The 121896-nt window shown below is 56.3% G+C and overlaps 4 protein-coding genes and 1 pseudogene across 11 annotated transcripts; 4 read left to right on the top strand and 1 right to left on the bottom strand.

Moving 5' to 3' along the window:
* The first annotated feature begins 18247 nt into the window (after positions 1–18247).
* LOC308354654 (large ribosomal subunit protein uL4-like) lies at positions 18248–19454 on the top strand (annotated as a pseudogene). Its single transcript has one exon. The product of its transcript is annotated as a large ribosomal subunit protein uL4-like (transcript).
* A 24320-nt stretch (positions 19455–43774) lies between these two features.
* Positions 43775–46606, top strand: P2RX2 (purinergic receptor P2X 2; the record flags this gene model as incomplete). Of its 3 annotated transcripts, none has more annotated exons than XM_080822169.1 (12): positions 43775–43950; positions 44058–44193; positions 44286–44357; positions 44457–44532; positions 44598–44694; positions 44849–44929; positions 45037–45175; positions 45564–45694; positions 45871–45961; positions 46099–46164; positions 46256–46333; positions 46502–46606. In XM_080822169.1, 12 exons carry the CDS (start codon positions 43775–43777, stop codon positions 46604–46606), a joined length of 1248 nt encoding a protein of 415 aa, XP_080678295.1. The 3 variants fall into 3 exon arrangements, with proteins under 3 accessions (XP_080678295.1, XP_080678296.1, XP_080678294.1); XM_080822170.1 differs by having other exon boundaries at positions 46565–46606; XM_080822168.1 differs by having other exon boundaries at positions 46256–46606.
* Positions 46607–48470: 1864 nt separating this feature from the next.
* On the bottom strand, positions 48471–101068 carry POLE (DNA polymerase epsilon, catalytic subunit). 4 transcript variants are annotated; one of them, XM_080820912.1, is made up of 49 exons: positions 100993–101068; positions 98531–98672; positions 98110–98190; positions 97697–97741; positions 97452–97544; positions 96996–97150; positions 95631–95772; positions 95408–95488; positions 94144–94251; positions 93745–93855; positions 93196–93281; positions 92788–92907; positions 91322–91454; positions 91117–91230; positions 90792–91004; positions 90423–90530; positions 87181–87309; positions 87003–87105; positions 86765–86911; positions 86232–86377; positions 76630–76778; positions 75378–75470; positions 75039–75183; positions 72370–72527; positions 71836–72031; positions 70498–70712; positions 68874–68976; positions 68376–68456; positions 68145–68267; positions 66205–66417; positions 65703–65912; positions 65387–65530; positions 64065–64205; positions 63729–63882; positions 63545–63651; positions 63259–63435; positions 62955–63178; positions 62636–62856; positions 62123–62327; positions 61516–61689; positions 60528–60653; positions 59230–59362; positions 57540–57732; positions 57122–57250; positions 56817–57010; positions 51179–51379; positions 50793–50918; positions 50049–50138; positions 48471–49928 (listed from the first exon to the last, which is right to left on the bottom strand). In XM_080820912.1, the coding sequence occupies exons 1-49, from the start codon at positions 101052–101054 to the stop codon at positions 49815–49817; spliced, it is 6858 nt and encodes a 2285-aa protein (XP_080677038.1). In that variant the 5' UTR covers positions 101055–101068; the 3' UTR covers positions 48471–49814. The 4 variants fall into 4 exon arrangements, with proteins under 4 accessions (XP_080677038.1, XP_080677037.1, XP_080677036.1 ...); XM_080820911.1 differs by having other exon boundaries at positions 57540–57735; XM_080820910.1 differs by having other exon boundaries at positions 62552–62856.
* A 259-nt stretch (positions 101069–101327) lies between these two features.
* PXMP2 (peroxisomal membrane protein 2) lies at positions 101328–110695 on the top strand. The gene is made up of 5 exons (XM_080821042.1): positions 101328–101507; positions 102834–102950; positions 104815–104977; positions 107713–107832; positions 110357–110695. Exons 1-5 carry the CDS (start codon positions 101386–101388, stop codon positions 110423–110425), a joined length of 591 nt encoding a protein of 196 aa, XP_080677168.1. The 5' UTR covers positions 101328–101385; the 3' UTR covers positions 110426–110695.
* Positions 110696–111868: 1173 nt separating this feature from the next.
* Positions 111869–120202, top strand: PGAM5 (PGAM family member 5, mitochondrial serine/threonine protein phosphatase). 2 transcript variants are annotated; one of them, XM_080821855.1, is made up of 6 exons: positions 111869–112087; positions 115368–115546; positions 116677–116802; positions 116911–116999; positions 117122–117255; positions 119234–120202. In XM_080821855.1, the coding sequence occupies exons 1-6, from the start codon at positions 111897–111899 to the stop codon at positions 119382–119384; spliced, it is 870 nt and encodes a 289-aa protein (XP_080677981.1). In that variant the 5' UTR covers positions 111869–111896; the 3' UTR covers positions 119385–120202. The 2 variants fall into 2 exon arrangements, with proteins under 2 accessions (XP_080677981.1, XP_080677980.1); XM_080821854.1 differs by having other exon boundaries at positions 111871–112087; positions 117125–117255.
* The last annotated feature ends 1694 nt before the right edge of the window (positions 120203–121896 follow it).

A 121896-nucleotide genomic window follows, 5' to 3' on the forward strand; every position in this document is an offset into this window, starting at 1 on the left:
AGCCCAGCCACCCCTTCCATCTGCACCAGCGAGGCGAAGGGAGATGGAAACCACGGTGCGGGCCGCACCTCTGACCCTAGATGGCCTTTCAGCAGGTCCCCGCCCCTGGGCAGGCGCTCCGGGGCCATTGTCCTCCTACTCTAGCTGCTCCTTTCCCCCCGTGGCTTGTCTTCTGTGCCCTGGTCGCGTGAATCTGCTCCCGGTCCCTCCACCCTCTCCGTCCCCGCGGCCCGTGGCAGGGTTCCTCTCCGTCTGTCCCCAGAGCCGTGTGCCTGGGCAGCCCTCCGTCCCCCTGCGGGAGGAGCCACTGCACAGCGGGGTGTGAACCCCGTGGTTCCGGGGGGTGGTGAGCTCAGGGTCCTCCCACCTCACCGTCTCTGACCCTCTCCTCCGAGGGAACTTCTAACAGCCTCTCAAGGCTAAACATTCATCTGCAATGCCTGTAGATTCCTGGGGTCCCCAAATATCCTAGGGTTGGTTTTTTTTTTAAGATTTATTTATTTATTTGACAGAGATCACAAGTAGGCAGAGAGGCAGAAAGAAAGAGAGGGGGAAGCAGGCTCCCCGCTGAGCAGAGAGCCCGATGCGGGGCTCGATCCCAGGACCCGGGGATCATGACCTGAGCCAAAGGCAGAGGCTTAACCCACTGAGCCACCCAGGTGCCCGAGGGGCTCTTGCTCCTTTGGGGACGTGACCTTTTTGGGTCCCTGGTAAGGCTGCTGGGACCCTGTAAGCGAGTGTCAGGCTGACACTTGCAGGGGGCTTTACTGGCTCCGTCAAGTCCAGCTCAGGTCCTAGAAGAAGCTGGTCCGTTCCGAGTCCGGGCAGCTCGTTCCAGTCACAGCCACATGCCGGCGTCCGTGCTGCCCACCGTGTCCGTCAGCAGCAGAACGGATGCCCCGTGGACTTCCGCAGTTACGTGGCCAAGAGCACCAGGGGGAGCCGCTGGAGGCTGGAGGCATCGGTGGGGTCAGGAGATGGAGGTTTCCCCTCTGCCGGCAAAGGTGTCATTCCCAAATTGCCGTAAGTCACAGGTAACGAGGAAGACGGTCTCCCGTGGCGCTGAGCGGAGTCATAAAGTCCGGTCAGTCCCAGGTGAGGCTCGGCGGCTGCTCCTGACCTCCGTTACGGTTCCCCGCCGCCGCCGGGTCCTCTGCAGCGCGGGCGCACGCGGTCAGCGGCTCCCGTCATCAGGGACCGCGTCCTGCAGCCTGGGTCTGTCCGCCCCGGAGTCCCCGGGAGGAGGGAGCACGTGCGAGGGCTTCGGGACGACACTCCCCACCTGTCGATGAGAAAAGGAGGCAGAGGACGTGACGGTAAAGAAGAATGGATACAGTTCCTCACAAACACCAGACCAGGAATCCTAGAAAACCTTTGCCTTTTAACAGAAAAAGCAAATTTTCATCTTGCATGAGCTTACTTTTGATGTTCAAACTTGTTTTTAATTTAATCTAAGCCAGTTTGACCACACATTTTTACGGATTCTATCATCTTTGTTTTTCCCGATCATATTTTTTCTAGATTTTTTTTTGTCAGAGAAAGCACGAGAGAGCCCAAGCAGGGGCGCGGCGGGCAGAGGGAGACGCAGGCTCCCCGCTGAGCAGGGAGCCCGATGCGGGGCTCCACCCCAGCACAAATCAGATTTTGTCCTAAGTTTTTCCTCTTAAAGTCACCAGCGTCGCATTAGGACAAATTTACCTTACTTTTCCTCAACGCAAAAAATAGGTTTTCACCAAAAGCGCACCTCCTTTTCCTGCACACAGAGACGCTTCCCGGAGTCTCGGCGGCTGAGACACTCAGAACACGAAGTACCGTGTGGGGCCCCTCTGACCCGCACGTCCCGGGGACACTCGGCGTCCCGGGGACCGCGAGGCCAGCGACGCCTGTCGGCACCGAGAGGACCAGCTTCCTAATCCCCACAGCCCCGTGTTTCTCCAGAGCACGGGCTTCCCCGAGGGGTGACGCGGGTCATCACGCACCCCAACGTCGCTTTAGTTTCTCTGCCCGCAGCAGCCCACAGCAGGGCGTGTCATCTCACCTTATTCAGAGAGATCTGGGCGCCCCGCATGGCCCAGGCTCTCCCAGCTCTAGAAACGTCCCCGAGGCCCCGTGGGAGTTCCAGGTGTAGCTTCTGGGGGGTGACGCCCGCGCCCCAGAGGCCAGGGACCTCGCCCAGGGCAGTGTCCACGGGCTGCCTCTTGTCACACAGGCTGGGGAAGGGGTGACGCCTGAGCACGGGGGCCAGGGGGAGAGAGGAGCCCGGGGGCACCGAGCTTGGACCGTGCTTCTGCCTACACTGGTGCCGCATTGGCACATTCGACCCTTGGGCGTTTCTGGCGAGGAGACCTGGCGGGAGGCTGGCTCGGTCCCGTCTTCGCCAGCCTCCCGAGCCCTCCGTCCCCTGCAGGAGGGACCGTCCCAGGGCACAGCGTTCGGGTTTCCTAGGGCCCCGCTGCTCGAGGGGCGCTGTGGCCCCGGGTGCTGGGGTTGGGGGTTTGGGCTGGGGGCCTAGTCGTGTCCCTATCCCGTCTCCTGGGCTTGGGACGGATTTCACTCCTCGCTTAGCACAATGTCAAAGTTTCAGGTTACCGAAAAATCCGGGGAAATTACTTTTAAAGGTTCCCTACAAACATCTTGTTTTTACCTCTTCAGGGCACACATTCTCAGCATTCCCGGAGGCAGGGAACGCTGTCACCACTCACAAAGCCAGGCGCTCGGGCTGCAGCAGAACGTGAAAGCAAACGCCTCCCCCGGTTCCCACGCGGGGACCAGCCCAGTGACACCGCGCCCGACCAGGCCGGAACCTGCAGCAAATCCTCTTGAGGACAAACACACGGAGGACAAGACGGCGGCTGCCTCTGGGAGGACGGGGTGAGTCAGCCCCGAGAACCGACTGGCTCCCCCGGAGTCGCTCCGCCCGCGGAACCGGTTCTGCAGGATTTCCTCCTCCGGATCTGAGTCTGGAAAGTGAGAGAAGAGGGACTCGCCCCCTCTTACTCCATCCGACCCGAGGCCCACCCGGAAGGATGCTCGTCCCGGCTGCGTCGTGAGTCGAGTTAATTGAAAGTAATCAATACCCAGTGTGGCACGTTTTGGGGGGCCCTGCCCCCCATAGGCACTGGTGTAGCTGACAGCCTAGAATCATCCGGATTCCTTGGACCCACGATGGCCCTTTCCGGTCCCAGTCTCTCTGGACCCCGGCCCGTGTCAGGTCTCTGGCTAAACGAATCGGCGAGGCCCGTGCCCGTGCCGCCCCCCTCGGCAGCCTGGACAGCCCAGCCTGCGGAGCCCAGGCCAGTCCCCGCCAACGGCGTAGCCTCCACAGTGGGGGAGACGCCCGGAAAACCCTCCCGACACGGCAGCCTTAAGCGGACGTCCGTCATTCCCCACGGGGACGGACCGCCTGCGGGGTCCCTGGTTCCCCGGCCTCTCCAGCGGCCACGGTTCCCGGGGGTCTCTGTGGACAGTGGCCTCCAGGACCGTGTCCTCCAGCTCTGCCTCCATGGGGAACACGGACGTTTGTGGGGTTCGGGCTGGAAATAGGCAGAGGCCTCGGGAGGCCAACAGCCGGCCCCCGTGACCAGGCTCCCAGTGTCGCGGGTCCCTGGCCATCCCGAGGGTCCAAGCAAGCGTCGGCCAACCATGGGCAACTGGGATACGCGTGCCCAAAGTGGGGGGGCACGGCCCCCAAAGCTTTCTGAGGCGTGAGCTCTGAACCGGGAAAAGTCAGCCACCCTTTCAGGTGGCTGTTTGACGGGTCCTGGGTGTCACACTCATCAGACCACCGGGTGTCCCTTCAGGAGGGGACCCCAGTGGCCAGACAGGCCCCTTCCTGCCTCGGCAGCCCAGGCTCCTCCCCTCGACGTGCACCTGTCGGGGATAGAGCTTGGGAGACGCAGACGTCTCCCACCCCAGCCACGCGGACCCATGACGCAGCCTCTCCCCGCACGTGCCCCATTCCAGGGCAGGAGATGCTGGCAAAACACGAGAAAAAATTCAACACCAATTCATGATAAAAACCCAGCAATCTGCGAAAAGGAGGAAACTCCCCCAACTTAATCAGGAGTAGCTAACCTTATACTTAAGGGTGAGAAACTCAACGTCGTCTCGCTCTGATCAGGACCCGGGCAAAGACGTCCCCTCTCGCCACTGCTTTCCAGCATCTTAAGGAGAGACGACGGCATTTCTGAAGAGGGAGAGCGGGCAGGGTGATGACTGACTCCGAGGAGGGGACCCCCAGCTGCTGCAACGAGACCAGAAAATCCCCGATTGTCAGCAGGTCACTTTGTGGATAGCAGCGGGTTCTCCAGCTTACGTGGCGAGCGGGGGCTCCGGGACAGCCGGCTCAGCTTTGAAGGACGAGAACGAGGCGAGGGGACGCGCCCTGTGACCCACCCGACGTCCAGACCCGCTGGGGAGCGGCGGGGATGGAGGCCGCGAGGTCCTGCTGCACGCATGGGTCACGGGGCAGAAAATGACCCACATCCACACGGTCCGCTGTCGCCACCAGAGCGGTGACGGCAGAGTGAAGCCGGGCTCTCGCATTCATGGCGCTGGGACAACGGGACGTCCACGGGCGAAAAACCACCTAGACAGAGACCTCACCCCGTTGACAGAATTCGCTCTAATGGGAACGCAGACCTACCGATACACAGAGCGGGCGTGTGCGTGTGGTCTGCTCCGCGGATGCCGCGTTTCCACACGGTGGAGGTTTCGGGCAACCCTGTGACACCAAGGCCGCTGGGGACATTACTCCCACAGTGTCTGCTCGCGTCGTGCCATGTGTTTGCACGGTGGGTCTGTCGCCGTCTTCCGTGTTGCTCCGTACTCGCTGGGGCACTGGGACCCACGACGGCGAGCTCCGCCGGTCCAGGCTGCAGATGTCGTGACGTCGGTGTCCCCGCCTCTCCCCGGGCCTCCCTCGCCCCCGAGACACGACGACACGGAAACCAGGCCTCTGGCGTCACCGACCCGGGCCTCGGACTCAAACACCCAAAGGGTCCCACGCCTCTCGCCGGAAGTCCAAAGCCCGAGATGGGGAAGGTCAGCGAGGAAGGCGTGTTGAAACGAGACGGGCCGAGCAGAGCCACAGTGAGCGCTCGGTGACGCTCTGGAAGGAACGGAGAGCGCCGCTCCGGGGAGGACACGGAGACCCGCGAAGCCGCCTCGCCCCGGGTGCAGAGAGCATCGGAGCGGCCTGCACCGACGCTCGGACCAGCCCAGACGTTCCCTTCAGCCAGAGCCTCCCCAGAGCAAGGCCCTGACTCTGCGGGACGCGTGAGGCTGCGGGAGGGGAGGGCGGTGTGGAAGACGGGTCTGGACCCGCAGAGGCCGGCTCGGGAGGGCGAGGGAAGGACGCTGTCCCCATAGCTCCGAGGGCCAGGTGAAGCCGCATGTGCTTGGGAGACCCAGCTGGGCTCGGCTCCGCTGACCCTGCCGGCTTCCCGTGTAGACGCAGCAGCCCCACTGGGAGAGGCCGTCGAGGCCTGTCCCGCCCAGGAGGGGAAGGCAGCGCCTGGCTTCAGAGCTCCCGGGGTCGGGCCGACTGAGGGGCCAGGGCAGCTGCGGATTCCCGGCTGCAGCCACGGCTCTGGACCGTCCGAGAACCCTCGGGCCCTTGAGAACGACCCGTCTACTCTGCCTGGGCTCCCGCGATGGGACGGCAGAACCCGGGTGACCGCACGGCTCCTTCCAGCCGGGCTGGCTGCGTCTCGGAACCCCCCTCGGACCGACTGCCTGGAGGCAAAGATTGCTCTCGAAACGCTGTTTCTCCCTGACAGTGGGGCTGGTCCCAGAGCTCTGATGGGGAGGAGCGACGCGACCCGTCTCTGTGGCGCTAACACGCAGCCGTCCCGCCGCCCGCAGAGCAAGGAGTCTTCTAGCCTCTCGCGGCTTCTCTTCTAAGAAACACGTCCTGTGAGGCTGTAGCTGCAGAGATCGGGTTCCTCTGAGGGACCCGGAGCGGGTCAGCAGGGAGGGATTCAGCCTCCCAGACCCACAGGGACGTCTGTGATTCTCGGGGAGGGCTCAGGACATCCCTGTGGGCAGAACCGGAGCTCGGGGGTTCCAAGCCTCCTGCGCAACGGGAGGTGGAGGAGACCCGCGGGGGGAGTCGCTCCGACGGCGCGGAAGCAGCAAGAGAACCGGAGGAGAGCCGGGGCCTGCGGGTGGGACCGACCTGCTGGGTCCCAGGATCGCACTTGCGGGGACAGGAGCGGCTCCCGTGGACAGGCAGAGCGCGAGGGGTCTGGAGAGGGGAGCCCCTCCTGGGGAAGGCGCCGAGAACTGCTGACTCTGCAACAAGGGACGCGGACCATCACGCAGACGCCGCGGCGGGTCTGCGAGGACGGACCCCAGCACGCACTAAGGTCTGCGGTGGGTAAAAAGCCATCGGACCGGCCGCCGGTGGCGGAGAAATCCTGAGGGACGGGGATGGGCTGTGGACGCGACGCACGTCATTCTGGCCTTAGTTGGAGGACCCCGCACAGCCCCCAGCCTGCCACCAGCGCCCCCCGCGGGCCAGCAGCCGCCGGCATCAAGGGCAGACGGGTCACGGCTCAGTGAGAACTTGGGGGACGGCTGGCGTTTTGTACACGGTCTTTGTAAGTTAAGGTGTGAACCCTGTTTCCACGGACGCCCACACACGCAGAGGACGACGACAGCAGAACAGATCTTTTCACTGATCTCCATCGACGCGCGTGGCTGTGGGGTCTGCGCGGGCACAGGGGCCTGGAACCGGAGCCGCCCTCGCTCCGAGCTGCACCCGCGGGAGCGAGGACCAGGAGCGGAACAGCCTGTCCCTGAAGGGGGAGCGGACGCCGGAACAGAAGGGACAAGGGGACCAGACGTCCAACAAACGGACTCGGACACACAGACCCAGGGGCACAGCCCTTCGCGCGTCGGGCAGGGGAGGGGTTAACCCCCCCCAACTCCCTCGCTCCTCTCTTCCCCGTCCTCCCCACTGAGCTTCTGGAAGGGCCGTTCGCAGTCCGTCCAGTCCCACAGAACGTGGTCAGGACGGTGCCGGCCGCCCCAGCAGCCTTTCCACGTGAATGTGGAACCCGAATTGCACATTTCGGACCCGAGGCAACGAGGGTATTTCCAGGAGAACAAATACTCCTCGAACTAGGGGTCTTTCCCCGCCCCCAACTCGTCCTCTTCCCAAATTAACCGTTTGCCTCGGTCGCTCGTCGGCCACTCCTCCCAGCCCCGCTCTCTGGTACCGCACGAGCTGCACAGCGCATGGTAACGCACAGTTTATCAACAAATAAAGTGTAAAAGGAGAAAACCACAGAAACGCAGTGGCCGGTAGATGGACGGACCGGAGGAGGAGCACATCTGGTCCTCCGGGAGCGGCCACGGCGCGGCTCGGGTCCGTGACCGCTTCAGCTTGGCCAGACCCTCCCAGCACGTGGAGAACATTCTTCTGCCAGACCAGCATCTGTCTGTCTGTCTGTCTGCCCGCCGGGCCGCAGCCTGGACGCCCAGAAGGCCCCGGGGCTCAGGAGGGCCCCGAGAAGCAGCTCCACGGACACCAGCAGGGGGCGCTCGAGCAGCGGGCGCCACCCTGTCCCCTGTCCTGGGGACGGACACCCTCGCGGGTCCCCGCAGAAGCCACCGACAGTCCGACGGTCACCGCAAAGCCGCGCCCCCACGCACGGACCGGCATTCCGCCCGGGGTCCGCAGGTGACGGGACCCGGGAGAGCTGGCTGACGAGCCGAGAGCTGCTGCGGAAAGGCTCCGACGACCCTCACGCAGAAGCCACCACGGGCCGGCACCTGCTGAAGTGGACCCGATCCCAGCGGAGCCCGGACCCCCCACTGGACACGGCCTTGCTGCCGCCCGAGCCGTCCAGACCCCCAGCGTGCGCACGAAGGTTAACCACGGAACCCGGAGAGACGCCCCGGAAACCGCTCAGCCTGGTAGAGCAACGGAGCCGCCCGCCTTCCAGACTCCGGGACCTACGCAGACCCCACCGAGCCCTTCACCGCAAACGCCGCCCTCTTCATAGAACACGATCCCGAGGGGCGCCTGGGTGCTCAGTCCTTAAGTGTCTGCCTTCCCCTCAGGTCATGATCCTGGGATCCTGGGATCGAGCCCCACACCGGGCTCCCTGCTTGGCAAGAGGCCTGCTTCTCCTCTCCCTCTCCCACTGCTTGTGTTCCCTCTCCCGCTGTGTCCCTGTCAAATAAATAAAATCTCTAAAAAAGAAACAAAAAAAAACAAAAAAACAACACAATCCTGCAAACAGACATGCCGCCGGTCCCCGAGCAGGAGGAAAGCCCACGAGGCCCCCACAGGGATCCACAGGCTCCATCTCCGGCCCAAGTCGGAGACCGTCACGCTGGGGTCATGCAGCCTACATCAATAAAAACCCTTTAGGAAAAAAGGGGCGCCTGGATGGCTCAGTGGGTTAAAGCCTCTGCCTTCGGCTCGGGTCATGATCCCAGGGTGCTGGGATCGAGCCCCGCATTGGGCTCTCTGCTCCGTGGAGAGCCTGCTTCCTCCTCTCTCTCTGCCTGCCTCTCTGCCTACTTGTGGTCTCTGTCAGATAAATAAATAAAATCTTTAAAAAAAAATCCTTTAGGAAAACAAAAGTACTGCACAACCCTGTCTTCAGGTACACAGTCCCAGGTGACAGTGACACATGTGTGTAATTTAGAAAACTAAGTAACTTAGAATTAATTAGTGATTAATCCTTAGTAATTTAGAAAACTAAAAACCTTTAGTAACAACCCCGTCTGGGCTGTTCGGAGTCCAGGCAGGTCTGTAGACGGACGGGAGGTAACAGACGTGCCCACTGAGCTCACCTAGACTTACAGGAACCTAAACAGACGCTCCCAGAAGTCGAGGTGGTTTTCCTGGAGGCGGCACCATCGTGATACCCACCCCGGCTCCGACCCTCGGCGCGCGCCGGCCGGACGACCTGGCGGTTCCCTGCTCGCCCCCCGGACGCGGACAGCGGCCGCGACCGCATTCGCACGGGAAGGCGGAGAGGATCCGCTCACCGGGAGCCACAGAGACTCCTTCGCGGCCCAGAGCGAGCCCGCGGCCTTCTAGCCCGAGACGTCCGGGCCTGGCGCGGACACACGCGCAGCAGCGATCCGTGCGCCGACGACAGCGTCTCTCTGCTGACCGCGTGGAGAACAGACTGACGTCCACGGAGAGTTCACGGCATTCCTGCCACTCGGGGGACGGACCCCCGACCCACGTAAGGGCCACGCACCGCACAGACGGTCCTGTTTCGAGGCCTGACGTGCTCTTCTGAAGGCGGGAACCACCACCGGCCTCCCGGACCCCAGAGCGTGCGCAGCGACTCCGACCACAGAGGAAGAACGTCGGAAACCCGGGGGACTGACGCGACACCGCACACACCCCACGTGGGATCCCAGTAACTCGCGCCTGTGGGATGACGAGGAAGAGCGGGGACCCCACGGGGATGGAGTGTCAAGGCGCAGCCCTGACCCGTCGGGAAAACGGCGTCAGAACCTGCGGTCCGTGGTCACCGGCGACCACGGGCTCCGAACTCGCACGAGAGCGTCCTCACTCACAAGGGTTTGCGACAGGGTCACCGGGGACTAAAAACACCACAGGGCCCACATTTCACCTGAGGGGGCTTTGGACCGAGACGTTCCCGTGTTCTGAGAACAGATCCCAGCTGCCCGGAAGGCTCGGCTGGGCGCTCTGAGGCCCGACAGACAGCGGGGCCACGGGCGGAAAATCAGCCCCCGATCGTGCACTCCAGGGGCCCCGTCTGGAGCGAGCAGGGCAGAGCCCCGACCGAGGGAGGGGAACGACCTCCCCCCAGACGTCCTCGCCGGGAAATGGCACGTGTCCGAGCAGGACACAGAGATGGGGGGTCGGCCCTCTGCATCCGCGGGGGGAGTCCCCGCTGTGCCGAGAGTGGGGTGCGGGAAGTCGCCCGCAGGGGCCTGTCCATGCTCGAGCATCCGTCATGAGTACTGCCTGCTACCTGGGGGACCGCCTGGTGCCTGGGGGACCACCCGCTGCCTGGGGGACTGCCCATCACTGGAGAAATGGGCCGTGTAGGGGTGCATCAGGGACACCTCCCTGCGACCCCCCACCAGGACCAGGGAAGCCCTGGAACGGTGCTCTCGTCCACACGGACCTGCGGGAGAGGACTGGCCTGAGCCACGAATGGGCACGTGGGACTTGGACCAGCACACGCGCCGAGACGAGCAGGTTCCGACCCCCGTACGTCTCCCCGAGCTTATCCGGCCAAGTTCAGCGCGGCCGTGGGCACAGGGCAGAGCCTGCGAGCAGCCCCGGCTTCATCCCTGACCGCGCCGTGCCCTAGCATTTCGTCGTGGACAGCAGCTGCTGAATCCGCGAACGGACACGCAGACCTTTCAACAGAAATGGGGAAATCATCACATATTACACCCCAGCTTGCCATATGTAAACCACAGTCACCAATTACAACCCTCATAATAGATCCATGGACACGAAGTCCGACTTAAAAGAACAGGGACAGGGGCGCCTGGGTGGCTCAGTGGGTTAAAGCCTCTGCCTTCGGCTCAGGTCATGATCCCAGGGTCCTGGGATCGAGCCCCACATCGGGCTCTCTGCTCAGCAGGGAGCCTGCTTCCTACTCTCTCTCTCTGCCTGCCTCTCTGCCTACTTGTGATTTCTCTCTGTCGAATAAATAAATAAAAATCTTTAAAAAAAAAAAGAACAGGGACACCTTGTCAGGTGCAGAGAGGACACACGGAAACGTAGCCCACAGCACCCATCTCCACCCCTGTCGGGGTGCCTCAGGCTTCAGTCTCACGCCCCCGATTTCTACCCCAAGAACAAGGGATCCTATGTTAATAAAGCCCCACAGACATACTGGAACCTACAACACGGGCCGTGCCTCGGAGTTTAACACACGGGACTTTCAGCCCTGATGTAGGTCCCCGGGTGGTGCCCAGTGTGACCCATGTTTCTCTGTGCCTAACTTCAGACCGGTATCAAAAATGGGTCTGGAGGGACACCTGGGTCATTCAGGCAGTGAAGCGTCTGCCCAGGGTCCTGGGATCCAGCCCCGCATCAGGCTCCCTGCTCAACGGGGAACGGGCTTCTCCCCCTCCCTCTGCCTGCCACGCCCCCTCTTTCTGCTCTCTCTCCCTCTGTCAAATAAATAAAACCTTTTTTAAAAAATCCTTATGAAAATACCAGTAGAATTTTTCACAGAACTAGAACAAGTAATAATCCTAAAACGTGTGTGGAATCGCGGAGACCCCCCAGAGCCAAAGCGATCTTGAGAAGGAAGACCGAAGCCGCAGGCGTCGCTACCCCAGATCTCGACACACACCGCAAAGCTGTCGTGATCGTCGCAGCCCGGGGCTGGCACGGAAACAGAGTCGGATCGGCGCAGCGGGACAGACAATCCCAGAAATACACCCGCGCCTGTGGGTCCGTTTATCTGCGACAAAGGAGGCAAGACAGCGCAGTGGGGAGGGGACAGTGTCTTCCAGACCTGGTGCCGGGAGACGGGCACAGCCACGTGCAAAGGACTCCAAGTGCAAGACCGTCTCACGCCGTCCGCCGAGGTAGGTCTTCCGTCCACTGGAGTCTGAGTGTGAGCCGGACACCGTCCGACCCTCAGAGAAAACGTGGGCAGTAATTTCCCGGCGCTGTTTCTCAGAGACGTGTCTTCAAACACGGAAAACACGGGAAACGAACCTCTCGGGACCGCACCGGGAACGAGCTTCTGCCGAGGAAAGGAAAGCGTCGACAGAAGGAAAGGAGAACCTGAGACGACATTTGCAAATGACAGAGCCTACAAGGGCCGGTATCCAAAATACGTGCGGAACTCATAACACTCAACAGCCCAAAACCAAATAGTCCAATTTAAAAATGGGCAGACGCCAGGAAGACACTTTCCCAGAGAAGACACCCAGAGGCCAGCACCGCAGGAGAAGACGCTCAGCGTCGCTCCGCGTCAGGAAATGCCCGTCGGAACCGCAGCGGGGGACCCCGCACGCCCGCCGGCGTGGCCGGCATCAGAGAGACACGCAACCGCCCACGCCGGAGCGGATGCGGAGAGAGGGGAGCCGCGTGCGCTGTCGGTAGGAACGCACACCGGGGCGGCCACCGTGGAGACACTACGGAGGCGCCTCCAAAAAACAAAACACAATTACCGTAGGACCCAGAAGCTGCGCCGCCGGTACTTCCCGAAGAAAATGAAAACAGGAATTGGAGGAGATCCACGGCCCCCGGGTTTATTACCTGATGTACAAGAGGCCGGTCACTGAAGCAGCCCACGTGTCCCGACAGAGGAGCTGAAGAAGAAGTGGGGCGTACACACACGTGCACACACACACACGCACACACACACGCACACACGCACGCACACACATGCGCGCACACACGCGCGCGCACGCACATACAATATGGAATATTACACAGTCTTAACAATGAATGAAATCTTGTCATTTGTAACAGGGTTGGAACTGGAAGGTGTTAACTGAAGTCAGAGAGGGAAAGACAAATGTCACATGATTTCCCTTATTCTGGAATCAAACAAACAAAACACCAGAAACACACTCGTGAATACAGACAGGAAACTTGTGGCAGCCAAAGGAGGGGGAACTGGAGGGAAGGGAACACTAGGGGGAAAGGACGAGACGCGCAAACGTCCAGTCACAAACAAGTCACAAGGGTGAGAAGGACAGCAGAGGGAATGTAGCTGACGATACTGTGGTGTCACTTTTGGTGGCAGATGAGAACTACAGCTGTCACGGTGGGCACCAAGGGATGTACAGAACTTCGAAGCGCTATGTTGTACACCCAAATGTAAGTAATTTTTAGAAGTTAAAAACTTGTTTTAATTTAAAAATTTAAAAAGAGACAATTTATGAAAAGTTCCAGCAAAGCAAATTTTTTTTTTAAAGATTTCATTTGACAGAGATCACAAGTAGGCAGAGAGGCAGGCAGAGAGAGAGGAGGAAGCAGGTTCCCTGCCGAGCAGAGAGCCTGATACGGGGCTCGATCCCAGGACCCTGAGATCATGACCTGAGCCGAAGGCAGAGGCTTTAACCCACTGAGCCACCCAGTCGCCCCCGGCAAAGCATATTTAACGGAGTCTCTACGATCAATCACTTCTCTTGCTGTGCTGACATAAATAATGAAGCAAAGTTTACTGAAACTTGATCTAATTTGCAAACAAATGAGTCTTACTGTGGTTCACAGAAATGGGGGTAGCTGTTTAGAGAAAAATTACACTTCCACTGTAACCATAAGACAGAATTTTGGGTGTCAGATTCTAGTTCTGTTGTTTCAAGGTTTTGATTTCGACCTGTGAGCGGCTCTGGATCCTGAATCCTTCCAGTTTCCTCCAGCGTCAGACTCCAACTCTCCAAACTAACATTTCCCGTTCTCTTCCATCTTGTAGACTTGAAATCATGGGACACTGAGACCGCAAGGTCCTGAAGCCTCGCCAGCTGGATATGAATGACTTGATGGAAACTTCAGAAAACCCACTTCATAGCTCACACGCAGACCACCTCCAAGCCTGTTGCCGTGCGGGCCGCTCGCAGGGATCACCGGAGACGTTCCAGCTGCAAACCGAGAAAACCCTCCAACTGCCACCGCCTGCCTTCCCTCCACCTGCAGATGCTCCGACCCAACGGCTGGAAATCCTCTCCACGGCCAGTCCCCAGCCACTCTGAATCCCCCCGGGAAGAACGGAGCCCACTCACGGTGTCTCACCGAGACAACAGCTTTAAAGTAGTGACATGAGGGGCGCCAGAGTGGCTCAGTCACTGAAGCATCCACCTTTGCCTCAGGTCATGACCCTGGGGTCCTGGGATCGAGCCCCACATCGGGCTCCCTGATCAGCGGGGAATCTGCTTCTCCCTCTCCCTCTGCTCCTGCCGCCACTCATGTTCTCTTTCACTCTCTCCAATAAATTATTTTTTTAAGATTTCATGTATTTATTTGAGTCACAGAATGAGAGAGAGAGTGCGCATGTGAGGGAGGAGGGTCAGAGGGAGAGGCAGACTCCCCGGTGCAGACAAGGGTGGGGGACAGCAGATCGGATGCACAGAGAGGCCACCTCGGTGGCCAGATGGGGTGGCCTAGAGCCACAGAGGCAGACGGCCTGTGGACAAGCACAGCGACCGGGCTGGGGCAGTATCACCACGTCCTGTGTGTTCTCAACAGGCCCCAGCCAGTGCCAAGGGAATCCGGGCCCCTCCATGAGGTTCCCACCCAGGGCGGGATCAGCACACGGATACTCTCCGCCCACCCCTCCGGGTCAGGGCTCTAAGTGTGCCTTGGTTTGCGTGGACCCTGCAGCTGGCCCAACCCAAGCGTCCCCTGTCACCGTGCAAGCCGGGCAGCCACCGCTAGGGCAGCTGAGGACCACGGATGGGGACCCCCCTTCACACACTGTATTGGGGGTGCACACCCCAAAGATCATCCTGGGCGAGGGTGGGCAGGGACGTGGGTGCGATCAGCCTCCAGCTCGCCTAGACCCACGGCAGCAGGGCCGGGAGACGGGAAGAGCAGACCCGAGGCAGCAGACCCGACCACGAGCAGGTCCAGCCACCCTGGCCGGGTGACCGAAGTCCTGTGCGGGCTTGGATGCGTCTGAACGCTCAGCCCGTGGGGCCCTGGGACCGTAAGCCAGACGGGACCCCCCCGTAGGTGCCCGGGTCTGTAACCCATGGAAGTGGCAGGACACAGTCGACGCCCTGACTCCCGCCGAGGGTCACCGTGCTCTGCTGCTGAGGACAGCGAGCCCCGGCACACCCGGGACAGGAGTGAGGGACTGGAATTGGCACTGGGGAGTCCCACCAGGGTACACGAGTCACGTCCCAGCCCCAGGTGACGGGAAACTACGCAGTCTGTGCTGGGATCCCACCGGCCCGGGGACCTCGGACCCGTGAAACACGCCACACCCGCACGGCGCACACACCGTGGAAAGAGGGGAGCGGGTGGGGGTCCCGACCCGCCATCTCCCACCACGGTCCCCTCCTCACGCCTGACGGGGCTGCCTCCCGGGCCAACATGGTTGCTGGGCACAACCCGTCAGATTCCTAAACATGCGGCCACATTTCCGTCTAGAGTTCGGGGCTCGAGGGTCATTCCCGTAGGAGGCGACGACCTCCCCATGCGAGTTCCTCCTCCTGTCTGTCCGCCTGACCTGAGCCTCTGCCGATCCTGTGGTGACCCGTCACAGCACGGGCACCCGGAGGTCGTACCTTCCCACTGGGGCCCCATCCCGTGCCCGGCGAGGAAACCAGTCCTACTGCTGGGTATGGGGGCAGCTGCCCTCTAGCCGCTCAGGATGGTGATGGAGGGTCTCGCCCCCCAGGGGGAAGGGGAAAGGCATTCAGTGAGGACAGCTCCCTGTTCATCTGATATGACCCACAGCCTGTCCCTAACACCGGCCACGGCCATTGTTTTTCTGTCAAACACACTATAAAGGCAGCCCCTCAAATCGCTCACTGGAAGGTTCTAGAAAGAACTCCATCAGAGTCAAGGTGGCTATGCTCAGAACTGGAAGGGTTTATGAGGCTTACTCTGGGTTAAGGACATTTGCACACCCCGTCACCCCAACGCTGGGGACAGAAAAGTCACTCCAAACAAAACCAGCCCAGTTATACCAGCAAAGTGAGACGGACACCACGGGGACTGCGGCCGTCCTGTCACATGCAGGGAGAGTCACTGGTTGGCAGGGACTGGTCCCACCACCCCAGTCTTCAGTGGGCGGCCCCCATGGGAATCCAGGTTTTGTGGCACAAACCTTTGGTCGTGGCTCCCAGCTGGGTGGTTGGGCCGCTGTGCCCTGGGGTTGCCCTGGGCCCCAGGAGAGAACCTGCCCCGTGGGAACGGCGGCCGACAAGCTCCCTGTCCTTGAGGCCGGGTGGACACGCTCGGCCTGTGACGGCGCCGTCGTCTGGCTGCGGCCTCTGTTCCCTCCGTCGTTTGCAGACCTCGCAGCCCTGACCGGACTCACCCCGTGAGCCTCGAGCGATGGCCCAACAGTCTGTCCTACCGAACACCCGTGGGTCTCCAGTGAGAACCGCTGTGCCCCAGACCGCGACGGCCTCGGACACCTGCTGCCTCGCAAGGAGGCACCGGTGTCGTGATCCAGGCAGAACGCGGTGTGTTCGTCCCTGGCGCGCCTGCTGCTGCGTCACGTTTCTCGGGTCTCACGAGGACGCGGGGAGCGCCCTGAGCGGTCCGACCCGGCCTCGGGGGCTTCAGAAATCAGTGGTTGGGGTCACGGGCCTCTAGGTGGGGAACGTTGCTGCTCATTTGGGGAACGGTTGTCTTATTCTGTGCTTTGTCTTGTCTGCACCTGTGTCGTTGCTGTGGCCTCTGCCTCCAGCACAGCGGGACAGCTGTCACAGGGCCACCGCTGGGCTCGGGAAACCCCTTCCTGATCCCTCAGGACGCAGGCAGAATGGAGGTTCACGGGAGGTTGTAAGAGCCGGCACGAGGGGTGGGTGCCGGGAAAGGTCAAGGAGAGGCCGTGACCCGGACCCAGGCAGGGGCTCCCCACCCCTGCCCTGTCCTTGGAGTGTGGGTTTCCCTTGCCATCCCTGCTCCCAGAGGCTGCTCCCAGGATGTGGCCTTGAGACAGTGATGTGGCGTTGAGACCGTCTGGACGGTCTCGTGACTGAGCCCAGGTACGACCTCGGTACAAGCGTCTAAGAGGGGGCAGGCGGGTGTGGGGATCTTCTCCTCTCACTGCTGCCCAGGACTAGCACGGATGGGAGTTCCCTGCTTCTCAAACTGCCACCCACCCATGTGCAGTGGCCTGTCCCTTTCCTTGGTCTCTCCTTGTCCTCAGAGCAGTGGCCAGGTTCACATCACATCTGGGAGGTTCACATCACCTCTGGGAGGTTCGCATCACATCTGGGAGGTTCTCATCACCTCTGGAAGGCTCCCAAGGAGCTTGCCGACCATCAACCACTGATTAGATCATTAACCATCGATCACAGACGCTATGTCCAGACTTTGACAGAAAGGGGACACATTAGACTCCACTAAAATGTGACTAGAACTGACACAGGAGTTCAGAGAAGCCGCAGGATACAATATCCATATGGAGAAACCTGTTGCTTTCCTACAGACCAATAATGAAAGAGCAGAAAATGAAATTAAGAAACACCACCACTGGGACGCCTGGGTGGCTCCGTTGGTTAAACGGCTGCCTTCGGCTCAGGTCATGATCCCAGCGTCCTGGGATAGAGTCCCGCATCGGGCTCCTTGCTCGGCAGGGAACCTGCTTCTCCCTCTGCCTCTGCCTACCTCTCTGTCTGCCTGTGCTCACTCTCTCTGACTGGTGAATAGGTAAAATCTTTAAAAAAAAAAAAAAAAAAGAAAGAAAGAAAAGAAAAGAAAAGAAACACCACCACTTGGGGTGCCTGGGTGGCTCAGTAGGTTAAGCCTCTGCCTTCAGCTCAAGTCATGATCCCGGGGTCCTGGGATCGAGCCCTGCATCAGGCTCTCTGCTCCGTGGTGAGCCTGCTTCCTCCTCTCTCTCTGCCTGCCTCTCTGCCTACTTGTGATCTCTGTCTGTCAAATAAATAAATAAATAAATAAAATCATTAAAAATAAAAAAAATTTAAAAAAAATAGAATGGTTGAAACGTCTCTTCTACCCAAGGCTGTCTACACTTTCCTGCAATTCCTGTCCAAATACCAGCATGTTCCACAGAGCTAGAACCATCAATCCTAGTATTTGCATGGAACTACAAAAGACCTTGAGTAGGTAAAGCAATCTTGGAAAACAAAACAAAACACAGCTGGTGGCATCAGAATCCAGACTTCAAGCTCGGTTACAAAGCTGTCACCATCACGACAGCATGGTGCTGGTCCAGAAACACAGAGTTCGATGGAACAGAACAGAGGCCAGAGATGGACCCTCCGCTCTACCCTCGACCTCCGACAAGGCAGGGTTGACTATCCAATGGGGAAAGTCTCCTCGACAAACGGTGCGGGGGAACTGGACAGCCACGTGCAAAAGAATGAAACTGACCCACCATGTACAAAAATAAAATCACGATGGATGAAAAACCAAAATGTGAGACAGGAAAGCGTGACAACCCCAGGGGAGAACACAGGCAGTCGCCTCTCTCTTACTGGCCGCAGCAACTTCTTTCTAGGCACGTCTCCTGAGGGGAGAGAAACAAAACCAAAAATGAACTAGTGGGATTCCATGAGAATAAAAAGCTTCTAGACAGGAAAAGAAATAATCACCAAAAGTAGAAGGCAGCCCTCTCCTCTCCCCGCGATGGCGTGTGCTCGCCCATTGATATCTGTGTACTCCGAAAAGGGGGACTCATCTGGCAAAAGTGTCACTTTGCCTGCTGTGTTCAAGGCTTCCATTCGACCGGATATTGTGAACTTTGTTCACACCAACTTGCGCAAAAACAACAGACAGCCATATGCTGTCAGTGAATCAGCAGGTCATCAAACCCGTGCTGAGCCTTGGGGTACTGGCAGAGCTTTGGCTCGAATTCCCAGAGCTCGGGGCGGCGGGACTCACCGTTCTGGCCAGGGTGCTTTTGGAAACAGGTGTCGTGGGGGCCGCATGTTTGCACCCACCAAAACCTGGCGCCGTCGGCATCGCAGAGCGAACACGACATAGAAGCGATATGCCATCTGCTCTGCCCTGGCTGCCTCGGCCTTACCAGCGCTGGTCATGCCTAAAGGTCTTCGTATTGAGGAAGTTCCTGAGCTTCCTTTGGTGGCTGGAGATAAAGTCAAAGGCTACAAGGAGGCTGTTTTGCTTCTTAAAAAACTTCAAGCCTGGAATGATGTCAAAAAGGTCTGCGCCTCTTGGCGAAGGAGAGCTGGCGAGGGCGAAACGAGAAACGGTCACGTGTCCAGCGCAGGGGACCCTGCCTCATCGACTGTGAAGACAGCGGTATCATCAAGGCCTTCAGAAACATCCCTGCAATTACTTTACTTAATGTAAGCAAACTGAGCATTTTAAAACTTGCTCCTGGTGGGCATGCGGGACGCTTCTGCGTTTGGACCGAAAGTGCTTTCCGCAGGTTAGATGATCTGTACGGCACTTGGCGTAAGGCTGCCTCCCTCAAGAGTCACTGCTACCTTCCCATGCATGAGATGCTTAATACAGGCCTTAGCAGAATCTTGAAAAGTCCAGAGATCCAAAGAGCCCTCCGAGCACCACGCAAGAAGAGTCCTCGCCGGGTCCCGAAGAAGCACCCAGTGGAGAACCCGAGAATCAGGTTGGAGCGAAACCCCTATGCGAAGACCATGCACCAGAACACCATTCTCCGCCAGGCCAAGAATCACAAACTCCGGACGGATAAGGCGGCAGCAGCCTTAGAAGCCAAATCAGATGAGAAGAGGGTTCCAGGCAAGAAGCCTGTGGTGGGGCAAAGGCTGCAGCGACCAAGAAACCAGCCGCGGACAAGAAGCCTGCAGAAAAGCAACCCTCTGCAGAGACGCCAGCTGCCTAGGAACTGAACGCTGGCTCATAAAAGTCAAATAATTTTGGACACCTAATTTTGAATAAAGACATGATCAAAGCCAAAAAACATAAACAAAACCAACTAGAAGGCAACCTACAGAATGGGAGGAGACACCTGCACATGATGTATCCAACGAACAGAAGAGCTACTAACCGGGGCGCCTGGGTGGCTCAGTGGTTTAAGCCGCTGCCTTCGGCTCAGGTCATGATCTCAGGGTCCTGGGATCGAGTCCCACATCGGGCTCTCTGCTTGGCAGGGAGCCTGCTTCCCTCTCTCACTCTCTCTGCCTGCCTCTCTGCCTGCTTGTGATCTCTCTCTCTCTGTCAAATAAAATAAATAAAATCTTAAAAAAAAAAAAAAATTTAAAAAATAAAAAAAAAGAAGAGCTACTAACCAAAATAGATGAAGAACCTCTAAAACTCAACACCCCAAAGTAGGAATAATCCTATTAAAAATGGGCAGAAGACATGAACAGACACTTCTCCACAGAAAACCTACAGACGGCCAGCGGACCTACGAAAAGATGCTCAAAATCACTCATCACCCGGGAAGCGCCAACCAAGACCAGCACGAGACACCAGCGCACACCGGTCAGAGTGGCTGAAACCGACGAGCCGGGAGACAGCGAAGGTTGAGGGGAAGTGGACAAAGGGGAATCCTCACGCACTGTGGGTGGGAAGGCAAACCGGCACAGCCAGTCGGGACTGACCCAGCATGCAGGGTCAGCGGTCAGGAACGAGCTACCCCACGACCCAGCAACGGCACTCCTGGGTGTTTACCCCACAAACACAAAACCGCTAATTCACAGGGACACGTGCGCCCCGTGTTCAGAACAGCGGCGTCCACAGTGGCCTCATCGTGGAAAGAGCCCAGATCTCCATCGGCTGACGGATGGAGAAGGATGGTGATGGAATATTACTTGGCCATAAAAAGGAATACAATCTTGCCAGTTGCGATGACAGAGACGGAAGAAGAGGGTATTATGCCAAGTCACGTCAGTCAGTCAGAGAAACACAAATACCGTATGATTTCACTCGTACGTGGAATTTACTAAACAAGACAAATGAGCAAAGGGAAAAAAGAGACAAACCAAGAAACAGACTCTGAACTGTAGGGAGCACTGACGGTGACTGGTAACTGATGCTACCAGAGGGGGAGGGGTGGGGACGGGGAAATAGGCGATGGGGGCTGACGCGTGCACTTCACCATGATGAAAAAAATTCAATGAACAGTTAACACCCAGTCCTAATGAGGCTGTGGGGAAACAGATGTTCAGAGATTAGCTAGTAGGGGCAAAAATTGTTTCTGCCTTTTGCATAGTAATTGGACAGTAGATCCTATTAAAATGAAAAAAAATTCCTTAACTCATATTCCATTTTGGGGAATCTCTCCCCAAGCCACTACTTGTGGTGGCTGAAACCAGAGAACCTCTTTCAAGAGATGCTTTAGCCACACTGTGAAGTCGATGCACTGGTTACAGTTTTGTTGACTTCGGGGATGGCCACATGTGAACAAAAAAACCCGAGCTGCACAGGGACGACCTCATACACACAAGCCTCGCAGCTACACTATTCTCCCCCAAAGCGGCAGGAGCAGTAGGTCATGGGGGGGGGGACGTTATCACTTCATGACATCTCGATATCCTTCTACTTGTTATAACTTACAGCAGCTGTGTCAGAAACTCAAGTGAGAAAAACACCTAAGAAAGATAAAGCAAGGGGCCCCTTACACTGCGTCCACAGCACACGTAGGATCTTGGCATGTAACACACGTCCTCCTCGGTGGCCCGTGTCGACCTTCAGTCTCCCAGCACAGATTCCCACCCCAGCAATAAGGGATTCGCTCCTGATACACCCTCCCTCGATCGTACTGGGAGCGACGATCGCAGCCTCTGACTCGAAACTCAATAGGCAGGACTTTCTAGACAGGTGTCCATCCCCCAAACGGGCTGAGTGCTATCATTTATGCCACCTTACGCCCTATGCCAGAAGCCGACTCTGACAGAGGGGAGACCCTTACAGGTCCTTGTGGGACCGGTAGAAGGTTCCATTGGAGGAACAAGGGCGGCCAATTCCAAACCCATCAAATCATGCTGAGTTTTCAATATGAAAAGACCAAGCAGTCTCGATCTCACACACACACCCTGGCGGCTTGGCCATCGTTGGGAACAGATGGACAAAACTAGCCCCGTGGCACAGAACAGAAATGAATTTCCAACAGAAGCGAACAGGGCAATGGAAATTCGACACGAAGCCGTTGGAGAAATGACCAGAAACAACAACAGACTGGACAAAAACAACACGGACGTTATTCCTCTGACTGTAGACTGACACCTGCTGCGGGAACGCGGGCCGGTTCGGGGGACGCTCCTAGAGCAGCTATGATCTCGGGCAGGTCCTGGCTCTGGGAGCCCAGACAGCCCAGCCGGAAGTGAAGGGGACGCCACACACCCTCGTGTCGTGATTCCTTGGGAAACTGAAGTTAGACTATGGGCGCTTCCAGGAGGAAAGAGGACACTGGTCGCCACACTTGTGCAGTTCCCTGATGTCCCCTGATGTGCCACAGAGAGCCTCCTGAGGGCATAAGGGAAACATGTTCCGAAGGAGAAGTCGCTGGAATGGAACCAGAACCCCACAGCTGTGCGGCAGGAGGAGGACCCGTGAACACGGCCTCGATGTCACCTCGGCCACCTCCGCACACACAGAAACTGTTCTACACACCGAGCCAAGGCTCAGCCTGACCCACTGGATCCAAACAGAAAAAAGGACCCAACCTCATGGGCTGCGTACTTCCAGAACATGACGTGTGTGACATGAGAAGGAAATGCTATTTCTTGAGGACAGAGAGGACGAAGAAACTGTTAAACTAGCCAGACTATTCACACTGGGCTTGCAGAAATTCACCGCAGAAACGGCAGTCGTGCACCAGACACATAAAGACAGTGGGAAGCCCCGGCTGTGGACGCCTTGCCGGTCCTGACCGGGGAACACACACACACACACACCCCTTCTCTAACATCACGAGAGCCCGGATGCTGGCGTCACGGCAGGGGAAGGCGGGCCGGGTGGTGCTGTGCAGGCTAGGCCCCCGGAGCCCCCTGTCCGTGACCTTCCCTCGGAAACACGGCGTCAAGGAAGCCACGAGGGATTTAAGAGGTCGACCTGCGGACCGTTCGGCGACCGGATACGGTACCACGTTAAGGTTTCGTGTTGTGCTCGTCCCGATCACAGCCGGGACCTAGTCCCCTACGCTGTCATGAAAGTGTGGTTCAGAGAATGTGCCTCACGGGGAAACCACTCACAAAGTAGGATTGTTTGTGGTCAAGGCTCCGGGTGATGCAGACTTGCAGGGCAGACAGACACTTCTGAGAACTTGAATTTGGGCGGGGCCCTAGGTCCCAGTATGCTTTGCGGGTGCAGGCTATACAACCACGGGCCGGATGGCTGTGTGCTGCTGGCAGGATCCCGCATCCACTCCTTTGCTGCGAGGAGAAGACTGCTTCCAGCAGCAAAGTTGTTTTGACACGAGAATGCAGCCCGTGGTGCAGGGCGGCTTCCCCTCGTCTGTTCTCCCCCCGGGGAGCTCCGCAGCTCTGCGGCTGCAGGTCCCACTGGGAGCTCATCAGTGCAGATGTAGGAAGAAGCAATAGGACAAGGGGACACCAGGACTGCCCGGAGCTGGAGGGCTGTGCGACAGTGTCGGTGGGGGCAAGGCCACAGCTTGTGCTCCGGATTCCCCCGCGGGTGGGGCCCCTCACAGGCAGGAGAGAAAGCCCCGCAAAGGCCCCACGGGCAAGGACAACCGGCCTCCCCGGACACCAGCTTCCCCGGACACCAGCTCCACGTGCCCGAAATCCTACTCTGGCCACTGGAGGTCAGATCCTGGCTAGGAGAGGTCACTCTCTGATTCCGATCAAAGCACCCCTCCCCGACATTTGAGCTTTTTCCTTTCTTCTGCCCACACCCGGACAATAATCTAGCACGAGACTGGGTGTGTTATTTAATGATAAACTGAAAACCATTGTTGGTGGGAGATACGTGCTCAGGGTATCATTAACATTAAAGCCAGGATGACACAGACCCTCGTCGGAGCGTTCCCTGCCCCAAAACCCCACAGACCTCAGGGGGACACGCCCGCCCGGCACTCACCCCGTCACTGTCCCGGGAGCCCAGGCCCATCTCCAGCCCGTCTGCCTTGTGTCCACCGTGGAGGGAGCCCAGCCCTGAAAGTCCCCTGGAGGCAGCCCCGGGCACGGGCCAGTCCAGCCGCAGGTGCACTCACTGCGCGCAAGGCCCGGGCTTCGGCCGCAAACAAGGCTCCAGGTGCCTCTCATGCAGCTGCCGAGGTCGCCACCGCCGGAGTCCGGCCTCGGGAGACTTCCAGACTCTCTCTGCAGGGGGAACACGCGTGTTTGTGTGCACTCGCGCTCGGGAACAGGCCGATGCCACCGACCCCGCCAGGCCACTCCCGCGAGGCAGCCCCTGCCCCCCGTCCCCCGCCCGCACCAGATCCTGGGCTCCAGGCACCCCGGCGGCCGGACCAGGGAGCCCCACGACAGCCAGCCGAGGGCCTGGGAGCCCGTGGGGATTCGGGGTCCCGGGCTCACCCCAGCGGCCTCCGGGATAAAACAGGCACCCCAGCCCTTGGTCGGGGGACAGCTCGCGACGGCGCAGTCCGCGCCCCTGCACCCGGCTGCCTGCCCGGAGGGCTCCCGGGCCACCAGGCGTCCAGGCTCCCCGGTGTCTGCTGCTGGGAAACACCCCGCCAGCCTCCCCCCGACCCCGCCCCGGCGACCAAGGCAGCCCCCGCCCCTCCAGCCTTACCTCCGGGGGACAAGCAGGCACAGGACTGTCGCCCGGGGCCGGGAACCAGGCGGAGGACCGGACCGGCGGCCGCCCGCCTCCCCCAGCCGCCCTGCGCGCTCGCCCTCTTCGGAGTCCCGGGCTCCCCGCACCTGCACCTGCGCGGCTCACGCATGCGCGCTAGGCACGCGCTCACCTGTGCGGGGAAGCGGGCGTGTGCGCGCGTGGGCCTCGGCCCATCCAGACGCAGCCGCAGAGCCTCCGGGCCCGAGACCGTCCGAGCTGACGGCGGGCAGGTGGCGGCGCCCATCTGGGCTCGGACTGTCTGCCCGACGGGTCCCGGCTTCCCCGGCCTCCTCGGCTCCCGGGGTCGTTTGCGGCGGGGTCACCGGCCCGCCGGCGTCCACCCATGCCGGAAAGTCAGTGCAGCGGCGTCCAGGTGGGCCTTCGGGGGCACAGGTGCCTCGTGTCATCGGCTTGGATGGGGCCGATTCCAGGACCGGAGACGCCTCCGCCTGGGCCCCGGCCTCTTCCCCCAGCTGCGCTGCTCCTCGCCCGCCGCTGCTCCCCTGCGCGGCCTGCACTGCGCCCTCTGCCCCTCACCAGCCCACCTGGTGACCCGTGGAGCTCCGGGTCCGCCCCAGAGCACCAGACCGGCCTCAGAGTGGAAGGACCCCCAGCCTGGGAGGGTCCTTGGGGTGGTACATTGAAGCCCTCCCCCCCCCAGCGCTGTGGGCGGCCTGCCGTCGGGGTCCCGGGCCTCTCCAGCAAAGGAGGCTCCCAGATGTCCCCGGGGAGGACAGCCCGGCCGTCCCCGTGGACCCTCGCTGCCCAGCGGTGCGGATTGTCCAGCCCGGGCTTCAGGGGCTGCATGAGGCTTGGATCTGCCGACGCCAAGCGTCTCTGAGCCCCAGCTCCCAGGCCCGGGTTCCGCACCGGCTGCCCCTTTAGGTCCCAGCCATGCCCCGCCTGCGGCGCCCTGTGCCCGCGCACTAGGCCCACGGTCTGTGGGTCTCCAACTGCACCTGAGCAAGACGGCTGCATGGCCACCTTGCCTGTGTTCCCGGGGGGGGGGGGTGTTGGCAGCAGACCTGCTCCCCCAGAAGCCTGCTCAGAGGCCTGGGCCCTACCTAAGGGCCCCTGTTTCAGGTGCAGGCCTTCCCCTTGGGCCTGAGCTGCTGGCCCGTTCTGAGCTGCAACAGAAATCTTGGGGCATCTGGGAGGCTCAGTCGGTGAAGCGTCTGCCTTTGGCTCAGGTCATGATCCTGGGGTCCTGAGATTGAGCCCCACGTGGGGATCCCTGCTCAGTGGGGAGTCTGCTTCCCCCCTCTCTGCTCATGCTCTCTCAAATGAAATCTTTAAAAAAAAATGCTATTTCCTTTAATTAAAAAAAAATAAATAAAGACAGAAATCTCTTCCAAATCTTAAAAGGGAACTTGTCTTTTGAATGATACAATTTAGGAACTATGTTTAGCTGCTAGAAATACAGGTGTGGAAAAGTGACTTGGGTCAGGGATGTGGGTGTCCCTGTGAATCTGGCGTAAGCAGTGGGGACAGGAGTGTCCCAGCCACTCCACCGTCTGCTCTGACAGCTGGCGAGTGACAGCCAACACGTCACATGCTTCTCTACCATCTCTTGGTCTCCTTGGTGAACTATGCGTGCAAGACTTTCGTCTACTTTCTAACTGGGTTGTTTAGTAACAGTCAAGTTCCGAGAGTTTTTATATGTTATGGATGCAAGTCCTTTGTTAGATGTGTTCCTTCTCTTAACAGTGTCTACCCTAGGGGCGCCTGGCGGGCTTGGTGGGTAGAGCATGTGATGCTTGACCTTGGGGTTGTGAGTTTGAGCCCCACCTTGGGTGTAGAGATTACATAACAATTAAAAAATAAAATCTTTTTTTAAAAAAGTGTCTGTCATAGAACAAAAGTTCTTATGTTAGCAGTTTATCTACCTTTTCTCTTATGAGGGACATGTGGCCACATCAAAGAACTCTGTTGAATCCAAGGTCGAGAAAATAGCCTATTTGTGTTTTAAGATTTATTTGTTTGAGAGAGAGAGAGCAGAGGAGGAGGGGCGGGGGCAGAGAGAGAATCTCTAGCAGATGCCCTAGTGAGTGCAAAGCGACAGGAATCTCGGGGGCTCCTCCCACAACCACGAGATCCTGACCTGAGCAGCAACTAAGAGTCAGACGCTCGAGGGACGGCGCCACCCACGCACCCCTACCCTATTTTTCTTCTAAATGCTTTAGCTCTTATGTTTTACATTCAGATCTGCTCCTTTTGTTTTGTTTCGTTTTTTAACCATGGTTTGTGGCTTCCCTAAGCTGTTCTTACTGGGATGGGAGTGAGGCTTCTCCTTTCTCTGCAAGGATCATCATCACTCAAGATGAGGAGGAGAAAGAGGAGGAAGGAGAGAGGGAGGGGAGGATGGGGAGGAGGAGAGGAAGGAGGAAGTTATTTTTAATGAAGCCCGGAAAAGCAGCCTAGTGTCGGCAGGTGCGGGTAATGGAAACCCCGGAAGATGGTCATGCAGGTGACTAAGGTGCTGAGCTCTGGGGACGGCAAGAAGCCGCTGCTGCGGACGGGCTCTAATTAGCCGGGGCACCTGTTCCGAGAGATGCTACCGGACCTGGGGCCAGAGCAGGAAGGACGGAAGGACGAGTGACCCAAGGAAGCGGGAGCCCCTCCAGGGCGTCCTCAGCTCCCACCTGCTCTCGGCGGCCCCTTTGCAGTTTGGAACGACTGACCGACTGTCTCTACTTGCAAGGATGGGAGGTGCTTGTGTGCGGGGAGGGGCTCCACCTGGCGTCTCAAACGCTCCAGCTCTGGCCCTTTCCCTTCCCGGTGAGACTTGATCTCTGACTAGACTCGCATCCTCAGGAAGGCAACCTTGTCCGTGACCCAAGCAGGTGCCACTACGCCACGGCTCCACATTGTTTTTACCTCTGTCGTCTGAAAGCAAAAATGGATGCGACAAAACACTGTCGGGTGAGTCAGCAGGTGTTTATTGACGGGAAGGTTCTGGGAGCCACAGTTTGTCCTCGGACACGCGCACCATCGGCCTCCGGAGCTCACCGCTGAGAGAAGGGACAGACGCGTCTGACGCCTCCAGGTTCTCACAGCACGGAGAGAGCAACGTGGACCCGCGAGCCAAGCTTCCCTGTCACTGAAGGACCAAGTGAGAGAAAGTGCCACATGCACGGGGGAGACAGGTGCCTCACAGCTCTCCGCCCCCCTCGGATGGAGTCAGCTCGCCTGCGGCCAGGGCAGCCGTGGGAGCCCAGCAGGGGACACGTTTCTGTGAGCACCCGCTGCGCCCGGGGCTCCTCGAGGAGCCGATGGCACCGCACCTAGCGAGATGGGGTTACCTGCTCAAGAACGTGGTCCTTACCTGGAAGACAGAGACCGCTTTGTGATCAGAAAAAAGTTACCGATCCCAGCCTCAAGCCAGGTGCCTGAGCACCCACACAACACGGCACCCTCGTGTTCTCTCTGCGACCCCCGAGCCCGTCCCCGGTTGCTGTGCCCCCCCTCTTCTCCGAGCTCCCACTCCCTTGTCTCTGGTACCCACCCCTCACGCCGTCGCTGTCCCTGACACCCCCATCTCCACCCTCCATCTCTGCCCACATCGCCATCCCCACCTCTGCCTCCCCACCTCTGCCTCCATCTGCGTCCACCCGTCTTCGTCCCCACGCCCACCACTGTGTCTGCCACCCCCACCCTGGTCTCCATCTGCCCAGGCCCCACGTGTGCGCCCCCCCCACGACCCGTCTGCAGGGCACGGGCGCAGGTCTTGTGCCCTGGGAGGCTGACCTCTGTCCTTCCGGTTTTAGGGTGACTGTTCCGCTATCACAAGGGTGCGACAGGGGCGGAGGGAAGGAGAGCGCGGCCCCGGAGTCCTCCTCCCTTGCGCGGCCCTTCCTCAGGCCCAGGTTGCGAGTCCTGATGCTGCCCCCGCTCGGGGCTCACCCCGCAGCCCCGCATCTAACGGCCCTAACCCGGGCGCGCGGCACCTGCTTCCCACTGGGACCCTGACCGCGGGCCCGTCTCCCCAGGGCCTCTTTCCTTGCGGGTGAAGGAAAACGGGCCCGGAGGCCGCCGGCGTCAGCCCCTCCCGGAAGGGGGCGCCCCGCGGAAGTGGAGACCCGCCCCCCTCGCGGGCCGCCGGCCTCGGGCGCCGCGGGAAGCCCCTCCCGGGGGCGCGCGCTCACCAAGGGCAGGCACTGCGCGAGGAGGCCGCTCCGGCGGACGCAGAGGGGACGGCTGACCTCGCTGAGCGCGATGCAGCACAGGCTCCGGCACTCCCGGTGGTGGCCGCAGCGGGGGCCGTTGGGCTGCGGACGCAGAGCGGGCTCGGGTTCGGCTCCGGCCCCCGCCGCGCCCCCCCCGCCGCCCCCCGCCGCGCCCCCGCCGCGCCCCCCACGCCGCCCCACGCCGCGCCCCCCACGCCGCCCCACGCCGCGCCCCCCCCGCCGCGCCCCCCGCCGCGCCCCCCGCCGCCCCACGCCGCGCCCCCCACGCCGCCCCACGCCGCGCCCCCCACGCCGCCCCACGCCGCGCGCCCCACACCGCCCCACGCCGCGCCCCCCGCCGCCCCCCGCCGCCCCCCGCCGCCCCACGCCGCGCCCCCCCCGCCGCCCCCCGCCGCGCCCCCCGCCGCCCCCCGCCGCCCCCCGCCGCCCCACGCCGCGCCACGCCGCGCCCCCCACGCCGCCCCACGCCGCGCCCCTCACCCTGCGCCAAGGCGTGCACCGCAGGAAGATGCCCCTGGGCCTGCAGAACGTCCGCGAGCTGGCGCTGTTGGTGGCGCAGCAGCGGCTGCGGCACTCGGCGTGGTCGGAGCACGCGTCCCCGTTGGGCTGCGAGGACAGCGAGCGCCCGCGCTCCCCACCGGCCCCTCCCCCGCCGCGGGCGGCCCTGCCCGCCCCGCCCCTCGCGCCGCCCCGCCCCTCGCGCCGCCCCGCCCCCTGCCCGCTCGCACCTTCCGCCGGGGCAGGCGCTTGAGGAAGATGGTCTTGGACGCGCAGGAGGCCTGCGGGCTCGGGCTGTTGCGGACGCAGCAGCGGCTCCGGCACTCGGAGTGGTCGTCGCACGCTTCTCCCGTCCTCTGCAAAGCCAGGCACCGTCTCGCGGCGGCCCGCCGGGGCCTCCCCGTCTCCGAACACCCACCCCTTCTTTCCGGTCCCTTCAGGTTTCCTGGAATAGTCCAGACCTGGCGGGTTCGGTGGCCGATGGGGTGAGAGGGAGCCAGAGGACAGGGAGAGGAAGGGAGCTGACGTCGTCCGTGCCTGTCGTGAGCCACGTGGACAGGAGGGTACGCCGAGGCACAGGCTCGGAGACGGCAGGTGCCTCCCCGGGGGTCACAGAGTCCGCCCGGAGCTGTGCCCGGGGTCCCATCCCACCCCCTGAAAGCCCCCTGCCCCCTAGGCCTTTGATCCAAGTTTTCAAACTTCTGGTCTCAAAATTCCTCTGCAAACTCAAAAACTTACTAAGGCGCCCCAAAGCTGGTGTCAGTGTGGGTTCTTGCTAACGACTTTAGAAGTTTTACCTGTTTATGCGGAAACCTATTTAAAAATAGGCTCCCTGTCCCATGTTAACATAAATAGCAACTTTTTATGAAAAATAGGTATATTTTCCAAACTAAAGGAAACACGCTGACTCTCGCCTGGCTTCCCGAGGCTGGGGGTGTTGGGGGTGAGGTCCCCCCCACCGCCGGTCTCCTGGGAGACCCCAGCCGCGCCCCCCCCCCCAGGGAGGGTCAGGGCAGAGCCTCACACACAGCTAGTCGGAGCCTGCTGAGTGTGGGGCGCCCCCCAGCAGGGCCTGCCGACCCGAGCACAGGGCGGCTGATGCCTCCACACTGGAGGCTCGCTCGCCAGCGTTCACACACTGAGAACTTCTGTTTGGTTTGGTTTTGAAGATCTTAATAAAACTGAAGCTCGGAAGGCACTCGGGGACCAGGGCCTGGAGCCCAGCAAGGTGGGTTTTCAGGTGAGAAGCGGCCAGATGGGGAAGCTCACTCCTGGCCTGGGGCACTGAGGACACTTCTGGGCCATGGCCCAGGGCCAGGCTCCAGGACCCCAGCTCCCCTGCCTCACGTAGGGCCCCGAGGCCCCGGCCTCCAGCGGGCTGCCTGCCATGCAGTGGGTGCTGTGGATGTGGAGGGACTGGTGCCTTAGGGGGGTGAAGAGGCAGGCAGGCACTCTCCCGTTGCCCACACCCCTCCCAGCAGAGACGCTTCCTCGGCCTCCAACCCTCCCCCACCGTGCTGCCATCCGGCCTGGATTTGGTGTTGGGGTCCTGGGCACCAGGGCCTGGGGAGGAGGATGTGCTCCCAGGCACCCTCCTTTCCAGCCACCAGACCAGACCCGTGGCGGCAGACACTGCAAGGAGGGAGCCGGGAGCCCCAGAGAGTCCGCGGGAGGCCGCGTCGGCGGGCGCCGTGCCCCGGGGTGTACACTGACCTTACGGGGCAGGAGCAAGCTCTCGGGCTTCCAGGCCGTGCACATGGGCAGCGGCAAGAGCAGCAGCAGCAGACGCCCGGCGCACGCCATCGGGCTTGTGGTTTGTCGACGCCCCAGACGGCCATCCCTGCCCCCACGGCACCCGCGTGGGCACCCGCTTCCTGCCCTCCGTCCCAATCTTGCCTTTGCAAAATAGAATTTTTTGAATTAATAACTAATAGTTATTTTCTAGAGCAGTTTTAGGTTTCCGGAAAAATCGTGCATCAAGTACAGAGAGTTCCCGACAGCCGCGCTTCCCCCGCCTGTCTTCTCTTACTAACTGGTGTGGGCGGGGGTTGCCACGGAGGGTCGGGTGACAGTGATACACTGCTACAACCGCGTGCACAGTTTCCCCAAGGCTCACTGCTTGTGCGGGAAATTCTGTGGGTTGGACGTATGCCACCAGATGAGCACACAGTGTTTCCAGTGCCCTAAAACCCCGGGCTCCACCGTTTGTCCTTGCCCAGGAAACCCTGGCAGACGCAGATCTTTGAGGGGATCTTTTTGGGGCCTGTCCTTGTGCCTTTCCCCCAATGTCCTGAGTTGGGACCCTACAAATGCAGCCCTTCCAGACCGGCTTCTTCACTCCCTAAGACTCATTTAAGGTTCCTCCGAGTGTCTTCTGTGGCTTGATAGCAAATCTCTGTTTATCACTGAGTGGAAAATGAATTCTCAACACCCCTTTCTCTGGGGAACACTCGGGGCTCTCTGAGTTAAACAGGAGCCTCTCTGCCGTTAGAGAGCTCCCGTGGGCCCCTCAGTGCTCAGCCCCCTGCTCAGTCCAGCTCCTGTCTCCCCGGGGTGGGTAGGACACCCGGGGCCCAGCCGTCCCTGTCCCCACGCTGGGGTGGAGCGCCTACAGCAGCCGCCGGGCACAGGTGACTCTCCCAGCCTGGATCCAGGAGGGATGGCCGGGAGGTTCAGGTCAGCCTTGGATCTAGCCGGAGCTGCCACCACCCTAACAGGGTTATTTGGCTCGTTATTCATAAAGCCGACAGCTTGACCTCCAATTTTGCCCCTTTGCTCTTGGGGTACCTCAGTGGCTCAATTTGTTGGGCGCCGGCCTTCGGCTCAGGTCATGATCTCAGTGTTCTGGGATCGAGTCCCGTGTCGGGTTCCCGGCTCAGCAGGGAGTCTGCTTCTCCCTCTGCCTCTGCCTGCCGCTGCCCCGCTTGTGTTCTCTTGCTCTCTCTCAAATAAATACATACATTCTTTTTTAAAAAATTAAATAATAAAGTAAACAATTCAGTGCTCTTTAGTGCACTTTTTAAAAAGATTTATCTTAAAAATTTTATTTATTTGACAGAGATCAGAAGTAGGCAGAGAGACAGGTCCCTGAGATCATGCCCAGGACCCTGAGATCATGACCTGAGACACAGGCAGAGACTTAACCCACTGAGCCACCCAGGCGAGCGAGCGAGCACAGGAGCCACGTGGGGGAAGGAGCCAAGGGAGAGAAACTCTCCAGCAGATGCCCGCTGAGCTGGGTTCCATCTCACGACCCTGAGACCATGACCGGAGCCGAAACTAAGAGTCGGGCGCTCAACCGCCTGAGCCCCCCAGGCACCCCGATCTAGTGCGTGCGTCCTTAATGTTGTGCGACCACGTCCTCTGTCTAGTTCCAGAACACTCCATCATCCCATAGCACCACCCGGAGTCCATCCGTTCTTTCTGGTGTCTTCCAGAGGTCGGAGCCTCTGGGGAGCACTCTGACACCGAGGCCTCAAATCCCAACACGTTGTGTCCCAAAGCCCCACGGGCGCAGCGGCCCCACAGGCGCAGGAGTAGGTGCCCCCCCCAACCCCGAACCTCTGGCCTCAGGCCTGTTTCCTGCTCACTCTCCCCACCTCCCACCCCGTCCGTTTTCTAGAACCTCTCCTCGAATTTGTCTTCCTGCGCCCTTGACGGTGCTCCCCTCAGGACCGCCAGCCCCCAACCCAGGACCCACAAGCCTCAAACTCAGACCGGCCTTGAGTTCCCGTCCCAGGTTCCCTCTATTTGCTGCAGGGCCTTGGGGGGACGCTGAGCCTTTCCGGGACCTTGTTTCCCTGTGTGTGAGGTGAGGGGTGGGCTCCCACGGTCCCATCTGTGTCCCCTGAGCCTCTGGTTTCCAGATGACTTACGGAAGCCGTGCTCAGCTCACCTTCTGTTCCTTCCTGGGGTCACTTGTGCTGCAAAGCACGTGGAATCCTGTTTGCTAAGCTTCCCAGACTGTTCGGGTCCCGAGGCCGGGAGCATTCCAGACTGAGAAACAAGTCCTCCCTGGGGGGCTGGTCGGGCCGGGCACCAGGAATTCGGAAGCACAGAATCCCCCCAGGGAGAAAGGCAGACGCACAGTGGCCTGTGTGCCGGGAGGGGACGCAGATGGAGGAGGAGGCCCGGCAGCCGAGCAGGACGTTGGAGGACAGCGGAGCGGCACGGGGCTGCCCGGGGACGCCCCCAACCAGGACGCCCCCTGGTTGGGGGTGGGCGGCGGGTCAGGAAGGTCACAAGGAGACGCTGGGGCCAGAGCCAGGCAGGGGTGCTGGGCAGGGAAGGGGCCTCAGTGGCACTTCCCTTCCACTCAACAGGAGCGCCCGCTGCTCTGACGTCGGGCGCTGGCATGTCCCCAGAGCGCTGACAGCACGTGTCCTCTCAGCACCCGTTCAGCTTCACAGAAACACCCAGAAATGACCTGCTGCTCCCGTGAAGTGCAAGTCCCCGTGAGGGACGATCTCAGCAGCAGGAGACATCTCGGAAAGACAGGGGAGGTTTGCACCGCGCACCATTTGCATCACAAAACTGCCAGTGACAGGGGACTTGGCCAGAGTCTGCGTTTTGACTTTCTGTCCTTTTGTACTCAGTTTCTCCGCAGGGGACAGGAGCTCGCACACAGCGGCATGGCTGGACCCTCTCATTCACAAGCTTTGCGAACTGGTTTCAGAGGAGACACATACACGGGGAGCCTATCTGATCTGCGGTCACCGAACCCTGCCGGCCTGGGCGGCAGAGCGCAGGAAATCCGCACACGCCCTCACTCTTCCACTCTTTACCCCTAAAAAAGCACTTCACAGTCTGTTTCGGTGCGTGGTTACATATCTTCCCCTCCAGAGACGCAGTGGCGACATCTGCACGGGCGTCTCACCTGCTGGCGGACGGCGAGGTATGAGGGTGAGGGTCCCCCACATTCCCAGCGCAGCGCATGGCGGCCTTGAGCACAGCCTTCCAGGGTGCCCTCCGCCCGGCTGCTCTCGGGTCACTGAAGCCGCCCACCCGGAGGCTCCTGCCACCATTTCGCAGACCCCCAGGTGCCCAAGGTCAGACCATACAGAAATAGCCCTTATGAGGTAGCCAAGTGTCTCCACAGTTCAAGGCCAGACCCACCTTTTTGGGCCAGACTGTCCATGGAAGAGGAACCCGGGCCCCCAGACTGCAATGGCCAACTGCAGTGTGTCAGCTGGCCCTGGATGACCAGCCCTGGGCGGGCTATGTGGCTTCCCCAACTCAGGACCAGCCTGAGACGCCAACTATGCCCCCTAACCACTTATGTGGGATGTCTACACCAGTCCCTAGGGCTTCGCAACACACACGACATGACGGGCGGGCCGACCACGGACATTGGTCCCTCGCCGTCCTGGAGGCTGGATGTCCAGACCCAGGTGTGGGTAGGGCCATCCCCTCCAAGGCCCCTCTCGTGGGGCTCAGACACATGAGCTCCCTGAGCTGAGCTGAATCCTACTCTGCTGACCACGGCCCCAGTGTTTTCCGGGGTTCCAGGCACGGTGGGAGGGGTGCAGGAGCCCCCTGCCTGCAGATCAAAGCTCTCAGATGCCCTGAAGCACGTGTCCTGGAGAAATGACACCGATGATGGGGTGGGATAAACATTGTTGAAGATAAACGTCAAATCCATAGTCGTTATGTGAATTTTGAAAGTCCTGCTACCATATCCTATCAACCCTAATGATGTAAGTATTGCAAGTACATAAAAGCTAAATTTGAATTACAACTTGAACATTTTATTTCATTATTTTTTTAAAGACTTCTATTTATTTATTTGCCAGAAAGAGACACAGGGAGAGAAGGAGCACAAGCAGGGCAGTGGGAGGGGGAGAGGCAGGCTCCCCGCCGAGCAGAGAGTCCGATGCGGGGCTCGAACCCAGGACCCTGGATCATGACCTGAGCTGAAGGCAGAGGCTTCACGACGGAGCCACCCAGGCGCCCTACAACTTGAACATTTTAGAATGTCAAACCCGCTGTGTCCTTTTTGCTGCTTAAACAGGGGTAAAAACCTTATGGTCTCAGACCTTCTTGTGGGCCCTTGAGAAGTTCAGAGCCTGGCTTAGAAAATTGGGTCTGATGTGCCCAATCCATCCAACAGTCCACACCCCACGGACACACCGTCTACACAGAGCAGCTCCAGCCCATCCACAGAAGCCAAGAGAGGTGGGAGCAGCCCCAGGGTCCAGGATGAAGGGTAAACAAAATGTGGTCCATCCGTACAACGAAATAGAATCCACCTGTAAAAGGAAGGGACTTGTGACACCGGCCACCCCTGGAAGGACCTAGAGGACACGGTGCCCAGGGAAAGCGGCCAGAACCAGAAGGACAAACGTGGGAGGAGGATCCCGGTTACCCGAGGCCCCAGAGCCGTTGGGTTCCTAGAGACAGAGTGGATGGTGGGCGCCAGGGGCTGGCTGGGGTCCGTGTTTAGTGGGGACAGAGCGTCAGTTTGGGAAGACGAGAGAGTCCTGGATCCGGATCTGGTGGCAGCTGACAACGGTGTGAATGTGCTTAATACCCGCGAACTGCACCATTACAAAGACTACGATGGTGAAATATTTACGTGAAGTGAAACTTACCATGGGAATCAAAGGCCACAGGCCCCCACCTCAACGGCCCTGGAGGCAGAGTAGTTCCCGAACTTGAAGAACTGGCATTCTTTTTTCTTTTTTTCCAAAGATTCTACTTATTTATTTGACAAAGAGAGATCACAAGTAGGCAGAGAGGCAGGCAGAGGGGGAAGGGGAAGCAGGCTCCCCGCTGAGCAGGTAGCCGATGTATGTGGGGCTCGTTCCCAGGACCCGGAGATCATGACCCGAGTGGAAGGCAGAGGATTAACCCTCTGAGCCACCCAGGCGCCCCTACAACCAGCATTCTTGAACCACGCTGATGCTAAAATACTCTTTTATGGGGGCGCCTGGGTGGCTCAGTCAAGCGAGCGTCTGCCTTCAGCTCAGGTCATGATCTCAGGGTCCCGGGATCAAGTCCCACATTGGGCTCCCTGCTGGGCAGGGCATCTGCTCCTCCCTCTCCCTCTGCCCCTCCCCCCCCTCGTGCATGCTCTTTCTCCCTCAAATAAATAAATAAATTCTTTTAAAAATATATATATTCTTTTATTTTTTAATAAACATTTATAGATTTTATGTATTTATTTGAGGGAGAGAGAGCGAGCACAAGCAGGGGGAGTGGCAGGCAGAGGAGAGGGAGAAGCAGGCTCCCCGCGGAGCAAGAAGCCCAATGAGGGACTTCATCCCAGGACCCCGGGATCACGACCCGAGCCGAAGGCAGAAGCCTAACGACTGAGCTACCCAGGCGCCCCGTCCACGTATTCTTTTATAGAAGGAGTCTCTTTTCTTGGATGTTTGTTTATGAATGTCTCAGACCAGACATCTGTCCACAGGCTTTCCTTCCTAACCCCAACATCAGGTATGACTCCATAGTATCTCAGTCTGGCAAGTAAAACTTGATGCAAACCTCACCAAAGATTAGGGATCCCATTATATTATTCCCCGAACCGTGACTGCCATAAACCCCTTACGCTGGGGCCTTACCCTCCCTGTGACTTTTGCTGTCTCTGAGCAAACGCAGCGTGCCCGGGACCAGGACCACTCTGCACTCCTCCACGCAGAGGAGCGGGCCACAGCGGGGAATGTGCCCGACGGCACAGTCCTTGCAGAAAGTCTCTCCCAGGACGTTGATAATTGCCCAAGTGTTCAGGGGTTCTGCCTTTTTATCCTAGGCCCTGACGGCTCCTCTGTGGAGAAGTGAGACCAGCCAAGCCGGGATTCCAGAAAAGACTCCAACTGGCGAGGGAGAATCAGGAGGATGGAGGCCGAGAGAGCCCAGGGCAAAGTCAGGGGATCTCCTCTCCCACTGCGCCGCCCCCACCTCCCACCCCACGGGGAGGCTTTCACCACTCTGCAGGAGGGACCGCATGTGAGCGGGCACGGCCGGGGCGCACGGGAGTGGGAGCCAGCGACCCACCGCAGCAACCCCAGCTTCCCCCGCCCTCCCCACTTCCCATTCAGGACCAGCCAAATCATGTCCCCCAACCAGTCAGGTGGGACGCCCCCTCTCCCCTCTGGGCACCTCCACCACCTTCTCCACCTCCAGCATCCTCCCCTGTGGGTCTGCGGGTCCCACCTGCGGGCTGACTCCCAAGCCTGGACAAAGGGCCTGTGTGTCCTCACTGGCTGGGGGGTGGGGGCGTCTTCACCTATTTCTGCAGACACCGCTTGTTCCATACACGTTTGCGGACTTACTCATTGTTGACTAGCCCGGGCTCTGAGAGGCGAGGGCTGCAGCCCCCTCCCCACTCCCTACCCACCTGAGTGCTTGGTCTAGTTTGCCCAATGGTCCCATCAACCAACAGATGTTGCAGAAAGAGGCAGATCGCTGCAGGGCGAGCTGGGGCTGCCGGAGCCAGGACGGGGCGAGCGGGCGAGCGGGCGAGCTGCCGGTGGGAGGCTCGGGCAGGCGAGCGGGCACCGCAGCGGCTCGGGAGGGGGACTCTGGGCAGGGGCAGGGCTGGAGCAGGGACGCACAGGGACTGGGGTGCTTACCCCCCTCTCTCAGGCCCTGTGGGCGGGCGGCGCGCAGGGGCCGGTTCTCTCTCCAACCGAGTCCCCGCAGGGCTGGGTTGGGCAGCCAGGAGCATGCGGGCCGCGGGAGTGCACGGGGTCCGGGGTCCAGGGGGTCCAGACGCAGCGGCAGAGGGGCTGTGATGCGCATGGGGCTTCTATTAGGGGCGGCCGGCTTTCTAAACTCCGAATGTGATGTTTGCACAGCCCTGGGAAGATACTAGAAACAGCGAGTGCCACACTCCAAATGGGTAAATCTTTGGCATGTAAATTTGATCTCCATAAAGCTGTTTAGAAAAGGAAATCAATTCTTGCTTTTATTCTGAACTTTTAACTTGGTTGTTTTTACATTGTTATACTTTTATTCTATTCTTGCCGTAGAGTAGTATTTTTGCTAACCAAAGGTTTTAGAATTCAATCGAATAACAATTTTTTCACTTGTAAAATTTCACTTGTAAACTTTTTCACTTGAAAAACTATTAGGAGACTCAGTCCTCCCTAAGACTAATTTCTTTTTTCTTTTTTTAAGATTTTATTTACTTATTTGATAGAGATTATAAGTAGGCAGAGAGAGAGGAGGAAGCAGGCTTCTCGAGGAGCAGAGAGCCCGATGTGGGGCTTGATCCCAGGACCCTGGGATCATGACCTGAGCCCAAGGCAGAGACTTAACCCACTGAGCCACCCAGGCGCCCCCCACGTAATACTTTTAAATAAGTTAAAGAAATTAGTCTGGGGCGCCTGGGTGGCTCAGTGGGTTAAGCATCTGCCTTGGGCTCAGGTCGTGATCCCAGGGTCCTGGGATGGGGCCGCGCATTGGGTCCCTGCTCAGCAGAAAACCTGCTTCTGCCTGTCCTTCTGCCATCCTCCCTCACATGCATGCTCTCTCTCTCAAATAAATAAATAAATGTAAAGTATTATGCAAGTTATAAATGTTAATGGACGCTGTGGCTGTCCTTACAAGTTCCGTGACTAGGGTCCACAGGGTTTTCTCCCAGCCTGGGAAGTTTGCATTAAGCGTTTTCATTTTATTTATTTTTTTCTGTAAACAGGTGTGTTTTTTTTTTTCTTTCGTTCCTTCTTCTTCTTTGCCCAACGTGGGGCTTGAACTCACGAGCTCAGGATCGAGAGTCACGTGTTCTACCAACCAAGCCTGCCAGCGGCTCCCATTTGATTTGTTCATTTTCTTTCCAGCAGCTTTCCGGACACCCCGCCTAAACTTCCCGGTAAGTACTCGGAGTCTCCCAGACCCAATCAAACGGACTCCACACGGAATGCGTTCTAGTAACTGGAATCTTCCCAGGGGCCCTGGCGCCCTCCTTTCGGCTCGCCGTGCAGCCCTAATGACACAGGGCAGGCGACTCATCTCTAGAACGGAAATCAATACATCCTGGGACCAAGGCGAGATTGTGTAACACCTTTTTCTTCCGAGAAAAGGCGAGGAAGACCCGCCGCATGCAGAAGACAAAATGCCCGAGCTTCTCCAGCGGCGAGGTGAGCTGCAGAGCCGAGATGCTCTTTCTGTCGGTCTGTCCTCATCACTGGAATTCGGCGGTCTCCCCGGACTGTTCAGGCACCTTTCCCAAAAGTCATCGTGCCTAGGACCCTACAAGCCACACCCACGTGCAGACGCAAGCCTTTGCTCAAATCAGATCGTTTTCTTCAGTTACTCATCACTTCCTGTCTTTTCTTTCTGGAGCCCCGAGCCCCAGGCTCCCGACGGTCCTCTTGCTCTGGAGCATCCCCACCAGGTGCTCCACTGGGAGTCTGGTGTGCTCCCTCCACTTGGCCTCCTGAACGAGCTGTTCTCTTTCGGCTCACCTGCCTGAACCACGACGGGATGGAGAAGAGTTTGTAATCCTCTCGGCACACCGCTTTGCTCCGGTTGAAGCTGCTGGTGGTGGGGTCAGCGTGCCAGATGTTGAGTGAGGACATGTGCCCCTCCCGCTCGGTGGGATCAGGCAGGTCACTGCACCAGACACATGCAGTGACCAGCCCCCCCCCCCCCCAGCCAGCGGTAAAGCCGTGTCCCCTATGCTCCTGTAACCCATGGTAGACAGAGTGACCAGCTCCTCCCCTCCAAGGCGTGGAGGCCCTCTCTGCCAACTCCAGCAGCTTGGACCCGGGGACAGGACAACACCCCAGGGCAAGGTCTCTGTCGTCCCCAGGCCACAGGCAACAGGGAGCAGCCCCACCCAGGACCCAGGCAGCGCCACGACCCGCCCTCTGCACCCAGCCCCCGGCATCACTCGTCTGCTTTCCTCTCTGTGGACTGTCCCGTTTGGGAGACTGTATATAAATGGGCTCATCCAACAGGTGTCTTCACCGACGAGCTCCTTTCCCTTAGCATAATGTTTTCCAGGCTCACCTAGGCTGTAACGTATGAAACAGAAGGTGCTTGTTTCTTTTTCTTGCAGAATTCTGCTCCATCGTATGGGTAATACCACATTTTATTCATTCATTCATCAGCTGCTAGACGTTTGGGCTGCTTCCAATCTTAGCCATTATGTATCATGCTATGAACATTGTGTACATGTTTCTGTGTGGAAACATGTTTTCTTTTCCTCCGGGTAGTCCATCTAGAGGTGGAATTGTGGACCCTGTGGTAAGTCTAAGTCCAAACCCTTTGCTGCACAGCCCACGTGGTTTTCCAAATTGGCTGCTCCATTTTGACAGTCCCACAGCTGTAAGAAAGATGTGATTTTCCCACGTTCTTGCCAACATTTGTCCTGTCTTTCCTGGTGGGATGAAGTGATAGCTTCCTTCTGACTGATGATATTGAGAGTTTCTCCATGTACTGACTGGCCATTTGTGTCTCTTCTTTAGAAAAATCTCTATTTGGATACTTTGCCCATTTTTAAAATCATTATTTGTCATCTTGTTATAAATTGCAATAGTTGTTTGTTTGGTTTTTTTTTTAGATACAAATCCTTATCACATATGTGATTTGCAAATGTTTTCTCCCATTCTGTGGGTATCTTTTCACTTTCTTGATGGCGTCCTTTAGAGCACAGAAGTTTTTAATTTTGGTGAAGTCCAGTTATCTTTCTTCTTTTTTGCTTACAACTTAGTTGTAATTTATAAGAATCCATTGCCAAATCTAAGGCCACAAATGTTTATTCCCATGTTCTCTTCTAAGAATTTTAAGATTTGGGGTTTGTTTGTTTTTTTAAGATTTTGTTTATTTATTTGTCAGAGAGAGAGAAAGCGGCATGTACAAGCAGGGGACGTGGCGGGCAGAGCAGGCAGGGGAGAAGCAGGCTTCTGGCTGAGCAAGGAGGATCCCAGGATCCAGGGATCATGACCTGAGCTGAAGGCAGACACTTAACGGACTGAGCCACCCAGACGTCCCAAGGTTTTGGTTTTTACATTTAGGTCCTTGATGCGTTTTGAGTTAGTTTCCATGTATGATGTGAGGTACGGGGTCTAACTTCATTCTTTTGCGTGTGGATGCCCAGTTTCCCAGGACCAGTTATTGAAAGATTACTCCTTCCCATTAAATTATTTTGGTCCTTGTCAAAAATCAAATATTTTTTCTATTTTACATATTTATGTTTTACTTCCTAGTTCTCAGTTCAGTTCCATAAATCAGCATTTCTAGCCTTACGTCAGTAAGGGAGAATGGCATTGCTGGGTCCTCCAGGAACTTGTCTTCATTACTATAGCTTTGCGGTAAGGTTTGACCTTGGAGAGTACAAGTCCTCCAATCTGCTCTTCTTCTTTTTTTTATGCTTGACTTTTATTTTTATTTTATTTTAATTTTTTATTAATATATAATGTATTATTAGCCCCAGGGGTACAGGTCTGTGAATCGCCAGGCTTACACCCTTCACAGCACTCACCGTAACACATCCCCTCCCCAGTGCCCATCACCCAACCACCCTGCTCTTCTTTATCAAGATTATTTCAGCAGCTCTGGGTCCCTTGCACTGCCATAAGAATTTTAGGATCAGCTCATCCTTTTCTGCACCTGGGACTCCCATAGGGATTGTGGTGAAGCTGTAGATACATTTGGATTTAGTAATAGACAATGGATTCTTAGAAATGACACCGGAGGAACAAGCAACAAAAGAAAAAAAATAGACAAACTGATTTCATTGAAATTAAAGACTTCTGTGCATCAGAGAACATTACCAAGACAGTGAAAAGATCACCTGCAATGGGGGAAAAACTTGCAAATCATGTATCTGACAAGGGCCTGGTATTCAGAATCTATAGAGAATTGTTACAAACCAGCAACAAAAAGGCAAACTAGGGACGCCTGGGTGGTTCAGTTGGTTAGGCGGCTGCCTTCGGCTCAGGTCATGATCCCAGTGTCCTGGGATCGAGTCCCACATCGGGCTCCTTGCTCGGCAGGGAACCTGCTTCTCCCTCTGCCTCTGCCTACCGCTCTGTCTGCCTGTGCTCGCTCGCTCTCTCTCTCTAACAAATAAATAAATAAATTAAAAAAAAAGGCAAACTAACACTAAAGTCGGCACAAAATTAAACAGACATTTACCTGAACAAGTTATACCATTTCCCCACTAGAATGACAATGAGTAAATGAGCTGAAACTAGCAAATGTTGACGAGGATGTGCAGAGACTGGAACCCTCATACATGCTGACTCCCATAAAAGTGGTGCAGCTGCTCGGAAGACGGTACAGGGATTCCTCAAAAAGTAAAACACAGAAGTACCATGTGACCTGGAAACCCTGTACACCCAAAGAATTTAAAATAGCTGTTCAAACTCATACTTGGACACAAATGTTCATAATAGCACGAGTTACAAGAGCCAAACAGTGGAAACACCCAAACGTCTGTGAAAGGATGAGCAGATAAATTGTGGGATGATCACTCGCTGGAATATTATTCTCCCATAAAGAGGAATTAAGCACTGGTACGTGCTACCACCCGGATGGACCTTGGAGACGTGCCCTGGGAAAGAAAGCAGACACAATGTGGACAATATTGTATGATTCCACTATACGAAATCTCCTAAAGAGACAAATCCACAGAAAGGAGACTGATGGGAGGAGGAAAACAGGGAGTTTAGTTGGGGATGGTAAGAATGTTTCCACCGTAGGTAACAGTGGTTGCACAGTTCATTGAGACAGTTAATTAGGGGGTGCCTGGGTGGCTCAGTGGGTTAAAGCCTCTGCCTTTGGCTCAGGTCATGATCTCAGGGTCCTGGGATCGAGCCCCGCATCCGGCTCTCTGCTGGTCGGGGGGCCTGCTTCCCTCTCTCTCTCTGCCTACTTGTGATCTCTGTCTGTCAAATAAATAAAGAAAATCTTTTTAAAAAATGGTTAATTAGATGCTAAGTGAACTTCACTTAAATAAAGTGTAAAACAATTATCATTTTGTGACTACGATGTATGGGATTTGCTCCAAAATAATGAAATGGGGTGAAGATATAAAACATTTCAAGAAAAAGACAACTTTGGTTTGCAAAGATAACAGAAATGAATTGCAAGTAGATAAAAGCAGAGCCGGCAGCCAAAGCGCACACGTGAGGACTGGGCGCTGGAACCGAGGAGGGGACTGGAGCTGAGCGGCTCCGAGCGCGTCCTAGATCCCGCAAAGGGGCTGTTCAGCAAAGCGAGGGCCCAACCCGGCGGGGCCCGAGGGTGTTCTCGCTGAGCAGCGGGGACCGGGGGGGCGGGGCAGGAATCCAGGACCGCCTTCGGAAATCACCTCCTCCTACACCTTGAACTCACACCCTGCACACCGCGCTGTCAGCCGCCTGCATCTCGGCGAAGCTGGGGAAACTGGACCAAACACGGACGGCCCCTCAGGTGGGGCGCGGCCGCCGTGAGACGCGGCTGGAGACGCGAGGAGACCGGCGGGGCCTGGCCGCCTCCTCCGCCCGCATCTCCACCGAGTCCCCCGAGGGCTCTGCGTCCTCCCCAGGGCCGCGCGGGCCGCGGTGCGTCCTCGGGCCCTCGGGAGCGCGGCGGGGCGCAGGCTACCGGTTCGGCTCTGCCGGCCCCGGGCCCACCTGGCGGCACCTGCCAGGTGCGCCCCCGCGCGCTCCAAGCCGGGACCCCGGCGGGGTGGGACGGGGCGGGGCGGGGCGGGGCGGGGCGCCACCGGCCACGCCCCGGGGCGGTGCCACGGGGCTCCCCTGCCCGCGCCCCTAGCCCGCAGGGTGCGCGCCGCGCCGCGCCCCTGGCTGAGCTCCGGGCCATGGAGGCAGCCGAGCCCAAGCCCCCCGCGGGGGCGGACGCGGCCCGGCGCCTGGCCCGCGGCTGCTGGTCGGCGTTCTGGGACTACGAGACGCCCAAGGTGATCGTGGTGAAGAACCGGCGCCTGGGCGTCGTGTACCGCGCGGTGCAGCTCCTCATCCTGCTCTACTTCGTGTGGTGGGTGCGGCTGGGCCGGGGGCGCGGGGGCGCCGGGGCCCGGGGCCGCGGGGAGCGGCGGGAGAGGGTCCCGGGTCGCCTCCAGAGCGGCGGTGCCCGTCCCGCAGGTACGTGTTCATCGTGCAGAAGAGCTACCAGGACAGCGAGACGGGCCCCGAGAGCTCCGTCATCACCAAGGTCAAGGGCATCACCTTCTCCGAACACAAAGTGTGGGACGTGGAGGAGTACGTGAAGCCCCCCGAGGTGCGCCCGCCCGCCCCGCGTGCCCCCCAGGAAGGAGCGAGGGGTGCCCGCGTCGCCCGCCTCGGCCGACCATCTCCTCTTTCTGAGCTCAGGGAGGCAGCGTGTTCAGCATCATCACCAGGATTGAGGTCACACCCTCCCAGACCCTCGGAACCTGCCCAGAGGTGAGGCCAGGTGGAGGGCAGAGCTGGGGCGGAGGGAGGGGAGCCAGCTGCGCCTGCCCAGAAGGGGTGGGGATCCTCAGCGAACCATCTCCTCCCTAGAGTATGAGGGTCAGCAATGCCACCTGTGACTCGGATGTGGACTGCGCCGCTGGGCAGCTGGACATGCTGGGAAACGGTCAGTGCCGGACGGGGGTGGGATCGTCGGTGCCCCTTGGACCCTGAGCACATATCTGCCCGCAGGCCTGCGGACTGGGCGCTGCGTACCCTACTACCAAGGCTCAGCCAAGACCTGCGAGGTGTCCGGCTGGTGCCCAGTGGAAGATGGGGCCTCTGTCAGGTGTGCACCCGGTGACCCCTCCTGCCTGAGCCCCAGCTGACAACCCAGCACCACTCTGTCCCACTCCTTTCTCTCCTCACGGAGCAGAGCTGTGGTGTGCTGGGTGGGGGGCTGGGGTGGGAAGACTAAACACATCCAGTCTGTGCCTCCTCAGCCAATTTCTCGGCAAGATGGCCCCAAATTTCACCATCCTCATCAAGAACAGCATCCACTACCCTAAATTCCAGTTCTCCAAGTAAGAGCCACGAGGGTATGGTGACAATGGGCTAAGGATGGGTGCTGCCTCCCGGGAGCGCGGGGTTTGTGGGTGCAGAGCACCTCCCGTTGCTGGACCGTCTGCAGGGGCAACATAGAGCACAGGAAGGATGGCTACCTGAAGCGCTGCACGTTCGATGAGGTCTCTGATCTCTACTGTCCCATTTTCAAGCTGGGCTTCATTGTGGAACGGGCAGGGGAGAACTTCACGGAGCTGGCGCATACGGTGAGGGGGCAGCCGAGGCACACTGGGGGGCCAGCTCTCCTTTCAGATGCTGACCCCTGTTGCAGACGAAGGGCCTGCCAACCCTCTTTGCAGTCTTGGCCAGCCCTGGCCCTGTTCAGGCAGATGAAGGAGAAACGTGATCAGCCAACCCATCTGGGCATGCATGGCTCCTGCTAAATTATTGACTCCTGGTCACATAGCTGGCCACTGCTGTCCCCTCATGCTTTAGCAGTGGGGCCCACCCAAGCGCCCCAGCTCTCAGCCCTGAGCTGCCCCAGGTGCCCCGAGATGAGCACCCCATATGCTGTCTCAGGGCAGGACCCCATGGCCCTCGAGGGTCCTCTGTGTACCTTCCCTGACACCCATCTCTGTGCCCACTTCTGGGCAGGGTGGCGTCATTGGGGTCATTATCAACTGGGACTGTGACCTGGACCTGTCAGCGTCAAAGTGCAACCCCAAGTATTCCTTCCGGAGGCTTGACCCCAAGCACGTCCCAGCCTCATCTGGCTACAACTTCAGGTACCTTGGTCTTGGAATGCCTGGTTCCTCGTCTGCCCTGGCTGCGGTGGCTCCAAGATGACAGGGCAGGTGCTTGAAGGTTCAGGGCCTCAGGGGTTGGTGGAGTCTTGGAGCGTCCCGTGTTGGGTGATGGGTGAGCACCCACCACCGTGCTCCTCAGGGTCATTCTTTCCCAGGTTTGCCAAATATTACAAGGTAAACGGCAGTGCCACCCGCACACTCATCAAGGCCTATGGGATCCGCATTGACGTCATCGTGCATGGACAGGTGAACCAGCCCGCTCTGCCTACCAGGGACTCGGGCAGGCCCAGGACTGAGCTAGCACAGCCCCATCTCCCCCACCCTCCCTTGAGCCCCACTTGCCCCAGACCCCACAACCATCTAAGGCAGCCTCCCCTCCCAAGGCAGGGAAGTTCAGCCTGATTCCCACCATCATTAATCTGGCCACAGCACTGACCTCCATCGGGGTGGTAAGGAAATGCATGCTGGGTATGGGGGGGCTTGGTGGCGGGGTGGAGGGGGTGTCTCTTGGGCCCTCATATGTGGGTCTCGTTGGCCCAGGGCTCCTTCCTGTGTGACTGGATCTTGCTGACATTTATGAACAAGAACAAGGTGTACAGCCATAAGAAATTCGACAAGGTGTGCACACCGAGACGCTCCCCTGGTAGCTGGCCTGCGACTCTGGCGCTTGTGTTGGGCCAGGCCCCTCCCCCACCCCACCCCTGCTCTGCAGACCCCGGCCAGGCGGGCCAAGCTCTGGCTGCCCCGTCCCCATGGCTTTGCCCCACCTCCGCCCCATCCGAGCAGATGGCGGACCCTCCCCAGGAGACGGCGGGACCAGAGCTGTGCCCCTCCGGACCTTCCCAGCAGGACTCCACACTCTCAGACCCCCGAGGTCTGGCCCAGCTCTGAGCCCACCACGTACCTTCCATGATGCTGCGTCGAAGGCTCTGCCTGGCAGGGCCCTGAAGTCTGTGGTCCCAAGAGACCCAGGCCCCGCTCCCCCGGCAGCCCACGGAGACCTGCACGCTGTGCCTGGGGCCCTGCCCTCACACCTCGACACTGTGAGACTGGGAACCACAAGACCCCTGTGCAGTGGGCCGACACCACGTGCCTGGCCCCCCAACTTGCCCGGGGCCGGGGTGGCGTGGGTCAAACTGCCCTTTGTCCCCAGCTGACCTCCCTCCCAGGCTTCTCAGCCCTCCCTGCCCAGACCCTTTGCTTGCTTCGTAGCCAAGAAGCCACACATCCAGAATCCAATAAACCTGTGACCAGACTTTCGGGCCTTGTTTTTCAGGAAAAGTATCTTGAGGCCCTGAAGAGAAACACTTAGGGGAGGGTCCTTGCGTGTGGGAGCCGTGGGCACCCTTGGTCCTGACTCCCCTCTAACCAGCTTGGGTGCAGAGTGCACGGGCACATCTACCCCTACATCCAGCCAGGTCAAGGCGACATCCGACCGTGGGGAGGTGGCGTGGGCAGGGGCAGGTGGTGTGGGCAGGAGGAACTCAACTGCGCCCAGCACCCACTCCGCAGTTAGCTTGCCTACCAGCTTTCTGAGGTGGGCGTGTCACCCCAGACCCAGACCTCAAAATATGGGACAGGATGGGGACTCTGGAGGAGGAGGGGAGCCAGGCAGTAGCTGATGAGAGTCCCACTAAGGAAAACACTGGTTCTTGCTCCAAATACTTGTGCAAGCGCCCCAGGCCCCACTTACAACAGGGCCGCGGGAAGGGCAGGAATTAATGCTGCAAGGGGGACGGACAAGGCAGGGCCAGGTTGAGGAGACGCACAGGCCGGCAGCAGCGGGTCTGGCCTGCAGATAATTGGTTAGCACACCCGGATGCCACAGCGGTCATTACATTCAGCGACTCTGCCTGGTGCCTGTCTGGCCAGCACACCCCCCTCCTTGAGGGGCTGCCAGAACTTGGCTGGACAGCGGTTTCCCTAGCAACGGGGATGGCAAACAGGTCTGAGGCAGCATGAGCGTGCTTCGCACAGATCACCTCGGCTGGGATCCCATCGCTCCCAAGGTCCAGTGAGAGCTCAGACCCCGCCCAGGCCCCGAAGTCCCCAAGTCCAAGTGACACTGGCAGGTGGCCGGAGCCAGCCCTCCCACCTGCCCACACCCACCTGGGCCAGCAGTCACACACACCTGAGAAGCCCCCACCTAACCCCCCGTCCAGACCCTTCTAATCCTCAGGGCAGGAGCCCAGTCACCCAGTGCCTGCAGCATCCTGGGTCTGGCTTGCTGACATCCAGCTCTAGTTTTGGAGAAACTGGCTTTTCGAGTTGGGGCTGGACTGCAGCTCGAGGACCACGGCCAGGGGTTCAGGTTTCTCATTCTCAAGCAGGAGAGTCACCCTGGGGCCCTCAGCAGCCCCAAATGTCCCGGGCCCTAAGCTGGCCTCTGCGGGAGCCGCCCTGCTGCAGGGACGCGAGGGGGGGCAGTGTGCAGGCCCTCCGCCCCACCCCCACCCCGCGCTGGGGCTTCTCTGGCTCTGCTTCCAGGAAGCCTAGTTAGCCCCCTCCTCCCCCACCCAGCCCTAATTTGATTTGATCTCCATCTGGGGGCTGATGCAGGCTCTGTCCACGTTCCAGCCAGTGTCGGGTTTCCCGTGGCCGTGGGGCCTAGACACACCCAAAGCGCAGTACCCAGGGGCCAACGCACTCGGCTAGACCGATGTCCGCTGCCCCTCCTCCCATTCGTGTACAGACTGAGACACCTTGCACGTGTACCCATAAAAATTTCAAGAAATGTAAAACTCAAAGAATAAAATGAAGTTCACAGTGTAATACTGAGAAGTTTGGCAAAAAGGATGAATTTAAGCCAGGCTCCAGAGCAGTGGCCCAGGGCTCCCCTGAGGCTGCCCATTTGGGGTCTGTGCATAGGATTCAGTGAGCCTGCCTGTCGCCTCCCCGACTCGGCCGTTCCTTTTCTGCTCCCAGTGTCATTTAGTCAGAAGCCAAGTGTGAGGTTGGTCCTCCGGGGCCACCGACAGAAGAGCGGAAGCAGTGGCCCAGCGGTCTTCCCGAGGCCACTGGAAGGCAGGCCCCGTGGCCTGGGCCTCCCCCTTGCCCAGCCCCACCCGCACGGAGCGCCGAGCGTCAGGCCCCACATCCGCGGCCTCGCTCAGCTCCGAACACGCCGGTGCAAGCGTCCAACATTGAGGAGGCCACGGCCCTGACCCAGCCGCTCTGCCACAGGCAGGGGAGGGCGGCAGGCCCAGGGCCGGCGTGCCCCGCTTGGCCTGGGGAGGTCGGGCAGGCACCAGGGTGACGGCAGAGCAGGACCACGCAACTCCGACGCCGCTGCCGCTGCCGCTGCGTCCAACTGTCCCAAGACGTGGACCCCTCAGAGCTGAAGGGAAAATCCAAAAATCTTGCACGTGAAGAAATGATTTTCCCAAACCCGGGCCCTAAAGCGCGATGTGGAAGTACTGATAGATGGTGTGCACCGTCCCCCGCTCAGGCTCCCTGCCGCTGCGGGGCCCTCCTCACGGCACGGGCGCGTCGGGGGGCAGGGGCGCCACAGCCCGGATTCCAGTCTCGCTGCTGCACACAAGGGGACTATTGTCACATGAGCCCCGGCCCCTGTAGACCCTATTGTGACTAGGAAGTCTCCAGACGAGAAGCCCAAGTCGCAGGAACTCATCGTGTGAAAGATGCCCAGGTCCCACGGGGCACCGGATTCCCGGGAAATGACCCAAATCCTGCTGGCGTCAAGCTATCAGGCATGTTTTCTGCGGTAACAGGTGATCAAAAACCGGGGCCGCAAACTCCCACCAGGCTACCCGCAGGGACTCTGCCCAGACAGGAGACCCCCCCCCGGGCAGCAGAGGAAGGACAGGACGGCCGGGAGGCTGTTCAGTCAGCAAGACACAGTCCTAGGGCCCCGCCCTGCAAACACTGTTCAGGCCCAGAGTGGGCTGCCCTGACCACAGCCGAGGCCCAAGGAACCCAGATGTGGAGACGCTTCCTGCTCCGGCTGGTTCAGGCCTCTACTGGGCCCCGTGACCTGCTCCCCGAAGCTCCCTGCGGCTGGTGTTCCTTGGTGCTCCATCCTGGACATGGTCACAAGCTTGGGAGGTCAGGGCCGGAATGGGGACGCTGCTCGAGTCCGCTACTGGCCCAGCTGAGGGTTCTTCTGTAGCAACCACTCCAGGGTCTCCATGAGGTATGACATGCCATAGTGCTGGGCAATGTTCTGGAAGATTCCAATCTGCTCCATGAAGACCTGCAGAAATGAGCAGTCACAGTGAGCCCTGGCCGCAGAGCAGGCCCCGGCGCGTCGGTGGAGAAGCGGGTGTGGGCAGACGGGGAAGGCAGCAGGGTCGGCCGGCTGTGGGAGCCCCACCTTGGTGCGGATGGTGAGGGCGAAGGACCCCGCGCAGCTGCAGTACACAGGCATGTTGGTCTCCTTCACCCCCCGGCACTTCAAGCACACCTGCAACGAGGAGCAGCCCTGGTGAGGAGGTCCCCGGCCCAGGCCAGTCGCCGCCAGCAGTGGCCAGTTGCTCGGCACATTCACTCGACAGGCCCTCCCTGCCCTCCACGGCCCTGACCTTCAGCTCAACCATGAATAAAATGCGAGACTTTGCGAGAGCATTTATGCAAACGTGCCAGCTGCTTCGTAACCCCCTCAGTGGGAGCACTGCACCCTTGACTCCGCGTCCTGGTGTCTCCTCACCCCTGCTCCGTCCTCGGGTCTCCGCATTCCAGGACGCCCCCTCAGATCGCTGCTCAGATGTCCCCGGTCGGTGGGACTATCCCTCCATCCAACACCGAAAACTTCCCTGTTTCTTCCTCTTCCCCGTCCATTCTCCTTACACTCTCCGTGACTTACACACTCTCATCTCGCTCACTGTCTATCCCCTCTTGCTACAACGAAAGGTCCATGAGGCCAGCCCTGCCCTGTAGGAACCCCAGAGACGTGTACGTAGTCAAGAGGTCACTGCCTGAACCACGGGGTGGTCACGTCAGAGGACCAGGTCGCGATTTGAGAGGCGTGCACACCCGGAGCTTCTCCTGGGTGCCAATCGCTGATCCAGAAGGGCTCTGCCCGGTGGAGGGCCGCCCCAGGGCCAGGCACGCCGCTCACCAGGTCCTGCAGAGTGAAGGCCATCAGCTTCTTCTGCAGAGCTTGCACCAGAGCCGTCTCGATGACGGAGGTGTCGTAGGCAACCTGACAGTTGGAGCAGAGCCACTGCGGCAGCACGGCCCCGTCCTAGGCAAAGGAGGAGAGGGCCGGGTCAGCTCTCTGTGCGGCCCTCTGCTCAGCCTTCCCCGGGGCCAGGGAGGGATCACACGGTGCACGCAGGGGCGCTGTGGGCCCGGAGCACCGCCACCGCCAGGTGTGTTTACAAGGACACTGTTCTGGTACATGGTAGCCAGGGCCTCTTACATCACAACTCGCAGGGGCGCTCGTGAGGGGGTGCCGGAGCATCTCCCGTCCTGACCGACGGCAAGGACGCGGCCGCTGCCCACCTGAGAGAAGGAGGACTCCTTGCACAGGTCCAGGTCCCGGCAGAAGTTACAGCTGCGGCAGATGACCTCCGGGAGCACGTAGGAGCGGCAGGGGTCTCGGAACTGGGCCTCCTCCGAGAACTCGCCCACATCCACGAGACGAAGCAGGTCTCGGTTCAGCTTGTTCACCTGGTTTGTGATGTTCGTGTCCAGAGACAGCACCTTCAGAGAATGGAGCCCGAGTCAGGGATGGTCCCTGGGCCTCCCTGCTGTCAGGACTGGGCAAGCGTGTGGGGGACTCGGAGCTGCAGTTCCTCAGCACCCCCTCGCCCCTCCTTTATCCCGTGGGGAGCGTCAGAGGAGGGGAGTCGCGGCAGCCACACCGTTGGATCCTCGGTGTGGGGCCCTGCGTGCAGAGGCCCTGCCCCAATCCCAAGGCTCACGGTTTCTGTCAGCTCCAGAGGACTCTGGGGCACACCGACACGCCCTCCCGTCCTCCTTACTGACTCCTTCCTCCTCACTGACCGTCGTCCTAAATCGACGAGACTTTCGAGCCCGCTGCTGGGGTGCTCCCACGCCCGCCGCCTAGAGAAGCCTCTTTAGCCTCCCACTAGAGCCCGTGCAGCTGACGCTGGGACGCCTGGCTCCCGTGGTGCCTGCAGACCATGGGGGAAGTGTGTAAAGCCCTATCCCGATAGGAGAGGAAAGGACAGGACCGACATCTCTGGAGACCTCTCCCACACCACAAAACCAAAACCGCTTGGAAGACATTTTTGAGAGAACGAGTTATAGTCAAATTTGAAGCCCACCACCCTATCCAGCAAGACAAGTAGATTATGGCAAGGAGGTAAATTTGCAAGTACATACAACGACAACCTGTTAGGCTTAAAAGACCTACAGACTACAAAGTTCTGATGAAAAAACTGGATTGAATTAAAGAGAAAAAAAAAGAAAGAAAAGAGATTTCACTAGTCAATTTCACTAGTCATTTAGGAAAGAATATTCTACATAGTATCTTCTGGGAAACACAAAAGGGAAAACACATTTAAACTCATTTTATGAGGCTAACATCACCCTGAAACCAAAGACAGTAAAGAAAACAGCAGACCGACAGCCTTCATGTGGACTCAAAATTCCCAATAAAACACCAATAAATTGAACCCACTGATACATACAAAGGACAGCTCATCCTGACCATGTGGGACTTACTGGTCGGGCGTGCTCTCTGCGGTAACTTCAGATCTCAGGAACGCAAGGCTGGATCAATATTTAAAAATCAGGGCCGTTGGGGCGCCTGGGTGGCTCAGTGGGTTAAAGCCTCTCCCTTCGGCTCGGGTCATGATCTCAGGGTCCTGGGATCGAGCCCCACATCGGGCTCTCTGCTCGGCGGGGAGCCTGCTTCCCCCCCAACCCCTGCCTGCTTCTCTGCCTACTTGTGATCCCTGTCTGTGTCAAATAAATAAATCAAATCTTTAAAATAAATAAATAAATAAAAATAAAAATCAGTGCCGTATCTAGACGGCCAACAGACACACAAGAAGACGCCCAACATCACCCGTGATCAGGGAAATGCAAAGCAAAACCACAACGAGGGACCACCTCACACCTGTCAGAACGGCTAAAATAAAAAACACAAGGGAGGGGGGAGGAGGTAGAGAAAAGGGAGCCCTCATGCACCGTTGGTGGGAGCGCATGCTGGTGCAGCCGCTGTGGAAACAGTGTGGAGGGTCCTCAGTGAGTTAGAAATAGAGCTGCCCTAAGGTTCAGTACTTCCACTACTGGGTATTTGCTTTAAAAAAAAAGAAAAGAGAACACTAAAAGAAGATAAAAGAAAAAGAAAACACTCATTGAAAAAGACCTGTGCAGCCCTACATTTACTACGGCATTATCACTACATTTACTACTGCATTGTCACTACGTTTACTACGGCATTTACAGTTGCCAATTACGGCAGCAGCCCAAGTGATATTCACTTCCATTCACTTATCCTCTGATAAGTGAATGGATACAAAAGATGTCATACAGAAGACAGCTCTGTATACAAATGTTGTGTGTGTGTGTCTACACAGTAGCACTGAAGAAACGGAAACTGAAGTTTAAAAGAGTCAGTACCGTCACAATAGCACCAAACGACCTGAAAACCTTAGGTGTGAACGTGTGCGGCATTTATACGCCGAAAACCCCAACGCACTGCTGGAGAAACGGAACCTGACCCAGAGAAGCGGGAAGATACAGGGGTTCATGGGCTAAGAGTCTCAGCACGCAGATGTTAACCCTCCCTAAAATTATCTAGATTAAAATGACTCCAACCAACATTCTAAAAGGATTTTTTCCCTCTGGGTAGGGAACCAATACACCGATTCAAACATTTATATGGGAAGCAAAGGAACTAGATGGACTAGCCAGAGCGATTTTGAAAAAAAAAAAAAAAAGTTGAAACATTCACCCTGTCTGGTTTTCAAGACTTACTGATAAAGTTGTGTAAATCAAGACGATGTGGGTTAGAAAACCGTGAGATGGATGGGGATCCGGAAGAAGACCCGTACGTGTACACGGCCAGGTAAGCTTTGACAGAGACACCAAGACTATCCGATGCAGAGAGGCCAGTCTTTTCAGATCAGGAGTACTGGGATCATTAGACACACTGACACAGAAATACCAACCTCGACCTGAAACATGCACACCGCATAAAAATTAACTCGAGGGCGCCCAGGTAGCTCAGTCCGTGAAGCCTCCGACCCTTGCTTTTGGCCCAGGTGGCGATCTCGTGGGTCGGGGGATCCAGCTGCTCCCTCCTACCCGCCCAAATCGGGCTCTGTGCTCTGCTTGAAGACCCACCCTCTGCCCCTCCTCCCACCCTTATATAGGACAGTAAGAGCTCACCCTATTAAAAAAAGTCAATAAACTAAGGGGTGTCTGGGTGGCTCAGTCAGTTAACCTTCCGACTCCTGATTTCGGCTCAGGTCATGATCTCAGGGTTGTGAAGTCCAGACCCGTGTCCGGCTCCAGGCCCTGCTTAAGATTCTCTCTCTCTCCACCTCCCTCTGCCCCACCCCTCTAAGAAGAAAAAACTTTTTAAAAGATTTTATTTATTTACTTAGAGAGAGTGAGCGAGAGGGAGAGAGAGAAAGTGCACAAGCCAGGGGAGGGGCAGAGAAGCAGACTCCCCGCTGAGCAGGAAGCTGATGCGGGACTTGGTCCCAGGACTCTGGGATCGTGACCTAAGCTGAAGGCAGAGGCTTAACCCACTGAGCCACCCAGGAGCCCGAGAAAAAAATTTTTTGATGAATTAAAGTTAAGATCCACTCACCGAAAAATTACTGTTAGGAGAATTTTGAAAAAGTAAACCAAAGTTTGGAAAAAAATATATGAAGAACTCTTAGAACTAAAAAATAAGGGTGCACCTGTGTGGCTCAGTCAGTTACGCATCTCCTTTGACACAGGTCATGGTCCCAAGGTCCTGGGATCAAGCCCTGCATCAGGCTCCCTGCTCAGCGGGGAGTCTGCTTCTCCCTCTCCCCCTCCCCCTGCTCATATCCACCCCACCCCACTCTCAAATAATCTTTTGATTACAAAAACCCTCAAAAATAAGAAACATGACCTCAAAAAAAATTACGTCATTTTTAATAATGGGCAAAACATTTAGACATTTCACCAAAGATGTATGGACAAAAAACCACCATGTGAAAAACACTCAGCACCATTAGTACTGGGGAAATACAAATTAAAAACATAATGAGATACCACGACTCACCTATCTGCAAAGCTCAACTTCTGAAAATGCCCGAGTTCTGGGAGGCACCTGGAGCAGCTGGCCTCTGGCCATAGGCCGCCAGCGGGAATGCAAACCGGACCAGCCACTTTAGAAGTTCGCATTAGGGTAAGACCCAGCAATCCCCCTCCTCCATCTTTACCCCATAAAATGAAAGTTTCAATAAAATGAAACGCACGCTCACACAAAAACCCATATGAGAATGTTTAGAGCAGGGGCGCCTGGGTGGCTCAGTGGGTGAAGCGTCCGCCTTTGGCTCAGGCTGTGGTCCTGGGATCGAGCCCCGTGTGGAGCTCCCTGCTCCTCCCTCTCCTCCCTGCTCGTGCTCTCTCTACCTAGCTCTCTCTCAAATAAAATCTTTAAAGAAAAAAGAAATGAATGTTTATAGCAACCCCAGTCTTAAAAATCCAACAATAAAATCCCAGATGTACTTCAACCACTACAAGACCAACCCCGGCTCCTCCGCACGACGGGACGCCTCTCAGCCGCAGGGCGGGACAGAGAGCACCGGAACGGGCAGCAACGGGGAAGGAGCACGGACCCCTTCCGCCGAGTCAAAGAAGCCAGACAGAAAGGGACATGACCGTGCAGGGCCAGACGGGCGGCTCCAGGTCAGGGCAGGGCAGGCGCGGCTGACCCCCGTGGTGCCTGTTTGAACCCCGCCGTTAGCGGCTTCAGCACTCTGTGAGGTTCCCACAACCACACCCCAGAGTGACCTGCGTGTGCCTGTCAGGAAGCACAGGGACACGGGACAGATGGAACAGACAGATCGGCGCGTGCCAAGGCAGGTGCCCTGTTCGCAGGACAGTAAAACGTTCTGCATCCCGACTGTGCCGGAGACATGGCACTGTGAGTCTCTGCCAAAACTCACACGCCACATGTGAACAATGGTGAGATCTCCCTGTAGGGAAGTTATCCAGATGTTGAAAATTGTGCAGTCCACGACAGTGGTCAGACGGCATACTGAGCTACTCCTTGGGCGGCGGCAGCAGTCACCTGAGCCCGGCCCGGAAAGGCAGTTTGCGGGAAGGTAACCTGACCCGCAGCAAAGCCTCTCTCCGGCAGAGGTGACGCCTGCGCGGGGGCCATCCAGTAATACGATCCCAGGGCGGGCTCGGCCTGCCTTTCCGAGAGAGGCATGAAGCAGCCAGCAAGCTCCACCCCACCACCACGTGCATCACAGTGTGTTCCGGCTCCCACCAGCCACCAGATCGCACACACCCGCCGTTTCACCATGCCACACGTGCCTCTCGCCAGCACCCCCAGATCCTCCTACCCCAGGGCCTTTGCATGGACCTTCTCCCTGGGGTGCACCTGGCCAGACCCTGCAGGTCAGTGGGGTCTCACCAGGGTGCCCATCTTCCTCACTGGCCCTGCCCTGCTCCTGCAAGCCCACCTACCCTTCACTGACTTGTCCCCCTCACTGGAGCACAGGCTCCTTGAGGATAGGGGTCTCTCCTGTCTTATCCCCTTCTCACCCCCAATGCCTCCCACAGTAGCTGCACAGAAGGGGCAGCAAGTGATGATGGAGTCACCTGAGTATGCCCTGCAGGCAACTATGCCTCCCCCGCACACGAGTGCACGCCCCCCCCACCCACAAAATCACCCTCCCGCCCTCGCCTTGCGCACATGGACGACCCCTCCCCACAAGGATGACCTCCCCACCCCCACCCCGCACATGAGACCGCCCTCCCGCCCCAGCCACCTCCCCACCCAGCCCTGCACACCAGGACAACCCCGTGCCCCGGAGCCACCTGTGCACGAGGATGCCCTCCCACCACCACCCCACGCACGAAGCTGCCCCCCTGCCCCGCCCCACGGACCCCTTGGGCCCCAGCACACACTAGCGTGGGTGCCCCGCCCCGCAGGCGTGGGTTGCAGCCTCACCTTGCACACGTATTTGACGAACTCGAGCGCGGGGTTGTTGAGCAGCAGGTGGGAGCCCGGGAGCAGCGGGAACATGCTGGAGGGCTCGGCGGAGCTCCGCGAGCCCGTGACCTTCTTCTGAATCTTCTGAGTGATGCTGAAGAAGCTCTGCGTGAGCTCGTTGGCCACGTAGTCTTGTGAGAAGGTGATCATTCCTGGGAGAGCAGGGAGGCCGCTGAGTCCCCCTGTGCTGTGACGAGGCGCGGAAGGCAGGAGCGGCGGGGGGGGCCCCAGGGGACCCTGGGACACGGCGGGGGCGTGCTCACCGGGCAGGGCGCCGGCCGCCGGGGCGTCCTGGGACAGCTGGCTGGGCCCCCGGCGTCTGAGGGGCGTGCCTCCCGGGGCACCGCGCCGCAGCTCCTCCTTCATGCTGTGGTACACGGCCACGATGTATGCTGCGCGGACAGAGCGGCCTTGACGGTCAGGCCGCTGCCCCGGCCGACCCGCGCTCGGCTGGGGAGACTGGAGAACCGCCTGCCACACACCCAGAGCCGGAGCCCTGCATGCGCGCACCTTCTGGACGGCGCCAGCCGCCGTGTCTGCTCCGGAGGGGAAGGGCAGACCTCGGGGCACGCGCAGACGCACAGCGGGGAGGCCGGGGCGCGGCTGACCCTCCGTGCCGCCGGGGCACAGGTCCCCCCCGCCCCCACGCACACCGGGGCCGCGGGCCGGCGGGCGGCTCACCGGACACGATCATGAGGAAGGAGCTCTGGCACGAGGCCGCCTGCGGCAGGAACTGCACGATGTTCCAGTTGTTTTCCAGCTTGTCCGCCACGTCAGGCTCCGGCGCACCTTCCCGCTCCTCCTCTTCTGCCTCCTCCTCCTCCTCCTCCTCCTCCTCCTCCTCCTCCTCGTCTCTGCCCTCTTCTGGGGACCCCTGCTGTGACGCAGCCCCAGCCCCAGCTGTGTCCCAGCCCCAGCAGCAGGAAGCCGGGTCATTCCCCACCTGGCTCTCCCGACCCTTCTGTCCCGTGAGGCTCACCCGGTCCCCCGCGTCCCTGGGCCTGACAGGATTCCCGCAGGACGGCTCTGAGGAGGAGGTCCCTTAGGGCAGAAGCACGCCACCCAGGGTGATGGGGACTCTCTTTGTTCCTCCAGATAATTCACTTCAAGATTCTTCAACTCCCTCCTCCCAGGGCAGGAAGATCACAAGCGGTGACCTCGGGTGGCTAGTTCTCTTGTGTGAATCCCAGATCTCCCGGGCTGGTGACCCCAGTCCACACAGCGCTACTGCAGATCTCTCCCATGTGACCAGATCCCCTCTCAAGGGGGCCCGTCACCCCAGCGTGCGCAGGCTGACAGCCCCCGTGTCCCTAGAGCAGCAACCACCACTGCCTTCTGTCAGTCCAGCTACGATGTCTCCGCACACCTCCTGCCCACAGGCCCTGCTTCCCCAGCCATGCTCAGTCCGGAGGGCAGGCGGACCTTGTGCACACCACACACCCGGCCAAGCACGGCTTCCCTCAGCCGCACTTGCTCTCCTCCCCATCCATCTTCTACCAGACACCTGGCTTCACACGCCTGGGTGCCGCCCACACCCCCGGGTGTCACCTACATCCATCCCACTGGCCTGTTCCCTCCACCTTCAAAACGCACCCGAGTCCGTCTCCCTGACTGCATCCTGCCCTTCTACAGTGCTGTCCACAACACGGGGCCCTAGTGGAAGTCAGGCCCTGACACGTCCCCGCTCAGAATTGCTCTATCACTAAAAGCCAAATCTCCAGGGCACCTGGGTGGTTCCGTGGGTTAAGCCTCTGCCTTCCGCTCAGGTCCTGATCCCAGGGTCCTGGGATCGAGCCCCGCATCGGGCTCTCTGCTCAGTGGGGAGCCTGCTTCCTCCCTCTCTCTCTGCCTGCCTCTCTGTCTACTTGTGATCTCTGTCTGTCAAATAAATAAATAAAATCTTTAAAAAAAAAAAAAAAAAGCCAAATCTCCAACTTGGCCTTTGGTCCCAAGTGGCCTGGTCCTAGCTGCTCTGCGCTGCACCTGTGGGCGCCGCTCCAGCCCTGCCCCGGGGTCACGGCCACCTGACACTAGCCCCTGGCCCGGCTCACCTGTCCCCTCCTTACAGCCCCTACAACCTTCCCATCTGAACCAGCCCCTGCCCCACGGCTGCTCTCGGCCCCTACCCTGCTTTGTGTTCATCTGAGTCCTTCCCGCGGCTGGGCTGTGTGTTCTCCACCTGCCTACCTGCTCCTCCCTTCTCCCCCAGACCCCGCAGAAGCAGCGTGCTCTGCTGTGTGCTGCTGCAAGATGCAGCCTGGAGCCACACCAGGCCCGCAGCCCGCAATCGCCAAATGTGTGCAAAGGGACAAATACGGACCCAAGTCATTTCAGAGCCCAGCCTCAGCGCTCCAAGATGGGCGGGTCTTACCTGTCCACAGTGAATACGAGACGGAACACTGCCTTTGATTCCACCATAGTTGGAGGGATCCATCCAGAGAAGAAATTCCCAGGACCGAGAGAAAGAAATCGTCAGGGAATGGAAGAGCTCTTTGGAATGAATGCTAAAAAGAAGCAAAACAGAAGCTGCTTCAGCGCCATCAACAGTTTCTATTTCTCCACTTTCCTTTTTATTTTCATACGTGCTCATCCTCCACCTAAAAATGAACTTAAAGTGGATTCAGATTATGTGACCCCTCACACTTTTTAGAGAACAGCACAAACACACCGCGGATGACACTTCTACACCAACCAGGAGGGAGTGGCAGGAACTGGTGCTCGAGGGGAGCAGAGACGTGAGAGCTTCAGAAGACACCGGGGCCTCCCCGGGCGTGCCCTAAGCACGTGGAGCAGAGCGTGCAGCACGGGCGTGCAAACAACACGAAGCCGGGACGAGGACGACCGAGCGCCTGCTGCCACCACTGTCTGAGAGCCACGTAAGCCACGTAAGTCACGAAGCATCGGGGCTGTGCTCGCAACAGTCTTGCCTCAACAGAGGAGTAACGAGCTCTCGACTAAACACGGCTCTGACTCTGCCTCCGAATCTCAAGAAGTGCCCGGAAGGTTCGGTTTGTTTCCTAGTAACAAAGCTCTGGAGTATTCGCAGAAGAACGAAACGCAAGAGCACCCAACACACAGGGCGTCCGCACAGATTCGCAGCTGCTGGCGTCTAATCGCTATCAGCAGCTCTGCCAAGGAGCAGAAAATCACGACATGGAATCGGGAGAAAAACCTACCCAGCGAACACAAATCAGAGCTGACACGAGTGTGACCGTGGGCAGAACAGGCCACATAAAAGGTTATTAAACCTGAGCTCAATGTAGTCACAAACTAGAACAAACACAGAATGTGCTGCACAGGCCCTAGGAATGCATAAGACCCCACCAGGCCTCTCGCCGCGAGAAGGCCGCAGGATGGGACCAGCGGCAGGCCGAACCCTGCGGGAGATGATGAGCGAGTTTAAAGACATGACGAAGGAAATTACCCAAAAAGAAATAAAGAGATAAATTTTAAAAACTTTCAAAAAAGATGCACCTATAATTCTACACTAGCACGAATATCTTTCAAAAAAGAAAGTAAATGAAAGGCTTCTTGAGGCTATGCAACGGTAGAAAGCGTTCATTACGAACAGATCTGTGCTACGAGCTCCCGACAGGAACGTCCCTCAGCGGAAGCCAAACGGTCTCAGAGAAGAACGTGAGGGGAGCAGGATTCTGGCGCCGTGAGCACCTGTTGGTGATGTACTCCACGTAGGCCAGGGCGTCTTCAATCCGCCGCTTCTTCGTGCAGAGGATGATGCGGTTGAAGTTGGCGTAGACGACAGATGACCCCAAGCGCTTGAACTCAGCGATGAGCCTGCAGACCAAGGTTAGAACCACTGGTCACAGCGCCGCAGAGAAACCGCGAGACACCATGAGCAACACGCTGATTCCCAAGCTAAAAAGCTATCCTAAATACGCTTGAAATCCAGAAGCAAAAGCGAATGAAGATTTCTGCAGGGCAAAACCCACCACAAACAAAACCACAGATAATCAGACAGGAGAAAACATACTACTTAGATCACACAAAAATGGCTAACTTTTATGTAGAAAGAACTCCTAGAAATCAGTGAGTAAAAAATCAACAGAACTATAGAGAAAGGGGAAAAGGACCTGAAAAGAAAGTTCAGAATCATTTACGATGAGGATTGCAGGCAACGAGTACATCCAGATAGCACTTTCCCGTGTCAGTGGGCCGGGGACACACGTCCCGTCGCTGCCGGAGTACGGTCAGCTGGTCAACTGTCACTAGCCATCAGATCAGCAGCGTCCTGTCTAGTTACACTATCAACCTTGCGTCAGTTCTGCTTGCTGAAGGTCATTCCGCAGATACATTTGCATGACCTTGGGAACAAAGCCGTTCTTCTTGGTGATCTCCAGCAGCCTGAGCCCGAGCGCCCACTAGCATGACACAAGCACACGTGGGCCTCCGAGGTCCACTGGTAGCGAGAGGGGCAACACAGCACACACAAGGCACGACGACTTGTGCCAGAAGGAGACAGACGGACTGACACACAGCCCAGCTTGGTAGGACGCCGCACAGAGGGCGACAGCACTAAGCCCGCCAGGACCTTTACCACCCCGGCCTATCAGCCCGGAAGTGAGCTCCAGATTCCAGCCGCGCTGGCTGAGCGCCTCTCTGGCTCGGGGGACTGAGGGCTCGGCCCGGCAGCACTCACTGCAGAAACAGCTTCTTCATCATGCTGTGGAGCGTGCGGTGCAGAGCCGGGTCGTGGAGCAGCGAGGACGGGGCCCGCAGCCAGCGGTAGAAGTGCATCACCTGGTTGTCAGCGTAGACGTTGCGGTACTGTGTGATCTCCTTCACCCAGCCCACCACCATGCTCTTCAGGATCCTGGAAGAAAGGCGCCAATGTCCCCACGGTCGCCAGCACCAGCTTCCCCCATTCTGTCACCTTCGCCTCCTCCCTCCTCACTGTCCAAACTCACTGCCGGGCCCTCCTCTGCACTCTCGGGCCTCCCTCTGCACTCAGCACCTACGGCAAGCCTCCAGGCACGGGGGGAGGCCAGAGCACAGCGCCCCGAGGGCAGCAAAGCCCAGCAAACAGCGGAGAGAGCCGGGATCCACGTGGGGTTCCGGCTCTGCCGCCCACGGCAGAAAAAAGCCCCAGTGACAGCGTGTTAGCTCTTAGGTTTCCAAAATAAGGGCAGAGGATACAAAAGCTTCTCATGTTCCTTCTGGATTCCAGACTCAGCTCTTCTGCCTAGGGAGAGGACGGGACAAAAGCGGTCAAGGCGAGGTTCTCAGGGCCGCAGGCTCCCAGGTACCTGAAGGTGCCGGAGCAGAGCGCGGTCTCGTCGTAGCTGGCCAGGGCGCCGGCGGCCTGATTGCCGGTGATCATGTCCTCCAGGGAGGCCTGCTGCATCACATCGAAGCTGACGCCCGCGCTGTCGGCCCCTTCCGCGTCATTGATGTGGTGGGACTGCAGGATGGTGTTGACAGCCAAGTTCTGCAGGTCCAGCTCCACACACACTGCGCGCAGAGAAACCGCACCCTGTGCAACCTCGCTCTAGAGTCTGCGGCCCGGCCGTAGCAAGCCCGGGCTCAGACAACACACTGCTCCTCGCGGCAGCCAGGGCCGGCCGGCAAGACGGCCACCAAGCAGATGGCGGAGCCCCCCCTCACTCGTCCCACAGCCCCGGAGGCTCCCGCAGGCTCCGTTCCCACGCTGGCACAGCCAAGCGTGAAGCACCCACCGTTCGGCGTTCCCGCCACCACGGAATGGCAAGAAACGGCAGAAGCACCAGCAGGCGGGGACCCCGTGGGCCTCAAGCACCCACCCGTGGAGTAGCAGCCCGGGCAGTTGATCTCCACGCTGGCCTGGTCATCGAACTCCATGACGAGGCGATTGTCATCGGCCTCCTTGCCGCCCAGGTCAGGGCGTGACGTAGGGGACAGCCAGAGCAGGTGGCTGTGGCGCTGGAGGTGGCGGGCAAAGAAGAGGTCGGAGCCGAAGGTGGAGATGTCCTCGGGCAGATTACCAATGGGGATGTGGAAGTACCTGCACGGGGGCATGGGGTCAGCCCCAGGAAGTGGACAGGCAAACGGGGAAGAGGCCAGAGCACGGGAGCACAGAGAAAGCGCCTGCTCTCCGCTCACCTGCTCATCTCGAAGGCCTGCGACAGACAGGTGTCCAGGTTGAGGTAGTGACGAATCATGCGCCGGGCCCCAAGGCGCTGCCAGTCCAGGACGCCGTAGCTGATCCTATCGGCCACGTGGACAGGCACCAGCGGGAACTCCTCCAGGACGGGAACCTCGCCAGCCAGCCTCTTCAGCTCCCAGTTGGACTGAACGGCGATGAGTGTGGGCCCACGGCGCTCCTCCTGGACATTGGGGAAGAAAGCGGCTGGGAGGGGCCCAGGCTGGAGGAGGGGCGCGCACACTCAGGCCCGACCGCACTCACCTTGTAGGCCAGCAGGATGCGCTGGATGGCCCTGCAGACCGTCTTCATGTCGGTCTCAGCCCGAACCTCGAAAGTGTGTTTGGGGGGAGGCAGGAGCTCAGGACCCACTTTCTCCACCATGAGGCTGTGCTCAGCTGAGTATAGAGCGCCGAGGCTGGGCATCTGGTTGCTTCGCACCTAGACCGACAGAGGCCGCGTGAGGCCTCTCTGCAGGTGCGGGTGGCAGGGCCCCCTCCGCCACAGGCACGGACGGCAAAGGCTTGACCTCCCCTTCCCAGGAACTTACGGTGTCCAACACGAACACAGACGCTCTGCGCTGGGAGGGCACGAACAAGCCGAAGAGGGCTTTGTGGCCCTGCGCGTGGTGGTACAGGTAGAGGTGGCGGATGCTGCCTGCAGGGAGGACACGGCCGTCAGCCCGAGGCGTGCTGGAGGCTGGGCCAGGCCGGGGCAGCCGGCACACGTCATACCTGGCTCCAGGTAGCTGAACTGGGCCAGAGAGCGCATTTCCAGGTGCTCAAGAGCAAAGGTTTCGGCCTCCCAGCCCGACAGGTGCCTCACCAGCTGTTTATTGACCACACACACACAGCCCAGCTGCACCAGGGCCCGGAACAGTAACGGGACCTAGACGGCAGGGGCGACAGGCAGCGTGAGGGCCGCCGTGTGTCTTCAGCAGACGCACTGCTGAAGTTCACGGTCTCGGAGGGGGCCCACGGTTGAGCTTGCCTGTGCATCCCACACGGAGTCTGCTCTCCTCCACCCCACCCAGCTGGATCCTTGCTCAGCTGAGCCGGGAGAATAGTTACCTGAGTCTCATACACGCCCTCAATGTCTGGGGCCGAAAGCTCAGTGTTGATCTCGTTGATGTGCTCCTGGTACATGTCCTCGGGCACCGAGTACTCATAAAGGTTGTAGACCACATTGGAGCGCGGGAGAGCACGGCTGACCTGGTGACAACAGGGCGATGCACTCATCATGCAGCTAAGGGGTGATGTCCGTTCAACACGACACGCGTCACTGGAATAGTCCCACAGCCACTGAGTGAACCCGCTAGAGCCCATCTCTCCTCTCGAGGCAAACGGAAAGCTCGGCTGTGACTTCGAGCAGCAGCCTAGGGCTCCTGAGCAGCAGAGCTCGCCGACGGCAGGGGCGGCAGGTGCGCCTGGTTTCCCGTCCTGCTGTCTTCTGGGTTTAACCTGAGGGGAACCACCTCTTCCTGGTCAGAGCACTGGTCTGGGGGAGCCACAGAGTGTGGGGGAACCCTGCAGAGGGGAGCAGGAGACGGCACCGAACAGGAAACGATCCCCAGAAGATGTTCTCCTTCGAAGCTACCGTGCCCACCGCATCCAAGGAGGCGACAGGGACTCCGGATCACCTGGTGTCTGCTGCCCTCGGGGTCCACACCCTGCTGAGTCCTCTCGTCAGAGCCGAGCCTCGCTTCCTCCAGGAAGCCTCTGCGATCTAGTTCCCAGTCACACACACATCTCATCTCCTCAACTACACAACAGCTTGTGGGCCCCCAACCGAGAGATGAGCACGGACAGCCTCCGCAAAGGAGCTCTGAGTGGAACGAAGTCACGCGGCTGCCATTTACAGGAAACGTCCGCAACAGGCTGACGCAGGGGCAGAACAGCTACCAGCGGTTACTGAGGGCTGAGGGAGGGGAGATGCGGCTACAGGTCTGGGTGTCTTCCGAGGGTCATAAAAACGTTTAAGGCAGACTGTAGCAGAGGCTGCGTGACCGATACACACGAAAGCCACTGAAATGTACGTTTTAAATGAGTGAATCATGTGGCACGTGAGCTCTATCCCAGCAAAGCTGTTTCCATCAGAAGAGCCCCGGACCAGTGTCCACCTAGGCCCTCCCCTGTGCCATGGACATGAGACACAAGAGGAGGGCGCACCAGGACAGCACGGCAGCTCTGCTCACGGAGCAGTCCATAGACACTGTTCCAATTCTTACAGCACCCCAGGAGGGCTCTCGGGAGACACGGGTCTCACTGACGGTCACCTGGCTCATTAGGCTTTATATCTGCGGACCCCCTTCTTTATGGGGCCCCTCCATCGGGGTGGAGACCACGTGAGAGGCCGAGCGGGCAGCAGACCACCAACACCTGCGGCCCCGTACCTTGCGATAGGAAGGCCCCTCCTCGGCTTTAGCCACCCGCTGGTTGACGTAGAACACGCGGGGAATGGTCAGCCTGATGCAGTACAAATCGCTGCCGATGACCGCCCACAGCCTGAACAGGCCCGCCTGGCTGGTTTCACTGATCTGAAAGGCAGGGAGCATGCAGCAGCGTGCGTCGCCTTGTCGCGGGAAGCGCTCGCCAGCAAAGGCCCATCCCTTCCCTCCATGCCAGACCATCGGAGGGTCCCCAGGACCTTCCCACCGGCTGCGCTGCTGCCCTCGGAGGCACCTCACTCCCACCGATCGCGGTCCACACCTGCACGATCTGCCACGGAAGGTCCAGGATGCTGCGGGCGGTCCTGCGCAAGAAGCTCCCCAAGCCGGTGGCGGGCCTGTCCCGGACGGCCCCGGGCCCAGGTTCGCCCTCTGCCACCTCCAGACGCCGCCTCTTCTTGCGCGCCAGGCGCTGCCGGGCCTGCAGCTGCCACTTCTTCTTGTGGAAGCGGAGCCAGACCAGCCACTCTTCCTAGGACAGACGGTGCGACAGGGCAGGAGAGGACAGAAGAAACGCAACCGAGGAGCACGCGGTAAAACAGAAACGCCCTCCTCAGCGACTATGTCACGTGGCTTCCAAGCCCAGGTATCTCTTCTAAGGACTGGACATCTCCTCCTGACCCCCTCAGAGATCAAGACCCATCCATCCTGGGGTCCCCAAGCTGCTTAGCAGACTCCACGGGACACGGCGAGCCACCGCGCGGGCCCATCCGCTGCCCTTGTCCCCTCCTCCCCTGGCCACTCCGGGCTCCGAAGCTTCCTACCTGGGTGGTTCCAAGGGCCGGGGGCTGCCCCAAGATTTCCTGCCAGGGCACCGTGGGCTCCAGGTCCTGCGACTCCTCCTGGCTCTCCCAGAGGACGCGCTTCCTCTTAGTGGCAACAGGGACTGCCGAGTGTGGTGGCTTCACCAGACCAAAATCCTCCATGTCGGGAGCACCAAGGCTCTGCATGCCTTCTGGAGCCTGTGCCGTGCCCACCTGCAGAGACCCAAAGGAGACTTAAAATGCCACGATCTCTCAGGTAATTCCACCTTGAGAGGTATACCATATGTCAACCGAACAGTGTCAACTGAACGGGATAAAACACAATTGTACACCAGAGTGCGCACTGACCAATCTACTTTCAATTTCAAAGAGCGAAGATAGAGGGGCGCCTGGGTGGCTCAGTGGGTTATTGCCTCTGCCTTCGGCTCAGGTCATGATCCCAGGGTCCTGGGATGGGATCGAGCCCCGCATCGGGCTCTCTGCTTGGCGGGAATCCTGCTCCCCCCAACCCGCCTGCCTCTCTGTCTACTTGTGATCTGTCAGTCAAATAAATAAAATCTTAAAAAAAAAAAAACAAAAAACCAAACCAAACCAAAACAAAACCAAAGAGTGAAGATAGAACAAAACATCACTCAAGCATGACTACGAAGCAAACACTTACATCTTTCCACGTTTGCTCCAAGGCTCTCCCCTTTTTGTAAGAAATAAAATATCGCAAAGCACAGGTCCCTTCTGTCTCCCTCAGGCCCCCAGTTCCCAGCACAGTGCCTGTCACTCCCCGTACACTGTGTGCTTGTGCTTCTGCGGCATGCCCTCAAACGTGCACCCTCCCGTAAGCTGCGGTGCTGGGGTCCCACGGCACACATCCCACGGCAACCTGCTCTTCCCACGCATTCAAATCTTAAAAATGAAGTAAATAAAAATAAAGTAAAATAAAATAAAGCCAGAAGATTCATCTATCTTGACAAAGATTTGTCTATTTCCTACGTCTTTTCAAAGACTAAGGTTTGGGATTTACTGTTTATTTCCCTCATTCTTGCTCTTGCCTTTTATGACTTCTGTCTTTCTCCCTCCGCAGCTCAGTATGGTGCTACGACTCTTTAGCTGAAAGCTTATTTGATCTCCTACTTGTTTTTCTTTGCTAACATCTTTGCAAACAGACACCGTGCATGTAAGTGTTCTTTCGCTGCATACCACAAATTTTGATAGAATCAGTACTCTCTTTTCTTTTCTTTTTAAGTTTTTATTTATTTATTTAATAGACAAAGATCACAAGTAGGCAGAGAGGCAGGCAGAGAGAGAGGGGGAAGCAGGCTCCTCGCTGAGCAGAGAGCCCGATGTGGGGCTTGATCCCAGGACCCTGGGATCATGACCCGAGCCAAAGGCAGAGGCTTTAACCCACTGAGCCACCCAGGTGCCCCAAGGATCAGTACTCATTAAATATTTCTAATTCCAGGGTCACCTGGGTGGCTCAGCCTTTAAACATCTGCCTTAGGCTCGGGTCATGATCTCAGGGTCCTGGGATCGAGTCCCGCAACGGGCTCCCACCATCCCCTGCTTGTGCTCCCTCTCTCGCGGTCTCTCTGCCAAATAAATGATAAAATCTTTAAAAATATTTTCAGCACTGGAGAATTTTCTTTTAGCTCTTCTGATTTTAGATAAGCCCTTCAATATACCCTTCAGTATTTTCTACGGGTTTTTATTTTCTGGTTTAGAAAACGAAACTCTGGCACAGTGATTCACAGAGTCCCTGAATCCAATGAGCACCGTCACAAAGAAGACAGTCTGTCTCCCTCACGGACGGCTCAGTGCATCCAATCCCAGAAGACCCCCAGCAGAAAATGAAGACTCGACTGCCAGGCGCACCTTTTTACAAAGAAAAGAAACACCCGAGACCCATGAAAGGCAGCAGCAGGGCCCCACCGGCCCGGGCGCACTACCTGTCTCCTGCCCTCGAGGACGAAGAGCTCACTGATCTTCTTCTGCTTGCAGACATCGTTCTTCTCCAGAAGTTTCTTGTGCAGCCAGTCGGGGTGCTTGACACGTGGTACTGGGTTCTTCACCTACACAGAGGGGCACGGATCACCCGTCCGAATGGCTAGCACAGGCCAGGTCCGGGGTTCCGGGGCCACGGAGCCCCGTGGCGCCCTGTCTGCGCCGGCAGGCCTCACCTGCTGCAGAGCCGCAGGGATTGTGATGATCTTCTGGATGGCGCTCCCCAGGCGCTCGATGTAGTAGTCCCAGTCCAGGATCTGGGCGGCGGGAAGGGGACAGCGACAGGGCGTGAGAGAGAGAAGAGCAGCAGCAGCGCCGTGTTCACTCCACACCGAGCACCGCGCTGAATGCTTCCTATGTCCGCTTCACCCGCCTCGAAATTCTGGGACAAAACGTACCCATTTCACAGAGAGGGAAACCCATTCCACAGAGCACTTAAATGACTCCCCGGATCCCAGACTTGGCAGGGCTGAGCCAGCCCAAGAACGCTGCGCCAGGGTCCAGGCCCTCCCCAGCACCGAGCTTTCCTAAAGTGTAACAAGCTCCTCGCCCCTTACGTATCAGGGGAGGATGACAAGACCAAAGACTGCAGACAAAATGCCGACCTGAGTCAGGGATGCTCTGCTGCCGACGCTTCCTTCTAAACATCTCAGAGGAACAAAGTCAGCACTCACCGTCCGGATGTCGAAGTCTTGGAGGGAAGAGCTCTTAAGCCACTTCCGGAGGAAGTGCTTCCTCACCGTGGGCTCTGCCTGGAAAATGGCAAGTGGGATGGCCCTGGGTGAAGAGAGGCACAGAAGTCACCAACACAAGAATATCCTCGACTCCTGTCACAGTGCTCGCCAACGTACACGCACTCCACATGGAAATAAGGGCCTAGAACCTCGTCGGTTACCGTGCTTTTACTTCAGGACGTCCCTTCGTATAAAGTACAGCTAATATGTAATGTTTAACAGATTTATTAGCTACACGATGCATCACTGTATTAAAATCTCGTGGGCAAACGCACGCTCCCCCCACCAGGCACCATTTGGTCTGTGTTGTTTGGCCATGGTTTGCAGAGCTGCGTAAATCACATATTCGCGTGTGTACGCGCACCGAGACCTCTCAAAGATGTCACTCATCGAGTCAGATACAGGAAGACTCCATCTGCTCTCCTCAAAGAAGAAGCTCCGCAGCACGAGCCAAGCGGCAGCGCAGCCGTCAACGTCCTCTCACCGGAGGAGATATTTGTTAACGTGAATATCGTGAACGTAAAGACACTTAGAAAGAACACTACCAACACCAGTGCACACACCACCTAGTCCTCTCCAACTTCACGCCCGGCCACTTTCTGTGAGAGAAACCAGAAGGATGAAGTCCCGTGCAGCTCTCCCGACCGTCCTCAGGTAGAGATGCACGAGATCCCTATTTGGGTGTTGACTGATCCCACGCAGGCTTCTCTACTACTCCCGCCCGTACGTATCCGGAACAAGACGAGTGGCGCCCGTGTGTGTCAGCGTGGTACAGGCGGGAGTGTGACGCCGTGCAGGAGCGGGACCCCACAGCACAGCGCGCGGCTGCCAGCCAGTCACTCCAACGCCTACACCGCCTTTCACCGCGTAAAAACACACCTGCCCATCTTCTGACCGAAGGACACTACGGCATTCCCAACATCTGCTCTTAAACTCAAGGTGAACACGGGGGCAGTGTGGCAGGGCACATCCCCAAACGTGCTCCCCTGTGACGGGAATCAGCACTGCTCTGCTCTGGCTCTGCTCTGAAGTGACCGTCACCCACATGCCTGTCTACAGGCATGAAAACTGCTATCGTCGCTCTTTCTTTCCAACCAGTAGATGCTTCTAAAACCCACACTTCCCGATTACGGTGGGTTTAAACATCCTTCCACGTACTGACCATCATGTTCTTCACTTGTGAGCTGCCTGTTCTTACCCGTTGCCTACTTTTCCTGTCGTCTTTTTCTTATGGATATAGAAGAATTCTTTACTCTGTATGTAATTTTTTTTTAAGATTTTTTCATTTATTTATTTGACAGAAAGAGAGCACAAGCAGGCGGAGCAGCAGAGGCAGAGGGAGAAGCAGGCTCCCCACCGACCAGGGAGCCCAATGTGGGGCTCGATCCTAGGACCCTGGGATCATGACCTGAGCCAAAGGCAGAGGCTTCACTGACCGAGCCCCTCAGGTGCCCCTTCCTGCCCTTTCCAAGGAAGCTCAGCTGGCTACGAAGGGACAGACATTCCACAACAGACTCAAGCTTCCAAGCCGAGCATCTGAGGCCTTAAGCGCGGCAACCCTCACCTCTCTGTGACAGGAGAGCCCTCGGGCTTCCGGGAGATGATGTAGCGGCAGCTCAGGCCCGCGTCCCGCACCATCTGGTCTCCCAGGAACTCAGCCAGGCGTTTGGCTGTGCTGATGGACGTGGACTTCTGCTCCCCATAATCTTCCAGCTTCCGAGACATGGAGCGGTTCTCCGAGATCAGCTCGAACAGCTCAGAGTCGGGCATGTTAGCCGCCTGAAGAGAGGCAATGGGCACAACGTGGCGCAGAAGGCAAGCAGCGCTCCCCAAGGCTCATGGGCAACAGCCCTCCCGGTCACTCGACTTTCTCCAGCCGTGCGACGGGGCTGCGTCACACCAGCAAACAGGAACACTTACAAATCCAAATGCAAAACCCTAACTGCCATGTCATTAAACTATGTAGAGGACGTTAAGAAATGTTTTATGAGCTATTAGTACCAAAGCTGGAGAAAAAGGGAAAAGACAGAACTGGCGATTTTTCTCCTAAAGGAAGAGAAAATCAGGGAAAGGAGGAGCGAGGAAAGAGAGAGACAATGTAAGCTGGAGAGCCACGGACCGAGTGAGGAGCCGAGGCATTCCTCAGCAGTGAGAAGTCAGGAGCAAACAGCCCTATAGGCTCCCACGCACACACACCCCTGACCTCACGCCCCCGACATCTTATAAGATTTGCTTGGCTCCTGTTTTGTGTGTTTTTCTCTCTTGGTGCTTACTCTCACGTGTGGGTCAACACTACAGAACAAGACAACACGCCAAGCTACAGCAGCCCACAGAGCCAAGGAAGACAGAAGAATGTTCCAGAATATTCCAGTATTTCTTAGACTCAGAAAGCCTCCTCTTAGCAAATACCACAAGAGAGGAGGGAAGAGCACCCGTACAAGTGTTCGAGGCGACATTACAGCTGCGGAAACCACACACCTAACTGATACCCGACGGCAGCGGACAGTCGTGTGAGCTAAGTAGCGCAAACACGATGAGATACAGACTGAGGAGCAACAGCCAGAGAACGACGCCATCCGTGAGAAGGCACCGTTAGAGGGAAGCCGGCACTGCTGTCCAAACCGCGGAAACCGCACACTCACTTACAGGGACTACAAGGATTGCGAGAAGCAAAGGTGACGTGACCACTAGCACGCTGTCCTACGGCTGCTTTTACTGCGCCATTTTTCTTCAAAGCGTTCCATCACTGGACACGGGGCTCCCACTGACAGGGATTCCGGGAGGCACCAGAGCCAGGGGAATCCCAGGCTCTTGTCAGAGTCAGCCCGGACCCACCCTGCTCTCCAGGAGCCCAGGGACACGAGGGTCCCCTGCAGCACAGGGAAGAGGAGGGTGGCCTTACCTTACTGTACAGCACGTCCAGCCAGTAATCGGCCACCTTGGCGACAGAGCTGTACACTTCCTCTAGCGTGCTGCCCTTGAGGAAGGCCTCGAACACCGAGGACTGGAAGATCTTAATCAGCTGCAGCTCCCCTCGGCGTTTGATCTCGAAGCCCTTTAGCTCAGCCAGGGAGCCGTCCTCATTGAAGACCGCATACCTACAATCACGGGCGGGCACGGCAGTGAACGGGAGCCCGGGAGGCTGGCTGCGTGCCCCCGGCCCTCCGTCCGACCTTCCCCTCTGGCCTCCGTCGGGCGGCCAACATCTCTCTACCCCGAGGCTCCTACTTCCGACAGAAGAATGACAAAAGGGCCTGCGGCCTGTGGAACCAGAATCTAACAGGTGGGGAGCAGAGGGGGCAGGATTATGTTTCCAAACTGAATCAAAAAGGTCAAAAAACTACTATTCCCATCTGGCCTCCTGGTCCACTTCCTGGATGGGTTAGGTCTCGTCTGTTCATTTTCTTCCCAAACACGAAGGCTACGGGATTCCTACCTCTTCTTCAGTTTCTTGCCTTCCTCCTTGGAGGCTGGAAGGATCATGGCAAGGTAGGGTCCGTCAACCTCGAAAAAGATGCTGTTCTCTGAGCGGGTGACATAGCTGAGTGAGGACGGCTCGGTCAGCTCCTGGTACTGGTCGTTGGTGAAGCCTTCCTGCGAAACGAGGGCAAGAGAGGGCTGCCTCACTCCCCGCCATTCTGGAAACGACAGCTGCCCTCTGAGGACTGGCTGCACCGGCAAACGGGGGCTCTTCTGCATAACGGACACCGCTTGGCCAGAGAAAGAGGTTAAGTTCTGACACCCGTCAAACGGGGGTGAACCAGAATGCATTCTGCTAAGTCTAGAAGCTTACACAGCTTGTTTCCATTCACAGAATATTCTGGAAAAGGCAGAATTATCACTGCACAGAGAACAGACTGGGTGGCCAGGATCTGGGGCTGATGATGAAGGAGCAGCTCTCGGGAACTGTTCTGTGCTGCTCTGCGGCAGTGGAAACACGACTCTGTGTGGGTCCAAACCCACAGAACCGCACTCCACGGAGAGTGACTTTCCGGCCAGGACGCCGGGAATCCCGAGAGGGACCGCAGCCTGGAAGACACAGCCCAGCTGCATTCTGTGCAGCATCCCGCCGACGGGCCGGCTTGTCACCCTGGCAAACCCTGTCCCGACGGGGTAGCACAGACCAAAGACAGAAACACTACACACACACGCTGCGCTGCAGCCGTACGTTCAGTGCGCGCGACGGCACAATCCCGAAGGCACTGTGCACACACACTAGGGCCCAACAAATAAACACACCAAGAGTGAGGGACAGGCTTCTCACCATAGGAGGACGGTGTTACCAAAGAGGAAAGGGGACTAGCCTGGGGCCAGACAGGTCAGCGTGGACTCACGTTCTCTGTTTTAAAGCACACACGTAGAGAAATCAATCCAGATGCGTGTGTGGGCGAGGAGGGTGTCAGGCATACACCTCCCTCCTGGCTCAGCCACTGAGAGAGCTAGAAGCACGAACACCCAGCAGCAAGGAGCATCTGTACCTGACCGTGGTTTCTAACACTCTCTCCAGTAAAAGGAACCTGGCTCCTTAGAGAAACAGCTAATTCCAGGGCTGGGACTGGGAAACTCAAGATGAGGCTGGAGCACCTTACAGGACCAGGAAGTACGAAAGTGCCTGCTAAAAAATAAAAATAAAAAAATAAAAAGCCCCAAACCACAGAACAGAGGCGTGCCTCAAGAATACATGGACGGGGCGCCTGGGTGGCTCAGCAGGTTAAGCCTCTGCCTTCGGCTCGGGTCATGATCTCAGGGTCCTGGGATCAAGCCCTGCGTCAGGCTCTCTGCTCAGCGGGGAGCCTGCTTCCCCCTCTCTCTGCCTGCCTCTCTGCCTACTTGTGATTTCTCTCTCTGTCAAACAAATGGGTAAAATCTTTAAAAAAAAAAAAAAAAAGAATACATGGACAGGGGCACCTGGGGGGCTCAGCAGGTTGAGTCTCTGCCTTTGGCTCTCGCCATGATCCCAGGGTCCTGGGATCAGCCCCGCATCGGGCTCTCTGCTCGGTGGGGAGCCTGCTTCCCCCTCTCTCTCTCTCTGCCTCTCTGCCTACTTGTGATCTCTGCCTGTCATATAAATAAATAAAACCTTAAAAAAAAAAAAAAAAAGAGAACGAATGTGCAGGCAAATGTGAGGCGCCCCGGCAGCCAGAAGAAGAAGTGGAGTCCAGGACCCAGCAGGACACAACCAGGTGCGCCACTACGCAGGGGTACGTGGGCAACAAGGGTGATGGTGCTCCCTACAGAAGGATTCCAAGTAATCCACGCGCCAGGAATGTGGGAGGGGACAGCCACATAGAACCAGCAACAGACACTCAAACCAGTGAAGATCAGGGAGAGTCAGGACAGCTGCGTCATCTCCGCTATCTCCCCAGCATGCACGCGCGGCTCTGGTAGTCTGAGCACGTGGCCAGACCGCGTGACACTCCTCACCAGGGGTGTGGGCTGCACGACCCAACGATGCACTCCCGCAGCAGCGGGACGGTGACGGGGGGAGTGGACAGGACCGGGGAGGGGAGGCCAGCAGGGCCGATCCTGACACCAGGCAGCAACAGGAGGGAACACGGGGCACACCACCTCTGGGAGGCCTCATTCTAATGACAGAAACACACAAATCTGAAGGAGAGGCAGGCCAGGACTCCTTGAAGACAGGGAGCTGCCAGCCTGGAGGGGACTGAGCAGACAGGACCGCACGTCAGCACGGGGCCCGGCCCCCCGGGCCCGGGAGATGCGGGAAATGCAGACTCCGGCTCGGTCAGTGTTGTGTGTGCGTGAATGCCTTAGTTCTGAGCACCGCGCGACAGCTTACCGACCTAACGTTAGAGGAAGCAGGCTGAAGGATACATACAACCTCTGTAAGTCTAACGCTACTTCAAAATAAAAAGTTACAAGCAGTACAGGAAGACTCACTCCAGCGTGAGCGTGGCACTCTTTGTACAGACCCTCGGGCTCTAGGAAAGCCTGAACAGCACCAGCAGGCTGGTCTCGTGTTCAGAAGGGAAGACACAAGCATGAGAACCAATGCAGTCCCCCTCCCAATCCCCATCAGAGTTGGGGGTGGTGCCAGGAATCCAGGCCCAGGGAAGCAGGCCCTCCCTGGAGACCCAGGCTCACCTTGACCATGATGTTTAACATGGCCCCAGGGTAGGAAATGGTCACCTTGGGCTTTTTTACACTGGTCGTCTTGATGACAAAGTTTTCAGGGAAGCTGTTGGGCAGGACGCACCATATTCCATCTGTGTCCAGCTCCAAGGGCCTCCTTCAGAGAAACAAAGAAACAAGGCCACATGGAGACCGGACCATGGCCTTCACCTAGGGAGAACCCGGTGTGAAGGTCCTTCCTGGCCGTGGACCCAGGAAACACAGTGCCCACCTGCTCGCTCCCCATGCCACCCGCCTGCCTTCCCCTCCAGGCTGTCCGCTCCCAGCGGCTGACCAGAGTGCAGCACTCACCCGATCTGCTCGATCAGCTCCCGGGCCTGAGTGATGATGTTGGCTCCCGTGAAGCAGACGATGCCTGCCATCTCCATGGAGTACCAGCGAGCCCTGAGAAAGACGGTCATAGCCTGGGGAACGGATGGGGCTCCCTCAAAGGGTCACTGCAGGAGGTCAGGAGAGGGAAACCAAGAAGGGGACATCGAAGCAGGGCAGGAGAACCACGGAGGAACTGAGCTCAGGACTGGAGACAGTCCTCCGCCCTCCTTCTGGGCACGGGGCCGGGAGACGCAGCAGCTCGCCACTGCACCAGCTCCCTCATCACCAGCCCAGGTGGCCGCACTTGAGCCCTCTTCCGCAGTCCCCAGCGCCATCTTGTGCCCTTGCCATCTCCCAGACCCCACGCTCATCCTAACTTCTCAGGAAAAACACGAGCCCTCCGACGGCCTCGGCTTCCTGCCAGGCATCTGCCTTACTGCCTCCAAACCAGGTCTCAGTGGAAGGCACCAGGCGACCCGAGGCCTGACGCTCCTGCCCCTAGGACTCCACTCCAGCCCAGCTTTCCACTCTTCCTTCTCGGCCATCAAAAAGCAACACAAAATACGGGCGCCTGGGTGGCTCAGTCAGTTAAATACCTGCTGCTTGGTTTTGGCTCAGGTCATGATCTCAGGATTGTGGGATCAAGGCCCACGTTGGGCTCCATGCTCAGTGGGAAGTTGGCTTGGGAATCTCTCTCCCTCCCTCTGCCCCACCCCCTCCCTCCCACTGCACACACACGTGAGCGTGTGCACTCGCTCTCTGGAATAAATAAATAAATCTTAAAAAAAAAAAAAAACAATAAATAAGATGACTTTCACTCGAACCCAATCCCCAGTGCCCCGTGTTTCTCCTTCTCCCAAGCTGCCATGCTGACCCTCCCCACAGGGACCCCTCCCCACAGCGCCCAGGCCTACATGACCGGTTCCCCATAAGGCTCTCACCCACCATTCAGATCCCACCTCGTTCCAGGTGCATCAGAAACAGCTGACCTTGGCTTTAAGGACCCCCACCAACTCTAGGCCTTCCTGACTGCTCAGACAGCCTCACGCCCCATATCAGTCACGCGGTGTGGCCCAGTGACTGCCTAGACCCTCTCCACCGCCTCCGTCCCAGAAACACACTGGAAACTACCAAGTCACCGTGCGCAGCTCACAACAGGGAGACAACGTGTCTGCAGCCGCACACTCCCCTCCCACCCCACCCCCTCCCTGGCCGCCCCGTGGGAGCGCACCCTCTGCGCATGACGTAGCCGTAGAAGGAGTTGAGGATGCACTTGTGCGCCAGCTGCAGGGAGTCGTACAGGACCTCCATGTTCCTGCAGCGCTTCACCTCGGCCGCGTCGCCCAGCTCCATGGCCGCGGAGAGCTTCTTTTTCCACACCTGGGGACCACACAGACACCGGTCACCTCCTCGGCTCTCCCAGCTCACGCTCCACGCAGTCAGTGGCCCAACGGTTTAAGAGTTTGAAAATTTCAAATCCATAGAAAACTTCAAAATCCAATACAATGGAAGACCATAGCCATGAGCAGAGAAACCACTGCTGACCCTTGGCCCTGTTTCCTTTTTTTTTTTTTTTTTTTAAAGATTTTTTATTTAGAAGATGGCGGAGAAGTAGCAGGCTGAGACGACATCGGGTAGCAGGAGATCAGCTAGATAGCTTATCTAACCATTGTGAACACCTATAAATCCAACGGGAAATCGAAGAGAAGAAGAGCAACAATCCCAGAAACAGAAAATCGATCACTTTCTGAAAGGTAGGACCTGCGGAGAAGTGAATCCAAAGCGACGGGAAGATAGTCCCCGGGGGGAGGGGCCGGCACCCGGCAAGCGGCGGAGCGACGGAGCACAAAACCGGGACTTTTAAAAGTCGGCTCCACTGGGAGACATCGCTCCAGAGGCTAAACTGGGGGGAAACCCAGGCGGGGTCAGCATAACCCCAGGACCCGCGGGGTCACAGAAGGACTGGGGGTGTCTGAGTGCCGCAGAGCTCGCAGGTATTAGAGCGGGGAAGCCGGCTATAGCGACAAAGCCGAGGAGTGAGCTCTAAGCCCGGGGTTACCTTGTGCCGGTCGCAGGCTGGGTGGGCTCGGAGCGTGGCCGGAGGCCACGGAGACAAAAGCGACCCGGCGCTTTTCTCCAGCTCCAACAATTGACTGCTTTCCTCGAGGCGCGACCGCAAGCCAGGGAGGCGGGACTGTTGGGCGCTTTGCTCTGAGAGCGCACTGAGGAGCGGAACCCCAAGCTCTCTGCTCCTCTGGGCCGAGAGATTGGGAGGCCGCCATCTTCATTCCCGTCCTCCGGAACTCTACGGAAAGCGCTCAGGGAACAAAAGCTCCCGAAAGCGAACCCGAGCGGATTACTTAGCCCGGCCCCTGGCAAGGGCGGTGCAATTCCGCCTGCGGCAAAGACACTTGAGAATCACTACAACAGGCCCCTCCCCCCAGAAGATCAACAAGAAACCATCCAAAACCAACTTCAGTCACCAAGAACAGCGGAATTCCACAGCAGGAGAAAGCAAATCCTACCTGGACAAAATGACAAGGCGGAAAAACTCACCTCAAAAAAAAGAACAAGAGGCCGTACCGAAGGCTGGAGACCTAATCAATACAGACATAGGTAGCATGACAGATCTAGAGTTCAGAATGACAATTCTCAAGGTTCTAGCCGGGCTCGAAAAAGGCATAGAAGATATTAGAGAAACCCTCTCCGGAGAGATAAAAGCCCTTTCTGGAGAAATAAAAGAACTAAAATCTAACCAAGTTGAAATCAAAAAAGCTATTCATGAGGTGCAATCAAAAATGGAAGCTCTCACTGCCAGGATAAATGAGGCAGAAGAAAGAATTAGTGACATAGAAGACCAAATGACAGAGAATAAAGAAGCTGAGCAAAAGAGAGACAAACAACTACTGGAACATGAGGAGAGGATTCGAGAGATAAGTGACACCATAAGATGACACAACATTAGAATAATTGGGATTCCAGAAGAAGAAGAAAGAGAGAGGGGAGCAGAAGGTATATTGGAGACAATTATTGGAGAGAATTTCCCTAATATGGCAAAGGGAACAAACATCAAAATCCAGGAGATGCTAAGAACGCCCCTCAAAATCAATAAAAATAGGTCCACACCTCGTCACCTGATAGTAAAATTTACAAGTCTTAGCGACAAAGAGAAAATCCTGAAAGCAGCCCGGGAAAAGAAGTCTGTAACATACAAGGGTAAAAACATTAGATTGGCAGCGGACCTATCCACAGAGACCTGGCAGGCCAGAAAGAACTGGCATGATATATTCAGAGCACTAAACGAGAAAAACATGCAGCCAAGAATACTATATCCGGCTAGGCTATCACTGAAAATAGAAGGAGAGATAAAGAGCTTCCAGGACAAACAAAAGCTGAAAGAATTTGCAAACACCAAACCAGCTCTACAGGAAATATTGAAAGGGGTCCTCTAAGCAAAGAGAGACCCTAAAAGTAGTAGATCAGAAAGAAACAGAAACAATATACAGTAACAATCATCTTACAGGCAATACAATGGCACTAAATTCATATCTCTCAATAGTTACCCTGAATGTTAATGGGCTCAATGCCCCAATCAAAAGACACAGGGTATCAGAATGGATAAAAAAACAAAACCCATCCATATGCTGCCTACAAGAAACTCATTTTAGACCCGAAGACACCTCCAGATTTAAAGTGAGGGGGTGGAAAACAATGTACCATGCTAATGGACATCAGAAGAAAGCTGGGGTGGCAATCCTTATATCAGATCAATTAGATTTTAAGCCAAAGACTATAATAAGAGATGAGGAAGGACACTATATCATACTCAAAGGGTCTGTCCAACAAGAAGATCTAACAATCTTAAATATCTATGCCCCTAACATGGGAGCAGCCAACTATATAAACCAATTAATAACAAAATCAAAGAAATACATCGACAGTAATACAATAATAGCAGGGGACTTTAACACTCCCCTCACTGAAATGGACAGATCATCTAAGCAAAAGATCAACAAGGAAATAAAGGCCTTAAATGACACACTGGACCAGATGGACATCACAGATATATTCAGAACATTCCATCCCAAAGCAACAGAATATACATTCTTCTCTAGTGCACATGGAACATTCTCCAGAATAGACCACATCCTGGGGCATAAATCAGGTCTCAATCGGTACCAAAAGATCGAGATCATTCCCTGCATATTTTCAGACCACAATGCTCTGAAGCTCGAACTCAATCACAAGAGGAAATTTGGAAAGAACGCAAATACATGGAGACTAAACAGCATCCTTCTAAAAAATGAATGGGTCAACCAGGAAATTAAAGAAGAATTGAAAAAATTCATGGAAACAAATGATAATGAAAACACAACAGTTCAAAATCTGTGGGACACAACAAAGGCAGTCCTGAGAGGAAAATATATAGCAGTGCAAGCCTTTCTCAAGAAACAAGAAAGGTCTCAAATACACAACCTAACCCTACACCTAAAGGAGCTGGAGAGAGAACAACAAAGAAAGCCTAAACCCAGCAGGAGAAGAGAAATCATAAAGATCAGAGCAGAAATCAATGAAATAGAAACTAAAAAAACAATAGAACAAATCAACAAAACTAGGAGCTGGTTCTTTGAAAGAATTAATAAGATTGATAAGCCCCTGGCCAGACTTATCAAAAAGAAAAGAGAAAGGACGCAAATAAATAAAATCATGAATGAAAGAGGAGAGATCACAACCAACACCAAAGAAATACAAACAATTATAAGAACATACTACGAGCAACTCTATGGCAACAAATTTGACAACCTGGAAGAAATGGATACATTTCTAGAGATGTATAAACTACCACAACTGAACCAGGAAGAAATAGATAACCTGAACAGACCCATAACCAGTAAGGAGATTGAAACAGTCATCAAAAATCTCCAAACAAACAAAAGTCCAGGACCAGACGGCTTCCCAGGGGAATTCTACCAAACATTTAAAGAAGAATTAATTCCTATTCTCCTGAAACTGTTCCAAAAAATAGAAATGGAAGGAAAACTTCCAAACTCATTCTATGAGGCCAGCATCACCTTGATCCCAAAACCAGACAAGGATCCGACCAAAAAAGAGAATTACAGACCAATATCCTTGATGAACACAGATGCGAAAATTCTCACCAAAATACTGGCCAATAGGATCCAACAGTACATTAAAAGGATTATTCACCACGACCAAGTGGGATTTATTCCAGGGCTGCAAGGTTGGTTCAACATCCGCAAATCCATCAATGTGATACAATACATTAATAAAAGAAAGAGTAAGAACCATATGATACTCTCAATAGATGCTGAAAAAGCGTTTGACAAAGTGCAGCATCCCTTCCTGATTAAAACTCTTCAAAGTGTAGGGATAGAAGGCACATACCTCAACATTATCAAAGCCATCTATGAAAAACCCACCGCAAATATCATTCTCAATGGAGAAAAACTGAAAGCTTTTCCGCTAAGGTCAGGAACACGGCAGGGATGTCCGTTATCACCACTGCTGTTCAATATAGTACTAGAAGTCCTAGCCTCAGCAATCAGACAACAAAAAGAAATTAAAGGCATCCAAATCGGCAAAGAAGAAGTCAAACTATCACTCTTTGCAGATGATATGATACTATATGTGGAAAACCCAAAAGGCTCCACTCCAAAACTGCTAGAACTTATACAGGAATTCAGTAAAGTGTCAGGATATAAAGTCAATGCACAGAAATCAGTCGCATTTCTTTACACTAACAACAAGACAGAAGAAAGAGAAATTGAGGAGTCAGTCCCATTTACAATCGTACCCAAAACCATAAGATACCTAGGAATAAATCTAACCAAAGAGGTAAAGAATCTATACTCAGAAAACTATAAAGTACTCATGAAAGAAATTGAGGAAGACACAAAGAAATGGAAAAATATTCCATGCTCATGGATTGGAAGAACAAATATTGTGAAAATGTCTATTTTACCTAAAGCAATCTACACATTTAATGCAATCCCTATCAAAATCCCATCCATTTTTTTTAAAGAAATAGAACAAATAATCCTAAAATTTATATGGAACCAGAAAAGACCTCGAATAGCCAAAGGAATATTGAAAAAGAAAGCCAAAGTCGGTGGTATCACAATTCCAGACTTCAAGCTCTATTACAAAGCTGTCATCATCAAGACAGTATGGTACTGGCACAAAAACAGACATATAGACCAATGGAACAGAATAGAGAGCCCAGAAATAGACCCTCAACTCTATGGTCAACTAATCTTCGACAAAGCAGGAAAGAATATCCAATGGAAAAAAGACAGCCTCTTCAACAAATGGTGCTGGGAAAATTGGACAGCCACATGCAGAAAAATGAAATTGGACTATTTCCTTACACCACACACGAAAATAGACTCAAAGTGGATGAAGGACCTCAATGTGCGAAAGGAATCTATCAAAATCCTTGAGGACAATGCAGGCAGCAACCTCTTTGACCTCCACCGCAGCAACTTCTTCCTAGGAACATCGCCAAAGGCAACAGAAGCAAGGGCAAAAATGAACTATTGGGATTTCATCAAGATCAAAAGCTTTTGCACAGCAAAGGAAACAGTTAACAAAACCAAAAGACAACTGACAGAATGGGAGAAGATATTTGCAAACGACATATCAGATAAAGGGCTCGTATCCAGAATCTATAAAGAGCTTATCAAACTCAATACCCAAAGAACAAATAATCCAGTCAAGAAATGGGCAGAGGACATGAACAGACATTTCTGCAAGGAAGACATCCAGATGGCCAACAGACACATGAAAAAATGCTCCACATCACTCGGCATCAGGGAAATACAAATCAAAACCACAATGAGATACCACCTCACACCAGTCAGAATGGCTAAAATTAACAAGTCAAGAAATGACAGATGCTGGCGAGGATGCGGAGAGAGGGGAACCCTCCTACACTGTTGGTGGGAATGCAAGCTGGTGCAACCACTCTGGAAAACAGTGTGGAGGTTCCTCAAAAAACTGAAAATAGAGCTACCCTACGACCCAGCAATTGCACTCCTGGGTATATATCCTAAAGATACAAACGTGGTGCTCCGAAGGGGCACGTGCACCCGAATGTTTATAGCAGCAATGTCCACAATAGCCAAACTGTGGAAAGCGCCTAGATGTCCATCAACAGATGAATGGATAAAGAAGATGTGGTATATATACACAATGGAATACTATGCAGCCATCAAAAGACATGAAATCTTGCCATTTGCGACGACGTGGATGGAACTAGAGGGTATCATGCTTAGCGAAATAAGTCAATCGGAGAAATATAACTATCATATGATCTCTTTGATATGAGGAAGTGGAGATGCAAGGTGGGGGGGTTTGGGGGGAGGTAGGAAAAGAAAAAATGAAAAGATGGGATTGGGAGGGAGACAAACCATAAAAGACTCAATCTCAAGAAACAGACTGAGGGTTGCGGGGGGGAAGGGGGATGGGAGAGGGTGGTGGGGAAATGGACATTGGGGAGGGTATGTGCTATGATGAGTGCTGTGAAATGTGTAAACCAGACGATTCACAGACCTGTACCCCTGGGGATAAAAATACATTATATGTTTATTAAAATAAAAAAAATTTAAAAAAAAAAAAAAAAAAAAAGATTTTTTATTTATTTATTTGACACACAGAGAGAGATCACAAGTAGGCAGAGAGGCAGGCAGAGAGAGAGTGGGGGAATCAGGCTCCCTAACTGAGCAGAGAGCCCGATGCAGGGCTGGATCCCCAGGACCCTGAGATCATGACCCGAGCCGAAGGCAGAGGCTTTAACCCACTGAGCCACCCAGGCGCCCCTTGGCCCCGTTTCCTTATTCCATTCTCTGTACGGGCACAGCCAGCAGAAAGGCACAGACATCAGGACCCGACACCCCTGGAGACTCCAGCACACAATTCCTAGGAATAAAGACATTTACATACCACAGGGCTATTATAGCCCCCGAGAAACCTAAGGAGGGTGCGGGGCCCACACATCCCTCCCAGGTCTGCACAACCCGCAACCCAGCGGCCAGGCCAGAACCACACCCTGGGCTCCCACGTGTCCCGACGAGCTGGTAACCCAGCACTGCCTGGTACAAGGCAGATGTCCTGAAAAGAGTTCTGGACACAAAGGAGCTTTTATTTCTTGTAAGACAAACAACGAGAAGACACTACAGCAACCCACTTGGACAACTCAGACTTGGGGCAACGTCAGCCTCCTGGGACGAAAGCCGGAACGCAGCAGTGAGCGAGAAAAACAAATGAACCCCAAGTCCGAGACCAACAACAGAGGAAGGGGCTTCCCGCCACCCAAGAGGCCCAGGGGCTCCCATTATCATCCTGTTATTCAGCACGACTCTGACTTAATGCCATGGACAAGACGAGTTACAGGTCTTCTCCAACAGAACTCAAAAGCCGCTGACAGGCAGAGAGCAAAGTGCACACCAATGAAGACAACATCTCAGGGTTACAACTGACTCTCAAGCCTACTGACGGACCAACACCTGCTTATCGGATCCCCTAGCACGTGTTAGGAGAAGATAAACTCGATAAAGCGAATGAAGGACCTGACACTGTTCTAAATGGTTGTAACGGAAATGTTGTCTTGGCCGCGGTGGTCATTATACAGTCACAGGATTTTGTCAAAACCCACAGAACTGCCACATGGAGGGTGACATGGATACTGGGGGCACCTGCCCTCACTCCTGCCCAAGCTGCACGTCAGTCCCTGCTCGCTAACATGGATACTGTCACAGTGGCCAAACAGTTGACGCTTCCCTTTCTGCTTGAGAACATCTCACCTTCATTCCCCTGGCTGATGCGTTTCAGTGCCTAGATCAAGCAGACAATAAACAACTCTAATGAGTGAAAGGCTCTCCAGATTTTGACTGAGACGAGAAGCCATGGATTGCAAATGCTGGGCCTGGGGGTGCCAGACCCCAGTCCCACCCAGCGCCAGCCCAGAGGGGCAAATGGTGACACCTGGCCTTCACACCCATAGGACACACCTCCGGAGATGCTGGGCCCAAAAGACAAGGCTGGAGGACATCTCCCCCAGGACGTGGGTGAGATTACACTGGTGGATTTGCTCTCCCTGCTTCACAGTGATGAAGCAAGTCTTCACCAGCAGAAACTGCAGGGTGGGTTTCCATGATGGGACTGGCTGTGCCAAGGCCGAGATGTCCCAGGATGAGGAGTCAGGCCTGTCTGTGTCTGTGTTAACTGGACTGAGGGTAACGAGAGCTACTCAAGAGGCCCCTAGTAAGAGCAACCAACAAAGAATCACGGGGGAGGCCGTAAATATTCCACTAAACTCCCCATCCCATGCGAGAACAACACTGAGATATTCACTGAATGCCTACCATGCGGCAGCTACTGTGTCAGCCTCCGAAGAACAAAGAACGAGACAGACACATTCACTACACTTTGAGTCCCTGTCCAATGAGAGACAAGTAAACACGGAACTTAACAGTTACTTAACTGAAACAAAATGCGACGCTGCCGCAGCTCCTCCAAACACTGAAAATGGAATTACCGTAAGACCCAGCAAGGCCACTTGGGGCACACACTCTGAAGACCTGAAAGCAGGGACCTAAGGAGGTATTTGCACCTCCACATTCACAGCAGCCAAGACGTGGACGCGGCCCAGCACCGTGGGCAGGCGAAGAATGAACAGAACGTGGCGCGTACACGCAGCGGGTTGCCGCTCAGCCTCAGAAGGAAGGGACTTCGGACCCCGGCCTCAGCGTGGATGAAGCTTGGGGACTCGACGCTGAGGGCAATGAGCTGGTCATCGTTAGACGCTGCGTGATCCCACCTAGCCGGGGACCCACAGGGGTTAAACCCCGAGACAGAAAGTAGGACGGGGGGGTTACTATTCCACGGGTACAGTGTTAGTGCTGTCAGGTGAAGAGTTCTGGAGAGCACGGGGGAGGCCACACAACCGTGGGAATGTCCCCAGTGCCGCAGAACTGGGTTGGCTTCCAGGTTATATCTATCTTACCACAAAAAAAACCCACCAGGGGCACCTGGGTGGCTCAGTGAATTAAAGCCTCTGCCTTCGGCTCAGGTCATGATCCCAGGGTCCTGGGATCGAGCCCCGCGTCAGGCTCTCTGCTCCGCAGGGAGCCTGCTTCCCTTCCTCTCTCTGCCTGCCTCTCTGCCTGCTTGTGATCTCTGTCAAATAAATAAATAAAATCTTTAAAAAAAAAAAAGAAAAGAAAGAAACCACCAAAAAAGGTAGTAACAGTAAAATGTGATAACAACGGTCTATCGGAGCAGGGGCCTTACTGAGTCCGGGAGTGAAAGAAGGACTTTCAGAAGAAAGAACCCCGTTCGCTCAAGTGTGAAACTACTGTGTGTTATGATCGAGGTGTGGGAGGTGTGGCCGTGGAGCCTCCCGGATTAAGCCATCCAGAAATTGCGCTCCCAGCCCTCCCGTCAGAGGCGGGAAAACTAAATGCCACATCGTGCAGCTGGTTTCTGCCCCAGCTGCTCACCTCCACCTGCAGGGGGACGCAGCTCAGTTCCAGTAAAATTTTATTTATAAAGATGGCCCGCCCGGCCACAGTGTGCTGACCTCTGCTCTAAATAAATCCTTCAAAAGCAATCGTTGGGAAAATTTTCGAGGCCTCAGCCTTCAGTCCTTCAAAGCTAGAACAAATGTGCACTTGTTACTTTGCAAACGCAGGACAGCCAAGACGGGAGCCCCACATCCTCGGTGGGGAGGTCACCACTGTCCAGACAGCACCAAGCTAGGATTCTCATCTCAGGATCTAGACTCTGTCCGGGCCTCGCAAAGGGCAGACTCACCTTGTGGAGACCTTTGAACTCATAGCGCCTGTCTCGGAAGGCGCGCACCGTGTCCACGTAGAAGGAGTTCTCCCGCTGGCAGATGGTGGTGAGGCGCTCCTCCACCCGGGTCACGTGGATCTTCTTGTACGCCTTCCGGCAGTAATCTGAAGCACAGGCGAGTGCAGGGGAGCGTGAGAGACCGCACAGCGGGTCCCAGCCCTCCTGGGCAGAGCCCGAGAAAGCCAGGGAGCAACAGACACCAACGAGTGCAGCTTTCCAGCCCGGCACAAAGGAGCAGAGGCGTCCAGAAGATGCGTGCTGGTTTATCCTAGTAGAGGACAGCCCCAGGGTGACCGGGCCAGATTCCCCAAGAGCACAGGAAGGAGAGTTCATCTTTTGAAGGAGAAATAAAGACAGGAGGCAGGAAGAAGCAGTTCACAGTGATCCCTCCTGGTGCAACATCCAGTCTAATGGACCCCAGGCTGGGACGCCCCCGCACAGCCCAACAGAGGCCCAAGTTGGGGGAGGTGCCGCATCCGGCAGCCGCTCACCTGCGAGCCTCCGCTTCTCGTATTTGGCCTGCTCCTCGCGGGACAGCTCGTGAAAGGCCCGTGCTGGGCCCTCTGCAGTCAAGGGAGGGAACTTCTCCGACTCCAGCTGGTGCTGGATCCGATGGTACTCGCTGCGGCTGGCTGGCACTAGGAGGGTGACAGAGGGGAGTCCGTGCCTGGGACCCGCGCGCCTGCTCGCCGCCCAGCCACCCTGCCGCTGCTCTGGGGCCACACTCACTGAACTCGCCCCTCCACTGCCACGTCATCTTCCGCTGGCAGTCTGCGCCCGGCTTGTTGAAGTCACAGGCAGCGCAGGTGGCCTCGTCCACCACGGCAGAGGGCTGCGGCAGGGCAAGAGGGGGTCAGTTAGGGCCTGTGCAGAAAGAGCTCGACTCTGATGGGGGAATCTGTCTCACCTGCAGGCGGTTCGTCAGGATGATGTTGGGGTACATGGCCCCCACGTCCAGGTGATAGATAAGGGGACACTCTATTCTGTTTGGAACATCTTTCAGGGAGGTGAGCTTGGTCTTAATCTGATCACACACCTATGAGAAAGGACAAAAGAGTGACAACCAAGAAGAAAACTGTAGACTGTACGGATGGTCACAAAACGAGCACCATGGGTCCCAGAAGGATGGCAGACGATGGTCACCAACACGTGGAGGTACGGGAGCCTCGTAAGACAGAGCCCTGAGGAGGACAGCACGTCGGGGCGCTGCAGCCGCTACCCCAGGGGACCTGCTGGGGCTGGGAGAACTGTGGAAGACCATCTGCCACCTTGCACGACGGCCACGCACAGCGAGTGAGGGACTGGGCTGGAGTATCAACAGCCCTCTTCCTGGGGGCCATCCGCAGCTGCACGGTGAGGGCATGGGGCACCCCAGCCTCTGCAACTCCTCACCTGACAGATGACAAGGCTCAAGAGATTAGCGGGGCTCTAGCATTGGTCCCCACAGCCCAAATGCTATGCTCTGAGCCCCCATGCTAGACGGTCCCCAGCATTACTCCACGGGCTGGTCCCTCCAGTCTGTGGTCTGGGAGCCCTCCGGCCAAGGAACCACATGACAAGGGACCCCAGGCCAGAAACCGCATCAAAGTACTGACAGCACTGACAGGCCACCTGAGAGTCCCGGCTGAGCATAAGTTCACATTCCAAACTGCCGAGCGCAGAAGGAGCACCCCCATGACCCCCATGACCGAGAGCAGACTCAGGAGGAGGAGGCCCCGAGAGATGAGAGAACACATCTCCTAGAGCAAACGTGGGAAAACGAGCATGAATAAAAACACTGGAGACCAAAACTCTAAAACAAGAGAGACCAGTTAAAAAAAAAAAAAAAAAAAAGAAGCACATCAGAAAAAAAACCCAACAGAGCCTTCAGAAATGGAAATATGGTCCTAAAAGAAGTCACTGCAGGGGCGCCTAGGTGGCTCAGTGGGTTAAGCCTCTGCCTTTGGCTTGGGTCATGATCCCAGAGCCCTGGGATCGAGCCCCGCATCGGGCTCTCTGCTCAGTGGGAAGCCTGCTTCCCCCTCTCTCTGCCTGCCTCTCTGCCTACTTGTGATCTCTGTCTGTCAAATAAATAAATAAAATCTTAAAAAAAAAAAAAAAAGTCACTGCAATTCTGTAAGGCTAATGCTAACTGGCTCCTGATGGGCACGTATTCTCACCCACTCCCCAAAATGTAACACTGAGTTAAATCAGAGCACAGACAGGGACTTAACCGAAAAGTTCATTCTGCACAAAACATACACAACACCACGGAACACAACCCCCAAATCTGAGAACAAGCATATCCACAAGTTAATCTAATAACTCAGCAAACCTCTGTGAAGGACCAGATAACAGATACTTCAGGTTCTGTGGCGACACATTCTGTCACATGTTCTTCTCTGTGTGTGTGTGTGTGTGTGTGTGTGCGCACGCACGCATGTGTACACACAGCATCTTAAAAAAACGTAAAAACCGTTCTTGGGCTGCTGGCTGCATGGGTGTCGTGGGCCACAGTCTGCCCACCGCTGCTTCAGTCCATCAGGAGTGAACGGAAACACAGCTAAACAGACACAAGACTAGCCAGGAGAGTAGCCACCTTTTTTACGAAATATGTTAAATTCGATAGTCATATGAGAAAAATCACTTGAATGCAAAATTGCCCTTAGTATTAAAAAGCTCTTTAAAACCCTCCAAAGGGGCACCTGGGTGGCTCAGTTGCTTAAGCAACCGCATTCGGCTTGGGGCACGATCCTGGAGTCCCAGGACTGAGTCCTACATCGGACTCCTTGCTTGGCAGAAAGTTGGCTTCTCCCTTCGGCTTCTCCCTCCGACCTCTCCCCTCCCATGCTCGCTCTCTCTCAAATAAATAAAACCTTTAAAAAAATAATAATAAAAATATAAAAATAAAAACAAAACCCTCCAAAGAAGCCAAGACCAAAAACACACCAGAAACTGTAAAAAACCATGACTAAAAGGAGCATTACCTATTGTATAGAACAGGACGTACTAGAAGCGTTAATACCTTCGGTTCCTAACTGCATTCTAGGCAAGTGAATCATGAGGAGAACAGGCTCTCCACCTCCCATTCTGAAATGCTAATAGTGAGGGAGAAGGGAAGGAGGCAAAGTTCCCAGAGGACGCACCCCACACCACCACGACCCCAGCTGATCCCATCAGCATCATGGGGACAGGATGGTCCCTTAGAAACAAAGCGATGAGCCTGTTACCCTTTTCCTAAGGACCCCGGGCTGCCCTTTAGAACATTCTGGAGACAGCGCGTGAGCCACACTCCCCGTCCTCCACGAGCCCGGAGTCTGGAGGCCTCTGCTCAGCACACCTTGGTTTCATTCACGTTGCCCCTTCTCCCACTTCAAAGTGGTGTCTGTTCCTTCCGAGGCACTAACTCACATCTGGTTTTGGGCCTGGACGCGCCTCACAGGTCATCCTCTGAGAGCTCCCGAGACATACGGGAGCGGAGCCGGAGCGGACATCAGCTGCACGGCACTGCCCAGCTGGCAGATGACGCAAACACATTCTTTCTTGAATTCTGCCTAGTGAGTCTGTTACGAGATGTTTCTTGAAATCAATCCTAAAACTGGTAGAAGCTCCAAACCACGAGTCGCTCAACAAGCCACAGTGCTGAGCAGGGCTGAACAGCTACACCTGAGAAGGGCCCCATCCGAAGACCCGGACCTGCGGGCCTGGGGCACGCTGTCAGTGGTGCTTTCTAACCGTTACGTGACGGGGGTTACACTCGCTGTGTTCTACTCTGTCACCTGTAGGAACTGACTCAGCACTTTGAAAGTGTCCTCAACAACAAAACATAAAAACCAATGGCTCCCCGCTGCCTACAAAGTAAAGTCCAAAGGATCTGGGCTCCCGACCCAGCACTGCCCCCTGGCCCAAACCCACCCAGCACAAATGTTCCAAGAATCAGGTCAAGAGCCCTCCACCTCCTGGTGACACTCTCCTACCTCCCTTGGTCGGGTCGTGCACCGCAACCACAACACTGTCCTGTCCCTCCCTTAAGCAGACCAGGACCTGTGTCCTCCACCTCAGGGACCAAGTACCAGCACCCGGCAGGGGCGTACCAAACACTACGGAAAGAAGCCAGTCTCCAAGGCAAGGCATGTGATGACGGCTTCTCCTGGCCCCGTGGAGCGTTACCTCTTGGAAGTTGGTGACCTCCTCCATGGGCACCTTTTCCTCTTCCTCGATGGCATGACGCATGGTCTTCTCCACCCGCTGCAGCAGGAAGTCAAAGGCAGCAGGATTCTAGCACAAACGACCGAGAGGACATGAGTGAGACGGGAGATGCCGCTGCACCAACCAATCTACCTCAGGCAGGACGGGACACGGCAGAGGACACCCCAGAGGAGCTGAGCGCCTGCCCCGCAGCACCTTCGTCAAGGGCAGGCCAAACAGAGGAGGTCTGATGAGGGGGCCACAGAGGAAAAGAGCGGTCAGGGCTTGACCAGCCCTCGCAACTTCTGGGTCCCACCAAGCATTTGGCAGGAAGCCCAGGGAGGGGCTCACCATCCTGAACCGGCAGGGGATGTCACTGCGAAACACGCCTGACTCGAGGGCCTCCACATGGCCACCCACATAGGTCTCAGCGTCCAGCACGTGACCGTCATCTGTCAGCTTGTTGAACTCCTGCTCCTGCTTGTTGGGGAAGATGATGTTGGCGTGGAAGGCTTGCACCATCAATAAGGCCTCACACAGCGTCCCGGAGCCCTTCCGCAGCACCTACGGGGGGAACGAGGCTTCAGACCACAGCCGCATCCCCGCCAGCGGCCGGGCACCAGCGCCCTCGGGCAGCGTGTGGAGAACGGCCCATGGGGCCAGGAGAGGCACTGACCTCGTCGGGCTCCATGGGGATAATGGTGCAGAGAGCGAATATAAAGGGATGGACGTACTTCATGTACAGGTAGTACGTGGCCACTGCGTCTGACACCGAGTACGTGGCCAGAGTCTGAGGAGAGAACATTAGAGAGTAAGAGCCACGAGGAGCCCCGGAGGCAGCACGGCAAGCGCAAGGGGGCAGAGCGAGGAGACGCACGTGCCTGGGGCTGCTCGGTGGCCATCCGGCACATGTCCTCGGGGTCCAGCTCCACAGGGTCATAACCCAGCTTGGCTTTGGCAGCCGCCTTGAGGTTGTGGCTGCCCACAGGAAGGTAACTGTCCCTCTTCACCCACCTGAGAACAAGAACGAGAGCAAAGTCAGAGAGGACTCCGAGACGAAGCCCAAGAACCGGCAGAGGTGGCAAAGCTGGACACACCCCACAAAGACAGTCCTAACGGCACCCCAGAGATCTCTGAGACCCCACAGAGAGCAGACCCCCATGAAGCCCTTCACCCGGATCCGGCAACCTCGCAGAGGAGCCCACAAACGTGAGGAACGACGAGCGCCCGTCCTCCAAGCCCCACGGCCTTCCCCTCCCCTCTGACGGAGAAAGACAAAGGTGAGCGGGTGGGAACCCGCACCCTCCGCCTCCCTCCAGCCCTCCAGCCCGTCCTGGGGCTGTTTCTACTTTGCGCTGCTCTCCCCCTCCCTCAGACCCTATTTCTGAACTCCTATTCTCTCCCTACACGGCCCCTTCCACGTGGAAACCGGAAGCACGCTGTGCCCCTCGCCCCGTGCCTGTCTCCATGTCCTCCTGTCAACTCAGTTCCGTGGCGAACACAGTGTCCCTGGCAGCCACAGCCCCTCAAGACTGCATCTGGCCTCAGCTCCCTCAGCCTCTGCACTCCTCACTCCTGCCACCCTTCTCCCAGAAATGCCCCCCGTCGCCTCCCAGGACTGCCACCTCCTCTGAGAGCCCCCACCTGTCCTTTTACCTGTCACCCTGCCCCATGAAGGGGTTCCCAGGCCTGTTGCTAACTGGAAGCTAAGCCCTGCTCCCCCAGAGGCCCACCCCAAACCCTGAGCACCAACATTCCCTGTGCCTCATGTGCCCCTGGCCCCCCGTTCATGGCTCCCCCAATCCACCCCTCTCCAATCCTGTCCTCATTACGACGCGGCCTACCCATTCCAACCCGCGCACCATGACGCCAGGGCTGCAGAGAAAACAGACCAAGTGTGTCAAGGGCGCCCCAGAACTCACCTCCCCACAGGGTACAGGAGGCCCGCAAGACCTCCTTTCTCTCCAGCCTTCCCTCTCAGCACTCTGAGCCCCCTCAAATGCTTCTCTCCAGGCTGGACACCCCTGGTGCAGCACTCCCACCTTCGTGGAGGGCTCCCACAGCACCAAGACCTCACCCAACCTGGCCTTTCTGCTCTGGCTTCCCCACCAAGTCTGATGCTAACATGGTTGTTGGTAGAAGAAATGATGAGCCCACGTGAAAGACAGCACATCCCTCGACCCAGCCAGAGCCGCACCCACTGTCCCGAAGGAATGGGATCTACTTCCCAGAAGCCACCCTCCCCCGTCAAAGGGAGGTGGACAGGACCAGTACGTGCAAGAAGGGAGCTCCGGACCCCCGTCCCAGAAAGCCCTCCTGCAGCAGCGCAGTGAGCTGCCGGGCCCACCTGAGACAGTCCATGTGGATGCACTGGGACGCCTTGTACTCCCCCTGGCTGTCCTTCTGGAACCCGATCTCCTGGCACATGTTCAGTCCGTGGACCGCTGCTCTGGCCTCCACAAACGGCCTAGGGATGAGGGCAGACAGATGGGCACGTGGGCAGTCATCCTTTAGCTCCCTCAGAGACAGGAGACTGCCCCCAGCAGACCCCCAAGCAGACCCAGGAACCCCCACACCCACTTCTCCTCAAACAGTGCGAGGTGCCTCTCGGGCCACCAAGCAGGCCCTCCTACCCCTCCCTCCTCTCCCACTTTCTTCCCATCTCAACCATTTGTAACTGAGCACATTTACGCTGCCGTGCAACACCCCCTCCCAAACACATTTTAGCGACCCACAAGTAAGACGTCACACTTACCAGTCAAAAAAGTCCCCGTTGTAGGTGACCATGATGGTGGGTTTGGTCTCCTGGACGTGTTCAAACCATCTCTGGAGTAGATGAACCTAAATCCAATGATTCTCGGCTGTCAGAGAATTGCTGCTTCTCTTCGAGCCGTTACCTAACACCTCTCCCGAAGTTCAGGAAGCTGTCACCGTTTCATTCCCGCAGCCGCCCCTGCCTCCAGTGTGGATGGGGACCACACTAAACACCCTGTTCGGGGCGCCACCGTGCTGGCTGCGTGCGCGCCGAGTCTGCCTCGTCCTGTTTCACCTCAAATACCAGCAGCTTCCCAAAGGACCCCTCTTTTTTCCCTTTAAAGATTTTATTTTTATACAAAATAAAATAGAGAAGAACTAGAGAGACAGCACGAATGGTGGGACAGAGGGAGAGGGAGAAGCAGACTCCCCACTGCACTGGGAGCCCGACCCAGGGCTCGACCCCAGGACCCTGGAATCATGATCTGAGCCGAAGGCAGACGTGTAACGACTGAGCCCCCCGGGCGCCCCACCAAGGGCACCTCTTTACCTCATCGGGTTCATTGAAGACACAAAAAGGTCCTTCATACTCTGGTTTGGGGGTGAACTCGAAATCTTCAACATCTTCTGAAACGAGCTCCCTGTTGGTGATGAGGTAGCCCTGGGAAGTGCGTGGGCCATCGGCACGAGTTAGGACGCACAAAGCCAAAACACACCTCTTTGCTCTTGGCCCAGCAGCAACAGGAAGTCAGTCCGGCTCTCCCAAGAAGAGCCCTGAGTGTCTCAAGCTTCTATTGGAAGGACCATGGCTTGTTTGTTCACTTTCCAGGACTCGACTCACTCATTTTTCACCCAAAACATACTAAGCACAGGGGGATGCTGCTCTGATTTAGGGACTAGACAAGGTTCCTGCTCCTATGAAACGTACATCCCAAAAGGTACCACTTACCTGACCATCAATCATATAGGAAATCATCATAATCTGGTCAGTCTCAGCATCGGGAAACTTGAGGGGCAGTTTGGTGGTCTCAATGTCAAATGCCAAAACCACAGGGTCCTGCAGGGACACAATGTCTCATTAAACTGGACAGAAAGCAAGCCGAGCTCTAGAGATCCCAAACGCCTTCTCAACACCTGCCACCTCCACCCCCGCCTCCAGCTGCTAAAGGAGTCAAGCTGCCACAGGGAGAGGTTCCAGAAGAAGTGAGACCAGCACGCTGGGGCTGACTGAGCTGTATCAAGAATGCCACGATTCACTGGTGGTATAAAAATTTAAACACATACAAGTGCTTAGAGCATGAGAGGAAAATCCTAGAATTACAGAACACCTGAGTCTCGACGTGCTTGAAAATGCATGACCTTATTTTGACCTTTGTGACAACCGAGAGAGGGCTTCGTGGTACAGAGATGACATCTCTGTTTTGGATATGAGAAAACAGCAATACAGAATTGCCCAAGAACACAGAGTCATCCCTGAACCAAGGCCTTCCGGTCATGAATCCATTTTCAACACACCGCTTCACTCTCAGCAGCCCAAAATAGAAGTCAGCGCTTTCCCTCAAATGTTCAGATCCAGTCCAGCTCAAACACGCACATCACACGGTGATACATAAGCACAAAGTGAAAATTATGCTTGGTCAGAAACAGGCGTCTGGGGGGCTCAGTCGTTAAGCATCTGCCTTTGGCTCAGATCTTGATCCCAGGGTCCCAGAATGGAGCCCTGCATCGGGATCCCTGTTCCACGGGAACCTGCTTCTTCCTCTCCCTCTCCCCCTGCTTGTGTTCCCTCTCTCACTGTGTCTCTCTCTGTCAAATAAATAAATAAAATCTTAAAAAAAACAGACCAAAAAAAATTTTTTTTCTACATTTTTAAGAAAGTATCTAAGGGAGGGGCGCTTGGGGGGCTCAGTGGGTTAAAGCCTCTGCCTTCGGCTCAGGTCATGATCCCGGGGTCCTGGGATTGAGTCCCGCATCGGGCTCCCTGCTCAGCAGGGAGCCTGCTTCTCCTTCTCTCTGTCTCTGCCTGCCTCTCTGCCTACTTGTGATCTCTGTCAAATACATAAATAAAATCTTTAAAAAAAAAAAAAAAAAGGAAGTATCTAAGGGAAAAGAAGAAAACAAATCTCTGAATCAAATTCATCCTTCAGCACTGAATGAAATCTCTCCAGAAACAAGTGAAAAGCCAGGACGGAGGAAATGCAAGCAGTACTCACAGGTCGTTCAACAAGGTCATCTCGTCGGGTGATTTCCACGGGAAAGGCACTTCCTCGGTATCTGACGTTGTACCAGTGAGCCTGCGGGATGGGGAGCACATTAAGAAAAAGCTCTGCGTCTGTCCCGGGAGGCGTATCTGTATGTACAGTAAATCTGTATGGATTTATCCTTTCAGGGTCACTGCCCAACTGTCCGGCTGCCCAAAAGGCACGGCCCACTCACCACGTGGATCTTCAGGTCAATGGAGAGGCGGATGTGGTAGGGCACGTCATATTCCCGCATGTCCACAATGTTGTCCCACTGGTCGGTGACCTTCTTGGAGGCTTCCTCTTCATCAATAACCACACTGCTCCCTTGCAAAACACTGCAAAACAGAGACAGGCCAGCTTACTCAACTACACTCTGCTTGGGGTTGGAACAGGAGCGAAGACCACAGCCCACGTGGAGTAAACACAGAAGGTAAATCGAGGTGGCAGCATGCCCAGACAGGCTCTTCTTTTTTTTTTTTTTTTTTAAAGATTTTATTTATTTATTTGACAGACAGAGATCACAAGCGGGCAGAGAGGCAGGCAGAGAGAGAGGAAGGGAAGCAGGATCCCCGCTGAGCAGAGAGGCGGATGCGGGGCTCGATCCCAGGACCCTGAGATCATGACCTGAGCCGAAGGCAGAGGCTTAACCCACTGAGCCACCCAGGCGCCCCCAGACAGGCTCTTCTTAAGAGAATGACCTCAGATGACACCTTCCTATAAGCAGCAGACCAGATAGAAAATTTCATGCACACTTAGGACGTGTATTTTATAGGATATAAGTTAAAAATTTTAAAAATTGGGGCGCCTGGGTAGCTCAGTTGTTCAGCGTCTGCCTTTGGCTCAGGTCACAATCGCAGAGTGCTGGGATTGAGTCGCACATTGCACTACCCTCCCTGCTCAGTGGTGAGTCGGCTTTGGATTCTCTTTCCCTCTGCTCCTCCCCCTGCTCAAACTCACTCTCTCTCTCTCTCTCAAATAAACAAATCTTTTAAAAAAAGGGGGTGGGTGTCATTGGGAATCCAAAATGTCTTTACTATTACAGCAACTCAACGTTGGAGCCACAACTCCACCCCTCTGTAAGAAAAGAGGTACAGCTAAAATATAACCCAGGAAACCACCTTTTATTCAACACAAATGCACCACATAAGAAATTCTACCCAGGCTGGGACACCTGGGTGGCTTGGCTGAGGGTTCGCCTCTTGATGTGGGCTCAGGCGATGATCTCAAGATGCTGAGACTGAGCCCCGGGTTGGGCCCTGTGTTGGGTGTGGAGTCTCCTTAGAATTCTCTCTCCTCCTCGCCCTCTGTCCCTTCCCTCCCCTCACACTCTCTTGCTCTCTCTCAAAAGAATAAAATAGATAAATAAATATAAGTAAACTAAAAATTTTTAAAAAGAAATTCTACCTAATTGCTTGTAAGTGTTTCTACACTGAACAGAGCTGATCCTTAAGGTAACTTCGTTGCTAGTTTTCGTGCTTCCCATCCATCTCATCAACTTAAGAGGAATGGGCAACAGTCCTGTGGGCCGCCCGACAGCCCTGCTTGCTAGAAGGCCCACCTGGAGAGCATGGCTGTGTAGGCGTCACCGGCGTGGCCCTGCTCCCGGTTCTTCTTCACAGCAGGGGAGACATCCTTCCTCACTCTGACGAGATCCTCCACGGTGTTGAAGGACAGCTTAACGTAATTGAGCTTCAAACCGACCAAGTGATTTGGCTACAAAGTGTAAGATTGTGCTCATGAGTTCAAGAGGAAAAGGACTTTAGTGGGGTAAGAAAATAAGGGGACAACAATTCAAAGGCTGAGCAGAAAAGTTGGCAAGTCCAAAGCATCTCGTCCAATTCTGTATGTGGCACAACTAAACCACTAACGTTCTCTAAGAGGACATATGGACAGTCACCAAACCCCATCATCCATATACCACCCCACAGGTGCTAAACTTGACCTCTTCCCATCTCTACCCCAGAGGCAGGACAGACCAGCCTCATTCACCCTGAAGCGTCCAGGTGATACTCACCAAGTCCAGGTCCTCCTTGGGAACAGTCTCTATTTTAGCAATTTTACCCTGAAACTTCTTGGAGAGAAAAGATGAAACTTCTCGTTCACAACCCTAAATCGAGATCGGAATGAAAGGACTTCCTATCAGTAAGATCTATTGTCTTCCTTGCCCGTTTCTCTAGAGGCCTCTCTACTTTCAGTCCTGAAACCCCCCCATAAAATGAAGCACCGGCCGTGTGACCTGATTCTACGCATTGGGCTTACCTTCCTGGTCGCAATGTAGAAATACGGCTTGTAGGGCAAGGCCACCTGTAAGAGCCACCAACCCATGCGGGGGCGATGAGAAAGAAGAAAGGAGAAAGTGAGACGGGCTGTTTGCCGGTATACCCGCAAGTCTCTTACAAGATGACACGGCCCAGAACTAGCAGCTGCACGGACAGCAAGGGCAAAGTCTGAGAGACACAAAACTACTCCTCTTTCAGTCCTTCCAAGTGGTTCTCTTATGACATCTCGAACGGTGACCCATGCGGCTCCAAGGGGTCCATGTCTCCAGAGGCTTCGGGCAGCTGCACACCAGAAGCCTCTCAACCCCTCTCCTCCTAGAACACCTGCCACTTTGGACCCAGCTACATCTCATCACTGAGTGGGTCTTAGGTTCTTGGGGTTCAAGACCTTACCTTAAATCTGCTCCCGTCATCTTGAATAAAGTAGTAATCCACTGCACTGACTAAGCGTTTGTCTTCATCTAAAATCTCAGTCTACGAGAGAATCAGTCAACACGGGCACAAAGTCATCCTCTAGGCAGTACAAGAACCCTCTTGCTCCTACTCTTTGGGAAACTGAGCAGAGAAACAAACTCTTTCTCCATCCACTAGAACCGCATCACAACACCTTCCAAGTGAGGATTTCTCTCAATCTCTCCCTCATTCTTGAAAACTTTTTATGGGTTAACAGGGAACCCCCTCAGCCTTGTTTTCCCAGTAGCCTCTTTACAGCCCGGTGATGCTGAAGAAGAAAGGAGGAGAGCTACCCTCGATCCCGCCGCCCACTCTTCAAAGGCCTAAGCCACGAGGAGGGCGCAGCTGCCCGGGTGCTTACGGGGTGCATGTTGATAAGCCAGCCTGTCTTCTCACCGGGCTCCTTGAGCCTCTCAAAGCCAAACCGCAAATCCATCCTATCCGTCCACTGGCTGCGCTCCAGGCGCTTAAGTGCCGAGAGGGAGGAAGAGGGGCCATCGTCCCTGAATGAAAGGAGGAGGAAAATCCTGTCTTCACTGATCGTGACTCTATTCCTACAACCTAGTGTAAGCACTTTGGATGCAACAGTCGATGCACCCCTGAAAAACCTCGTATTTGGCAAAAACGGTTCATTAAAGTAACAAGAGTCATTGGAAACATGACTGGGGCAAAACCAACGGGTCAAAACCCGTTCAACTCTGTAACCAGAACACTAAGAAAACAAGCACCAAGGCTAGATGCTGCTGCCTCGGAGGATATTAAAAACGCATAGGGGTGCCTGGGTGGCTCAGTCAGCTCGGTGCCTGACTTGATCTTGGCTCAGGTCATGATCTCAGGGTCATGAAACTGAGTCTCTCTCCCCCTCTCACTCTGCCCCCTTCCTGGGCATTTATCCCAGAGGAAAGAGAACTCTTTCATACAAAAACTCATGTGTGGGGGTGCCTGGGTGGCTCAGTGGGTTAAAGCCTCTGCCTTCGGCTCGGGTCATGATCCCAGGGTCCTGGGATGGAGGCCCGCACCAGGCTCTCTGCTCGGCCGGGAGCCTGCTTCCCTTCCTCTCTCTGCCTGCCGCTCTGTCTACGTGTGATCTCTGTCAAATAAATAAGTAAAATCCTTTAAAACAAACAAACAAACTCATGTGTGAACATTCATACCACTTCACTCATTATAGCCAAAACGTGGAAACAACCGAGACATTACCTATGGACAAATAACAATTAACTTAGGGTATATCCATCCCACAGAAGACTATCTGTCAACAAAACAGAAGAAACTTATTGATTCAGGCAATAACTTGAATGGATCTCAAGGGAATTATGCTGAGTGAAAAAAGCCAACCTGACTTTTTATAATTTGACTTATAATCTGACTTAAGTAGAGTTCTTGAAATAAAATTAGAGGTGGAGGCTAGATTAGTGGCTGCCATGGATGAGGAAGAGGGAGGAATGAAGGTGGCTGTGGCTCTGAAAGGGTAGCATGAGGGATCCTGGGGACAGAACTGTCCTGTGTCTTGACTGTGGTGGTCACAGACACACAATGGGCACAGAACTAAATACACTCGCATACGTAACCGCGTGTCCATGCATCGCTCGAACAGCCATTTCCTGCTTGTGACCTAGTATTCTAGTAATGTTACCACTGGGGGAAACTGGCTTACAGGTGTATGGGATCTCTGCGCAATTTCCTTTTTTTTTTTTGTAAGATACTATTTATTTATTTGACAGAGCACAAGCAGGGGGAGCAGCAAGGAGAGAGGGAGAAGCAGGCTCCGTCTGAGCAGAGAGCCTGGGCTCCATCCAAGACCCTGCGATCATGACCCGAGCTGAAGGCAGACGCTTAACGAACTGAGCCACCCAGGCATCTCCTCTCTGTGTGATTTCTTACAGCCGCATGAGAATCTACAATTAACTCAAAACAAAAAAGCTTTCTGTGTATTTTCATTTATTTTTAAAATGACAGTTCTCCAGTGCACCGTTAGTTTGATTCCCGGTAAAATGAAATTTACAGTATCTAACACACAAGACTTTCATGCATATTGCAACAACGAAAACCGCAAAGCTGGCAGCAGAGTGCAAAAAAAAAGGGGGGGGGCAAGAATTCTGACCAATTTGGACTGGATTCTAGTTCTGCCAAAAAGCAAGCGGTGACGAATCAGGCGCATAGGAGAAGCACATGGGGTCCTCTGTATGCGGTGCGAACGCAACAAACAGCACCTGCGGTACGTATTCAAGATCAACACAACAAGGAAATATCTACTTCTGTCGTCTACAAGGTGCACTTCCGCAAGGGACACATGAGCTGAAACTACTTGAACCACCTGCTCTGGCTTGTTTCCATTCGCAAAGCGTGTGCCCAGGACGCGCGCACTGACGCCTGTCCGCGCCCCTGCGCCGCAGGCCCCTCAAAGACCCCCGCCCAGCACGGGGGCCGGTCCCACTCACACACCGCCCCGTCCCCGCACGGCCCCGCGGGCTGCCCCGCGCCCACCGCCCGGTCCCCGCACGGCCCCGCGGGCTGCCCCGCGCACACCGCCCGGTCCCCGCACGGCCCCGGGCCCGACCCCGCGCCAGCCGGGAGCGAGAGGAGGCGAGGAGCGCGCGCTGCGACCGCGGCGAGGCCGGTCTCCCCCGCGCCCGGTCAGCTCCGGCCTCCACAGGCCGCCTGTCCGCGGTGCGCGGGAAGCAGCGAACGCAGGGGGACCGCGCGGCTGGCAGGCGGCCTGTGGAGGACCCCGCCTCGGCTGCGCGCCAGGGGCTCCGCACAAGGCCCGGCCGCCCGCCCGCCGCCCCTCACCGGCCCTCACCGGCCCTCACCGGCCCTCACCGGCTGGCCTCGCCGTCCGGGCCCGGCTCCGCGCGCCGCCGCCCGCTGTTCCTCAGAACCATTGCGCCGCGCCCGGGCCGCCGCCGCCGCGCTCCGGGGAATTTGGCGCGCTCCCACCGACTCTCGCGAGAGAGCGAAGCGCCCGCCGCCCAATCGGGAGGCTCGCCGCGCCCCGCCCCGCCCCGCCGAGCGCCTATCGCCGCGGGCGCACGAGGGGAGGCGGCCGGATAGGGACTCGGGGAAAAGTGTGCGGACGCGCGCGCGGCGCACGGCGGGGTCCGTCCCGGGCCGCGATGCGGGACGCGGCGGGGCGGGAAATGGGAGGCCGTCCCCGCGCCCGAGCGGACCGGAGGCCGGGGCGGGGGCCAGGGAGGCCGCGGAGCGGGGGAGGCGATGGCGCCGGCCGCGTCCAAGCTGCGGGCCCGGGAGGGGCTCGGGGCGCTGCCGCAGCGAGCGCTCGCCCAGTACCTGCGCCTCCTGCGGCTCTACCCGGTGTTCACCAAGGCGGCCACCAGGTCTGCGCGGAGCGGCCGCGGAGGGGGTCCCCGGGCGGGGGGCGGCCCGGAGCTCGGCCGGCCTCGGGGACGCAGCCCCGGAAACGCGCTCTCTGCGAAAGGCGAGGCCCCGCGTGCCCCCCGAAGCCCTGCACTGGCGGGAGAGCTCCGCGTGGGCGGGTCTGTGCGTTTGGTTCTGACAGGTCATTGCCAGGGAGCCCGACCAAAGGAACGCACCAAACGAGGGGCTCAGGCCCCCTGCCCTGGAGGTCCTCTCCCAAAGGTGCGTGGCAGCGGGCCGGAGGTCCACGTCCGGCCCGCCCGGGCCGTTGGCACCTGCGCTCGTTCCGAGGTCAGAGGCGTTCAGGTCCGTGCCTCCAGCGGCACGGGCAGCCCGGGCGGGGTGGCGGGTGTTCGCATTCCTTGTCTTGCAGCTTTGCATTTGGGCGAAAGGTGACAAAAGCCGCCCGCCACCCGGGTCTGCTGGTTCGTTGCACCCTTTGATTTGGGATTTTAAACTTTACATGAGACATCGCTCTCCTTCGTTAGCTTTAATTAGTTAATTTTATAAGTTCGTCCCCTCTTATTAAATGCAGCCTTTCATAAATATGGGCAGCATCCTTTCCGGGTGTCGAGTACCAGCAGCAAGTAAGTAGGTAGGTAAGGTCCGTGCCCTCCGGGCTTTCTATTCTAGTGAGAAACTAGACAGGAAGTACAGGCGTCTGAAGGAAGGGAACAGGCCGCGCACGAAGGGAAAGGGAGCGCTCTCTGGGCAGAGGTACCCAGTGCAAAGGTCCTGAGGAAAGAACAAGATAACGACGGAGCAGTGGAAAGTCTCTGTTGCTGCAGAAAATGAACAGTGAGGAAGGGACCAGATGAGGAGGAGGTAGCCAAGGATCAGATTAAGGTCCTTAAAGACATACAAAGAATTTTGGACTTTTTAGCACACACAGCGTATCAGAAGGTATTGGAGTAACTGGGTCCATCTCCACCTTTCTACTGAAAGTTATCTTGCGGATATTGTAGGTTTACATGCGCTCGTAAGGAATAATACAGGGAGATCCCTTGTACACTTTGCCCAGTCTCCCCCACGGGTAACATTTTGTAACACTGCAGTGCAGCATCACACCCAGGACATCGGCATGGGTGCAGAGTGTGTGTGTGTGTGTGTGTGAGAGAGAGTGAAGTTCGACGTCTCCACTTTTTGATGTAGGGCCCGTACACTGGGGCTGCTTTAGAAAGGAGCCATCTCTCCCGGTCCCCCGCTGCTCTCAGCTCAGCCGTGCTGACTGCATTCAGGCCACTCTCCTGCTTGCTCCCGTTCTCTGATTACGTTTCCGTCCACAGTGGCATTTTGTCAGCACTCGGGAACTTCCTGGCCCAGATGATTGAGAAGAAGCGGGAAAAAGGGAACTGCTCTCAAAAGCTGGATGTCGGTGGGCCTCTCAGATACGCCATTTATGGGTGAGTTCCACCACGGGGCCGGTCTACCCAGTAGCAGACTAATTGAAACAAAGCAAGGGTATCAAGACCAAGTTTCTGAAATGACCTAATTTGGAGACATAATTTTTAAAATGCATTGAAATAGCATGGGAAAAAATCAGAACGCTGGATAACGTGAACCTGTGTTAGGGTGCTCGTTCTGAGTTGCTCGGGTGGGGGTGGCAGTCTTCATTGGGCTGAGAATCTGAGGGCAGATAACTCACCTAAAACTCAGTTAGCCTCTGACACAGAGACACGAAAGAGGAAAACAGACGCGTATGGCCAGCTGTTTCCATTATTTTCATAGTTATAAGCATGCAGGAAATAAATACTTAGGCATCCTGAAAAGTGTCCAGTTTCTGAACCACTTGGAATTGCAAAGAGCACAGAGATTCAGGAGTTTTACCCGTCAAGTCTTCCCTGAGTTCTCTGGCCAGTGGTGGTGTCGGAATGGACGGATTATTGTGAAGTCTTTTGCATCAGGACTCATTTTGTCAATTTAAACTTCACAAATACCACTTTGTGTTTATAAGCATATTGGTTGCGGTCATCACAACGTTTCCATAATGCAGTTAAAGCCAGTCGCCCTGGAGGGAAGGAATGCGTCCGAACCCCCTGGGCGGCATTACTCATTCACCGTTTCCATCTGCCAGACTTCTGTTCCCGCTTACGGCCCCTGGCTAGCTCAGTCGGAGTCGGTACAGCATCCAGCTCTTGGTCTCGGGGTCATGAGTTCAAGCCCCACCCTGGGTGGAGAGATCACCGAACAAAGAATAAATTCATTTAAGAGTCTGTTCCCTCTCACTAAGGAGCCCTGCTCTGCGCTACTTAACCTGTGGCAGGATGGGAAGCAATGGCTGAGAACCACTTGTGTAAGGACTTCCAGTGTCAAAATTAGGAAGACCTGTAGGTCCCTGCCCATCTTTTTATTGCTGATTCCTACAGAGCTACAGGTCTGTTGCACCAGTAGCCTCAGTGCCTGGATTCCGTTCTGTCCCAGGTACCCTCCCTTTGGGAATGCAGAGCCTCAGTACTAACCAGCCCGTGCACAACGCGAGGACTCCCTCTTACCGACAGCCCAGGAGGGTTTGAGGAGAAGCTCTGACACCAGGGATGCATCCACTTACTATCCCTGAGCGCCCTGTCTGAGCCAGGCCACGTGCAGTGATTACACAGGCACAATCCTGTCCTGTGACGTTTATCTCTGTCTGGCAGAGAGAGCACCATTTTTTTTTTAAGATTTTATTTATTTGACAGACAGATCACAGGCAGTCAGAGAGGCAGGCAGAGAGAGAGAGAGAGGAGGAAGCAGGCTCCCTGCTGAGCAGGGAGCCCGATTCGGGGCTCGATCCCAGGACCCTGGGATCATGACCTGAGCCAAAGGCAGAGGCTTAACCCACTGAGCCACCCAGGCGCCCCGAGAGGGCACCATTTGATGTAACAAATGAGATCATGACACGTAGTGACACAGACTCTGAAGACAATGAAACAGGACCTGGGCTGGAGAGTGGCTGGGACAGTGGTGGGTTCTTGTCCAGAATAATCATGGACCAAGTCTCCCAGCTGACAGTGTTGGAAAGGAGGTGGCCACATGGAAACTGATGGGAGATCCAAGGCAGGTCTATCAAAGACAAAAAAAAAAAAAAAAAAGAAAAGAAAAAAGAATGCTTGAAACAGAGTCAAAGAAAGCCCCTGTTTTTTAGAAGGACGGCACAGACCTGTGTGGTCAGTGATGGGTGACTCCAGGGAGGCGGGGTTTAGGACCTGGGATTTGGGGGTGAAGCTGGACCCAAGAAGGGCACACCCAGAGAATGCAGTCCTGCTCACCCCCACCATGGGGCCTCAGGTTCTTCTTCACAGGGCCCCTGAGTCACTTCTTCTACCTCTTCATGGAGCGCTGGATCCCTTCCGAGGTCCCCTTGGCTGGGGTCAAGAGGCTCCTCCTGGACCGCCTCCTCTTTGCACCGGCTCTCCTGTTGTTGTTCCTCCTCATCATGAGCTTCCTGGAGGTTGGTCTCTGCCATAGCTTTGTTTGGCACAGTGATCCTTGCCTGGCGTCTGGGGGTGGAAATCAGAGGGTCCGTGAACTTCTCAGTACGTTCCAGTGACTCCAGTGAAATCCCTCCCTTCCCTTTATGAACATCAGACACAAACTCTGGCTGCATTGGCAGCATGTGTTGGTCCCCAGTAAGAAGTCACAAATATCTCAGTATCACGCATCATTTGTTACAGACAGAATAGCTTTTATGTGTCATCACTCCTACCTGCCTTCAAGTCTTGTCACTGAATGTGTCAATACGGAAGCACATCTGCTCATCTATCCTAAGGTTTTTTTTCCTGAGTATTCTGAAAGGTTTATTTCCGTGTAGTTGGTTCCTTGGTAATCCTATACATTCTGTTTCATACAGACGGGACTCTGAGAAGGGGGTCAGTGGAATTCATGAAGCGCGTTTCAGACCCCCGGTGGTATCACAGAACCCTGTGCTGACTCAGTGCCTGAACATCGGAAGTGCTCTGAAGAGGTTAACATGTCAGCATAGATTTAAAACATCACAGCCCACCACGTGAGCAGTGTGTTCACAGGAGTCACCAGGCATGTCTGTGGTTCTGCCCGGCCCAGCCCCTTCCCGGTTCCCTAGCTCCTCCTACCCCCCGCTTACCTTCTCCTGCAGGTGTTATTGTAAAGCAGTACCTTGAGTTCCTGTTCCTGAGGTAAACACCCCTTGTGGTCTAAAGTGTTCCCGGGGGAAGCAGGAAAGATGCTTCCGCTTAACTGGTTAGTAGTAAGTCCCTGAGAGTAAAAAGAGGTGTTTATTCTTCCAAATATAAAAGGAATATATGTTCATTAGAAGACCAAAACCCTGAATGCATAGGTCATATGGGACCAAAGTATGTGAAGTACACAGCACATAAATGACATACGTGGGACCACATTATACCACACGCTACAGATGCTTCTGCATCTCCATTTATTTTTTAATCTGAATGTAGTCGATGCACAATGGTATGTTCGTTTCAGCTCTACAGTGCGGTGATTCAGCTTCTCTGTCCACTGTGCTCACCACACGAGTCACCACACGACTCAAATGACAGTATCATGGACTCTATTCCCTACGCTGTCCCAATGCCCAGCTTTTCTCTGATCATAGATCCCACGTGTTGACTGCACGGCGTTCCCCCACATGCCTGTCCCTTTCGTGTAAGGGTTCCTGTTTGGTTAAATCCTAGCATTGTCCAAAGAGGCTGTTCGTGCTTGTTCTCCTGCAAAGCTACAGGAGAGCACAAACAGCTGACGTTCGTTGAATGCTCCTTCCAAGCTCTGCAGTGAGTACTTTGTGCCATTTGAGCTGCAGGTCAAGCCCATTTTTGCAGAAGCTCAGGCCCATGGCTTAAGATCCCGTAATTTGCAAGCCCATGAGTCCAGGCAGACCCAGGCTTTGTGACCCCAGAGTGCCCAACCCTCGCAGCTTTGTTTCCCCACACTCTTGATGACCGTGAATGTATTTTTCTTTTAAATAGTTTGCAATTCGCTACATAAAAAATAATGTATACATATTTATGAGGTTGAACATCTTTTTATGTTTAGTGTATTTCTTCTATGAACTGCTTATTTTCTATCAGTGTTTGCTTTTTTTCTCACTGATTGTATATTCGTATATATTAAAGACATTAATCCTTTGTCAGACTGCAGAAGCTTTTCCCATTTTTCAGGTTTTTGTCTTTTAACTGAAGACAAAGTTAAACATTGGAAGTTAGATAAAGTTTATTTATATTTATATATAGATAAAGTATATTTATAAAGTGTTTCTCCATACAGGAGTTTAAAAAGTTTATGTATTCAAATCTGTCGTTTTTTTCCTTTGTGGGCTTCCTTCAAGCAAGATACTGGGAATATTCTCCTGTACTTCCTTCTTTTATGATTTCATTATGCACCTTTTGACAAACACAAAGATAACAGAAATACTCTATGCTTTTCTCTAGTATTCTTATATTTTTGCTTATGTTTGGAAGATCTACTTTTGTCTTGTTTCTTTTCACTTAAATAGCCAGTTGTCTTGTTACCGTTCATTGAACAGTCCCCCGTGCTCTGAAACATCCCCTTCATCGTGCTCTCATTCCCATACGTGCAGGCCATTATCTGCACTCTGGTCTTTTGCCGGATTCTATTAATTTCCGTTGTATGTCTTTCCTTTTTTAGCTTCTAATTACCATCATCTCATAGTATTTTTAAAAAAATCTTCAGTGGTTTAGGCCTCTCCTTACTCTTCTTCTCCGAGATGGCTATTCTTGGGCATTTATCCTCTCAGATGACATTTAGAATCAATTTATTGGGGTTCATTTTTTTAAAAAACTTCAAGTTTTGCTTGAAAATGCATCCATTTTGGAGATTGTTTTGGGGAGAACTGACAGCCGAGGCATGAATGGCAGTTCTGGTGCCCTTGGGCAACAGCACGAATCCCGGCGTTCAGTCGGCCGGTACAGGTGAGGAAGGCCCGCGAAGGCCGCGGACACAGGGTAAGCAGGTGGGCTGCCTCCCGGGTGCCGACTCCCTAGCCGGAGCGTTGGCTCCTTAGAGCTGCGGCGCTAAGCAGGCCCACAGGTGTGCTGTCTGCATAGCAATGGAACAAAATCCAGTTTTAAAACCCATCGTGTTAGGGTTTGGGGCCCTCCAGACCTTGGCACCCCAGCTTCGCTTCTGAGGGCTGTGGCAGTTGCTCACCATCCACATTCCCCTCCTTTCCAGGGGAAAGACGCAGCTGCGGTTGCTGTCCAGATAAGGAGACGCTTCTGGCCAGCGCTGCGCGTGAACTGGCAAGTTTGGACCCCCGCGCAGTTTGTCAACATCAACTACGTCCCTTTGCAGGTGAGGGCCAGGTGGCACCATGCAGAACCAGAGGGGGCCTCACCTTCCACCAGCTTTGTTTTAGCTTGGAATGGCCAGGGGCTTTCTCTCTGCCCAGAATCAGTAGCAGTTCTGGATTTGGGCAGATGAAGCAGGTGTCCGCACCTCATCCACTGCACCCGGAAATGTTTCTGCAAAGCCCCCCAGTCCGGGAACACCGTGAATTTTCCAGGGGTTCAGTATTGCCAGGGCCTGGCCTTGCGGGTCACAGTCAAAAGTGCACACAGGTGCCAAGCAGGATGTGCAGGGGAGGCAAGGGCAGCCTCACGCGTGGTGACAGCAGACGTGCTCGAGCAGCAGGCAGAGAGTGGGACCTGCCGTGGGGCAGCCTTTGGGGTGCCACGCAGATGGGATTCAGCACTTCTGGGCACCCGGGGGGGTGCATTCTGAGGTGGCCTGCTGAAACTGCCCCATGGCCCCCCCCCCCAACTTCCTGCACTGAGCACGGTGGGAGCCCCGAAGGGCTCTATGCTGCAGGAGCAGCTCACCAGGGCTGAAGGGTCCCGGCCTCACGCACTGCCTTTACACACCAAAGACAGCTCTTGTGCGTCCAGCCCCAGGACGAGACCCGGGGCTGGAGATTTGCTAGAGGGACTCAGCACATCTCTACACTCCTGGCCTGGGTTTATTACAGCCTCAAAACAAGAATATACAACTGGATCCTAGGAATCCATGCTGGCTTCGTGTGCTCCCTCCCTCCCATGAGGGTCACACACAGCAGGCTCTTGCCAAAAGAGCTTTGGTACCACCAAAACGCGGCAACGTGTACGCCATGTTTCTGCCCAGGGAAGCCCTGAAAAGACACAGCACCTAGGGGTTTGGGGAGGGCTGGTCATGTAGGCACCCTCTGCCTGGCGCGTATCAGAATTCCAGACTCCCAAGGAGAGCAAGGGCTCACCATGAGCCACGTTGTTTTAGCAAGCAGTCCAGGCCTAGGAGCCATTGTTAGCAGTTGGGGAAAGGTGGGAGCCCTCAGGAACTCTAAGTACCCAGGCGCCAAGCAAGAGCGAGCCTCTCAAACAGGCCTTTCCAACGACTGCAACCTTAAGCTTTTTTTGCCCACCATTTAAGTAACCTACTCGTTTTCACCCTGCTCTAGAGAGGAGAGACAGGCAGAATTCCCGTGAGCAGCAGCTCCATTGGAAGGATGGGAAGAGGGAGGGAGGTGCAGGCTGGGTGGTCACACACACACACACACACACACACACACACACGAGGAATAGTGGAAAGCTAGGAGAAGGCAGTGACACACAACCACAGATATTGTAGGCTTAAAGCAAAATGAGAATCAGTTTCATTGGTTTGAACAGTGACCTTCCCAAGAGCAGTTCCAGTGGCTCCGTGAGGACTAGAGCCAGACGGCTGTGATTCGAGAAGTGGATGAAGCAGAAACCCTAAGTCTGCAACATTCTCTAAGACGTTGGGAGAGATGATGGGAGAGGGCTTCGAAGCTAGGAGGCCAGACGCTACCCTTAAGAGGGGTCGTGGGATTCGGGCATAAGCAGAGAGGTGCTTCAGCGGAGGCCCTTCTTTACGAAGACAGGAGAGAGGTGCCTGTTCGCTGGGGACTCCCGTCTACACCTGCTTTCCTCTGGGGGGGCAGAGGGCAGGGCGGGGCCAGATGGAGGGGAGAGGAGGTAGGAAGGGTTTGAGGGGAGTAAAGACAAGGTAAACTTGTAGAGAATGACAGAGGGAGCTGACCGGAGACCCTCGTGCGTGGGCATAGGGCCCCAGCAAAGCAGGGAGGATGTGGGTTTTCCGGGGAGTACAATTAAGGAGCCACAGGGGAAGGCAACAAAGGCTATGGGCCATGGACCCTAAGGTATAGAGACAAGGAAGTAAAGACACGGAAAGGCAGAATGGCCGAGGACACGAAGGGATCTCTGGATGGGAGAGTGGGAGAGCCTGGAAAATGGGACCCTTCTGGGCAGCCCCGGGATAGAAAGCTGGGAGGCTGTGATGAGTTTCCATTTTAGGTAGTGGCAGGTGAGTGCTTAAGGGCCAGGGGAGTTTATTAAACATTTACTGAGCACCTACTGTATGCCCCGCTGCTCTAGACTCTGGGGATACCGTGACTAACAAGGTAGAACATGGAGCTTTTATGGAGCTTGTACGTCAGGGAGGCTCACTGACTAAAGGTAATTCCAGGCGGGAGTACGTCCGTCAGAACGTGGAAGCAGGGTCACGGCCTGGGCTGGCGGGGCATCACCGACGGGCTGATGTCCAGTCCCGGGGTGAGAAGCTGAGCCAGGAGCTGGTGCTCCATGGACACGGGGCAGTCCTGTCTGCTTTCTCTGCCAGCCTGTAATGTCACCAGGCACCGACCGTCCTGCTCACCCCTCTAGCGCCGTGCTTTGTGCGAAGTGAAGGCTCAGTGGATGCGGCAGTGGGTGGCTGGACGGACCAACAAATGAGCTCTGTCCTGGGGGGTCGGTGACTGGTAACTACAGTCAGGGCCTCACCGTGGCCTGTGTTCTCTTGGCAGTTCCGAGTGCTTTTTGCCAACCTGGTGTCTCTGTTCTGGTACATGTACCTGGCCTCTCTGGGGAAGTGAAGAGGACCCGAGCGAAGGCTGCCCATGTGCATCTAGGGACCCACCTGCCTAGGGCGAGGAAGCAGAGACGACCAGTCAGGACTTTATCTGACGCCCGATCCTGCGACCCAAGACGGAGAAACAGGAATCTTTTCATGTAAGAATCTTGTGCTTTAAAAAGGCAGAAACTGTCTTCAGGTGATGCTGCCTTCGTCATAAAATACAGTGGCGCTGACTTCACGTGTCACCTTGAACCGAGTTAGGATGACAATAAACTGAAACGTCCCTTTTTCCGTGGTGACTGTCATTTTTCAGAACAATTGTGTCACTTTGGTAGAAATGGGGGGCCAGAGGGCTGCCCTCAGACTTTTTTTTTCCACTTAAAAGAGATTGTGGTGGAACCTCTAACCCTGTTGCTTGCCTACATGGAGACACCGGAAGGGGCCCTCCCAGAGCGGGGCGTCCCGCTGGCGTCGGGAGGCCCTGCGAGGAGCACAGGCCGCCCGTCCCCGACTGTTCTCCGCTCTTGCCGCCCCGCTAACCCTCCTCCTCACCTCCTCTCACACTCCGCATCCTTTCCTTCTCTCATGGACACAAGACCCTTGGATCTCAATATTCTATTTTAAATTTCTTGTACGTCCCATTTGCTGTTTCTGTCTCCTCGGGGCTCGTGGTGGTTTTCGTTTCGTTTCCATTCGTTTTGCTCCTTCTTCTCCGCAGGCAGGACGCCCGCGGTCCGCGGACGCGCGCCGGTCCTCGAAGAGGCGAGGCACGGGGGCCGCGCGGTGCGGCGGCCCGGCCCGGACCCAGGGTTCTCGCCCCCCATTTCAGCGCCGAGGCCGTGTCCTCTTCCAATTCCCCGGAGAGGGATTCTTTCGTTCCCCGCCCAGGGCAGGGGTCGTGGCTGGAGTGGCGGGCGCGTCCGTCGCGCGGCCAGCGTCCCGCCGCGGAAGCCCAGGGTGAGCGTCCCGGCCGCGCGGGCTTCGTCACGCCCGAGGCGTCGCGGCCGTCCGCGGTCCTCCCGGTTTGAACCCTCCGGCACGACGGTCGGCTTCCGCGACGGCGGTGAGGCGTCCACCCGAAGAGGCAGGTGACGGCGTGTAGGGGACAGCGTCCGACAGGCGCTCCGGTCGGTCCCTTGTTCCACCCCACGCCCCCCCGAGCTGCGGCCACTGCGTGTGACGCCCGGATTTTTCCAGACGGGCAGCGCCGGGCGAGCGGGCGGCGCCGCGCCAACGCTCGCGGCTCGAAGGCAGGCCTGACTTGCACCGGGGCCCTCCGCACAGGACCCGGAAAAAGGTCTCGGAGCCGTGGCCCACAGAGCCTCTGCCCGCGACCGGCGGCCGGGGCGTCCCCACCCCCCGGGCTCCGGGGGCGGGACTTCCGGCCCCGCGCGGCCCGCAGGCCGGAAGCGGCCCCTGAAGAACCGTGTCCCTCGCGGCGCGCCGTCCACCCGTGAGCGCCTGCGCAGGGCGGCGCGGAGCAGGCGGGCATGGCGTTCCGACAGGCGCTGCAGCTGGCGGCCTGCGGCCTGGCCGGAGGCTCGGCCGCCGTGCTCTTCTCGGCGGTGGCGGTGGGGAAGCCCCGCGCGGGCGGGGACGCGGAGCCGCGCGTGGTCGAGGCGCCGGCGTGGGCGGGGGCCGCGCGCCCCGGGCCGGGCGTCTGGGACCCCAACTGGGACAGGTGCGGGGGCCGCGGGGGGCGTCGGGCGCGCCGATCGTCAGCGGTGGGGACCCTCCCGCGCCCCTGCCGTTGCGTTCGGTCCGAGTGGTCGGTTCTGCGGAGGGGCAGGCTCGCGGGCGGATTTCTTTTCCGGATGTGGCTGGCGGTGATCCGGGGGCGCCCTCGACCCCTCTCCCGAACGCCGGCCGCCTCGCCTGTCGTTTGGGGGAAGGAGGACGCTGGTGCCTGGGACAGTGCCTGGCACGCGGGACGGTCCGAGGTAGTCGCTTTCAGGCGGGGACAGAGGGTCGGACTTGCGTGTAGGCGGTCAGCCCGGTCTCCCTCGCTCATGGGATTGGAGGATGGAGCACTGACCCCAGCCCTGCCTGACAGGGAGAGACGGGGGATGTGCGGCCAGAGGTGAGGGTCTGGCCCTTAAAGGGCCCTCTTTGCGGGGAAGATGTGCAAGGACACGGCTAGACACCGTGATAGGAACGGGAACCTCCGGGTCTTGGTCGGCGCGTGGCCGCAAACCACATGTGCTTATTGAGCACTTGGGAAGTGGCACCTGGGATCAGGAAACAGTTTTTAGCGTTATTTGATGTTAATGGATTTAAATTTGAAAAACAAAATAGTGCGGATTTTTTAATATTGTTTATGTGTTGCAGTGATAGTATTGTTGATACGTTGAATTAAATAGAGTGAGTGTTTGAAATTTCACCGGTTCCTTCCTAGTTTTTAAATATGGCTTCTTAGAAATTTTAAAGTCCATAGGTCGCTGGTGTTGTGTTTCTATTGGACAGCACTGCTCTGGAGTCTGGGAGTGGCCCTTGTGCCATGGTTTGCCGGGTCCCAGCTCCTCCTTCCTGCTTACTCTGAATGAGGGGCGCAGAACTAGTATTCAGGGGCAGCCTAGTTGTATCAGGAACTTCACAGGTATTCTTTGTTTTTGTTTTTAAGATTTTAATTAGTTATTTGACAGAGCAAGAGAGCACAAGCAGGGGGAACAGTAGAGGGAGAGGGAGAACCAGACTACCCGCTGAGCAGGGAGCCTGATGCGGGGCTTAATCCCAGGACCCTGGGATCAGAACCTGAGCAGAAGGCAGATGTGTAACCATCTGAGCCACCCAGGGGCCCGTGGTATTCTTTGTTTAAATCTTAAAAAAAAAAAAAAAAAAAAAAATTCCTGGGGCACCTGGGTGGCTCAGTGGGTAAAAGCCTCTGCCTGCAGCTCAGGTCATGATCTCAGGGTCCTGGGATCGAGCCCCGCATCAGGCTCCCTGCTCAGCGGGGAGCCTGCTTCCTCCTCTCTCTCTGCCTCTCTCTCTGCCTACTTGTGATCTCTGTCAAATAAATAAAATCTTTTTTTAAAAAATCTTATAATAGTTTTAGATTTATGGGAAAACTGGAAAGATGAGAGTTCTTACATAATCTACCCCTGATTTACTCTGCTACTAATGTCTTATGATGCTAGTATGGTGTATTCTTCACAACTGGTGAACTGGTATCTGTATGTTATTATGGATTGATATTCACACTTTTTTGAGATTTCTTCCGTTTTCAGCTATTGTCTGTTGTCTCTTCCAGGATCCCGCATGACAGTTAGTCGCGTGTCCTCAGGCTTCTCTTGGGCGTGACAGTTTCTCAGACTTTCCTTGTTTTGATGACCTTGACATGTTGAGGAGTGGCACTCAGGAATTTTATAGTATGCCCCTCAATTAGGATTTGTCTGTTTTACTAATGATTTGACCAGGGTCATACTGTCTTTTTCAAATGTCAGTACAGTCTTCTAAATTTCTTCGGTTTTTGGTGTTTTTGTTTTTGTTTTAAGATTTTATTTATTTATTTATTTATTTATTTGAGAGAGGAGAAGCAGACTCCCCGTGAAGCTGGGAGCCCAATTCGGGACTTGATCCTGGTACTCTGGGATCATGACCTGAGCCGAAGGCAGCCGCCCAACCGACTGAGCCATCCAGGCACCCCCCCCCCCTTTTTTTTTTTTAAGATTTTTATTTATTTGACAGAGATCACAAGTAGGCAGAGAGGCAGGCAGAGAGAGAGGAGGAAGCAGGCTCTCTGCGGAGCGAGAGCCTGATGCGGGGCTCGATCCCAGGACCCTGGGATCATGACCTGAGCCGAAGGCAGAGGCTTTAACCCACTGAGCCACCCAGGCGCCCCCCCCCCCGTTTTTTTTTTTTTTTTTTTTAAGGAAACAGATTTGTTCTGAGATTAAAGGACGTAATTGAAGCAGCACCAGACTGTAGCTTTATTGGTTGAAGCCGGGACACTGTATTTGCTGGCCAAGGCTAGGTTTACAAAGGGGGAGTCTGTCCGTGCTGGAAAGTTCCAGAGCCTTTTCGTGGAGAACCTCATCCAGTCTGGGCTCCCTGTGTCTGTGCCCATAGTGCACTGGGCTCCAGCGTGGCATCTCAGCCTGTCTGTGTTAGGACACCCCAGGCTCGTCCAGCAGGACCCCTGAGTTGCCACTGTTCCCTTCAAGACTTATCCTGCCAGCACTTTGTCCCAGCTGAGGACACTCTTTCCCTAGTTCTGCCCATCCCACAGACCGTTAGCTTTTATTAATTTCAGTTCTGGGAGCTACCAGACATGCCTGTCTTCATAAGATTTGGCCGTTTCTCAGCATCGCGGCTGCTGGTGCCCCTCGCCCTCACCCTCACCCCCCCACCGTCCCCTCAGCTCTTCACCCTTCCAGGAGTGCCATCCAATAGACTTTTCATGATAACGGGAGTCTTCTCTTCCTTGCTGTCCAGTGTGGTCGCCACTGTCCCATGTGCTACTGAACCATTTCAGATGTGCTTAGTGTGACCAGGGAAATGGAGTCAGATTTTAAATTTTCATTATTTAGAATTTAAGTAGCCACATGGCCAGTGGCTGACATTGGACAGCACAGTTGCAGACTCTGCATCAGCGAGGCCGTATTGGCCTTTTGGGTCCTCCCCCAGCCACCCTTCCTGTTACCTGGTTTCGTTTTCTGCACATCACTTACCACCTCGCTGTTCTAATCAGTCCCTCACTAGAACACAAGCTGCACGAGGGCTTCGCTTGTCTGTCTCGTTCACCGTCTGCTCGCCCAGAACGGGCCTGGCACTCAGCTCTGCGTGGTAAATGAGATGTGGTCCGAGAGGATGGACTCTCCGGGGCCAGCGGCAGAGAGCAGAGCGCAGAGGGCAGGTCTTGTCCGTGCGCTTTCCCAAGATGGAAATACCGTCTTGTCAGAAATACTCAAGGCTGACTTGTGAGCGGGGATCACAAGGACACGCCTCTCCTGTTTCAACATTAGGCGAGAACCACTGTCCCTGGTCAACTTGCGGAAGAGGAACCTGGACTCTGGAGAAGAAGAACTGGCGTCCAGGCTGGACCACTGCAAAGCCAAGGCCACACGACACATCTTCCTCATCAGGCACTCCCAGTACCACGTGGATGCCTCCCTGGAAAAGGACCGCACTCTGACGCCCCTGGGTACGTGCTGGGGCTCAAGCCCCAAGTGACACCCATCCCGGTGGCACTGGGCCCCTTTGGACCTGTGTCAGGGGCTTGGCCTAGATTCAAGAATTGTCATTAACAATAGGTCATCAGCCTAACTGACATGAGACAGGCACTGGGAACATCCTCAACTTTCAAAAATAGATGGTGGCTCTCACGATCAGATCCGAAGCCCGGCGGAGGCGTTCCTTGCTCACGCCCTGCAGGTGGCATGCCGTGTGCACCCCGTTTTGCTTGACCTGACTTGCTGCCCAAGATCCTTCTGGTCAGCACTTGCAGATCTGCTTAAAGTCAACTTCCTAATGGCAAAGAGACCGAGCGGGAGCGGCTCTGGCGTCCCCCTGGCGGAAGCGCTGCTCGTCGCCGAGTCTTGCCGCCCATACAGTCTCTGTGCCTGCGTGCAGGCGTGTCTGGGGAAGAAATTCCCAGGAGAGGAAGCCCAGGGTGGGCTGAGATAGAGTTTAGATTTGCAAAGATTTCTGTGTCGGATAGGATCTGACCCGTTTGTGTCCGTACTGAAAACCTCCAGATGGTCTAAAGCATTTGGCGGCCGGTCCTGCAGCTTGCTGGGCACCGCCAGCTGCCCTGGGTGCCGAGTGCGTGTGTGAGCCGCGGAACCACGTCCACGGTGCTCCTGCACGCGGCTGGCACTGACTGGCCGAGGGCACTGTCAACTAGATTCTAAGATCTGTGAGAAAAAGGATTTGTGTCTGCACGAATCCATACTTAGTAACGCGGAGGCCATCGGCATCTCTGATAATGGCACAGCTGGTGGGTCAGTGGTGTGTTGCAGCCCAGTCTCAGGACAAAATTGCATAAAAGGGGCATGAGGGACCCAGAAATAGTAACAGGACCCTACCCAGACTTTAGTCGTCTTCAACCTCGGTCACTGTTTTTAACATTTCTTCTCTGTGGGGCTGAAGGTAACTGCGTCATTGATTTTACCTGTTGAATGCCTGCCCGTGCAGGAAGGCCCAGGCCCCAGGAGGGTCTGCCCACCTTATACCCCAATCCTAATGGTACTTGATAAGGACTGGAGTATTTGTGGAGTAAACAAAAGAGGGACTCCAGCAACATGTAATTCTCCGGTATTTTTCACCTTCAAGGTCGTGAACAGGCCGAACTAACGGGGCTCCGACTTGCAAGCCTGGGGTTGAAGTTTAATAAAATTGTCCATTCGTCCATGACCCGTGCGATAGAAACCACTGATATCATCAGCAAACACCTGCCAGGTGAGTGCCGGGCACCCCCAGGTCCCTGGGCAGCAGGACTGAGAACGGCAGAGGGCCCTGGGCAGCTTCTCCTGAAGGGGCAGCGCTGAGTCCCTGCTTCTCCCACAGGTGTCTGCAAGGTCAGCACAGACCTGCTGAGAGAGGGCGCCCCCATCGAGCCTGACCCTCCTGTGTCCCACTGGAAGCCGGAGGCTGTGGTAAAAACCCCCCTCCCCTGGGGAGCATCCCCCACTGCGCCCCCTCGGCCCGCCCCCCCACCCCCCTCCATCCATGGCCTGTGTGCCGCCTCCGTACTTAGGGTTCCTTCCCCTGCCCCCAGCAGTATTACGAAGACGGAGCCCGGATCGAGGCCGCCTTCCGGAACTACATCCACCGGGCGGATGCTAAGCAGCAGGAGGACAGTTACGAGATCTTCATCTGCCACGCCAACGTCATCCGCTACATCGTTTGCCGGTGAGGGCGACCGAGGGCTCCCTGCCCCACCTTTCTTCCTGCCGGCCTGTGCCAGCTCATCTGCCCAGGAGGCCCCCGTCAGCCTTCTGGTGAAACGTCTGTTCGGAGTTTTTCACCACGATGCCTGTTTGGTGGAATGGCACAGACGCAGCCCGCTGGTGCCCGCGCGGGCTGGGCTGCCCGAAGCCAGCGGCACGGTCCGGGTGACGCTCGCGTGGTCACTTGGTCAGGGCCCTGGGCGCTGGACCTCGGCCACCGCACTGTCGTGTTTTCCCCCTCGGGGATTGGTGAGCGTCTGGGGAGACGGTGCAGATCCTCTCTCCCTCCAGTTCGTAGCAGCTGGATCTAGCCCGTCGGCGGGTCCCGCCGTGACAGAGGGTGCTTGGCTAATGATGGCTTTGCGTTTGCCCCATCCTGTCCTCATTTGTTAATTGAGAGTCTTCTGTGAGAGCTCGTTCTTCCTCTCCGCTCATGTATCTACAGGATCACGGACTGGCCGATCTGTGTTTGGCACTGTGGGCTGTGACCCATCACCACGTTGGTCACTTCGCTCTCTGGCCGCTGGGCCCCCGGAAGGAGGCTGCTGTGTCCTCTGGACCCGCCTCACTTCCCAGCACTGACAGCTTCCAGAGCCCCCATGAGCGACACCTGCCCTGAGCTGCAGACGTGGGCCAGCGGGCCGGAGGCAGCCAGGCCCGCTGAGTGCTGTGTATTTGACCGAAACTCAGTACGAAATTTGAAAGGACTGGGGCCCCAGCCACCGTCTGGGTCCATTAGGAAGCATGTGTCAGGCGTTTTAACAGCTGAGGGATTTCCCCTTCTTGCATGACGTGTCTGTCAGTGGCAGGACGGGACACAGCCCGCTGGGTGGCCTGTGGCACTGTCCGCGTCCGGACTCAGGGTCCCTGCTCACTGTGCTTGACCCTTGGGCCTGTCGTCAGGGCTGGGGGCGGGGGGCATGCGCTTCCCCTCCAGGGTCACGTGCACGGCGTCTGGTGAGAAGCCCGGGATGTCCGAGGCGGGGCCCCGGGGTGCCGGGACCCAGGCTTCCCAGCGCGCTCACAGGGCTCCGGGCCAGGTGGAGTGGCTGCTGGGGGAGAGGCGTGGGCCTCGGACGGGGCTGCACACCCTCCAAATAAGCGCTCCCGGAGAGCCGACCTCAGAGCTCCTGCGCTCGGCGCGTACCGTTCCGGTTTGCCGCTCCGGGCGTTTTGCGTGTGGAAACACCACGTTAGAACACACCCTGGGACAGGCTGGCCTAAGCAGCCACTAGAAGGGACCCCAATGCTGAGAACACCAGAAGTGTTTGGGGACGTGGAGGAGAGGTGACCTGTGTGCCATAAAGGGCTAGAAGGAGCCGACATCCCCGTCACAGTAGGTGAGGGCGCTCTGGAAGCGGTGAGGGAGAGAAGACTTTAGACAGCAGCGCAAGGTGGTGGTCGCAGGGTGAGCCGTGGGCATGCCCCTCGCCCGTGTAGACATTTAGGGCACAGAGGACGTCTGATGACTCGGGGAAGCCGGAATGGTACTGGGCTTTTTGGCAAATACTGCACCTAGAACGTGCATCTGAGAGCAAGGAAAGGCTCTGGGGCCCCGTTCCTAGGGGAGAGTGGGTCGGGAGCGGGTCTGCTCTGTCGCCCGGCCCGGCTGCCCTTGCCCCCTTCGGGTGACACTGGAAGCTCAATCCCACGCACTTGTAAGCAGCTGTGGGTTTCTGACTCACACACTTGAGTTGGGTGGACCCCCTGACCCAAAGAGGGGCTGGGCCGTCACCGCGCCCCTTACTTGGATGGGATGGCGTCAGCCCAGCAGCTCCTTTCTGAGAAACCCCTTGCTTGAAAACCTTACCTATGTGGGTCCCAGCCCCAAGAAAGTCTGCTCCAAGGTCTTAACGGGGGTTGGGGGCTGTTAGCGTTGTCCCGACCCCAGCCCGTCTGGTGGCAGAGCCCCTGTTCTAGCATGTTCTTTCTCTTCCCAGGGCGCTGCAGTTCCCTCCGGAAGGCTGGCTCCGCCTGTCCCTCAACAATGGCAGCATCACCCACCTGGTGGTCCGGCCAGATGGCCGAGTGGCGCTCAGGACCCTTGGGGACACGGGGTTCATGCCTCCGGACAAGATCTCCCGCTCCTGAGGGCGCCTGGAGGCCCTGCTCTCCTCAGTCCCCCCCCCGGCTCCCGTGGGTGCTGCCGAGGACACGGCTCCTCCCCGTCTTCCCTGCACGGGCTGCTCGGCGGTCGCACTGCACTTCTCCAGGAGGATGGTGGAAAAGTACCTAAAATGTGGCGTTTGGGTCTGGCCTTCCCACCCAGGATGGGAAAGGGAATTGTTATGAGCTGATCGGCCTGATTTCTCTCTGGGGCTTTTCTGCCTTGTCTGCCAGGACGAGGCTCCACTCTCGCTGTCTGTGGGAACCACGGCTGGTCCGCACGGGCGTCTCCGCTCACGACCACACTTGGCCACGCGAGCCCCTCGAGGCTGCGAGGAGGGGCCGCCAGCGCTTCCACTCAGAACTTGTCTACATTCTCCTCCTTTCTTGAGACCCTTTTACCACTTTAACTGTTTGGCAACTAAGAGTCTCCTCGTCTGGGTTCTTGCTTTGGTAACCCGCTTCTCGGTCCGGACTCCGCACCTCTGGCACTGCCGGGCCTTTCCCAGCGGCCCACGGTGAGGGAGGCGGCTGGGGGGCGATCGCACGACAGCAGGGTGTCCTGCTGCGGTCAGACACTCGCCAGCTCCAACTTCGCCTCTGGCCGTTCGTCCTTCGTGCTTGCGGATTAAACTATTTAGATGTGATGTGTCCATCCCAAATACTCTGTTAACTTAGGAGAAACTACAATTTCTATGAAGTGGTTGTGAACATTTTCTGCAGTCAGTGAAACTAATGGGGACATTTGATCCATTCCTCTGTAACTTTGGAGATAACTGCAAATAAAAGTTTTATTTTACTGATTTTTCGAAGTTGTGATTGTGTATGTTTTCAAGAAAATAGGAGGCCACGCCGTGCACCAGACAGCGGCCCCAGAGCTGCCGGAGCGGTTGCGGCTGCAGCGGGCGGCTCTTGCCTCTGGACTTTGTGGTCTCGGGGCTGACGGCTTTGCCGGGCGTCTACCCCCCAGGGGCTGAGGCCCGGACCCAGGACAGCGAGCTAGAGAAATGGTTTTCCACAGGCACCCGCCATGCACTTTCTAGAAACCGTTTTGACAAGCCAGGCACTGTGCCAACTTCTGAAAGCACAGGAGTAACAGGCAGCACACCTGTGACCGCACACCTGTGACCGCACACCTGTGACCGCAGGAGTGAAGGAGGCCCAGGAAACCAAGGGCCACGTGTCCCACCGGGCCTGAGACCCGGACCCTCGGACCCAAATGCCTGAAGGTGGAGGTGGCAGGTCCCCAACTCCCTTCCCTCAAGGGGCTTGCACGGTTGTCTCTGTCGTCTTCAGACCTGCTTTTTTCTTTATTTTTTTTTCTTTTGAGAGCAAACACGATTGGGGTGAGGGGCAAAGGGAGAAGCAGACTCACTGGTGAGCAGGGAGCCCCTATGCAGGACTCGGTCCCAGGACCCTGGGATCATGACTAAGCTGAAGGCAGCGGCCTAACGACCGAGCCACTTCAGATCTGCCTCGACGGGGCCATTTCACGTGATCCTGAGAAGCCGGGCAGCATCTGGAAACTGAAAATGAGTCCACACGGGGGGATGCAGCCAAGGAGCAAGAGGTGGGCGCTGACCTGGGTCACGGGGGCCCGATACCAAGACGGAAGCCCGTCTGAGGTGGGACAGAGGACTGGAGACTTGTGTCAGCAACCGCGTCCTAAGTCTGGCCAAAACGAAGCCTGCCGGTCAGGAACCTGTGTAGCCTGAGGGAACCGGGACTGACAACAGTGGGACAGGGAGCAGCCGGTTCCTATGCTGTTGTGCTATTTATTCCAAACTATTTTCTTCTGAGACAGTCAGGAAAGGAACTAAGTGCTGTCTGCAAACCAGAAAATCCTTACAGGTTTCGTGCACAAATGCAGAACGTCAGTGTCAGACAAGAAAAGAGCATGCCCTGAAGAGCCCGGCAAGGAGACCCAACTCAGGGCCATGGTGCAGTGAGCGATGCCATCCGAAGTCACAGCCTGTCAAGGTGGTGATCCCGCAGACCGCCGCTCCCTCCGGAAGCCGTGAAGGCTGCTGCAGACGTCCCCGGATTCGTCGAGAGGACGTCTGCGGTCCCTGCTGTCCGGGAGGAAGGTCTTCAGAAAGACGTGACCGCCAACCGGCTGGTGAGCTCGTCGCGGCCTCCCGCCCCCGGATGCGCGCTCCGCTCACCGGTGCTGTCCCAGAGGCTGCTGCAAGGACACGGCCTTGGGATGCCGCGGCGGGGCTCAGCCGAGAAGCGCTTCCACGTGAGCCCTCGGATGAGGAGGAGGGTGGATGCCGGAATCTGTTCATCCGGCCACCCGAGACGGGCCTCGTATGGAAAGTCGTCTGTTTGCTAAACCCGCCACCTCCCAAGCTGGAGTGCCTGGCCCTTTCCTTAGTCCCCTTCTGCCCTCTGCATACGGGGACCAGGTTCAGCTCCGACCCGGGAGCCTTCCAAAACGGCTGCAACGGACACCTGCCCCACAAGGTGGGCACTCATTCTGTAACACCCTGGTGGT

This window comes from Martes martes (genome assembly GCF_963455335.1).
Source record: "Martes martes genome assembly, chromosome: 13".
Classification (NCBI taxonomy): domain Eukaryota; kingdom Metazoa; phylum Chordata; class Mammalia; order Carnivora; family Mustelidae; genus Martes; species Martes martes.

Bases quoted from the DNA above. Each gene is read 5' to 3' on its own strand.
- POLE (XM_080820909.1), bottom strand. From the start codon at position 101,054: ATGGTTCTGAGGAACAGCGGGCGGCGGCGCGCGGAGCCGGGCCCGGAC. The intron at 75,471-76,629 runs GTGCGCTCCCAC...CGTCTTTCTCAG, and splicing joins GGCTACGTCATGCGCAGAGG to GGCTCGCTGGTACTCCATGG. The intron at 65,913-66,204 runs GTAGGAAGCTTC...CGTCTGTCCTAG, and splicing joins CGGCCCTTGGAACCACCCAG to GAAGAGTGGCTGGTCTGGCT.
- PGAM5 (XM_080821855.1), top strand. From the start codon at position 111,897: ATGGCGTTCCGACAGGCGCTGCAGCTGGCGGCCTGCGGCCTGGCCGGA. The intron at 112,088-115,367 runs GTGCGGGGGCCG...TTTCAACATTAG, and splicing joins TGGGACCCCAACTGGGACAG to GCGAGAACCACTGTCCCTGG. The intron at 117,000-117,121 runs GTAAAAACCCCC...CCCTGCCCCCAG, and splicing joins ACTGGAAGCCGGAGGCTGTG to CAGTATTACGAAGACGGAGC.
- PXMP2 (XM_080821042.1), top strand. From the start codon at position 101,386: ATGGCGCCGGCCGCGTCCAAGCTGCGGGCCCGGGAGGGGCTCGGGGCG. The intron at 101,508-102,833 runs GTCTGCGCGGAG...TTCCGTCCACAG, and splicing joins TTCACCAAGGCGGCCACCAG to TGGCATTTTGTCAGCACTCG. The intron at 102,951-104,814 runs GTGAGTTCCACC...ATGGGGCCTCAG, and splicing joins CTCAGATACGCCATTTATGG to GTTCTTCTTCACAGGGCCCC.